This window comes from Pinus tabuliformis, chromosome 9, assembly GCF_031772625.1.
Source record: "Pinus tabuliformis cultivar Carrire ecotype Pingquan chromosome 9, CPIR1, whole genome shotgun sequence".
Lineage (NCBI taxonomy): Eukaryota > Viridiplantae > Streptophyta > Pinopsida > Pinales > Pinaceae > Pinus > Pinus tabuliformis.
In genome coordinates, this window is record NC_142307.1 from 135,712,266 (window position 1) to 135,856,444 (window position 144,179).

Here is a 144,179-nt window from a genome sequence, read left to right on the forward strand (position 1 = left end):
TATATTGTTTACAGTGAAAGATCTCTATGCTTTGATGGTATCATGCTGCTATGTATCTACAGGTGTTTCTTTGAAGTGGGGCAAGTAAGGAAGCAATGGTGAGATTCTGTCAAAGGGGAAAGGAAACAAGCGAGGAGCCAAGCGGAATATTGAGGTTGGTACTCTCTGCTTCTTTCTCATCTCTCTCTCGTAAAGGAAAAACAAGTAACTTTAATCTGTTTGTTTCTAAGATAACTACCCATCTTAGTGGGACTAGCAGCTCTGAATAGACACTAGTTTTCCCGATAACAAAATGGTGACTCCACTGGGGAGAGATTAGTTTGATTGCTTGTCTCTATTTGTTTGATTCATAAACCACAGACAGAGCCTGAAGTCAATCCAGCTAGCCTTCGAACTGCATTTGCTATGCAAGTGCAAAGTAGATCAACGTTGCTTCAGTCAATCTCTGGGTTTGTTTATGAACTGAATAATTGACTTGCAAACATCCTAAGTGCCCTAGAGGTAGCTTGAGTAACCTCATTAGATTAGCCCTATACTTTGTAGTTACTGACTATCATTTGCTCGGCCTAAATCCCTTAACTAACTGCAAACTGTAACCAAAAACCAAGTTAAAGTCTCGTTCCTAGACCATCGAACCCTCTCCTTTTGGTAGACTGGATGCATCACACCTCCCATGTGTAGTAGGTGAGATGCATCCCTATTTCCCTGTGTTACAGGTGTGATGATCAGGTAAGACTATTTCTGCCTCCATATTTTGGTTTTTTCTTCACTGTCTTCAGTTTTATTCAGGAGTTTTTTTGTCTATGATCAGTAGACCATTGTAGAAACCCCCTTCCTTTGCATCATTCAGCCTCCATTGTACAAATATTGTGAATTTTTTTATGTATTTTTCGCCATTCACAATTCTCATTTGCAAAAGAGTAGCTTAATCGAACTGTCGTCTTTTGATTTTAAAGTGTCGCAAGTGTCGTTTTCAGTCAAAGAAAAGAATACTTCTCTTTTTGATAGTTGATTACACTATTACTCTTGTATTTGATCTAAATTTATAAGTATTCCAAGTGTCGAAAGCAATTTTAAATTCAAAATCGCAAAGTGTCATCTTGCCTTCCTGTCGTTTTTTGAAAAGAAAATCATTAGTACTGTCGCTTTGAAAGAAGAGATAATTCAAATTTGTATTTAGCATTATTTTTGTCATTCACACATTAAGAAAGCGGAAAACAAATACATGCACGTGCATTTGCATTTAGACTGCTTGTTGATTTGGATTTAGGACAGTGCATCTAGTGTGTGCTCTCTGCTCTATCTTGAAAGAATCTCATTTCTCTTTCCTTAGTAGCTAGGATTTTCATTGCAAAAAGAAGAGTAAACGACTATTTATCATCTTATATTGCATATTTAGGAGTTGTATATCTACATCACATGGTGAAACGTAAAGGAAAACTTCTTAAGAAAGATCAATTGTAAAATAAATTCAATGAACATAAAAACACTTTGGAACCTAACACGCAACATCTAGAAGTCTAGGCTAGAGACGTATTCCGGCGTCGTAAAGCCTGGTAACTGTCGCTTTCATGATAGGTTGGGTGATTCCTCCTCTTTGAGACGACAAGTGCCAGTAAGAACTTGTGCTCCACGTACCGTCAAGTATATATTGGGAGACCACAATAAGCTATATCCTTTATCCTCAGGAAGCTGTGTTTGTCGCCCTATCAATTGTAATGCACTGAACGTAGGATTCAGGAATACTGATTGCCATACCGTAAAAAGTATTTTGCAGTTTTGTGATTGGTTTGGTAATCCCTCTGTCTATATTTCCAAAGTAGTCTCTTTCGTTCCTTTTCATACTCCTTAAAACAAAAGGTCCATCTGAGCACTTGTCACTTTAAGCTCATTAAAAATTGAAGGTGACTAGAGTCATATTTAGCTTTTTCTCGACTCTTTAAAATTGAAAAAGAAAGTTGTGTCAAAGCAGCTAAAATTTATTTTAATCGGAATAATGTCATTGTTCCCTCGTTGGTCTTAGGTTGAGAAAATGGAGTCCACCAACCAATGATTTCCCCTCAGGGGGAATCCTAGTCCTTTCTCCTCTTGGGCAGATTTTGGTGCACCTCATATGGCCACATTTTCCCTTCCAGGACTAAAAATTGGCCTGCCGGTATGGCTTTTCTTGACCTCTGTCGTTCAAAACACAGTGATTCCTAAGCAATCAAATCAGCAACTAGATGATACTAGAGTTACCCCCCAACCTTCTACTTCGTTTGTTTCTACCTCTCTTTCTTCCTCTTCGCTTGGTGAAACTAGTAAAACTAAAAACCAAGTAACTAAGAAGAAGAAGAAAGGGAAGGAGAAGAAGAAGAAGGAGCCAATGGCGAAAAGGGGCAATCGTACATCATCTAGCAAAAATCCACACACTGCATTGTCCAAACCTAAATTTCCATGTGTCATCTGCAAAGGGGACCATTATCATCGAGATTGTCCTTGCATCCCATGGATCTTAAGGGACTGGTCTCCCCACTTGCACAATCCAGTGTCGTCAACCTCTGACGATCATGTTGAAAGTACATCGTTAACCAGTGAAAGTGAAGTCACTGGACAGAAAGGAAAGTCTAAATTTCCCTGTAGATTGTGTGAAGGAAATCATGCCCTCCACCGTTGTCCCTTCCTGGACGAAGCTAAAAGAGTCTTGGATAATCATCCTGCATCACTGCAGCGACTCCCTCCTGGATACAAGAGACTCCTGCCGAATCCATTGCTAGTTGAAAATCTGACTAGCCCACCTTTGTTGTCGGTCGAAGCACCTATCATTGAAGATAAACCCTTTGAGTCCACATCAGACCAAAGTTAACAGGTCGAGACGGAAATCGACCCCATCTTGAATTCAGAAGATTTACCTTCAGATGATACAGTCACCGAAGAGAATGAGAATGACACTGTTCAAATTATTTTCGTAAATACGGACTCCAATGAACATGGGGAAAATCTTCCCATTCCTTTACCGCAGGAAGGAAGTTCATCAGAGTTGTATCCGGCCGTTTATTTGGTCCCACCTCCAAGCAACCTAGTCGTTTCCTTTGATTGGAACTTACTAGGCAGACCCTGTTTACCGTCTAATGTAGCGTTCTGAATCATAGTACAAACTTACAGAATGGTCATGGTTGGTACCATCATAGATGAAGGGGCTTTTGTGAGTATCCTTTCCTCGACTACTTAGAAAGTGCTTGGATCGCCATCACTTTTGCCTGAGATGCAAAATCTGATAGGCTTTGATAAAGGAACCAGTCGACCGTTAGGGATCCTTCCAAGTTTGCCTATAACTTTGAGAAGGAAAACCGTTTATCTGAACATAATGGTAGTCCAAGGACCTCTAGATTACAATCTACTCCTTGGGTGTGACTACATTTATAGCATGGGAGCTATTGTTTCCTCACTCTTTCGAGTAATGTGTTTTCCACATGAAGGCAGAGTGGTCTAGCTTGTAGACCAGATTTCATTCCCCAGTTCACACATAGCTAATAGTCAAATTCCATCCCTAACAGGTCTTTTTGCGCAAGGAATGTCTCATCAATCTCTAGTCCGTCCACCTGATGAACGCGAGTGATTCGGTGGTTGTGATTGAAACCCAGGGGGCATGCACCCTGGTCTGCTTCGGCAGGAAAACTTCAGGTATAGGGTAGGTTCCACAGAGGATATTTGACTAGTCTGACACACCCGTCCGTTTAGGAAAATGGGATTAGACCGGAATAAGATACCTCTGTTAGAAGGTAGGCCTTTCCCGATACAACAAATGTTTTGTCTGCAAATTGAAGGGTAACTTGGAAAAGGTAGGCCTTTCCCAATAGAACAAATGTTTTGTCTGCAAATTGAGGGGTAACCTGGGAAACTCTACTTCGCTATACCTGGGGGCATGCAAATCTTTTTGCATGAAAGTGAAAAATGACCATTTATTTTCTTAGTTTGTAGGTTCTTAACCCTTTAAACTTGTAGGATTGGTCATTCCTAGCTTACATAATAAAAGGAGTCGGAGCATAATTTCGAATGGGGCAAGCTCCCTAAAAAATGAACCTATCAATGAGACATCTTTATTATACGACTGGAATGAGCAGTTTTACGCGAAGTTCAAGCTCGTTAAAAAATAAACCTAGCAATGAGCATATGTTCCACCAGAGTTTAAGCTCATTAAAAAATGAATCCACCACCAGTAAATAACCATTGAGATCGAATTATTATCAGCTTTTGAGCCTTGGTCATGTTCTTACCATCACCTCCACTATTTTTTAGCCTATCATACGCCTCCATTTGATTGTTTACCCCTTTTGAGGAACAAATGCGACGAATGATCCTATTAGCCACCTTGTTTACACTGTCGTGATTGAAAAGTTCCAAACATTACCTGGAACCAGCTACTATCTGAAAACATCACTCATTCCTCAAAAAACGAGTCTCCTTTAAGCTCTTTTCATCTGACTCGTAAAATATGAAAAGATTGCTGAGAAATTGGCCTCTTTAGCTCGTTAAAGTGATCAGAAGTGCCATCCCTCCTCCAGATTTTAATCTTTTTGGACCTGATGGATTATTACACAAAAATATCGAGCGTTTGTCTTGTTTGGCTTGTTAAAACTATCGAAAAGTCATCCCTTTCACATTGTTTTATACTTTTTCAGACTTAAGGGATTATATTACAAAAAAGGAATGTTGGGGTCTTCTTTCCGTCTCTTTTCAGACTCTCTAAAATTGAAAAGAACCGAGTTATCCTTATCATTAAACTTGTTAAAAAAATAGTGACAAACTTGTCCATTCAGACAAGAGCGAGTTTCACTATCGCTAGGCTCGTTAAAACATAACGACGGGTTTGCCCAAAGGGAAAATTATAGAACAAGCATATGTTATCCTCCTCAAGCTTGACAAAAATAAAGAGGTACTGGTCAAAAATGACTGGGGAAAATTGGGAAGAAAACTTGAAGAAACTTTATTGGTCGCAGGTCGCTCTTGAACATGACAATTTCACTCCATCACCATGATTGAGTCAGGTTGGGTTATTCCGTTCACCAGTCATATTACCATTGGTCCACCATACCATCCACTTTTGGGTTTAATGCTACCAATCCATTTCAGTGTCGCTGATATGTTCAAGAGAAGTCATTCAGAGAATTTACCTACCCAGCTTATGTCTCATCCACTGCAATACCTTCACGCTTCATTCTTTCATGACCGCCACCCTGAACCTTGTATCATCAGATCGTTTTCACCTCTACGAAATCATTTGCTCCGTTCCGTGTCATAGATGTGGGATCCATTAATGCCCTCCTACGACAGGTCACTTCTTGTCGACATCAGCTCATTATCTAAGAAGCTGACCTAGGAACAACCCTTTCAGTACTTTTAAGCTTGCATGCCTTAATGGCAAGTTTCTCACTTACGGTGACAGGTTTACATTAATGGCCTTCGACCGAAAGACTTTGCATGGTGTTTGACATCAACTCATGTATTCACACCATGTGAATTGTACTGCAGTACCTTGAGGGTCATCATCATCATCGGTGATTCCTCTCGCGCCTGTTAACAGCTTACATCATTGGCTGGTAATCAGGCGATGTCTTTCCATGTTCGACATCAGAACATCTATTCACATGGATCGACTTGTACTTCGGGCAAAGATTGAACGAGTTTTGAAGACCCCGGATCTAGTTTCATCCATTCGGGCTGCGATATATTCAGGAAAATAAAGACATCAAATGTACATCATTGCTGCACAGATAATCATCCAAACTAAGGGATGATGGCTCTACCAGAATCATCAGTCTACACATGGACGGTTGTCTGTCCTACGTACATAAAAATGAATTTATCAAAGCTGAGAATGGGAATGCCCACCTCAGCTAGATCATGCAAAATATTATGAAGATAATGTATTATATTGTATCTTATTACAGGTCACCTTCCAATTTGAAAAACCTCGGATCCTCATTATAAAGCATTTCACCCAACATCAAAAGGATTTACGACCTCATGCTTTAGGGGGAAACTTTTATAGACATATTTGGGCACTGCAACCCCAATCATACATGTCCATAAACCAAGGGCTTTTAAGTCCCTAAAAGTGTTGTTTCATACCCTAAAGGAGCAAGGTCAGCTGATTACATCATCTCCCAGAAGTTCTCTGTGAAAAACTACTCAGAACTGGTCAAAGTAGGACCATACAGACTGCCCAATGCTAAAGGTGTGATGCATCTCACCTGCCACATGCAAAAAGTGCAATGCATACTGGAAATCCCTTCTATAGGGTGCGATGAGCGAGAGCAGACAAATGGCACAAGCAGTTTGCTAGGTGGAAACCCAAAGAATCTTCTAGAAACTGCTCATTTGACACTTGCCTCTCTGAGTTCACCCAGGGATGAGTAAGGGATCTAAAATCTCCATGTGGAACCAAGAACTATCAATGAAATGACACTAATCAAAATCCCAGAAGCTAACTCACTCTCCTGTAAACATCTATATATGGATCCCTCATCCAAGAGATCCAGAGGCTGGAATTTTGTAATTTGCAAGGAAGTGTTGTTGGTTTCTCTTTGAAGACATTGTTGGGTGATCTTGCTTTGTATGAGGTGAAGATGGCTTTCATGCTGGGAGGATGGCACTGGGTCAGACCAAGTGGTTGTAATTCTCTCTTCTACTACTTTTACTAATAGAGCTATTTGATTTTTCCTCCATATTCTTGTGTATCTCCAAATATTGTTTTGGTATATGCATTTGTATGGTCAATATATATCTGATCCTATATTGTTTACAGTGAAAGATCTCTATGCTTTGATGGTATTATGCTACTGTGAATCTATAGGTGTTTCTTTGAAGCGGGGCAAGTAAGGAATCAGTGGAGAGATTCTGTCAAAGGGGAAAGGAAACAAGCAAGGAGACAAGTGGAAGACTGAGGTTGGTACTCTCTGCTTCTTTCTCATCTCTCTCTCATAAAGGAAAAACAAGTAACTTTAATCTGTTTGTTTCTAAGATAGCTACCCATCTTAGTGGGACTAGTTTTCCCGATAACACTATTGAAGTAGAGGCCCTTATAAAATATCTTAAGGTTTATTTGGCTATAAATCTTGATATATCATTACTTATGGATGTCATGGTCATAAATATCCTTAATGTTTGGAGGATGTCATTATCAAGGAAATGGAGAGCCACTATTGGAGATAAACTTCAAATGGACTTATCATACATCACCATTCCATAATTTGATGGGACCCCTTTCATTCTTTATAGAGAGCCTTCCCACCCTACTCATGTGGTCAAGTCAGGGCCAATTCCATATTATAAGATGCCTGAGGCAGAGAAACCTTCATAGGAAGTTTGTATTATTAATCGACCAAATCAAAAAGCAAGTAGGAAGTGGAAACCTAAAAGAGAATATAACAATGGGGATGTGGTCTTGGTAGATAAAAACCTTTTGCTCATCAAGATTCATAGAATGGTCAAGGAAGGTTATTACTACATTACCAAACTTAACAATGGACTTTGGTCGCAACTTGTCAAGTTGATTCATATCATGCCTTTCCTTGACACTTGACATTCGATTATATGAATGTTAGGGTAGGATGCATTGGATGCTAATTTTCTCATTATAACTAACATCATATGATATTATCATGATATATTAGCTGCATTTAGATCAAATTTGCATGGAAAATTATTGTAATTTCTTTTTTATTTTTATGGCCTAATACTAAGCATGGGTGATCATAATACACCACAAAAACATGTTTCTCCATGTGTTTTGTCCTTTGGTACATGCAGGTAACAGGTCTACGCTACCAATATATTTTTGGTGTTCTCATGACCTCTCGTTCAAGTAGCTTTGTGCACCTTTCTGAGAGCTCATGTCCCAGTTGGAGCTAGATGTTACCCACTACCTATGGGTAGTATGCATAGGAGAATTTTTTTTCTCCTAGATGGACCTTAGCCGACATCCAATATCCCCTTGCAACCACTAGATAGCTCAATGTGCCATTATCTCTGCCACTTGATCAAGCCATGATGTTCCTCGCCTATCTATTATGATCGTATGTTTGAAGGTTGACTTCCCTACCCTTAAGGTATGGCTTTTCATTGGTATATTTTAGTAATTTTCCTTACTTATCATGGACACTTTTTGGCATGGATTGGTGGGGGGAATTCAACAAAAAGAGTGGGATAGGTTTGTACTCTTGTCTCCTCCGCTCAATATGGTAGTTACTCTTGTATCCTAGTCCTGTGGAATCTCCTTTTCTAGCAATTAGCTTTAGGGTTGGAATTACATGGGAAATCATGATTTTGGTTATGTGGTCCCGCTTCCCAACAACATATACATCACTCCCTTATAATCATTTTAACCCCATTCATCATTTTTCCCATCTGAGTCCACATGTGTCCACTTGCTCCACATAGGGTTAGCCTCCTACCCCTTGTTCACACTTTGGGTTGGGCCTGGAACACTACCCCAGGGGTTGATGCAGCTAAAAAGAAAATAAAATAATAATTTGGCCACTCTCAATAGGAAATGTACCAAAAAATTCAAAACATGTTTGGGACATATAAAGTTAGCGCGTGGGAAAAAGTCAAACATGAGCTTTACCCCTTATTTATGGCCATCACCCTAGTTACTATGGGTCGTACATGAACCCCATCCACATTAAGGAATCCATGATTGTCCCAACCCCTGGTGGGAAATGAAATGCCCCACCTTAAAAGGGGGTACCTATTGCTATATCATACACAGTGTGCTCTCATTCGCTAGAGCCCCGAGCAGTTTTGAAGAAAAATCAAGCAAAGATAAAAGGAATATGAAGAAGGGTGGAAAAAAAAGGGTGGGTTAACTCATGTGCCACGATTTACTCCCTCCTACACTCATATAACTATTGGAATTATGGCTAAAGTGTTGTCCTTGATGGCAACCCATTCAGGTGATAGATCACAGTACTTCAAGTCAGCAGCAGAGATTGATGATCAGCTATCAAATATTGAAGAAAATAAGGGGTACGCAGGTACACCTTACATAAGGTGCATACACGCAGGTCAGTGTTACATAAAGTGCGTACATACCCGCAGTTATCCCGTTCAGGAGGTGCGTACCCCCAGTGCACACATTTCAAGGCAAAGAAATTCACATGTGGGGTTTTCTTATGTTTTACTCTTGGTATTTAGCCGACGGTATTGGGTTATTATGGTGTCGGCTCGTGGTATTGATCCATGTTTTAAGGAAGAGCTTTCCTATATAAAGCAAAGGAGATCATTTGGCTTGAGTATGTTTTTGGTTGAATATCTTATGAGGGCTAGATCTGGTCTAGATCTAAATAAGGCGAATCTATTGATGGACTAAGATCTCTTCGGCGCATGTTCAGATCTGTAGATCTGACTGTCTGGGTTATTTCTGAAGTCTTGAAATCATCTATGCCCGAAGGTACGCAGGTACAGTGAAAGAAAAGTCCGTGCATACGCAGGAACGAAGCGTTTTAGGTGCGCCGGTACGCAGGCACAGAAGGGTTTCAGGTGCGCCGGTACGCAGGCATAAAAGGGTTTCAGGTGCGCCGGTACGCAGGCTCATAAGGGTTTCAGGTGCACCGGTACGCAGGCACAGAAGGGTTTCAGGTGCGCCGGTACGCAGGCACAAAAGGGTTTCAGGTGCGCCGGTACGCAGGCTCAGAAGGGTTTCAAGTGCGCCGGTACGCAGGCACAGAAGGGTTGCAGGTGCGGAGGTCCGCAGGCAGTTCAATGGACTCAGAGCGAGGTACATAGGCGAACAATTGAGCAGGGTGCGTACTGTAAGCAGGCGAACAGTTGAGCAGGGTGCGTACTGTAAGCAGGCAAGCAGTTGAGCAGGGTGAGTACTGTAAGCAGGCAAGCAGTTGAGCAGGGTGCTTACGTAAGCAGGCGAGCAGTTGAACAGGGTGCTTACGTAAGCAGGCGAGCAGTTGAACAGGGTGCTTACTTCTCTTAAAATCTTTGTTTATCATTGCTGTGTTCTGGATTTGGTCCTATTATTGTTGATCTGGTTACTATAGTTGATTGGGTGATTCTCTTATACTTGATGATCAATTGATGCTTATGGATCCAGTTTGAAAATTTATGAAAAGTGGTCCTTGTAAGAAAAGAAGTAGGGGGTTGTAGCTCCCTTCCAGGAGAGACTGGAAAACGAGAGAGAGTTGTAGCTCTCTGCAGGTTGCAGCCTGCGTACTGGTAAAGGACTGCACCAGTACAAAACCATTGTAAAAGGAGTTTCTAATTTGAAAGAATATAGAGACATATTGCAGCAGGTGGTTTTCACCCACATTGGGTTTCCACCTTACATCTTGTGTTCTTTGGTGTGACTATCTGTTTTCTTTGTTCATGCTCATTATTTTATGGTACTGACATGCAAAACTAATTCAAAGAGCAAATAAGGAAGATTTATTAAAAGAATTAGATAATACTGATTCACCCCCCCTCTCAGTATTATTTCCAACAATTGGTATCAGAGCAGGTCCTTCAGAGAAGCTTGATCGCTTGAAGGTAGATCGTTCATCATGAGCAACTACGAGAGAGAAGCATCAATCAGGCCACCGGTTTTTGATGGGACAAACTTCAATTATTGGAAGGTAAGAGTTACTGCCTATCTTCAATCTCTTGGTACAGAAGTTTGGGACATCGTAGAGACAGGCTACGCTTTTCCTTCAGCTACTCCTACAGATGCAGCCCAGAAAAAAAAGTATGAAACAAATGCGAAAGCAGTCAGTACTCTATTAGGATGTATATCTCAATCAGAATTCATGAAGGTAATGCACTATAAATCCGCAAAAGAAATATGGGACAAAATTGTCACGAGCTATGAAGGAGATGAACAGGTAAAGCGTGCTAAACTTCAAACTCTCAGAATTCAGTATGAGACTCTCAAAATGTATAATGATGAAAGTGTGGCTAACTATTTTCTTCGGGTAGATGAGGTTGTTAATTGTATGAAAAATTTGGGTGAAGAAATAAAAGAGGCTATTGTGGTTGAAAAGGTTCTAAGATCATTGTCCCCCAAGTTTGAATCTAAAGTATCTGCAATAGAAGAAAAGGAAAATCTACGAATTCTTACTATGTCTCAGCTACATGGAATTCTAACTGCTTATGAAATGAGAAAGGGAGGTCCATTAGACAGAAGAGAAGTTGCTTTCAAGGCATCAGGCAAAGGAGATTATTATGAAGCAAGCCACGTCCCAGAAGAAGAGGAAGAAGAATCAAATTTTGTCAGAAATCTTCAAAGGGGTTCTGGAAGGTTCAGAGGTAAGTTACCTTTTAAATGCTTTGCTTGTGGAAGAGTAGGTCATTATGCTGCAAAATGTCCTTATAAGGATAAAGGAAAGGAACCTGCTAGATGGAACAAGAAACAGAATGCAAATAAGAAAAGCTACTACACTCATGAAGATAGTGATGGTCTATCAAACAGTGATGAAGATGAACAAGGTAATGAATATAAGTTGTTAATGGCATTTGAAGATGATGATTATATGGATGCTATAGATGTGGATAACCTTTATGATGAAATTACTAGACTCAAGAGATGTATAGAAGAAAAGAACATGATCATTGATACTCTACAATTTCAAATTGATGAAAAGGAAAAACATCTTGAAAAATTAGAAGGTGAAATTGTTGGTCTTAGAAAAGAGATTGAGAAAACAAAAGCTATTAATCTCAAGTTTGTCAAAGGATCTGAAACTTTGGATGAGATTATCAATGTGCAGCGGTCTCCACTAAACAAGACAGGTCTGGGCTATAATGGAGAAACTTCTCAAGCATCCACCTCAAAAAGTTATCTTGATGCAGCAAGAAGAAATGAGCAAAAGCACAATGAAGATCATCAGGTAAAGCAGGGACGAATTACAAACAGAAACTATCAAGGGCAATCCATCTTAAGGGTGAACAAAAGCTACAACCAGCCACAGGTAAAATCTTCTCAATTTGGTTCAAGAATAGATGACAATAGAAATTACAATCAATTGGCTGGTAGATTCGATAACCGCAGAAGTTTCTTCAATGGACAATGTTTTTCTTGCCATAACTTTGGTCACAAAGCAGCTCAATGTGTTGCATATAAAACAATCATGACTAGGGAAGCTCAAAAACAAAGAAGTATGACCGGGATTACAAAAAGGACCTATAACAACTTTCGGTTCTTGAAAATGAAGTTGAATGTTCTATTTGCAATAACTTTGGTCATGAAGACTCTGAATGCAGGAGCAGGTTTCAGCAGAAAAAGGAACAAGCCTCAAGCACCAAAACATGGAGAATAAAGGAACCACAAACAGAAAGATGTGGGATAGCATTTTATGCAGAGGAACAGGAAAATCTATGGTACATTGACAGTGGATGTTCGAAGCATATGACAGGTGATAAAGAAAAACTTGAGTCATTTTCTGCTCTAGAAAAAGGAAAGAAAGTCTCTTTTGGAAATGATACTCCTGCAACTATAAAAGGAAAAGGCATTGCTCAGTTAAAAGAAAAGGTCAAGGCTGGAAATGTTTTGTATGTTGATGGATTGAAGCATAATCTTCTAAGTGTCAGCCAGATGTGTGATCAAAGAACCGAGGTTATATTCAGATCAAATGGATGTCTTGTTCGTGATCTTGATACAGGTAAAACAGTGATCAAAGGCAAAAGAACTCCAAATAATCTGTACATATTTGAAGAAGGACAACAACAATGCTATCTGAGCAAGGATGATGAGCACTGGTTATGGCATCGGAGGTTGGGACATCTAAGCTTTTCACAAATAAGGAAAGCATGCAAATATCAGGCAGTTCGCGATCTTCCAGATATCAAAATTCCTGACAACACCATATGCAAATCATGTCAGTTTGGAAAACAAACCAGAACTAACTTTCCAGAGAAAGAAGGATCAGCTAGCATGCCTCTTGAGCTAGTACATACAGATACATGCGGTCCTTTCAGGAAAAGAACACCTCGAGGAGAAGAATACTTGATATTATTCATTGACGATTTCTCCAGGTTTGTCTGGTTAGGACTTATGAAGCACAAAGATGAAGCATTCGAAAAATTCAAATCCTTCAAAGCCTTGGTTGAAAATGAATCAGGTCACAAAATTAAGTGCCTCAGATCCGACAGAGGTGGGGAATTTACTTCAAATGAATTTTTCGATTTCTGTGAAGAACATGGGATAAGAAGAGAATTCTCTACAGCAAGAACTCCTCAGCAAAATGGAGTTGTGGAAAGAATGAACAGAACAGTCCAACAAATGGCTCGTGCTATGCTTGATGAGTCAGGAACTCCCGCAACTTTCTGGGGTGAAGCTGCACATGCTGCGGTTGTTATTCTCAACAAAACAAATGTCCGGGTGAACAGCACTCAAACTCCTCATGAGCTCTGGAGTGGTAGGACTCCTTCGGTAAAGCACTTCAAAATCTTTGGGAGCAAATGCTATATCAAGAATACTGATGAGCAGCTTGGCAAACTTGAACCTAGAGCAGATGAAGGCATTCTTCTTGGTTACTCTCCACATAGCAAAGCATACAAATGCTACAATAAAAGACTTGGCAGAATTGTTGACAGCATTGATGTAGTGGTTGATGAGAAGGGATACATTCCTAGGCAAGTACATCATGAAGACATCGAAGAAGATGAAGGCTACCCCCAATGACAGAATGATGAAGAAGAAGAACCTCAAGAAGAACCAGAGGAGCAAACAAGAATAGAAGAAAAGACTCCATCCAGATATGTTCAGAAGAATCATCCAGAATCTCAGATTATGGGGCAGAAAGAAGCAGGTGTACAAACAAGAAGAACAGTTGCAGAAGCTTCAAGCTATTTGGCATTACTCTCCTCTACTGAACCACAAAATGTGAAAGAGGCATGCAAAGATGAATGTTGGGTGAAAGCAATGGATGAAGAACTTGAGCAGATCGAAAAGAACAACACTTGGGAGCTGGTTCCTAGACCAAAAGATAAGAATGTTATCGGAACAAAATGGGTCTTCAAAAATAAATTGAATGAAAATGGAGAAGTAATTAGAAACAAAGCCAGACTTGTTTGTAAAGGGTATGCGCAGCAAGAAGGAATAGACTTTGAAGAAACCTTTGCTCCTGTTGCAAGACTTGAGGCCATCCGAATGTTCCTTGCTCTCTCAAGTTTTCAAAACTTCAAAGTATTTCAAATGGACGTGAAATCAGCCTTTCTGAATGGAGACTTGGAAGAAGAAGTGTACATTGAACAGCCAGATGGGTTCATTCTTGGAAATGATCCAAATCTTGTATGCAGATTGAAAAAGGCTCTCTATGGTCTCAAACAAGCTCCAAGGGCTTGGTACTACCGTTTGGACAAATATCTTCATCAACAAGGCTTTTCAAAAGGATCAGCAGATAGCAATCTTTATATAAAAGTTGAAAATGACAAATTGCTAATACTTGTTGTGTATGTAGATGACATTATTTTTGGGAGCAATGAAGAAGCTATGAGTCAAAGCTTTGCCTTGGTCATGCAGAAAGAATTTGAAATGTCCTTGCTAGGAGAACTGACATATTTCCTTGGTTTGCAAATCCAACAAAAAGAAGGAGGAATCTTTTTATCTCAAACCAAGTATCTCAAACAGATTTTGAAGAAATATGGTATGGAAGATGCAAAACCAGTATGTACACCCATGGTCACAGGATGTAGCCTCAGTGCAAATGATGAATCTGCAGCAGTACATCAACCAACCTACAGATCTATGATTGGAAGTTTACTTTATTTGACAGGTACCCGACCGGACATCATGCATGCAGTTGGAATAGTTGGAAGATTTCAGGCAAATCCGAAGGAGACTCATCTTCAGGCAGTGAAGAGAATTTTCAAATATCTTCAAGGGACTCAAAATTATGGCTTATGGTATCCTAGAGATACAGATCTTACACTTCATGCTTATACAGATGCAGATTGGGCCGGAAGCGTGGATGACAGGAAAAGCACAAGTGGTGGTGCGTTCTTTATGGGTTCCAGACTGGTATCTTGGTTCAGCAAGAAACAGAGTTCAATTGCCTTGTCTACAGCTGAAGCGGAATATGTTGCTGCTGCATCTTGTTGCACCCAACTCCTTTGGATGATGCAGACTTTGCAGGATTTTCAAATCACTTGTACACCACCAATCCCCATCTTATGTGATAACACAAGTGCAATCAGCATCTCAAAGAATCCTGTTATGCATTCAAAAACCAAGCACATACCAATCAAGTACCATTTTCTCCGGGAACAAGTGCTTGAACAGAAGGTCAAGTTGGAGTATGTTCCTTCTAAGGAACAAGTTGCTGATATTCTCACCAAACCATTGCCCAGGGACACTTTTGAATACCTCAGGCAAAAGCTGGGGGTTGTTGATGCATCATCTTATTACTGAACCTCTTCTGATTGATGGTACAGGTTCAGGGGGAGCATATAATGCATTGTTGGCATTATGGAGGATGTGCAAAAGGAGATCTTGGAAGTAGCTGCAATATGTCTCTATCTCTTTCATGGTGGATTATGGTTCTTCGTTGCAGATCTGGTTCATATTCAGGGGGAGCATGTTCTTAGGGGGAGCATAACCCTTTGCCCTTGATGTCAAAGGGGGAGAATGAAGCTGAAGTTTTGAGGTTGCCATCAAGTCCAAAGGGGGAGATTGTTGGCATTATGGCTAAAGTGTTGTCCTTGATGGCAACCCATTCAGGTGATAGATCATAGTACTTCAAGTCAGCAGCAGAGATTGATGATCAGCTATCAAATATTGAAGAAAATAAGGGGTACGCAGGTACACCTTACATAAGGTGCGTACACGCAGGTCAGTGTTACATAAAGTGCGTACATACCCGCAGTTATCCCGTTCAGGAGGTGCGTACCCCCAGTGCACACATTTCAAGGCAAAGAAATTCACATGTGGGGTTTTCTTATGTTTTACTCTTGGTATTTAGCCGACGGTATTGGGTTATTATGGTGTCGGCTCGTGGTATTGATCCATGTTTTAAGGAAGAGCTTTCCTATATAAAGCAAAGGAGATCATTTGGCTTGAGTATGTTTTTGGTTGAATATCTTATGAGGGCTAGATCTGGTCTAGATCTAAATAAGGCGATTCTATTGATGGACTGAGATCTCTTCGGCGCATGTTCAGATCTGTAGATCTGACTATCTGGGTTATTTCTGAAGTCTTGAAATCATCTATGCCCGAAGGTACACAGGTACAGTGAAAGAAAAGTGTGTGCATACGCAGGAACGAAGCGTTTCAGGTGCGCCGGTACGCAGGCACAGAAGGGTTTCAGGTGCGCCGGTACGCAGGCACAGAAGGGTTTCAGGTGTGCCAGTACGCAGGCTCAAAAGGGTTTCAGGTGCGCCGGTACGCAGGCACAGAAGGGTTTCATGTGCACCGGTACGCAGGCACAGAAGGGTTTTAGGTGCGCCGGTACGCAGGCTCAGAAGGGTTTCAAGTGCGCCGGTACGCAGGCACAGAAGGGTTGCAGGTGCAGAGGTCCGCAGGCAGTTCAATGGACTCAGAGCGAGGTACGTAGGCGAACAATTGAGCAGGGTGCGTACTGTAAGCAGGCGAACAGTTGAGCAGGGTGCGTACTGTAAGCAGGCAAGCAGTTGAGCAGGGTGATACTGTAAGCAGGCAAGCAGTTGAGCAGGGTGCTTACGTAAGCAGGCGAGCAGTTGAACAGGGTGCTTACATCTCTTAAAATCTTTGTTTATCATAGCTGTGTTCTGGATTTGGTCCTATTATTGTTGATTTGGTTACTACAGTTGATTGGGTGATTCTCTTATACTTGATGATCAATTGATGCTTATGGATCCAGTTTGAAAATTTATGAAAAGTGGTCCTTGTAAGAAAAGAAGTAGGGGGTTGTAGCTCCCTTCCAGGAGAGACTGGAAAACGAGAGAGAGTTGTAGCTCTCTGCAGGTTGCAGCCTGCGTACTGGTAAAGGACTGCACCAGTACAAAACCATTGTAAAAGGAGTTTCTAATTTGAAAGAAGATAGAGACATATTGCAGCAGGTGGTTTTCACCCACATTGGGTTTCCACCTTACATCTTGTGTTCTTTGGTGTGACTATCTGTTTTCTTTGTTCATGCTCATTATTTTATGGTACTGACATGCAAAACTAATTCAAAGAACAAATAAGGAAGATTTATTAAAAGAATTAGATAATACTGATTCACCCCCCCTCTCAGTATTATTTCCAACAATTGGTATCAGAGCAGGTCCTTCAGAGAAGCTTGATCGCTTGAAGGTAGATCGTTCATCATGAGCAACTACGAGAGAGAAGCATCAATCAGGCCACCGGTTTTTTATGGGACAAACTTCAATTATTGGAAGGTAAGAGTTACTGCCTATCTTCAATCTCTTGGTACAGAAGTTTGGGACATCGTAGAGACAGGCTACGCTTTTCCTTCAGCTACTCCTACAGATGCAGCCCAGAAAAAGAAGTATGAAACAAATGCGAAAGCAGTCAGTACTCTATTAGGATGTATATCTCAATTAGAATTCATGAAGGTAATGCACTATAAATCCGCAAAAGAAATATGGGACAAAATTGTCACGAGCTATGAAGGAGATGAACAGGTAAAGCATGCTAAACTTCAAACTCTCAGAATTCAGTATGAGACTCTCAAAATGTATAATGATGAAAGTGTGGCTAACTATTTTCTTCGGGTAGATGAGGTTGTTAATTGTATGAAAAATTTGGGTGAAGAAATAAAAGAGGCTATTGTGGTTGAAAAGGTTCTAAGATCATTGTCCCCCAAGTTTGAATCTAAAGTATCTGCAATAGAAGAAAAGGAAAATCTACGAATTCTTACTATGTCTCAGCTACATGGAATTCTAACTGCTTATGAAATGAGAAAGGGAGGTCCATCAGACAGAAGAGAAGCTGCTTTCAAGGCATCAGGCAAAGGAGATTATTATGAAGCAAGCCACGTCCCAGAAGAAGAGGAAGAAGAATCAAATTTTGTCAGAAATCTTCAAAGGGGTTCTGGAAGGTTCAGAGGTAAGTTACCTTTTAAATGCTTTGCTTGTGGAAGAGTAGGTCATTATGCTGCAAAATGTCCTTATAAGGATAAAGGAAAGGAACCTGCTAGATGGAACAAGAAACAGAATGCAAATAAGAAAAGCTACTACACTCATGAAGATAGTGATGGTCTATCAAACAGTGATGAAGATGAACAAGGTAATGAATATAAGTTGTTAATGGCATTTGAAGATGATGATTATATGGATGCTATAGATGTGGATAACCTTTATGATGAAATTACTAGACTCAAGAGATGTATAGAAGAAAAGAACATGATCATTGATACTCTACAATTTCAAATTGATGAAAAGGAAAAACATCTTGAAAAATTAGAAGGTGAAATTGTTGGTCTTAGAAAAGAGATTGAGAAAACAAAAGCTATTAATCTCAAGTTTGTCAAAGGATCTGAAACTTTGGATGAGATTATCAATGTGCAGCGGTCTCCACTAAACAAGACAGGTCTGGGCTATAATGGAGAAACTTCTCAAGCATCCACCTCAAAAAGTTATCTTGATGCAGCAAGAAGAAATGAGCAAAAGCACAATGAAGATCATCAGGTAAAGCAGGGACGAATTACAAACAGAAACTATCAGGGGCAATCCATCTTAAGGGTGAACAAAAGCTACAACCAGCCACAGGTAAAATCTTCTCAATTTGGTTCAAGAATAGATGACAATAGAAATTACAATCAATTGGCTGGTAGATTCGATAACCGCAGAAGTTTCTTCAATGGACAATGCTTTTCTTGCCATAACTTTGGTCACAAAGCAGCTCAATGTGTTGCATATAAAACAATCATGACTAGGGAAGCTCAAAAACAAAGAAGTATGACCGGGATTACAAAAAGGACCTATAACAACTTTTCGGTTCTTGAAAATGAAGTTGAATGTTCTATTTGCAATAACTTTGGTCATGAAGACTCTGAATGCAGGAGCAGGTTTCAGCAGAAAAAGGAACAAGCCTCAAGCACCAAAACATGGAGAATAAAGGAACCACAAACAGAAAGATGTGGGATAGCATTTTATGCAGAGGGACAGGAAAATCTATGGTACATTGACAGTGGATGTTCGAAGCATATGACAGGTGATAAAGAAAAACTTGAGTCATTTTCTGCTCTAGAAAAAGGAAAGAAAGTCTCTTTTGGAAATGATACTCCTGCAACTATAAAAGGAAAAGGCATTGCTCAGTTAAAAGAAAAGGTCAAGGCTGGAAATGTTTTGTATGTTGATGGATTGAAGCATAATCTTCTAAGTGTCAGCCAGATGTGTGATCAAAGAACCGAGGTTATATTCAGATCAAATGGATGTCTTGTTCGTGATCTTGATACAGGTAAAACAGTGATCAAAGGCAAAAGAACTCCAAATAATCTGTACATATTTGAAGAAGGACAACAACAATGCTATCTGAGCAAGGATGATGAGCACTGGTTATGGCATCGGAGGTTGGGACATCTAAGCTTTTCACAAATAAGGAAAGCATGCAAATATCAGGCAGTTCGCGATCTTCCAGATATCAAAATTCCTGACAACACCATATGCAAATCATGTCAGTTTGGAAAACAAACCAGAACTAACTTTCCAGAGAAAGAAGGATCAGCTAGCATGCCTCTTGAGCTAGTACATACAGATACATGCGGTCCTTTCAGGAAAAGAACACCTCGAGGAGAAGAATACTTGATATTATTCATTGACGATTTCTCCAGGTTTGTCTGGTTAGGACTTATGAAGCACAAAGATGAAGCATTCGAAAAATTCAAATCCTTCAAAGCCTTGGTTGAAAATGAATCAGGTCACAAAATTAAGTGCCTCAGATCCGACAGAGGTGGGGAATTTACTTCAAATGAATTTTTCGATTTCTGTGAAGAACATGGGATAAGAAGAGAATTCTCTACAGCAAGAACTCCTCAGCAAAATGGAGTTGTGGAAAGAATGAACAGAACAGTCCAACAAATGGCTCGTGCTATGCTTGATGAGTCAGGAACTCCCGCAACTTTCTGGGGTGAAGCTGCACATGCTGCGGTTGTTATTCTCAACAAAACAAATGTCCGGGTGAACAGCACTCAAACTCCTCATGAGCTCTGGAGTGGTAGGACTCCTTCGGTAAAGCACTTCAAAATCTTTGGGAGCAAATGCTATATCAAGAATACTGATGAGCAGCTTGGCAAACTTGAACCTAGAGCAGATGAAGGCATTCTTCTTGGTTACTCTCCACATAGCAAAGCATACAAATGCTACAATAAAAGACTTGGCAGAATTGTTGACAGCATTGATGTAGTGGTTGATGAGAAGGGATACATTCCTAGGCAAGTACATCATGAAGACATCGAAGAAGATGAAGGCTACCCCCAACGACAGAATGATGAAGAAGAAGAACCTCAAGAAGAACCAGAGGAGCAAACAAGAATAGAAGAAAAGACTCCATCCAGATATGTTCAGAAGAATCATCCAGAATCTCAGATTATGGGGCAGAAAGAAGCAGGTGTACAAACAAGAAGAACAGTTGCAGAAGCTTCAAGCTATTTGGCATTACTCTCCTCTACTGAACCACAAAATGTGAAAGAGGCATGCAAAGATGAATGTTGGGTGAAAGCAATGGATGAAGAACTTGAGCAGATCGAAAAGAACAACACTTGGGAGCTGGTTCCTAGACCAAAAGATAAGAATGTTATCGGAACAAAATGGGTCTTCAAAAATAAATTGAATGAAAATGGAGAAGTAATTAGAAACAAAGCCAGACTTGTTTGTAAAGGGTATGCGCAGCAAGAAGGAATAGACTTTGAAGAAACCTTTGCTCCTGTTGCAAGACTTGAGGCCATCCGAATGTTCCTTGCTCTCTCAAGTTTTCAAAACTTCAAAGTATTTCAAATGGACGTGAAATCAGCCTTTCTGAATGGAGACTTGGAAGAAGAAGTGTACATTGAACAGCCAGATGGGTTCATTCTTGGAAATGATCCAAATCTTGTATGCAGATTGAAAAAGGCTCTCTATGGTCTCAAACAAGCTCCAAGGGCTTGGTACTACCGTTTGGACAAATATCTTCATCAACAAGGCTTTTCAAAAGGATCAGCAGATAGCAATCTTTATATAAAAGTTGAAAATGACAAATTGCTAATACTTGTTGTGTATGTAGATGACATTATTTTTGGGAGCAATGAAGAAGCTATGAGTCAAAGCTTTGCCTTGGTCATGCAGAAAGAATTTGAAATGTCCTTGCTAGGAGAACTGACATATTTCCTTGGTTTGCAAATCCAACAAAAAGAAGGAGGAATCTTTTTATCTCAAACCAAGTATCTCAAACAGATTTTGAAGAAATATGGTATGGAAGATGCAAAACCAGTATGTACACCCATGGTCACAGGATGTAGCCTCAGTGCAAATGATGAATCTGCAGCAGTACATCAACCAACCTACAGATCTATGATTGGAAGTTTACTTTATTTGACAGGTACCCGACCGACATTATGCATGCAGTTGGAATAGTTGGAAGATTTCAGGCAAATCCGAAGGAGACTCATCTTCAGGCAGTGAAGAGAATTTTCAAATATCTTCAAGGGACTCAAAATTATGGCTTATGGTATCCTAGAGATACAGATCTTACACTTCATGCTTATACAGATGCAGATTGGGCCGGAAGCGTGGATGACAGGAAAAGCACAAGTGGTGGTGCGTTCTTTATGGGTTCCAGACTGGTATCTTGGTTCAGCAAGAAACAGAGTTCAATTGCCTTGTCTACAGCTGAAGCGGAATATGTTGCTGCTGCATCTTGTTGCACCCAACTCCTTTGGATGATGCAGACTTTGCAGGATTTTCAAATCACTTGTACACCACCAATCCCCATCTTATGTGATAACACAAGTGCAATCAGCATCTCAAAGAATCCTGTTATGCATTCAAAAACCAAGCACATACCAATCAAGTACCATTTTCTCCGGGAACAAGTGCTTGAACAGAAGGTCAAGTTGGAGTATGTTCCTTCTAAGGAACAAGTTGCTGATATTCTCACCAAACCATTGCCCAGGGACACTTTTGAATACCTCAGGCAAAAGCTGGGGGTTGTTGATGCATCATCTTATTGCTGAACCTCTTCTGATTGATGGTACAGGTTCAGGGGGAGCATATAATGCATTGTTGGCATTATGGAGGATGTGCAAAAGGAGATCTTGGAAGTAGCTGCAATATGTCTCTATCTCTTTCATGGTGGATTATGGTTCTCCGTTGCAGATCTGGTTCATATTCAGGGGGAGCATGTTCTTAGGGGGAGCATAACCCTTTGCCCTTGATGTCAAAGGGGGAGAATGAAGCTGAAGTTTTGAGGTTGCCATCAAGTCCAAGGGGGAGATTGTTGGCATTATGGCTAAAGTGTTGTCCTTGATGGCAACCCATTCAGGTGATAGATCACAGTACTTCAAGTCAGCAGTAGAGATTGATGATCAGCTATCAAATATTGAAGAAAATAAGGGGTACGCAGGTACACCTTACATAAGGTGCGTACACGCAGGTCAGTGTTACATAAAGTGCGTACATACCCGCAGTTATCCCGTTCAGGAGGTGCGTACCCCCAGTGCACACATTTCAAGGCAAAGAAATTCACATGTGGGGTTTTCTTATGTTTTACTCTTGGTATTTAGCCGACGGTATTGGGTTATTATGGTGTCGGCTCGTGGTATTGATCCATGTTTTAAGGAAGAGCTTTCCTATATAAAGCAAAGGAGATCATTTGGCTTGAGTATGTTTTTGGTTGAATATCTTATGAGGGATAGATCTGGTCTAGATCTAAATAAGGAGAATCTATTGATGGACTGAGATCTCTTCGGCGCATGTTCAGATCTGTAGATCTGACTATCTGGGTTATTTCTGAAGTCTTGAAATCATCTATGCCCGAAGGTACGCAGGTACAGTGAAAGAAAAGTGCGTGCATACGCAGGAACGAAGCGTTTCAGGTGCGCCGGTACGCAGGCACAGAAGGGTTTCAGGTGCGTCGGTACGCAGGCACAGAAGGGTTTCAGGTGCGCCAGTACGCAGGCTCAGAAGGGTTTCAGGTGCACCGGTACGCAGGCACAGAAGGGTTTCAGGTGCGCCGGTACGCAGGCACAGAAGGGTTTCAGGTGCGTCGCTACGCAGGCTCAAAAGGGTTTCAAGTGCGCCGGTACGCAGGCACAGAAGGGCTGCAGGTGCGGAGGTCCGCAGGCAGTTCAATGGACTCAGAGCGAGGTACGCAGGCGAACAATTGAGCAGGGTGCGTACTGTAAGCAGGGGAACAGTTGAGCAGGGTGCGTACTGTAAGCAGGCAAGCAGTTGAGCAGGGTGAGTACTGTAAGCAGGCAAGCAATTGAGCAGGGTGCTTACGTAAGCAAGCGAGTAGTTGAACAGTGTGCTTACTTCTCTTAAAATCTTTGTTTATCATTGCTGTGTTCTGGATTTGGTCCTATTATTGTTGATCTGGTTACTACAGTTGATTGGGTGATTCTCTTATACTTGATGATCAATTGATGCTTATGGATCCAGTTTGAAAATTTATGAAAAGTGGTTCTTGTAAGAAAAGAAGTAGGGGGTTGTAGCTCCCTTCCAGGAGAGACTGGAAAACGAGAGAGAGTTGTAGCTCTCTGCAGGTTGCAGCCTGCGTACTGGTAAAGGACTGCACAAGTACAAAACCATTGTAAAAGGAGTTTCTAATTTGAAAGAAGATAGAGACATATTGCAGCAGGTGGTTTTCACCCACATTGGGTTTCCACCTTACATCTTGTGTTCTTTGGTGTGACTATCTGTTTTCTTTGTTCATGCTCATTATTTTATGGTATTGACATGAAAAACTAATTCAAAGAACAAATAAGGAAGATTTATTAAAAGAATTAGATAATACTGATTCACCCCCCCTCTCAGTATTATTTCCAACAATAGCCCCATGTGGGATTCCCTCATTATAGCTACCCTTGTACCTTGACATGTGGCCTGGATCCTCCCCCTGATCCGCACTTTGTTCCATCACTATATTACTCACCACCTACCACTTGATGGATGTACCATGGACATGTCACCCCCTTTAAAAGGCTGAAACAACCTAATAGGGTCCTTGGTTACCCCCCTTATTAATCCTGGAGAGACTTGTACATGTCAAATCCCACTATGAAGTGCCATCATGAAGTGCCCAATTAATTCCATGATTTGTAATATATTTTACATGATTATTCTAATGACTTGTTGTATTGGAGGGAAAGGGAATAAATTAGATCTTATGCAGGATTTTATGTGGCTCTCCATTTGGGGTCTGGTCTCCTTATACAAGGTCCAAGCTCTCCATAGGGCCACATTGGCACTTTTAGGATGAGTGTTGAGAGCCATGGGACTCCACCATAGTAGAGAGTACTTCATGGATCCCCAACATCATTCAATCATTTCTTGTGTAATACCATTTGGATGAGGATGACGCACTTGGATAACCATACCCATCCGACTTCACACTTGCACCACACACTTGGCGGGGATTCCAGGGTCCATATGAGGATGTTTCTCACTATAAGAGACAAAGGAAGGGATCATGTCATCATCCTAGACCTTACAGATGGTTTATAGGCATTATTAGTCCACTTGGAGACTCATGCGGATGTTTGTGTGCCCCCACACCCACTTGGGAGCACCACAATGACTTTCTTGGAAAACAATGAGCCAACCCCTTAAGCACTATGTTTGGAGTCCATTCTTTCAACATGGCACACTTTGGACTTCATTAGGCCTTCTCAATGGCATAATGACCAATTATACTGATCATTTTACCCTCTTGAGAGGTTTATTTTTATGTTATTGAGCTATCTTGGTGGGCTTGTCACCAAGAAATGTTATTATTGCACATTATTTTATTATTTGGGGCTTAATAAGGCCTAATTAGGAAAATCAAACTCTTTAGAGATCATATAAATTGATGAAAGGTGACTCATTTCTCTCATCATCACTTGGATTTGGTTATAGTCTCTCCAAATCACAAATTCACCTTGACTCCATCTCTCCCAAAGGCAAGGCATTGGTCCAACAACTTGTAATTACTTTTAAATATTAGTCTTCTCTCCTTCCTCTTCTATTTCTAGGTCTATTCCTAATAGGTCATCTAGGGCATCAATCGAATTCTTTTCTAGCCATCCAAACACTTCAATTTTTGGTCCACAACTGCATTGAGGTTTTCTCTAAAGGTCCTCCAAGTTTCAAGAAAACACGACGATGGAATTCTGAGATATCACAAGACCTAGCTACAAGACCAATTCTTTCCCGAGATTGACTTGGGTTGCCATCGTCATTGGGATCATTACATTCAAATATCAAAATAAAATTAGTTCTTTGATCCTATTCCCTACCCTAATTAGGTCAAGTCCCTCATTGGTTGATCAACTCCATATTCTTGACCTTGTTTTGGGTCCACTTGGCTCTGCGTGTTCCCGGAACTTTGTAACTCCAATTCGACAAGGATACCATAGAATCCTTTTATCCATAAGGATCCTTAGCTCTATGAAACCCCTTGTTGACGCATACCCTCCAAACCTAGGCTCAAGAATCCTCTTAGCCCTTCCTAGAGAACCCATCACCTTACTTTTGAAGTAAAAAATATATCTAATTGAGTATCTCTTGTGAATAGGCCTTAGCAATCACTCTCTATCCATTCATAGATTGATGTTTCCTAGTGATTCCCCTTGTACTAGGCCTCCTTCCATCGATGAAAGTCTGTAAAGAGGAGGGAGCCTTAGCTAAGGTGATAGTGGATAATCACTCCATTGTTTCCCCTTGACCTAGTAATTTCTCTATAGGACCCCTTCTAGTTTGAGTGGTAACAATTTCCACATAATAGATCAAAGATTTACATGAAGATGGATGCAATAGTTGAAGTTTAAAAGTCTGATTAAGCTTTCTACCTTAAGGATTTGAAAATTTCACATGTAGAAAATAAAAATCCCTCAAGAAAGATCCACATCCCATGAGATGATGTTAATGATAGAACTTTATGAGAATATTTTAAGTTGACCAAATTCAAAAGCATCATCGGGTTGGTAGGAACCTAACATAACCATCAATGTAGGCTAAAGTGTCCCGTTTACCTAAAAAGACTTCGAATTATCGAAATATTGAAAGTTAAACTGAGAGAGCATGGTTAGATGCTTGTTTGAAAAACATTCATTATTATATTCATCATGAACCAAACCAAAACTATACAAATCACAAGATTCTTGAATCGTTGATGTCCATTGGATAGGTTTTCAAGATTGCAATAAAAATATTAAATGATAAGCATGTCATCTTCTTGAGTGAATGAAAATATATACCTTAAAGGAAATTATCAATTACCACATCATACTCCATTTGAAACTCTTACAAATTCAAATCTTCCTGTGGGAACAAAAATTCATCCATAAAATTGGGACAATCCTCGCCATGTGACTTAGAAAAATGAAATGATCAGGATAATTTTTGACCCTAAATTCAACTTAATTAATGGGTTCAATATCAATAAGGGAATTATCAAGATATCAAAATGATTGATTGATATAGTTAGGAAAATCATCATTTGAAGAAAGTGATGAAAGAAAAGTTAATTCCTCAACAAAAAATTGATCTTCCGACTTTCTGATTAGAATAGGCTCAACACTTGAAACATAAAATGTAGGGCGACAAGGAATGAAAGGAATATTAGATTCCTCTTTAGGGCATTGAAATTATCCTTAAACATGAATCTATTTCAAAATATTTCCTTGAAATCCTGACTAAGAATCATAACTTTTGATCCAAAAATTCCAAATCCACATCTTCATCTGAAAATTTATAACAAATATGAAGAAATTTATCAGTAAATTTATCATGAGATTCATTCAATTCCATTCTAATTTTATTGATTTCATTAAGAACATTTTGATATTCATACTTTTCAAAAGCACAATGAATTTCATTAATCAATTGTTTAAAGGAAGAGATAGAATCGACAGCTTGACCACAAACCACAACTTTACCATGTATCCATTTGAAATATGTTGCAATGAATTTGACCCAAATCGAAAGATTGACCACAAACCACAACTTTACCTCAAATTATTCCATTAATATGGTTTAGTGTTGGTATTTTGGCACCGGTGTGGCGCTATGGTACAGGTGTTGTCCTTGATGGCAACTCTCTTTGGTGACAGATCTCAGTTCAGGCGCTCAGAATGAAGGAAATCTTGTATACGCAGTTTCACCTTGCCTAAGACGCATATACACATGGGTTATACGTTCAAAAGTCATGTATGCATATACAAGCACTTTTATGCACAGAAAAGCGCATACATGGTGGGAAACTTATTTTTGGTCCATGGTTGTTAGTCCTTGGAATTTGAACCTATGGTTTTGGACCATGGTATCTCATCAGAAGTGTTGACCCCAGGTTTTGGGCCCTTGGTATTGGTTTATTATGGTTCTGGACCGTCGTATTGTGGAAGGGATAAAACTATAAAAGAGGAAGGATATCATGTGGCAAAGGATCATCTGATTTATTGAATATCTGATATCATGCTAGATCTGGAATACTAGTGATTGGGTTATGGTGCAGATCTAGATCTGAATCAAGGAGGAACCTGAGCGCGAGAAGGATAAGGACTATTGATGGATCAAAATCTCAAGGCTTGAAAATTGGTATCTCTGTATGATTTTTATCTGTTATATGTGGCGCACTCTTGATCTATAAATCTGGGTTATCTAATGACTAAATGTTTAAAGAATAAATTATCCTTTATAGATCTGTACATAGGTTCAGTGAAGTGTAGGTGCGTATACACACTTCTTCTGTGAATGAAAGAAGCATATACGCAGGTTAGTTGTGGTACAGAAGCGTATACACGCATATTGATGAATAGTGAAGTAGCGTACATATATTGATTTATGTTCTAGCTGCTTCTGTTTTATTGCTGCAGTGTTCTGGGTTCAAAATTGGTGTTTGATTACAGTTACTGTGTTCTGGGTATAGCTGACAGAGAAGTGTTTATCTGATTCAGTTTTTGATTGGTGAAAAGGGTTTGGTTGATGCAGAAGTACTTGATGTTTGATTGATATTCTTGTGGATCCAGTCTGAAAATTAATGAAACGAGGTCCCTGAAAGCAGAGAGAAGGTTGCAGCCTTCTGCAGGTAGGAGCCTGCGTACTAGTATCTCAAGCTAGTACAAGAACTAAGGGGGTTGGAGCTCCCTTCCAGAAAGCTGGAGAACGAGAGAGAGTTGTAGCTCTCTGCAGGTTGCAGCCTGCATACTGGTAAAGACTGCACCAGTGCAAAACATTGTAAAGAGAAGTTTCTAATTAAAAAGAAGATAGAGATGATTTGCAGCAGGGGGTTTTCACCCACATTGGGTTTCCTCCTTATATCTTGTGTTCATGTGTGTGACTGTCTTTTGCTCTGTTTCACTGGTTCTAGTACTGTTTATTTGCTTCTGATTCACAGATTAATAACTGACATCTGAAAGATAAATCAAATTATAAGTCTGCTTTATATACGCGGTTTTTCCTATCTGAAGTTGCGTATATACGCAGTTTTTATTAACTGAAGTAGCGTATATTATCTGAAGTTGAAAAAGGAAATATTTGTCTTGATAATACTGATTCAACCCCCCTCTCAGTATTATTTCCAACAATTGGTATCAGATCCGGTCCTTCTGAAGAAGCTTGATCGCTTGAAGGAAGATCTTTCATCATGAGCAACTACGAGAGGGAAGCATCAATCAGGCCACCGGTTTTTGACGGGACAAACTTCGTATATTGGAAGGTAAGAGTTACTGCCTATCTTCAATCTCTAGGTACAGAAGTCTGGGACATCATAGAAACAGGGTATACTTTTCCATCAGCTACCCCTACAGATCCAGCTGAGAAGAAGAAATATGAAACAAATGCAAAGGCGGTCAATACTCTTCTAGGATGTCTATCTCAATCAGAATTCGTGAAAGTTATGCAGTTAAAATCAGCAAAAGAAATATGGGACAAGATTGTCCTAAGCTATGAAGGAGATGATCAGGTAAAACGAGCAAAACTTCAAACCCTCAGGATTCAGTATGAAAATCTCAAGATGTATAATGATGAAATTGTGGCTAACTATTTTCTTCGTGTAGATGAGATTGTTAATTGTATGAAAAACTTGGGAGAAGAAATAAAAGAGGTTGTTGTGGTTGAAAAAGTTTTAAGATCCTTGTCACCTAGGTTTGAATCTAAAGTTTCTGCAATAGAAGAAAAGGAGAATCTACAAAGTCTTAAAATGTCACAACTGCACGGAATTCTTACTGCTTATGAAATGAGGAAAGGAGGTCCATCAGACAGGAGAGAAGCTGCCTTCAAGGCTTCAGGCAAAGGAGAATACTATGAATCAAGACACGTGTCAGAAGAAGAAGAAGAATCAAATTTTGTCAAAAATCTTCAAAGGGGTTTTGGACGATTCCGAGGTAAGTTACATTTCAAGTGCTTTGCTTGTGGAAGAGTAGGTCACTATGCGGCCAAATGTCCTCATAAGGATAAGATTGACAAGGGAAAGGAACATGTTAGATGGAACAAGAAACAGAATGCAAATAAGAAAATCTATTACACTCATGAAGATAGTGATGGTCTTTCAAATAGTGACGAAGATGAACGAGGTAATGAATATAAACTTTTAATGGTTTTTGAAGATGATGACTACATGGATGCTATAGAGGTAGAAGGTTTTTTTGAAGAGATGACTAATCTCAAAATCTACTTAGAAGAGAAAAGTGCAATTATTGATTCTCTACAATGTCAACTGGCTGAAAGGGAAAAACATCTTGAAAAATTGGAATGTGAAATTGTTTGTCTTAGAAAGGAGATTGAGAAAACAAAAGCTATTAATATTAAATTTGTTAAAGGATCTGAAACTCTGGATGAGATTATCAATGTGCAGCGTTCTCCACTAATCAAGACAGGTCTGGGATATAATGGAGAAACATCTCAAGCTTCTACCTACAAAAGTTATCTTGATGCGGCAAAGAAGAGCGAGAAAAGGCCTAATAGAAATCATCAGGTAAATCAGGGACAGTTTACCTCAAGAATGAATAAAGACTATCAAGAAAATTGGGGACAAGCTACCTTAAGGACAAACAGAAGCTACAATCAGCCACAGGTAAAATCTTCCCAATTTGCCTCAAGAATGGATGTCAGTAGAAACTATAATCGGTTGGATGATACATTTGATAATCGCAGGAGTTTCTTCAATGGTCAATGTTTCTCTTGCCATAATTTTGGTCACAAAGCAGCTCAATGTGTTGCCTATAAGACAATCATGACTAGAGAAGCTCAAAAACAAAGGAATATGACTGGAATCACGAAAAGGACTTATAACAACTTTTCGGCCCTTGAAAATGAAGTTGAATGTTCTAATTGTAATAACTTTGGTCATGAAGATTCTGAATGCAAGAGCAGGTTTTGGAAGACAACTCAGAAGGAACATACCTCAAGTTCCAGAACATGGAGAATGAAGGAACCACAACCAGAAAGATGTGGGATAGCCTTCTATGCAGAAGGATAGGAAAATATATGGTATATCGACAGCGGATGTTCGAAGCATATGACAGGGGATAAAGAAAAACTTGAATCATATACTGCATTAGAAAATGGAAAGAAGGTGTCTTTTGGAAATGATACCCCTGCAGCCATAAAAGGAAAAGGCACTGCTCAGTTGAAAGAACAGGTCAAAGATGGAAATGTTTTGTATGTTGATGGCTTGAAGCATAATCTACTAAGTGTTAGTCAGATGTGCGATCAAGGAACCGAGGTAATATTTCAATCAAATGGATGTAGTGTTCGTGATCTTGATACAGGAAAAACAGTGATCAAAGGCAGAAGAAATCCAAATAATCTATACATATTTGAAGAAGGACAACAACAATGCTATTTGAGCAAGGATGATGAACACTGGTTATGGCACCGGAGGTTGGGGCATCTAAGCTTTTCACAAATAAGGAAAGCATGAAAATATCAGGCAGTTCGTGGTCTTCCAGATATCAAAATACCAGACAACACCATATGCAAATCATGTCAGTTTGGTAAGCAAACCAGAACTAACTTTCCTGAGAAGGAAGGATCAGCTAGCAGGCCTCTTGAGCTATTTCATACAGATGTATGTGGTCCATTTAGGACAAGGTCACCACGAGGAGAAGAATACTTTATATTATTCATTGACGACTTCTCCAGGTTTGTTTGGTTAGGACTTATGAAGCACACAGACGAAGCATTCGAAAAATTCAAATGATTCAAAGTTTTGGCTGAAAATGAATTAGATTACAAAATTAAGTGCCTCAGATCCGACAAAGGTGGGGAGTTTACCTCAAATGAATTTTTCGATTTCTGTGAAGAACATGGAATAAAAAGGGAATTCTCTACGGCTAGGACTCCTCAGCAAAATGGAGTGGTGGAAAGGATGAACAGAACAGTCCAACAAATGGCTCGTGCTATGCTTGATGAGTCTAGAACTCCCGCAACCTTTTGGGGTGAAGCTGCATATGTTGCGGTTGTTATTCTCAACAAAACAAATGTCCGAGTGAACAGCACTCAAACTCCTCATGAGCTCTGGTATGGTGAGACTCCTTCGGTAAAGCATTTCAAAATTTTTGTGAGAAAATGCTATATTAGGAATACTGATGAGTAGCTTGGCAAAATTGAACCTAGAGCAGATGAAGGAATTCTCCTTGGTTATTCTCCTCACAGCAAAGCATATAAGTGTTAAAATAAAAGACTTGGAAGAATTGTTGACAGCATTGATGTAGTGGTGATGAAAAAGGATACATCCCTAGGCAAGTAAATCATGAAGATATTGATGAGGATGAAGACTACTCTCCAAATCAGACAAATGATGAAGAAGAACCTCAAGAGGCACTAGAGGGACAGACAAGGATAGAAGAGAAGACTCCATCCAGATACATTCAAAAGAATCATCCAGAATCTCAGATTTTGGGGCAGAAAGAAGCAGGTGTACAAACTAGAAGAAAAATTGCAGAAGCCTCAAGCTATTTGGCATTACTCTCCTCCACTGAACCACAAAATGTAAAAGAGGCGTGCAAAGATGAATGCTGGGTCAAGGCAATGGATGAAGAACTTGAGCAGATCGAAAAGAACAACACTTGGGAGTTGGTTCCTAGACCAAAAGATAAGAATGTCATAGGAACAAAATGGATCTTCAAGAACAAGTTGAATGAAAATGGGGAAGTTATTAGAAACAAGGCCAGGCTTGTTTGTAAAGGATATGCTCAACAAGAAGGAATAAACTTTGAAGAAACTTTTGCTCCCATTGCTAGACTTGAAGCCATTCGAATGTTCCTTGCTCTCTCAAGCTTTCAGAAGTTCAAAGTATTTCAAATGGACGTGAAGTTATCCTTTCTGAATGGAGACTTAGAAGAAGAAGTATACATCGAGCAATCAGATGGGTTCATCCTTGGGAATGATCCAAATCTTGTATGCAGACTTAAAAAGGCTCTCTATGGGCTTAAACAAGCTCCAAGGTCTTGGTACTATCGTTTGGATAAATACCTTCACCAACAAGGTTTTTCAAAAGGATCAGTAGATAGCAATCTCTGTATAAAAATTGAAAATAACAATTTGCTAATACTTGTTGTGTATGTAGATGATATTATCTTTGGAAGAAATGAAGAAGCTATGAGTCAAAGCTTTTCCTTGGTGATGCAGAAAGAATTCGAAATGTCCTTGCGTGGAGAACTGACATACTTTCTTGGATTGCAAATCCAACAAAATGAAGACGGTATCTTCTTGTCTCAAACCAAGTACCTCAAGCAGATTCTGAAGAAGTATGGCATGGAAGATTCAAAACCAGTATGTACCCCCATGGTTACAGGATGCAGCCTCAGTGAAAATGATGAATCGACAGCAGTGCATCAACCAACATATAGATCTATGATTGGAAGTCTACTTTATTTGACAGGTACCCGACCAGACATCATGCATGCAGTGGGAATAGGTGGAAGATTTCAGGCAAATCCAAAGGAAACTCATCTTCAGGTAGTCAAGAGAATCTTCAAGTACCTTCAAGGAACTCAAAACTATGGCTTATGGTACCCTAGAGATATAGATCTCACACTTCATGCTTACACAGATGTAGATTGGGCCGGAAGCATGGATGACAGGAAGAGCACAAGTGGTGGTGCATTCTTTATGGGTTCCAGATTAGTATCTTGGTTCAGCAAGAAACAGAGTTCGATTGCTTTATCTACAGCTGAAGCGGAATATGTGGCTGTTGCATCTTGTTGCACTCAACTTCTTTGGATGATGCAAACCTTGTAGGATTTTCAAATCACTTGTACTCCACCTGTCTCTATCTTATGTGATAATACAAGTGCAATAAGAATTTCAAAGAATACTATCATGCATTCAAAGACCAAGCACATACCTATCAAATATCACTTTCTTCGGGAACAAGTGCTTGAGCAAAAAGTCAAGTTGGAGTATGTTCCTTCTAAGGAACAAATTGCTGATATCCTCACCAAACCACTGCCCAGGGAAACTTTTGAATATCTCAGGCAAAATCTGGGAGTAGTTGATGCTTCATCCTACTGTTGAAGCTTGTCTGTTTCAAAGAAAAGTTGGTGTACGCGAGTTGGATGAGGGGAATCCACGTACATACGCCGATTTATGCAGGTGCAGCCGCGTATACGGAGGTCTGAAGAAACTCAGCAAGGACAGACTCTGGTTGAAGAGAGTCTGATATCGGTCTGTCAGAGACCATCAGGCACAGGTTTAGGGGGAGCAGATAATCTTCTAATAATGCATTGTTGGCATTACCTTAGAAGCTCTTGGTTCTAGCTATTTTTGGTTCAGGTGAATCAGCTGCAGAAAGAAGAACATAAGGGGAACATGGTTGCTGATGTATACAGTGATTGTCAGATGCTGCTGATAGTAGTTATTGGTGATTTGCATAGTCTTGATATTTCGTCTCTATGTCATGTATATCTTTTTTTTATCAAGGTCATGTAACGGCCTATTTTGGTTTCCCCACTATGCCTGGGATGATTGATGCAATTGGTTGTCATATGTAAATTTCTGATGTATCCCCACTTGGTTGGGTGGATGATCCCCACTTGGTTGGGTGATGGTTGTATGTATTGAGTCTTTTGGTGATAGGAAGGTCTTTTATGATGTATACATCATGGTTCTTCTTAAAGAACACCTTTTTGCAGATATTGCCTACAGTCAGGGGGAGCATGTTCAGCACAGCAGAGCAGAGATATCAGCATGCACTCAGGGGGAGCACAGCCCTTTGCCCTTGATGACAAAGGGGGAGAATGACTTTGAGGATCTTGGGATTGCCATCAAGTCCAAAGGGGGAGATTGTTGGCATTTTGGCACCGGTGTGGCGCTATGGTACAGGTGTTGTCCTTGATGGCAACTCACTTTGGTGACAGATCTCAGTTCAGGCGCTCAGAATGAAGGAAATCTTGTATACGTAGGTTCACCTTGCCTAAGACACGTATACACACGGGTTATATGTTCAAAAGTCTCGTATGCGTATACACACACTTTTATGCACAGAAAAGCACTTACATGGTGGGAAACTTATTTTTGGTCCATGGTTGTCAGTCCTTGGAATTTGAACCTATGGTTTTGGACCATGGTATCTCGTCAGAAGTATTGACCCCAGGTTTTGGGCCCTTGGTATTGGTTTATTATGGTTTTGGACCGTGGTATTGTGGAAGGGCTAAAACTATAAAAGAGGAAGGAGATCATGTGGCAAAGGATCATCTGATTTATTGAATATCTGATATCGTGCTAGATCTGGAATACTAGTGATTGGGTTATGGTGCAGATCTAGATCTGAATCAAGGAGGAACCTGAGCGCGAGAAGGATAAGGACTATTGATGGATCAAAATCTCAAGGCTTGAACATTGGTATCTCTGTATGATTTTGATCTGTTATATGTGGTGCACTCTTGATCTATAAATCTGGGTTATCTAATGACTGAATGTTTAAAAGAATAAATTATCCTTTATAGATCTGTACGCAGGTTCATTGAAGTGCAGGTGTGTATACACGCTTCTTCTGTGAATGAAAGAAGCGTATACGCAGGTTGGTTGTGGTAGAGAAGCATATACACACAAATTGATGAATAATGAAGTAGCGTACATATCTTGATTTATGTTCTAGCTGCTTCTGTTTTATTGCTGCAGTGTTCTAGGTTCAAAATTGGTGTTTGATTATAGTTACTGTGTTCTGGGTATAGCTGATAGAGAAGTGTTTATCTGATTCAGTTTTTGATTGGTGAAAAGGGTTTGGTTGATGCAGAAGTACTTGATGTTTGATTGATATTCTTGTGGATCCAGTCTGAAAATTAATGAAACGAGGTCCCTGAAAGCAGAGAGAAGGTTGCAGCCTTCTGCAGGTAGGAGCCTGCGTACTAGTATCTCAAGCTAGTACAAGAACTAAGGGGGTTGGAGCTCCCTTCCAGAAAGCTGGAGAATGAGAGAGAGTTGTAGCTCTCTGCAGGTTGCAGCCTGCGTACTGGTAAAGACTGCACCAGTGCAAAACATTGTAAAGAGAAGTTTCTAATTAAAAAGAAGATAGAGACGATTTGCAGCAGGGGGTTTTCACCCACATTGGGTTTCCTCCTTATATCTTGTGTTCATGTGTGTGACTGTCTTTTGCTCTGTTTCAATGGTTCTAGTACTGTTTATTTTTTTCTGATTCGTAGATTAATAACTGACATCTGAAAGATAAATCAAATTATAAGTCTGCTTTATATACGCAGTTTTTCCTATTTGAAGTTGCTTATATACGCGGTTTTTATTAACTGAAGTAGTGTATATTATCTGAAGTTGAAAAATGAAATATTTGTCTTGATAATACTGATTCACCCCCCCTCTCAGTATTATTTCCAACATTTAGAGCCATATTGTACACTATTCCACAACCATGACAGTTTCATGTGAACTTTTGTTGGTGTAATTGCACGTTGTAGAATAACGCTCTTAGTAGTATCCAAGCCTTGTTGTTTTGATGCCTAGTTGATATGCTCAATAAACTACTTCACTTCTCGCATGATGGTATCCTTGTCTCTTATCTATTGACTTCTTTCTAAGTAAGTCATCCTGCATCCTCTTCTCCTTGTTAGAAAATCATAAAGGTAGAAATATTTTCTTATACAGATGATTACTTGTGATTATTTTATCTTTATGTTCTTCTTTTATCTTTTAGTTCATCTAGAAATTACCAAACCAATAACACAAGGACAACATATGTAGGCAGACAGCCAGGGAAAAACCCCTATGTAGGGGAAAAACCAGTCAACAGTTATTCCTTCAATAGTTTCTCAAGATGATACAAGACTCTAAACCAATATAGAGACTCCCTCACACCAATTTAACCCTCAATCCTTCTTGTAGATGAAAACCTTTCATAAGAAACTTTGATCTACTAGAATTAGTAGCAACTTCAACCCAATAGCAGCTTCAACCGAGTAGTAGTAGCAATAGCAGCTTCGACCAGACTTTTAGAACTTCGATCTCCCTTGATACACCTCAGAACTATTAGAAAATCAGAAATGCAATAAAGATTTTCTTATTGTTGAAAATTAATTGTGACGTTTCTTATTATTATTATTATTCTTTATATCTTCTTTCTTTAATTCATCAAACAATTACCAAAGTAGTAGCACATAAAACAATAGACACCAGATATAGGCACATGCCAGGGAAAAACCCCCTCGAGGGGAAAACCCAGTCAAGATAATTCTTCCTTTCAATAGTATTCATTGAGAATCTTCAACCTAGACCAAGCCCAGACCTTCCCTCCACATGAAGTTAGCCTCCTAGAATTTCGACCTCTTTCCAGCAACTTCAACTAGGCAAAAACTTACGGAAACATCGAAACTTATAATACTTCGATCTCCCAATCCAAGACACGAAATAAAGAGAGAGAGAGAGACCAAATTTTCTATTTTTCATGTCTCCTTAGACTTCCCAAAACTCGCATTCACTTCAGCTTCTCAGCAATAGACTTCTCACCTTTTCCCAGCTACAAGAGAATTCAGACTTGTGGTTGAATGATGCTCCAAATGAATTCAATGACCTTCCTTTTATAGGTTTCTTGTGTGGTTGAATAAGTTAATTAGGCCGACTTGATATTATTCTAGGTCGACATGGTGTGGAGGTTACATAATTCATATTTGACTCAATACTTAACCTTTTTACATTATTCAAAATCCCAAGAAGGGTCTCTTTAAATGTACAATGACACTATAGACTCAGAATAAATCCTAGAAGCCAAAAATGGGGATTTTGGCCTAAAACAAGGTGACCCAAGACTAAAACCCATGCTTTAATAAGTCACAATAATAATAATAATTCTAAGTAGATATCTTCCAAAGAAATCACATAGAATTCATAGGGTCAATGCATTTTGAACCTCTATCAAGGTTCATCATCAGGACAAGGTTGGAGAGAAACATCATTAGATCACCAATAATAATAATAATTCTTTTCTTTATTCTTTTGACAATTACATTACATAATGACTCAAGTACATTATTGAAGATCGAACATATTTACATTTTCTAACACTTCCTCTTAAATAGGTAGGTATTCATAATGTATAAGTAAAATGGAAGATCTCAAAATATATGAACCATGAAAAACTTTACGCACTGCAATGCCATGGACTAGATTTGTGACTAGGGAAATCTATCCAAACATTCACTCAACAGTTTAGGCACCACAATCTCATGGACTAGATTCCTGACCAAAGAAATATATCCACATGGGACTAAGATGGACTCAAGATTTTAGCCCTTTTAGGTACCCTCAGGCTTACTTGCTAACTATCAACCCAAAACTCTAGGTGTGTATCCAAAATAGATCTCAATAACCAACACCATCTTTCCAATTTTGGGACTCAGACATCAACACAAAGTGTCAGCCAGATGTCTTCCTAGAAAATTCTTCACTCATAAAGCGTCAATACCTCTTGATCTAGCAGATCAAGAATGACCAATCTCTCCCAATCAAATTGATTGGTCACCAACATGCTATCAAAGCCTTCAAGAGATTCACTTGTATAACACAACCCTAATGAATAATATACTTTCACATGTACATAATCAAATACAAATCTTCGGGGTTTTTCAGACAACTAGATGTTGCTTCTCAACTTTTCATAGTAGGACTCTCAACTAAATATTTGACAGGAAATTACTCAATCATACATTTTTCCTTCCTACTTCTCGTACAGAAATGTATCCTATGAAATTCATTCTTCAAATACCAAGTTATACCCTCCCTCTCAACCAGAAAACATCTCTTTATCTGGACTCCCTCTTAATATTAGGAAGTTCTCTTCTAAGCATTCTTTTTTAGGGAAATCAACTTCATCTTTTTGTCATCGAAGAATATTTCGTGGCTTCCAACCATATCAGAGTTATCATCATCCCCATCATGCATATCACATCAATGAGCATCTTCACCATATTGAAGATTTTGTACCTATAGAACTTAAATAGCAAGTACAACCAAATCTACAGAAGCATGATGTTAGCCATGTCATAGTTAAGGAAGGATTTCATATTTATACATATCATATACCCAAACTTAATTACGAACAAGAGACATATACTCTTCATCATCTTGCTAAGGAATTTATCATAAACCCTAGACTATTTCACAACAACTTTCATTCTATCGAGGGTTTCGATGTTTCTTCCCAAGGTATGACATACCTTAATTAAACATATAGAAAACCCTATAAATAATTAAAAATATGAAGCATCTAACAACCTTTAAAAATTCATATCTTAGACTTCTTACTAGGGATTCATACAAATTCTAGATTTCATACAAAATAATCAATCAAAGTCAATCACAACTTAGTCATTGACCAGCCTCTACGAGGGTTAGTTCCAACCTCTAGATTTTTCAATCAACCATCAATCAATCACTAACATGACAAACTATCACTAGGGTTAGTTGCAAACCCTAGATTTCTGATCAATCATCAAATCAATCCAAGACTCAAATTTCAGCAATATTTCACAATCTCAAATTTTCATATTCGTCAGAGATTTCTACTTCAAGTAAGGTTCAACAATAGAATTCCATGTTCACAATTTCAACAATCTCAAAATATCATATTTTAGAGATTTGACTTTGACTAAGGTTCAACTCCAAAACCCTAAAATTATATTTTCACAATCTCAACAATCATTAAATACTAAGATCTCAGATAATTATATTACACACATTAGACATGTCACTACAAGGATTTAACTAGAAAACTCTAGATTTTCATTTTCCAACAGTCATTTAAATATATTTTAGATTGTTATATCACAGATACTAGGCAATTTAGCTTCAATAGGGTTTATCTATAAAACCTCAAATTTCCAAATATCATCAACCTAGAATCTCATAAAAGGACTTCCATTAAATCCTAAAACTTATTACCATCAATGACTAGGTCAACACATATATCTAGGAGATCATAATTATTCATAATCATATCATATGTCCAACAACATTAATACATTTGACCTAGACTAAAATAGGGTTGCAACCAAAAGGACATATCTATATATATGCCTATATTTCAACATGAAAATACATTTCATACCATGTGTTAGTCAAACCCAACTTCAAAAATATCAATAAGAGTTAGACACACAACCATCTTGATTACATTAGGGATTGATCAGAAAAACACACCCATACCAAGGAAAATATTACTAAGACAATATAAGGGTCTTTATCACATATTCCACCAAACCCTAATGAGCTAGGGTTCCAATGTAGAAACATAGAAAACCCAACATTACCAAAACTTCAAAAGTTTTGGATTTTAGACCTTATCATTCAACTTTAAAAAGTTATATTTTCCTGATAATACCAAAATCCTAAAAATGACATCATCAATAAAAACTTCAAACATCATTTCACAATATCCCTAATCAACTTAGGTTTTCATACATTCATAATAGCATACCCTTCAGTTAGGGTTTTCCAAAACCTGTCTAGGGTTCTACAAAATCTTTTAACAGTAGGGTGGGTATATTTATCAAGAGATGAATCACCCAAACAAGAATCACTAAGATTAAATATAGCTTAGACATAGAAATGCTAGTAATAGATGATCAAATGAACAATCCTTTCAATAAATGTATTTAAATCATGCCTTTGTTTCTTGACTAACCTTGTCTTGAGATATCCTCCTTCTTGCATATGTTTTTCCTAATCAAGACAATAGAGGGAGAAAAGTGATTAGTATTTAATATAATCAAAACTACGTGAATACATGAACCCAAAACTGAAAAGAAATGAGATACTTATCTTAGGGAGTTGTTGGGGGCTCCCTCAAAAGCTTGAGGGATACCTACAAACTTTTAAAAACAATAAAAAAAATGTATTTTCCAAATATGTTAAAAACCTATAAATTCTAAAAGGTATAAAACAAGATATATAAAGCTACAAGAAAAGGACTTAATAGTGTAAGTCCCTAATTTGTTATTCTTCGAGCTTGACTTTCTTTGAGTCTCCTTCTATAGCAAGGTTGGCTTGATCCCTTCCCCTCTTCTTATTCTTTGGATTGTCAGGATAGTCACCTTTGAAGTGATCTTTATTATGACATTGATAGCACTCTAACTTGGGCACGCCAACTTTCTTCCTTGGTCCCTTCGACCACTTTCCTTTATGATGAGAAATGTATGCATTTGATATGCCTTCAGGATTGGTAATAATAGAGATCCTTAGTTCTTCTTTACTATAGGTGGTCCACAATTCTTCAATAGTGGGAGCTACCTTCCATCTTTTGAGACCTACAACAAATGCACCCTAAGAGGGTGGTAATCCTAATAGACAGTGATCACAAGTTCTTTGTCTAGAACAATCTCATCGATGGCCAAGAGATCATCCCTAAGTCTAGCTATCTTCGCAAAGAAGGTTGCCACAGTATATTCTTTAGTCATCTTCATAGTCCTCATCTCATTCTTCAAACTTGTTACTTGCCCAATGTTCTAAATAGTAAATAGTTTTGACAATTCTTCATACATTTCCTGAGCATCATCGATGTTAACTATGAATGGGAAAATATTTTCCTTTATCCCTTATACCATCAAAGTCATGACCACCAATTCTAATTCCTTGTATTTTTCTTTTTCGGCATCACTAGCTTCTTCTGTAGGCTTATTTATATTTCCTCTTACCAAGTCCAGTACTTTTTTATTTTCAAGGATTAGGTCAATCCTCTTCTTCCATGACCTAAAGTTAGAGGCTCCTTCAAGATTGTTCTCACCCTTAATTGAGTTAGAAATCTTTCTTGAATAGACTCCTTCCCTGAGATAGTCCCTTTGAATGGATCAAGTGCTTGGGACTGCCTTTTTCTTCCTTCTTCCCCAAAGCTTTGAAACCATGTTAGTAAATCAGAAAGGTAGTAAATATTTTCTTGTTCTTGATAAGTACTTGTGATGTTTCATATTATTATGATTATTTATATATTCTTTCTTTAGTTCATCAAAGAATTACCAAAATAAGAAGCACATAAAACAATAGAGGCCAAATATAGGCACATGCTGGGGAAAAACCCCCTCGAGGGGAAAAATTGATCAATATAATTATTCCTTTCATTAGTATTCTTTGATACTCTTGACCCTAGACCAAGACTAGACCTTCCCTCCACACCGACTCAGCGTCCTAGAATTTTGACGTCTTTCCAACAACTTCGACTACAGAGTGACTTACGGCAACTGGAAACTTTTGGAAACATCGAAACTTGGAAGACTTCGATCTCCCAATTCGGGACATTAAACACACACACACACAAAGAGAGAGAGAGAGAGAGACCAAAATTTCAGTTTTCCTTGTCTCCTTAGACTTCCCCAAGTTCGCATTCACTTCAGCTTCCCAGAAACAAGCTTTGCTCCTTTTCCCAACTACAAGAGAACTTCGCACTTCTTCCTAGCTACAAGAGATTTTTGCACTTATTCCCATCTACAAGAGAATTCCAACTTGCATGTGAATTATTTTCCAAATGAATCGATGAGCTTCCCATTACAAGCTTCCTTTTGGGTCAAATAAGGTCCTTACCCCGACTTGATCTTCTTCTAGGCTGACATGGTGTGCAGGTTACATAATTCATATTTGACTCAATACTTAACCTTTTTACATGATTCACAAGCCCAAGAAGGATCTCTTTAAATTTAAAATGACTCTATCGACTCAGAATAAATTCTAGAAGTCCACAATGGGGATTTTGACCTAAAACACAGTGAACCAAGCATGAAACCCATGCTTTAATAAGTCACAATAATAATAATAATTTTCTTTATTCTTTTGACAAGTACGTTACATAATGACTCAAGTACATTATTGAAGATTGAGCATAGTTATATTTTATAACAAGAACTAAGTGATAGTTGTCCCAACTTTTTGATCTTGGGGTCTTCTATCGTTCTCCATAAACTTGCACTCCTCTCGAGCCCTTCTTCTAGCCCTTTATCAGCTTTGCACTTTTCCAACTTCCAGCTTCATAAATTGAACTGTATGAGAGAGAATGAGATGCTCCAAATTAATTCAAATTGCCTTGTATTTATAGCCTTCTAGGGAGGTCGAATTACTTGTCTTGAGGACAAATTGATCTTCTTGATGTTGACTTGGTGTGTAGGAGACTAGATTCATTTTTTACTCAAAATAATTCTTTTTGCATGATTCAAAAGCTCAAGAAGGGTCTCTTTTAATATAAAATGACTCTAATGACTTTGAATAAATCCTAGAAGTCCTCAATGGGGACTTTGACCTAAAACATGGTGACCCAAGCATGAAACCAATGCTTTAATAAGTGATAATAATAATAATAATATTTTCTTCATTCTTTTGATAGGTACATCTCAAATACATTTATGAAGACCAGACCTAGTTACAAATTTCAATAGTTCCTCTTAACTAGGGAGGTATTCATAAGTATGAGGACGGTCCCAAAATAAAAACAAAATAAGTCATTGAGTGGGAGATCTAAATCTCCAGGAAAACCTGTAAAGGTGGCGTGCTAGAAATGCGGAAAGGAAGGGCACTACAAAAGGGACTGTAAATTTAAAGCTCCTAACAAAGGAAAGGGATATGATGATGCCCCTTCTGTAGAGGCAAAAACCACCTCAGATGAAGGTGGGGATGTGTACTTGGCTTCTTCAAGTACACATGTAGATCATGATGCATGGTTGATTGGCTCAGCTGCATCCTTTCACTTCACTCCCCATAGAGAGTGGTTCTGCGAGTATGAGAAATACGATGGTGGTGATGTATTCTTAGGGGATGATAGGAAGGCTAGAATCATTGGTCATGGAAAAGTAAAGTTGAAGTTGCAAGGTGGAAGGGTTAGAACACTTCCGGGTGTTCTACATATTCTTGCATTGGCCAGGAATCTGATTTTTGTAAGCAAGTTGGATGATGCAGGTGTAAAAAAAGTTTTTGAGAAGGATACCTGCAAGATGGTTCAGGGAGCATTGGTATTTATGCGGGGAGTTCAGATTGGAACTCTGTACAAGCTGTAAGGTAGCACTTTTGTTGATGGGTGCAAAAGTTATGTGGTTCCTGAAAGTGGAGCAGAAAATCTAGTGGTCTCTAGAGAGAAAACCATGCTCTGGAATCAAAGGCTTGGACATATTGGAGAGATGGGCCTTCAAATACTTCATGGTAAAGGTATGGTAGAAGGTATGAGTAATAGTTCTCTGGATTTTGATTTCTGTGAAAAATGTATATATGGGAAGTAGAATTAGGTGAGTTTCCCTTCTAGTGGTAAGAGGGTGAACCAGATATTAGAGTTTGTGCACAGTGATGTGTTTGGACCTATGAAGGTTCTATCACTGAGTAAGTCTGTGTACTATGTATCATTTATAGATGACTTCTCAAGGAGTACATGGATATATTTCCTTAAGAAGAAATATGAAGTCTTTGATAGGTTTAAATAATTTAAGGCTCTTGTGTAAAACCAAACAAAGAAGAAGATAAAGGTGTTGAGGACATATAACGATGGAGAGTTTTGCAGTGAGGAATTTGAAGAATTCTTTAAGAAGTGTGGTATAGCATGGCAGAAGACTACTCCATATACACCTCAACAAAATGGAGTTGCAAAAAGAATGAACAAGACGTTGATGGAAAGGGAAAGAAGCATGCTCAGTGCTGCCAGGTTAGGACAAGAATTCTAGGCAGAGGCGGTGGAGACAGCATGTTACCTGGTCAAGATATCACCTTCATCAACATTGGAGGATAAGACTCCACAAGAGGTATGGACTTGTAAGAAACCCTCTCTTTCACATATAAGGGTATTTGGATGTGATGCATATGTACATGTTCCAAAGGAGAAACAAACCAAGTTGGATAGTAAATCTGAAAAGTGCATCTTTATTGGGTATAATGATGGTTTAAAGGGTTATAAGATTTGGAACCTAGTGACAATGAAGGTTGTGTACAGCTGAGATGTGGTGTTCAGAGAGGTGAAAGATGTTATTAAACATGAAGTCCAACCAAAGGAACCTGAGAAGATAGAGTTTGAGCTAAAGGTGGAAGAATCGGACTCTACAGCAGAGGAGGAATCAGAAGATGAAGAGCCACAAACTCCAGGTGAGAAGATCAATTCGAGAAAGAAGGTAGCCAGAAAGGTATAGTCCATCCACTTTCTATTCAAATTTTGCTTTATTTATTACTAATGATGATCCCAGAACTGTGAAGGAAGCAGTAGATTCAGAGGATGGAAAACTCTGGAAAGAGGCCATGGTTGATTAAATGACATCTTTGCACAAAGATGAGGCTTTGGATCCGGTGGAGTTTCCAGCTGGAAGGAAACCCATGGGCAGCAAATGGATTTTCAAGAAGAAGACAAATGCAAAAGGAAAGGTGGAGAAATACAAAGCTTGGTTGGTAGCAAAAGGTTATTCCCAGGTGCCGGGAATTGATTTTGGTGATATTTTTTCTCCTGTTGCCAAGGTAGCTTCTATTAGATTACTTTTATCTGTTGTTGTTGCTTTTGATTTTGAGGTAGAACAGATGGATGTGAAGACAACATTTCTTCCCAAGGATCTAGAAGAGGATATCTACATGAAGCAACCTAAAGGCTTTGCGGTGAAGGGTAAGAAAGAAATGGTATGAAAGTTAAAAAAGTCTTTATATGGGTTAAAATAGTCACCAAGGATGTGGTATTATAAATTTGATACATTTATACAGGGACTTGGCTTCACCAGAAGCAAAGCAGATCACTGTGTGTATTTTAAATTAATTGGTGACTGTGTTATTTATCTGGTCTTGTATGTGGATGATATGTTGCTAGTTGGAAATGACAAAGAAATTATCTAGGATTTGAAGACCCAATTGTCCTCCAAATTCGACATGAAAGATCTTGGTGCTGCAAACTATATTTTGGGCATGGAAATTAAAAGAGATCGGGCAAAGAAGAAGCTCTGGTTAAACTAGAGGAAGTATGTCGAGACAATATTGCAGAGATTTAATATTCAGGATAGTAAATCGGTGAAGGTTCTTATTCTTGTAGGTGTAAAGTTATTTTTTGAACAGTGTCCCAAGACACAAGAAGAGGAAGAAGATATGTCCCATGTTCCATATGCAAGTGTAGTCGATAGCCTGATATATGTGATGGTCTGTACTAGACCATACATTGCACATGTACTGGGAGTATTGAGTAGGTTTATGTCAAAACCAAGGAAGGAGCATTTGACAACAGGTGAAGCGGGTTTTCAAGTATTTGCGTGGCACTAGTGATTATGGTTTGGGCTACAAAGGAAGACTAGGATTTGACAGGGTTTTGGATATCCATGGCTTTTGTTGGATACCTATACCAATAGGTTTCATATTTCATGATTGGCAAGAGAAAGTCCAAATATGCTCTGCTTTGAGTTCACAAAGATCCCATATTTCCTAGAGAACAAAAAGGTGTGTGAGTGTCTCAATGATTGAGGACTTTATTTTCAAATTTTGATGGATGATCCAACTGTTTAACCTGGATCATGCCATGTTTCAATTTTGTGTTATAGAATAGAGAAAGAAGTCTGTCCAAACAGCCTAATCTTGGCAGACAAGTAGTTCAGGTAGAGAAGAAAAGGTTTCCAACAGCTCAATCTGGGACCTTGGAAGAGATAAGGTTAGAGGTAGATAGAAAAGAATAAAGAAAAAGCCAAAGAAAAGAAAAGGCAAGTAAGGGTTTGCAAGTCCAAGTGCACCCTCCAAGGAGAAACAAAAAATGCTAGGTAAGCAGCTGGGTAGGTAGTTGGGGTTGCAGAAAGTGATCCCTATCATTGCAAGAATGGTGATGATGGGCAGCAAAGTAAAAGACTACAGCAGGAGCATGACTAACCTCCCTCTCCCCCTTCATTTCATTACTAACATTCCCTTTCTTTTAGCTGAGATTTATGGAGAAAGATCATGGTTTTAGATGGTTCTGGTTCATTCAGAAGCCACATTTCTTGTCTAAAATCTTTTCATTTTGATCTACTGTCAAAACTAAATCAATTTCAGATAAACTCAGTAAGATCCCCTTCATTTGCTCCCTTCATTCATATTAACACTAATTTTATTGTATAAATCCTTTACATCCCCTTTTCCCCCTAATATTACTAACACCAAGGTGTATAAATCCCAAACTTTTATAAATACCCACCCCCTTGGCATTATAGCCAATAAAGTTACAAATCAGGGATCAAATGACATCAGGTCATGTTGATAAACCTATGCCGAATACCCCTTTTCCTCATAAGCCAGTTCCTCTATCTCTACCCCCTTTTGCACATAAAACCTTTAAAAAAGGCCCTAAACCCCACCTTACCCGCCTCAAAGAGCCAAAAGAGCATAAAAACCCACTTTCCGCCTGTTAGCCGAGGTTGGCGCATATAATTATTTTTATCATAATACATTAGAAAAGCGCTCAAACCACGTTTATCTGCCTCTGCCCTCATCCGTATATTCCACACAGGTCACCTCCCCGACGACCGTCAGATCAAAGGCCTACAGATCCGACGGCCCTGATCGCATCGGACTGCATCTGTCATCTGACCATTACCCGTACTAACCCCACGTCACGTCTGCTGTCCTTCCGCCGTCCGATCATCACCCGCAGATCCAACGATCATCGTGACGTCGGAACTCATCCGATGACCGAACGTTATCTTCCGACGTCCGTATTTGGAGGACGTCATCCCACTGCTACGTGTCCTCACCACCACGCGTCGGAGGTACAGCCGATGGATACCGCCCCCGTACAGAAGGCGGTGCGATATGAAACCATCGCTGGTTTCCGGTTTCCCCATCCCACCCGCACGTCAGCAAACACGTCAGCGCCCCGTCACCCAAGTACGCTGCCCCGTCGACCTCCCTGTCCCTGCCATTGGTCCACCTGTCCTGCCATGTCACCGCCACCATGTACCAACCAGACAGCGCCGCGTCACCCGATGACGTCAGCATGACGTCATCTGACCTTGACCCCACCAATGACGTCATGCTGACGTCAGCATGAGTTCGCGCCAAAAACGTAAAAAGGTCTATTTTAGCCAAAAGTTCGCGTTTTTTGGTCATTTTGTGTGTTCGTCGTTATTTTTCTCTGCATGCAAACAACGTCCAAATTGTCTACCAACCTGCTAAACTGACCAGAAGACCTCCAGCGCACCAGTTCAACCTGCGGTCACCACCTCTGCTCGTTGTTTTACCAGGTATTCCTCATTATTCATCCTCTGTGCGCCTGCAATTATCTATTTAACGCTTTAGAAAGCTTAAAGAAAGCCGAAAATCAGAAATTCACCACTGAATTCCTCAGCAAAGCCTTGAAGTTCCAATTATCACTTCGGAAAACACCAGCCGAGCCTTTTCCCAGTGGCATTCTGCTAAGAAACCAGGTCCTGTCTGCGCAATCGTGGCAGGCGCATTTGAAACCAAATTTTACCATTGAAAGGTGCCAGAAAAGCTAAGCTTCGCTCTTAATTACCATAAAGCAGCATTTCAACTGCTGCAGACCCTGCATTCACCTTTTCTCAGGAATTTTCACCCTTCTCTGCAAAGAAACTCTGTTGTTATTGATCTACATAAGTGACACAATCCCCAAGCAAAACAGAAACCTCAAAGGAAAGTCATGGACCCCCCTGTAGCTCCCATAGCCCTCAATGTGGCTCCCCTGAATGTTCCTAATAGAACATTTGACACCAGAGCATTGGCAGACCTGGACTACAAGATAACAGAGGAAATGATGAGCAGAAGCAGGTTCCATCTCCAAATATTAAACGAGATAAAGATCAAACATAAGAGGGGGACAGACATCCTGGGAATTTGGGATTCATTCCTCCCAATATTCAAGCTTCCTCAGGTTAATCAATTCCCTGAGCTTGTGCACATAGTTGCTGAACACTATGATGCATCCCAGAGGGCAGTGCTAGATGCTGAAGGTTCAATTCTGTTTCTCATTACCCCTGAAGCCATCAGGGAGATGTTGCAATTCCAGACAGAGCAAAAATTGGTCCCACTGTCACTAGCTGATCTAATAGTACAGGGAGCCAAAATCACAGAGGCCCAAATCATTAAGGTCAACCAGCTCTTCATCAAGGCTAGCACTCTGCAAGTTCCTCCTATCAACTATGTTTATCTTAACCAGTTGGGCCTAGACCTGGTTGACATGATCAGTCCCATTCTGGGATATGATTCGATAGAACATGTGGATGAAACAATTATACAAATGATGCTTATGTTTTCCCCAGGAAAAAAGCCAATTCACTATGATTATGCAACATACATATCAGACAAAATGCATGAACAGTTGATGAATTTGTCAAGAGAAAGAGTGTTTAGGTACACCTCCTACCTATATCATCTGCTCATATACTTCCAGCATGATAAATTTTCCTTCCCAAAGAAGAGAGTAGATGCACAGGGCAATCTGAGATCAGTAGTATATTGGACATCTGTTTTCCACATATCAAGCCACTCTCCATACACCTACTGTGAGTTTATTGATCTTTTCATCCATCCAGCCTTGACTCTACTGATTGGTTCACCTCCTCCTAGACTGACAGATGACATGAAAAGGTGCCTACATTTGTCAAAAGTATACAGTATTGGGGATTGGTATCTCTACCAACACCACACCGTCATCAGAATATATGGGTGTGAATTACCCCCATTTAGACTACCCAAATTTGTGCCCATGAGGCTATTTGCCTTAGAATACTTCAGGCAGTTTGGCTATGTGGATATGTTCCACTTCTCAGGCAGAGGCAAGAAAGCACAGCTGAAAATCAAGAGCCAACTTGGCCATTTAGTCTACAATGAAAGGGATGAAGGGTGGAAGGAGGCAGATAGAATACTGGTGGGATTTGGTTTAAAGTACAGTTTTATATGGAAACCCTATGACCCCAACAACTTCATCACAATGAGGAGACTCAAATATAAACTGTCTGCTTACGGTCATTATAGCCTCCCCCAAATTGAAAAATATGCCAATCAAAGCAAGTGGAAAAGGGGAACTCTAGAAGAAAATATGACTCAAGAAGAGCTTAATCAAAGAGCTCTGAACAATCAAAAGAAGATGGCTGACCTTGAATTTTATGCACAGGTCCCCTCACTGCCAAGCACACAAATTGGACCAGCAGCCTCCTCTTCAACTACTCCACATCAAACTACAAGAGTTGCTGGAAAAGTATCAGAAAAAGGAAAGGAAAAAGAAATGGAGGCAGAAAAAGAGATGGAGCAAGAGCAACAACAGGAACAGCAGCAAAATCAAAGTCAGCAAGCACAAGAACAAGCAGAAGGGCTACAGCAAGGGCAACAAGAAGACATAGGACAGCAAGAGGAACAGCAGTAAGAAAAACAAGGACAAGAGCAACCTGCTCAGCAAAAAGAAACAGTGGATACTCCCCAGACCACTGAAAAAGTCATGCCTACAAGGCAAGACACTACATCTGATGCCTCGGTCCTCCAAACCCCTCAAAAGGAGGACACATTTGTCTTTAGGAAGAGGGAAAGAGAAACTCCCTTGACATCCTCTATAAATCAAGGAGAGAAAAGGCAAAGACTCAACGATTTTCCAGAAGAGGATATAGCCATCAGAGAAGCACTGGGCATGGGCCCACCGAGTCAAGAAATTTCAGCAAGTTCCTCCCAGCAGGAACTAGACAGGACAATGGGAGGGGAAGTCAGCTCCTCCAGCCAGCAGAAAGAGGAAAGAGTGAGCATAAAGCAGCAGTTCATAGACATTAAGAGGAGGAGTGACCCAATCAAAGTTCAATTATATAATCACCTACTTAACATGGCTCCTTCCAATCAGCAGAGACTCATGTCTGCTTTTGATGTAGGTGAGGGTAAACTGACATTGAGTCATTTTATGCCTACGGCACTCAAGCCACAGTCTTCTGCTGATTATCTCAGGACCAATTTAGAGGTCCTTGCCAAAGACATACACCCCATGGACAAAATTGAGTTGCATAAACAAACAGGGGAAATGGTGTATGCTTCATTGGCCGATAAGACCTTGGACAACTACAAGTTAACAAGTAGTCTGAATGCTACAGCTTCCCAGCTGGAGCTAGAGAGAGCCTCTTCTCAGGCCAAAGACAACAGGATCAAAACCCTGGAAGAAATCATCATAGAAATTGGGCACAATCCCAATGATATCAAAGGGATACAAGAGATCTTAAAAATCAGAGATGCTGATATGGCTGCACTAAGGAAGAAGGTTAAACTTCCAGCCACTATCCATCCACAGACTGATGAAGTGGCAAAACAAAGGTATGAGCAGGATTCCACTGCTCTATTAATTTCTGTTTACAAAGAACTTATAAAGGCACAAGAAAAATTGGGGCAATATGAGGCCACACAAGCACCTCTGAAAGGATCATCAACACAAGCGCAAGAGGGGCAAACATCTCAGCCCCCTCCACAGGTCATTAATCTTGAGGAGACTGCTCCTACTACTGCACCTCCACCTCAGCAGGCTGAACAACCAGCCACATCTACTTCAGCAGCACCCACCAGCACAGATCAGAGCTTAGACATGCAAAAGCTAAAGAGCAAAATACAAGCTCTAGAAGCACAAATGATGCAGCTAAATGAAACTAAGGAGCAGCTGGCCAAGGTGAATGAAAGGCATGACAAAACAAAGAGAGAAGTAGGAGAGAAGGCCAAGGAAATCAAAGCTCTTAAAGACAAAATCAAGGAGCTTGAGAAAGAGCTAAAACTAGATAAAATCATAGCCGAAATCAGAGCAATGATATGGTCCAATATTGGTAAATCCATCAATAACCAATGGCCATACATTGAGACAATCCATGAGCAACTGGAGCTCATTCCAAAGGCGCAGAGGGAAATCAGAACATCAAGGGCCTTATTGGGGAACATGCCTGAAATTGCAACAAAAATGATCAATGTGCTCAATCATAAGACAAGTTCTCAGTTGACCATCATGGGAATCGCAAACAGAACTGATACTATCCAAATGATCAAGAGGGTTCTTACTCTTAGAAGTCTGGTGCAAACGTTAGACAGAAGAACCCAAGATATGCAAACCGAGGTAAACAAGTTCATTGAGAGGTTTCGGGTATTGGAAAGTAAAGGACTCCCCAGCTTGTTGAACAACGGAGGGAGATTATTCACCCATGAAGAATATGCCAAGAGAGTGAATGTTTTTGCCTCATCACAGGTAAATGAGAAGGCCAGCACCTCAGAAGACACAGGGCCTATCACAGGACAGATTTTCTATGGTAAGATAGAAAATCTACTTTTTATAATGAATGAAATGAATCATCTGTTTGATGTAGCTCCCAACTTTTTCAAGTATACAGAAGCTGAAGAGACAATGCAGGCCATCCTCAGGCATCAGCTCCCTACATAGGAATGGTGGACAGATGCCATCCAAAGAATTTTGTAAACATTAGGCTATGCATCAATTCCTGTTTCTTCTATAAATTTAGATGGAAAGAACAGTCAGCAAAATCAGCAGGCATCATAAATTCAAAGCTGAGCCAACTCAGCAGATGAAGCAGCCAACAAAGCAAGAAAGACAAACGCAGCTGGCAAAGCCGAGAAACTCATTGCGCAGGCAAAAGTAAATGCGTATCTACAGGATCGATACATAGTAATGTAACCGACTCAGTGACTCCTTAAAGTCAAAACAATCATCTGACAGACATAAAGGGCATTTACTCTGCATTTAAAGTTGTAATAACTTCCGGCCTACTTTCTGAACACTACTAAAGATATTTTCTCTCTCTCAGATGACTCAATACCTGAGATATTTTGTATACAGAGTACTATATAGACCCCTCCGCATAATAGAGCAGGGGTTGTTGTTATTTTCCTTTCGGAAGTCTCATTTGCTGTAAGATCCTCAGAGAAGTAATACAAAGGGAGAATGGAATTTCCAAAAGCTTGGTGTATTTGATGCGTCGTGATGAATGGTGAATGTTGCAGGATTCCAGAGTGTTTCATAAAACAATAAGTTTTTCTTAAATCTCTGTATTTCATGTTTTTTCGAGTCTTTTGTTCTCTTTTGTTGTTTAAATGTTTCACACTTAATAGCAAAGTAGAAGAATGGTTCCAGGATTTAATCTATGATTACCCTGAACTCAAACTGAGCTATTATCCATGTTTTCTTTAGATACAGTAACAGAAGTGTAATTCTTAATTGCTGCACTTTAAAACTATATCTTTCACAGTGATAGACATTTCCAGGGTTTCGAGTTTGCCCCTGAGACATCTATCCATTTCTCGTAACCAGTAGGGCGGGAATACTTAAACGCTGAGTGAAAATTCTTAAATGCTTTCACTGCTTGTTTAGCCTGCTCATGTTATTAATCAAAAGTTTGTTCTATAAAGCACCCAAATGGCCCTGTAAGTTTCACCAGTTCATCCCAAAGTTTCTAGACACCTACAGCCATAGACTCCATTGCCCAATGATACTTGACTCTCTGAATAATACATCACAAAGATCTGAAAGAAATTCTTCAACCAAAACATAAACAAAACCTGTGCTTAATACCTAGCCTAAACAGTATCATTACAGATACAAATCATAAAGAGAGAGCCCTCTCTGATCACAGTTTGGCTAGAAACAGTGATCAAAAGATTGGTTAGTGGTTACCCCGGCCGTATTCCCTTGGGAGTCATAGGGAACAACCTGGGTGTTAACATAATTGGCGACTCCACTGGGGACTATTAAGATTTTTTCAGTTACTATCTATCTTCCAAAGCTACCATCAAGCCTGAAACTAGCCAAGAGGCCTTAGGACTGTTTCTGTAAACACAGGGACAGCTTTAGGGAAGAGCTAACTAGGGAATCTTCATCCTAGCGTTGAAACATATATAGTCATTCCAGAAATTGTACAAAAGCCTCCTGTATAAAGTTCTAAAAGAATACTTAGAAGCTGGCTCCCAAAAGAAACCCAAGGCACACTAGGGCAAACCCTGACCCTGATCAACCCATCATTGTTGATAACCCAAATATCATTCCAAAGAACATAAGGAGACAGCAAAAGCAGGAGAAGCCTGCTGATTCAGATATAAGGTCAGACCAACCTATCCTCATTCCAACTCCTTGCAAAGTCCTTTTCGTTCCACACCTAATTCCCCTAGTTCATCATCAACCCCTCAAAGTCCTCCTCTTCCATCTTCACCATCTGCACATACTCTTTTAACCAGCCCCCCGCTTGTTACCCATCCTATTAACCCTGTTACACCTGTAATCCCAGCTGTCCCATTTGTTCCTATTAACCCCATAAACCCCATAAACATGGCGAACAGATATGCACCTCTGCAGATACCAGCCAATGCTCCAGCTCTACCCCAAGACTACCAAACCAAAATCTCATTTTTTGACTCCCATGGCCCTTTGACAGCTGTCCAGCATGCTAAGAAGATGCAAGACCACTTTGAGACCTATGAAATAGATGATGACAGTGTCAGGATGAGAATTTTTGTTCAAAGCTTAACCGGGGATGTCAGAACTTGGTTTAGATCCCTGAATGCAAATTCCATTGCAACCCCTGAGGTCCTGTACCAAGAGTTTACCAACAGATGGGAGAAGAAGAAAGATCCTCTACACATACTCGGTGAATATAACACTATTAAAAGAGGTCCCCAAGAAACAGTTTTGGAATATTGTGCTAGGTTTAACAATGTATATAATGCTATCCCCCAGAACTTAAGACCCCCTCCTGATTTGGCCCTGTATAACTTCCCTGACGGTTTTGACTCTGATATGGCCTATCAGCTGAAAGAAAGAGATCCCCCATCCCTTGCAGAAGCTCAAAGAGTTGCAGTCACTGTAGAGGCCAACCTAATTGCCAAGAGAAACAGGGCAAAGCTGGAAAAGAAGGCTGGCTTCAGAGAAGAGCCCTCAGGCTTTGATCAAAAGTTGGATGCAATACTAAACAGCATGAAGAGACTGGGTGAGAGAGTGGAATCAGTTGAAAGAAAATCATCATGGGAGGCATCACAAAGCAACCCTCCTAGAAACCCAAATTTTAGGAGAACTCAGAACCCAAACATAGGAAAAACAAGTGCTGACCAAGATATCAGACCCCCTTTTCAAGAAAACTATGCAGAAACTTCCTCAGCCAATCAGCTCAATGAAGATCCTGAAATCAACTTAATGGGTCTGGATGGTAAAAGCCATGTTTTCTTAACACAAGAAGACCATGAGGAGGATGAAAGCAAAACATTCCAAACTAAATCAGGAGAATCCTTTGACTTTAAACAAGGATATGATACTGCTGTCTATGAAGTCCACAAACAATACAAATTAAGGAGTAGGACTGTGAATGTAAATCAGCCTGAAAAGACAAAAGAGAAACAGCAGTCTAGAGAAACCTCAGTCACAGAACTTAATGACAAAACAAACTTGCCTACAAAAGAAGTAGTGGTTGAGGAGGTTACTGAACTACTGTCCCCACTACAACAGCCCATGGCGACCTCGTCCTCTCACCCTAACCCAAACATTACCCCTCAAGACATGAGTGTAAGGGGCAGGTTCCAAAATCAAGATGAAATCCAACAAGAAGATTTAATGAACAGAGAAAGGACTGCTACCGTGACTCCAAAACCCAAGTTGACAAACCCTTTGACCTAGGAGCAGAGATTGGCAAGTTAAAGGTAGCAATTCCCCTCTCAGAGCTAGCCAAGCATGACATATATAAGCAACAGATCAAAAAATCCCTTCAGCTCACCAACAGCAAAGATGATGTAAATGTGCTAGATGACACTCCAGAATTACTGTTTGGCCCAGAGGTAGATGGAAAAACAGTAGTCACAGGGGTTTTACCTTTTTATGTCAACCTGCATGTTCATGATAAAATACTGCACAATGCAATGTTTGACTCAGGTGCCTCTCATAACCTGATGCCAAAAGCAGTCATGGAAAGATTAAACTTGGATATAACAAGACCATACAAAGACCTGTTTTCTTTTGATTCTAGCCAAGTCAAATGTTTGGGCCTAATAAAAGATTTATGTGTGTCCCTGGTTCAATTTCCCAACAAAACTATTCTAATGGATGTTGTAGTCGCTGATATCCCACCCAAATATGGGATGCTGTTATCAAGATCATGGGGAGCCAAGCTCCAAGGCTCCCTGCAATTGGACATGTCATATGCAACTATCTCTGTCTTTGGGCAACCAAAAAGACTTTATAGGGAAACACTCATGAAGTATATGGTCAGCAGTGAGGAAAAACCTCAAAATTTTCCAATATATGCTGTTCATTCGGACATAGACTCCTTCATCCTCTTCAATGACAGCGCAGACCTCTCCAACAATGACATTAGGACCGAAACACTCATACAAGAGCAAAACACTGATCAAACAAGTAGCACCTGCCAAACTTCAATTAGCCCAACAATACACATTAACCCCCCTCTAGTTGTCAAAGATTGTCAAACAAGTGATGAAATTGTCCTAGAAAATAAATGGGAAAAGAAACCCCAACTCATGCTCACATTGCCATCCCATGAACAGAATCTTAAATCTTCTGTTCAACAAGATATTCTGTGGGTGCTAGAGTTTGATGGCTCAGTTAACAAATTAGGGGCAGGGGCTGGAGTATGGATACTTAATAAAGAGAAAGATTATGCAGAAGGTAGGGCTTACAGATTGAATTTTAGATGCACTAACAACATGGCAGAATATGAAGCTCTGTTACTAGGCCTCAAGATTGCAAAATCATTACAAGCACCTAGCCTCTCCATCATGGGGGACTCTGACCTAGTAATTCAACAAGTAAAAGGAAATTTTGTCACCAATGACAAAAGATTGAGGTCCTACAGGTCTGCTGTAATTGAGATATTAGAGACCTTCTCTGAGTTTGTTATCACAAAAATTCCAAGGGGCCACAATCTCCATGCACACAGCTTGGCAACATTTGCCAGCACCTTCAAATTTCCATTGGAACCCAACAACTGTTTCACAGCCGAGGTCAAATATAGGCCTTCTGTTCCAAACAATGTTAAAGAGTGGCAAGTATTTGAGAATGACATGCAAATAAACAACTTTTTAACCTTGCAACAAGAGTTCACAGGATTAAATATTGACCTTGAGTCAGCAACTCAGTCACAAATATTTGATGGAGCATGTCCATCACAAATACAGTCTCAACAGTCTGCTCACCCAATGTCACCTAGGACAGCAAAACAACTACTCAGTCCAACCATTTTCAACAATGAAAACATTCAGCAAATTAACCAAATTGACTGTGAAGAGATGAGTAACGTTGAAGCCGAAATCATACAACTCAAAGACAATTTCCTTCCAGCAGGCCTTACCCCACTAGAGGATATTTTTGACTCAAATGACATCCCTAGAAAGCCAAAGATGCAGCCACTAGATGCAAGAGTTGAAGAATGCAACATTGGTACTATTGACAAGCCTAAAATAATAAAGCTATCTGCCTCTTTGCCCCCTGATCAAAAGCCCAAATACATTGATCTCTTTAAAGAATTTCAAGATGTTTTTGCTTGGGGTTATGAGGACTTAAAGTCTTATGATACTTCTGTCATCCAGCATACCATTCCCCTCAAGCCTAATCAAAAACCATTCAAACAGAAATTGAGAAGGATCAATCCTGTGCTCCTTCCTTCCATTGAAAAAGAGTTGCATAAAATGTTCAAAGCTGGTATCATAGCACCAATCAGGTTCTCAGAGTGGATTTCAAATTTGGTCCCTACAAGAAAGAAAACTGGTGAGATTAGACTTTGCGTAGACTTAAGGAATTTGAACCAAGTATCACTCAAAGATAACTACCCCTTACCAAAAATGGATCACATTCTTCAAAGAGTAGTAGGGGCTTCAAGGATATCATTGCTTGATGGATTCTCAGGTTTCAATCAAATCCTTGTACACCCTGATGATCAAGACAAAACTGCATTTACTACCCCATGGGGAACTTTCAAGTATGTGAAAATGCCCTTTGGATTGAAAAACGCAGGGGCAACGTTTCAAAGAGCAATGGACATTGCTTTTGCAAAAGAGATTCATGACTTCTTGGTTATTTACTTAGATGATCTAACACCCTTTTCAAAATCTGACCAAGAACACTTGAAACATTTAAGACAGATTTTCATAACATGCAGGAAATATGGTATTTCCTTAAACCCCAAGAAGTCATTATTTGGTTTGGAGGAAGGGAAACTTCTAGGACATATTATTTCAAAAGATGGCATAAGAATTGATCCAGATAGGATACAAGCTATCCTACAAATGCCTCACCCAAGGAATGTCAAGGAGCTGCAAGGATTCTTAGGAAAAATCAACTTTTTAAGAAGGTTTATCCCAAATTTAGCAGAATTAATCAGATTACTAAACAATATGCTAAAGAAAGATTCAAAGGTCAAATGGACTGTTGAAGCAAAACAAGCTTTTGAAAGTATAAAATTGGCCTTGACTCAAACCCCAGTGTTAACTAATCCTCAGTTTGACAGAGACTTTATTATTTTCTCATTTGCCTCCCAGCATACTATTGCTGCTGTATTATTACAGAAAGATGACCAAGGGAATGAAAAGCCCATTGCTTTTTTCAGCAGAGCTCTTAGAGATGCCCCCCTAAAGTACCAAATAATGGAGAAACAAGCCTATGCTTTGATCAAAGCTATTAAAGACTTTAGGATTTACATCCTTTACTCCCATGTTGTGGCTTATGTACCTAGTCCTATTGTCAAAGACATTCTCACCCAAGAAAACTTAGAGGGTAGGAGAGGAAAATGGATTGCCAATATACTAGAATTTGACATTGAAATAAAGCCTACAAAGCTGATTAAAGGGCAAGGTTTGGCCAAATTAATGACAGAAGCAAATTTCCAAGCCTTAGATATCAACCAACTGGACAGTGAAACAGAGCTGGCGACTCCAAAGATCAATGTAGCCTTTGAACAATCTCCTTGGTACTCTGATATCTGTTATGTGTTACAAAACCTGTGTGCTCCCCCAGGACTGTCCAGAACTAAGTGTAGGTTCCTGAAAATGAAAACATCTAGATTTTGTGTGATGGATGAAAATCTACTGTGGAAAAACCATGAAGGTATTTTGCTGCACTGTCTAATAGAGAATGAAACTAACAATATCATGCAAGATTTCCATGCTGGAGACTGTGGTGGACATTTGTACTGGAAGTCCACTGTGGACAAGATATTGAGGGCTGGTTATTACTGGCCTACTATGTTCTCTGATGTTAAGAAATTCACAGCCTCATGCCACAAATGCCAACTGTTTGAAGGCAAAAGACAGCTGCTGCCACTTCCTTTGAAGCCCATTACAACAGAGAGACCTTTTCAACAATGGGGCTTGGATTTCATTGGGGAAATTCATCCCTCATCTTCAGGGCAACACAGATGGATTCTAACAGCAACAGACTACTTCACCAAGTGGATTGAAGCTGCCCCATGCAGACAAGCAAATGATTCAGTAATCATTCAATTTTTGGAAAACAATATACTGGCTAGATTTGGCTGCCCAGACAAGATAATAACAGACAATGCTGCTGCCTTCAGATCCAAGAAGATGGTGAACTTCTGCCATAAATTTCACATTACTTTGGGCCATTCTACAGCTTACTATCCTCAAGGAAATGGCCTTGCTGAATCATCAAACAAAAGTTTGATAAATATCATAAAGAAAGTGCTGGAAGAGAACAAAAAGAACTGGCATAAGAAACTAGTAAATGCTTTATGGGCAGACAGACTAACAACTAAAAGATCAATTGGGACCAGCCCATATGAGTTAGTCTATGGATTAGAGGCCAGATTTCCTTCATCACTAGGAGTGCCGGTTATGAAACTTCTGCAAGAAAGCCAAGCAGAGCCAAATGACATGCAAAGAAGGATTAACCAGATAATTTGTTTACAGCAGACCAGAGAACAAGTTTTCAGCAGAGTGCAGATACTACAAGAGAAACTGAAAAGGGCTTTTGATAGAAGAACCAAAGCAGAAGATTTCAATATAGGGGACAAAGTTTTAAAGTGGGATGCGAGAAGAGAAGAGAAAGGGAAACATGGAAAGTTTGACTCTTTATGGAAAGGACCATTTGCTGTCCAAGCAGTACAAGGGAACAACACCTATTTCCTCAAAAGTCTTACTGAAACTGACTTGGATGAAGGTCCTGTTAATGGCAGGATGCTGAAGCACTACTTTGACTATTCCCCATGAGTGGAACCTAAGGATTCATTGTATATATATAGATGTACATATTATCTTCTGTTTTAGATTGTAAAAAGTAGTTTTCCCAAGTGATTCACCAAGCAGCAAGAGGCTGATAGAATCAGAGGTCTTCCAAAAGAGAAACACACCATTTTGACACATTGAGGCAGCAAGTTTCAAAGATTGGTATGGGCAGCTAAGGAGCAAGGCAATCTGACCTGCTGTTCTTGGTCTTTCAAAAGAAAAACCATCCCCATGTGGAGCCACTGTTGGATACCTATACCAATAGGTTTCATATTTCATGATTGGCAAGAGAAAGTCCAAATATGCTCTGCTTTGAGTTCACAAAGATCCCATATTTCCTAGAGAACAAAAAGGTGTGTGAGTGTCTCAATGATTGAGGACTTTATTTTCAAATTTTGATGGATGATCCAACTGTTTAACCTGGATCATGCCATGTTTCAATTTTGTGTTATAGAATAGAGAAAGAAGTCTGTCCAAACAGCCTAATCTTGGCAGACAAGTAGTTCAGGTAGAGAAGAAAAGGTTTCCAACAGCTCAATCTGGGACCTTGGAAGAGATAAGGTTAGAGGTAGATAGAAAAGAATAAAGAAAAAGCCAAAGAAAAGAAAAGGCAAGTAAGGGTTTGCAAGTCCAAGTGCACCCTCCAAGGAGAAACAAAAAATGCTAGGTAAGCAGCTGGGTAGGTAGTTGGGGTTGCAGAAAGTGATCCCTATCATTGCAAGAATGGTGATGATGGGCAGCAAAGTAAAAGACTACAGCAGGAGCATGACTAACCTCCCTCTCCCCCTTCATTTCATTACTAACATTCCCTTTCTTTTAGCTGAGATTTATGGAGAAAGATCATGGTTTTAGATGGTTCTGGTTCATTCAGAAGCCACATTTCTTGTCTAAAATCTTTTCATTTTGATCTACTGTCAAAACTAAATCAATTTCAGATAAACTCAGTAAGATCCCCTTCATTTTCTCCCTTCATTCATATTAACACTAATTTTATTGTATAAATCCTTTACATCCCCTTTTCCCCCTAATATTACTAACACCAAGGTGTATAAATCCCAAACTTTTATAAATACCCACCCCCTTGGCATTATAGCCAATAAAGTTACAAATCAGGGATCAAATGACATCAGGTCATGTTGATAAACCTATGCCGAATACCCCTTTTCCTCATAAGCCAGTTCCTCTATCTCTACCCCCTTTTGCACATAAAACCTTTAAAAAAGGCCCTAAACCCCACCTTACCCGCCTCAAAGAGCCAAAAGAGCATAAAAACCCACTTTCCGCCTGTTAGCCGAGGTTGGCGCATATAATTATTTTTATCATAATACATTAGAAAAGCGCTCAAACCACGTTTATCTGCCTCCGCCCTCATCCGTATATTCCACACAGGTCACCTCCCCGACGACCGTCAGATCAAAGGCCTACAGATCCGACGGCCCTGATCGCATCGGACTGCATCTGTCATCTGACCATTACCCGTACTAACCCCACGTCACGTCTGCTGTCCTTCCGCCGTCCGATCATCACCCGCAGATCCAACGATCATCGTGACGTCGGAACTCATCCGATGACCGAACGTTATCTTCCGACGTCCGTATTTGGAGGACGTCATCCCGCTGCTACGTGTCTTCACCACCATGCATCGGAGGTACAGCCGATGGATACCGCCCCCGTACAGGAGGCGGTGCGATATGAAACCATCGCTGGTTTCCGGTTTCCCCATCCCACCCGCTCGCATCATTGCTACGTCAGCAACATGTCAGCGCCCCGTCACCCAGGTACGCTGCCCCGTCAACCTCCCTGGCCCTGCCATTGGTCCACCTGTCCTGCCATGTCACCGCCACCATGTACCAACCAGACAGCGCCGCGTCACCCGATGACGTCAGCATGACATCATCTGACCTTGACCCCACCAATGACGTCATGCTGACGTCAGCATGAGTTCGCGCCAAAAACGTAAAAAGGTCTATTTTAGCCAAAAGTTCGCGTTTTTTGGTCATTTTGTGTGTTCGTCGTTATTTTGCTCTGCATGCAAACAACGTCCAAATTGTCTACCAACCTGCTAAACTGACCAGAAGACCTCCAGCGCACCAGTTCAACCTGCGGTCACCACCTCTGCTCGTTGTTTTACCAGGTATTCCTCATTATTCATCCTCTGTGCGCCTGCAATTATCTATTTAACGCTTTAGAAAGCTTAAAGAAAGCCGAAAATCAGAAATTCACCACTGAATTCCTCAGCAAAGCCTTGAAGTTCCAATTATCACTTCGGAAAACACCAGCCGAGCCTTTTCCCAGTGGCATTCTGCTAAGAAACCAGGTCCTGTCTGCGCAATCGTGGCAGGCGCATTTGAAACCAAATTTTACCATTGAAAGGTGCCAGAAAAGCTAAGCTTCGCTCTTAATTACCATAAAGCAGCATTTCAACTGCTGCAGACCCTGCATTCACCTTTTCTCAGGCATTTTCACCCTTCTCTGCAAAGAAACTCTGTTGTTATTGATCTACATAAGTGACACAATCCCCAAGCAAAACAGAAACCTCAAAGGAAAGTCATGGACCCCCCTGTAGCTCCCATAGCCCTCAATGTGGCTCCCCTGAATGTTCCTAATAGAACATTTGACACCAGAGCATTGGCAGACCTGGACTACAAGATAACAGAGGAAATGATGAGCAGAAGCAGGTTCCATCTGCAAATATTAAACGAGATAAAGATCAAACATAAGAGGGGGACAGACATCCTGGGAATTTGGGATTCATTCCTCCCAATATTCAAGCTTCCTCAGGTTAATCAATTCCCTGAGCTTGTGCACATAGTTTCTGAACACTATGATGCATCCCAGAGGGCAGTGCTAGATGCTGAAGGTTCAATTCTGTTTCTCATTACCCCTGAAGCCATCAGGGAGATGTTGCAATTCCAGACAGAGCAAAAATTGGTCCCACTGTCACTAGCTGATCTAATAGTACAGGGAGCCAAAATCACAGAGGCCCAAATCATTAAGGTCAACCAGCTCTTCATCAAGGCTAGCACTCTGCAAGTTCCTCCTATCAACTATGTTTATCTTAACCAGTTGGGCCTAGACCTGGTTGACATGATCAGTCCCATTCTGGGATATGATTCGATAGAACATGTGGATGAAACAATTATACAAATGATGCTTATGTTTTCCCCAGGAAAAAAGCCAATTCACTATGATTATGCAACATACATATCAGACAAAATGCATGAACAGTTGATGAATTTTTCAAGAGAAAGAGTGTTTAGGTACACCTCCTACCTATATCATCTACTCATATACTTCCAGCATGATAAATTTTCCTTCCCAAAGAAGAGAGTAGATGCACAGGGCAATCTGAGATCAGTAGTATATTGGACATCTGTTTTCCACATATCAAGCCACTCTCCATACACCTACTGTGAGTTTATTGATCTTTTCATCCATCCAGCCTTGACTCTACTGATTGGTTCACCTCCTCCTAGACTGACAGATGACATGAAAAGGTGCCTACATTTGTCAAAAGTATACAGTATTGGGGATTGGTATCTCTACCAACACCACACCGTCATCAGAATATATGGGTGTGAATTACCCCCATTTAGACTACCCAAATTTGTGCCCATGAGGCTATTTGCCTTAGAATACTTCAGGCAGTTTGGCTATGTGGATATGTTCCACTTCTCAGGCAGAGGCAAGAAAGCACAGCTGAAAATCAAGAGCCAACTTGGCCATTTAGTCTACAATGAAAGGGATGAAGGGTGGAAGGAGGCAGATAGAATACTGGTGGGATTTGGTTTAAAGTACAGTTTTATATGGAAACCCTATGACCCCAACAACTTCATCACAATGAGGAGACTCAAATATAAACTGTCTGCTTACGGTCATTATAGCCTCCCCCAAATTGAAAAATATGCCAATCAAAGCAAGTGGAAAAGGGGAACTCTAGAAGAAAATATGACTCAAGAAGAGCTTAATCAAAGAGCTCTGAACAATCAAAAGAAGATGGCTGACCTTGAATTTTATGCACAGGTCCCCTCACTGCCAAGCACACAAATTGGACCAGCAGCCTCCTCTTCAACTACTCCACATCAAACTACAAGAGTTGCTGGAAAAGTATCAGAAAAAGGAAAGGAAAAATAAATGGAGGCAGAAAAAGAGATGGAGCAAGAGCAACAACAGGAACAGCAGCAAAATCAAAGTCAGCAAGCACAAGAACAAGCAGAAGGGCTACAGCAAGGGCAACAAGAAGACATAGGACAGCAAGAGGAACAGCAGCAAGAAAAACAAGGACAAGAGCAACCTGCTCAGCAAAAAGAAACAGTGGATACTCCCCAGACCACTGAAAAAGTCATGCCTACAAGGCAAGACACTACATCTGATGCCTCGGTCCTCCAAACCCCTCAAAAGGAGGACACATTTGTCTTTAGGAAGAGGGAAAGAGAAACTCCCTTGACATCCTCTATAAATCAAGGAGAGAAAAGGCAAAGACTCAACGATTTTCCAGAAGAGGATATAGCCATCAAAGAAGCACTGGGCATGGGCCCACCGAGTCAAGAAATTTCAGCAAGTTCCTCCCAGAAGGAACTAGACAGGACAATGGGAGGGGAAGTCAGCTCCTCCAGCCAGCAGAAAGAGGAAAGAGTGAGCATAAAGCAGCAGTTCATAGACATTAAGAGGAGGAGTGACCCAATCAAAGTTCAATTATATAATCACCTACTTAACATGGCTCCTTCCAATCAGCAGAGACTCATGTCTGCTTTTGATGTAGGTGAGGGTAAACTGACATTGAGTCATTTTATGCCTACGGCACTCAAGCCACAGTCTTCTGCTGATTATCTCAGGACCAATTTAGAGGTCCTTGCCAAAGACATACACCCCATGGACAAAATTGAGTTGCATAAACAAACAGGGGAAATGGTGTATGCTTCATTGGCCGATAAGACCTTGGACAACTACAAGTTAACAAGTAGTCTGAATGCTACAGCTTCCCAGCTGGAGCTAGAGAGAGCCTCTTCTCAGGCCAAAGACAACAGGATCAAAACCCTGGAAGAAATCATCATAGAAATTGGGCACAATCCCAATGATATCAAAGGGATACAAGAGATCTTAAAAATCAGAGATGCTGATATGGCTGCACTAAGGAAGAAGGTTAAACTTCCAGCCACTATCCATCCACAGACCGATGAAGTGGCAAAACAAAGGTATGAGCAGGATTCCACTGCTCTATTAATTTCTGTTTACAAAGAACTTATAAAGGCACAAGAAAAATTGGGGCAATATGAGGCCACACAAGCACCTCTGAAAGGATCATCAACACAAGCGCAAGAGGGGCAAACATCTCAGCCCCCTCCACAGGTCATTAATCTTGAGGAGACTGCTCCTACTACTGCACCTCCACCTCAGCAGGCTGAACAACCAGCCACATCTACTTCAGCAGCACCCACCAGCACAGATCAGAGCTTAGACATGCAAAAGCTAAAGAGCGAAATACAAGCTCTAGAAGCACAAATGATGCAGCTAAATGAAACTAAGGAGCAGCTGGCCAAGGTGAATGAAAGGCATGACAAAACAAAGAGAGAAGTAGGAGAGAAGGCCAAGGAAATCAAAGCTCTTAAAGACAAAATCAAGGAGCTTGAGAAAGAGCTAAAACTAGATAAAATCATAGCCGAAATCAGAGCAATGATATGGTCCAATATTGGTAAATCCATCAATAACCAATGGCCATACATTGAGACAATCCATGAGCAACTGGAGCTCATTCCAAAGGCACAGAGGGAAATCAGAACATCAAGGGCCTTATTGGGGAACATGCCTGAAATTGCAACAAAAATGATCAATGTGATCAATCATAAGACAAGTTCTCAGTTGACCATCATGGGAATCGCAAACAGAACTGATACTATCCAAATGATCAAGAGGGTTCTTACTCTTAGAAGTCTGGTGCAAACGTTAGACAGAAGAACCCAAGATATGCAAACCGAGGTAAACAGGTTCATTGAGAGGTTTCGGGTATTGGAAAGTAAAGGACTCCCCAGCTTGTTGAACAACGGAGGGAGATTATTCACCCATGAAGAATATGCCAAGAGAGTGAATGTTTTTGCCTCATCACAGGTAAATGAGAAGGCCAGCACCTCAGAAGACACAGGGCCTATCACAGGACAGATTTTCTATGGTAAGATAGAAAATCTACTTTTTATAATGAATGAAATGAATCATCTGTTTGATGTAGCTCCCAACTTTTTCAAGTATACAGAAGCTGAAGAGACAATGCAGGCCATCCTCAGGCATCAGCTCCCTACACAGGAATGGTGGACAGATGCCATCCAAAGAATTTTGTAAACATTAGGCTATGCATCAATTCCTGTTTCTTCTATAAATTTAGATGGAAAGAACAGTCAGCAAAATCAGCAGGCATCATAAATTCAAAGCTGAGCCAACTCAGCAGATGAAGCAGCCAACAAAGCAAGAAAGACAAACGCAGCTGGCAAAGCCGAGAAACTCATTGCGCAGGCAAAAGTAAATGCGTATCTACAGGATCGATACATAGTAATGTAACCGACTCAGTGACTCCTTAAAGTCAAAACAATCATCTGACAGACATAAAGGGCATTTACTCTGCATTTAAAGTTGTAATAACTTCCGGCCTACTTTCTGAACACTACTAAAGATATTTTCTCTCTCTCAGATGACTCAATACCTGAGATATTTTGTATACAGAGTACTATATAGACCCCTCCGCATAATAGAGCAGGGGTTGTTGTTATTTTCCTTTCGGAAGTCTCATTTGCTGTAAGATCCTCAGAGAAGTAATACAAAGGGAGAATGGAATTTCCAAAAGCTTGGTGTATTTGACGCGTCGTGATGAATGGTGAATGTTGCAGGATTCCAGAGTGTTTCATAAAACAATAAGTTTTTCTTAAATCTCTGTATTTCATGTTTTTTCGAGTCTTTTGTTCTCTTTTGTTGTTTAAATGTTTCACACTTAATAGCAAAGTAGAAGAATGGTTCCAGGATTTAATCTATGATTACCCTGAACTCAAACTGAGCTATTATCCATGTTTTCTTTAGATACAGTAACAGAAGTGTAATTCTTAATTGCTGCACTTTAAAACTATATCTTTCACAGTGATAGACATTTCCAGGGTTTCGAGTTTGCCCCTGAGACATCTATCCATTTCTCGTAACCAGTAGGGCGGGAATACTTAAACGCTGAGTGAAAATTCTTAAATGCTTTCACTGCTTGTTTAGCCTGCTCATGTTATTAATCAAAAGTTTGTTCTATAAAGCACCCAAATGGCCCTGTAAGTTTCACCAGTTCATCCCAAAGTTTCTAGACACCTACAGCCATAGACTCCATTGCCCAATGATACTTGACTCTCTGAATAATACATCACAAAGATCTGAAAGAAATTCTTCAACCAAAACATAAACAAAACCTGTGCTTAATACCTAGCCTAAACAGTATCATTACAGATACAAATCATAAAGAGAGAGCTCTCTCTGATCACAATTTGGCTAGAAACAGTGATCAAAAGATTGGTTAGTGGTTACCCCGGCCGTATTCCCTCGGGAGTCATAGGGAACAACCTGGGTGTTAACAGCTTTGTTGATGCAGACTGGGCTGGAGATTTGGATCAGAGAATATCTACAAGTGGGTATGTGTTTAACCTATTTGGAGGTGCAATCAGTTGGATGAGTAAGAAACAATCTGTAGTGGCACTATTAACTACAGAGGCAGAATACATGGAAGCCACTCATGAAAGCAAGGAAGCAGTTTGGTTGCAGAGATTATGTTCAAGTATGGGGTTAGTACAGGGAGCTATAAGGATAGACTGTGACAGCCAAAGTGTAATTTTCTTGGCAAAGAATCCTGCTTACCACTCAAAGACAAAGCACATTGATGTTCAGTATCACTTTGTGAGGGATATGATAGAAGACAAAAAGGTGTTGCTGGTAAAGGTGGACACTTTGAAGAATATTATAGATGCATTGAAAAAATCTGTGAGCTCTGACAATTTCTCTTGGTGTAGAGAAACAATGGGCATTGCAGGGTTGGATAAAGAACTAAGTTCTCTTGTGGCTCCTGGTGGAATGAAAACAACAAGTGGGAGAATGTTGGGTTGTGTTATATTCTTTCCACGACTATCCCACGTAGTTAACTGGGGGGTTAGAAGGGGGGCAGAGCCCCCCCTACCTTGCACCGATTGCATAGTGGGGGGAGTCACAAGGGGTTTGAGGGGTGCAGGTAACCCCACTCTATGGGGTTCGGGGCAGCGCCCCAGAAAATTTTGGTTTTGGACCCTATATTAGGTTGGGCAGACCTACCTATGGTTTTGTGCATGTTTTTTGCAATTGGTTTTCGATGCGATGGTTTTCGGTCCATGGTATTGGATGCTTCGGCATGTATAAATATGTATTGTAACATTGAATGGAACATAATGAAAAATCAAGTTGGTAGTCTCGATTTTGGGATCCAGAGGAAAATCTCTGTGTATATGTGTTTTATGTGTTATGCTCTCGCATTGTTTATTTTCTGTGTTTTAGAATTCCTACGCAAGTAATTTCTATATGGGGTTAAAACCTAGAATTTGGTGTTGTAACATTATTATTGAAGTTGAATAGTTTCAAAGATACCTTTGATGTCTGTTGAAGTTGACCGTTGGAGCACATGTAGAAGAACCCTTCCAATAGCCATTGAAGACTTTCCAACCAAATTCGAATTTGGCCTTAGAGTGCCACATAAGGGTCTTCTAGAAGTCTCCTTTCAACCTACACATGTCAACAACCTCAACCCAGTTGTTAGGTATAATCATATGCACATTATTTTCTAATTTTTAACCACAAATTCACTTAAAAGGCTTAGAAATAATAAAGATTGGAAAAACATAAAGGTGGCCCAATGATAATGAAAGTGGGATGAATGTGGTGACATAGTAGTGAAATGGAGGTGAAATGGAGGTGATATAATGGACATAATAGTGAAAGTGTAATGGAAATGAATGACATTTTCAAGACTCAACAGCAGCATCAATGGGATGGAACATTCATCAAATGGATGTCAAGACTACATTCTTGAATGACACAATTGATGAATAAGTCTATATAGAGCAACCCTTGGGATTTGAATTCAAAGGTATAGAGACTTATTTTTGTAGGTTGAAGAAGGTATTATATGGAATTAAGCAAGCACCAAGGGCATGGTATAAAAGGATGGATGCATACCTACAAATATTGAGCTTCACAAAGAGTTATGTTGATTTGAATCTCTATATCAAGGTTGTGAAGAATGAACTTGTAATAATTCTTCTTTATGTGGATGATCTTATCTTGACTAGTGTGAAAGGTCGAATCCAAGTGTGTAAGAAGCAACTAGCAGTAGAATTCAACATGAAGGATCTAGGGATGATGCACTACTATCTGGCACTATAATTTTGGTAGGGACCTAATGAGATTTCTCTAGGTCAAGGAAAGTATGTGATCGAGATGCTGAAGAGGTTTTACATGATGGATTTCAAACCTATGACAACCCCCATGATCACAAACTTGAAAAGGTTAAGGATTTCTTAATCAAGCCCAATGGATCCAACTAGGTATGGACAATTGATTAACTCACTGATGTACTTGATGAATACTCTACCAAAAAAATGTTTTGCAGTGAATGTTCTCAATCAGTTCCAAGTTGATCCAAAGCCTGATCATTGGATAGAATCCAAGCACATACTGAGATATCTACAAGGAACAATCCACTATTGCCTAAAGTATGATAGGAGGAATAATGTCCACTTGAATTGATATACAAATTTTGACTGGGGAGATAGTGAGAAAGATGGAAGAAGCTCTACAAGAGGATGTTTTAGTTTTGGATCCTCAATGGTCTCATGGATGAGTAGAAATGAAGAATCGGTTGCTTTGAGTAATGTTGAGGCTGAATATATTGTAGCCTGTGAAGTAAGCAGAGAATTTGTCTGGTTGAGGAAGCTACTATATGAAATCTTTGAAGGACCAATGGACATGTTATCACTCAGATTTTATAGGCACAGTGTGACAATGACTCAGATTGGGGGTTGTCACTTTACTCCTCAACCTCTCTATTCTAGTTGTCTCCCAACAACAGGCTATGGGGGCTAGTCCCTATGAAATGTGAAAAATGAAAGACTTATTGGTAACCAACAAGTCTGGGAGACATGATTGAATGGCCTAGCCACTTGGTTGATTTTAGCAAGTTAAAATATTATATTAAATTATTTGACGATATCAGTGCCTTATGGAGTCAACTACTTGCTTTACATTGATTTAATACCAGGTGCCCAAATAAATAATCGTTGCTTAGATGCTTCGTTATCCTATATTCTATGAAAATCCTATGACCTAGGTGAGATGCAACAATCTTGATTGATTTTAATTATTTTCTTACCTAATTATTTCCCTCGATCCTTATCTATTTTGAGGCTAGTCTCAAAAGTAAGTGGCAGAGAAAATTCAAGGCGAAGAAAGAAAAGGCTTGGTCAATGATACCTCCCCTTGAAATCTAACATACATGGAGCCTCCAGTGCTATAGAGACTATGGCTCTGACGATTGCAAGGTCATTGTTTTAACCACTAGAGAGGGTCTAGTGTTCACAAGAAAGATATGAAGGGTCTCCCTATATGTCTATCAACCAAGATTATGCTTGGAGGTAAGTTAGTTAGTGCAAATATAGGCCTAGAATGCAAGGCAATATGACTTGAGTGTTTTTGAGTTAAGATTTTTTATGAACTTAAGTACTTAGTTACGATTAATCTTATGACAAAGAGTACTTAATTAATGAATGAAAAGGCAAAGTGTACAAACATGTTCAATTTTAATAGTGTTCAAAAGATGTAACGATAACCAAGAGATAATTTCTCAAGTAAATAAATGAGATTAATGCTCTTCACAATGATCTACCAATATGCCAAGGATAAAATTTGTCATCCACAGTAGACCTTAACCATGAAATAATAACGACAATGGTGATGAGTAAAAGAGATTAGAGAACTTATTATCAAGAACAATTGACCAAGGTTCTTATCAACACTTATATGAGAACACACAAATCAAGCGATTGCAGAAAATTTAGATGTTCTTTAAGCACAATTAGCAATTAACCAATTATCACAATGCTAATTATATGTGTAGCAATTAGATCTTAATGTAATTGAGAGAGAATAAGAAATGCCAATATCCAATCATTCCTTGAATTTCCAATTTAAGCGATAGCAACCATTCAACAAGATATTATATCTTTGAGATTAATGTGTCAAGTGAGTGAGCATATTTTATTGTAAAATTGTAGCTTTGAAACTTATGAAACTCACAAGTGCCAACAATGTGTTAGTATTCTTATGAAATAATTTTACCCATTGCTAAATTACTTCAATCAATATAGGAAATATAAGCAACCCTTTCCACAATGAGATATGTTTATCAATAGGACATAAACCAATAACAAAATTGTGTTCCAATGATAGTAAGTAAGTAAAATTTAATTCTTATGACAACAATAAGCGAATTCAATTTAGATCACTTTGGGATGCAATTCTTATGAGAGAAAAATGCAAATGAGGAAAGCCACTTTAGCAATGATGCAATGGAAATAAGAGAAACAAGTCAGGGCTCATTTTTGGATGTCAATACCATTGTTACATATCAGACCCTTTGATGAAGTATGATAGTCATCCAAAATTCATGAAACAAGTTAAATCACTTTTACCCAATTTATGCAATGAATTTTTATTTTCCTTAGATGACTTGTTAATGATTTTTAGGGCACTTAAATGAGGGTTTTAACATTGTCAATGTGATGATCATAGGCTATAAGAAAAACAATGATGAAATAAGGGTTGGAAGAGGCAAATCACAAGGCCTTTAGGCCTTGGAGATGACTCAATTTCTTGCCTAAATTTCTCTAATGAAATGACCACCTGCAACCGCCAATGTTAGCTTCAAAAATCATTGCAAACACCAAGTGTTAGTGGTAAAAAACAGATTATAACCCATTACAATGAATAAAAAGAGGCAATGAGGGCAAGAAGAAGGTAATGCTAGGCCTATAAGGCTAGTGTTAGGGATAGAGGAGGGGAAGCAAGGCCTAATAGACCTACAACTAGGGTTAAAGGGCCTTGTAGGCCCATGGAAAAGAGAAACAAGCCCTCTAGGCTTATCATCCCAGGAAAGGAAGGCCCATAGCCTAGGAAGAGAGGCCTCCAAGGCCTACTGCAAAGGAAGTAGATGGAACCAAGGAGGGAAGAGAGGCTTTAGGGCCCGCGGCAGAGCTATGGAAGGGCTACAGAGGGTTTAAAAGAAGGAAGAGGGCTCACGAAGGGGAAGAGAAGGCCTACATCCTAAGGCAGCAACCCTTAAAGGCTAAGGCAAAGGGTTTCCTGGCAAAAAAGTAGTAGCAGCTCATCAAGAAAAGTTGCAAGGGCCACGGTTAGGGATAAAGAGGCCAACGCTAGGTCCAGAAGGCCAAAAAATTACTTGAAACCCCTGCAAAAATTAAATTTGCTACAAATTTTTTAAATTTCCCAAAAATATACAAAAAATATTCCTTGAAGGTTGAAGTATTCTCCTTAGGCTTGAGTGTTGAGCTTGGAGGAGAAATAGAGGGTGTATCTTGCCTTCCTAGGCCTAGATCCACCTCTAAAAACCCCAATGAATTATTTCCAAGGCTAGAAACCCTTCCAAAATTTCAAATTTTCCTTGATGAATCACCTCCACAAATGAAAACATTTTTTTCCCAAAACCCCATTATATACAAAAAATCAAAATAAAGCCCTAAACCCCAATTTCTACAAAAAAACGAGGGTTAGGAAATATTTACAAAAATTATGTACATAAAATATTTACAAATATACAATGCTTGTATAATGAATTTTTTTTAGAAATATTTTTTTTTTTAAATGAATGTGGATCAATGTGTTTCTAGAGATATAATGTTAACCATATCATTTAGCAAAGTAATAAAATCACATAGAAATTCACAGAGCCCAAACAAGGTTGACTCTTCTCCAAACTCTTTGAATTTGGAGACCAAGGGTCAGTGTACCTGAAAATCTCTATATATTTCTTCAAGCAAACTTGTTAGGCATATGGTAAATTAGATCACCTAAGATAGACCAAAAATCTACCAATAGAATGTTCTTATCACCAACAAATGAAATAACAAGCTTATATATAAAAAAAAAAAATAATAAATAAAAAAAATTAAATAAATAAATAAATAAAAAATAGCACAATATAGGAAAGCACATAAGCAACATGTACAACAAATCTATGGACAAAGAACACCATGAAATAAACCGAAAAGTATTTTTATTAGGATCTCAAATATTCCCAGTAGATCAATGGATCAATACCAGCGTTACAAAATTACATAGACTAGAGCCAGAATTTTCATCATATGATTTGAGAAGCAAAATGACTTCTAATTTATAGATAAATCCTCCAACTTGAAAATAACAACTAGTTGACTTGATCCCCATAAAAACAATATCGATCGTTGATAAAAATTTGATGATCTTTTAATCTCCACAGTCGAAAATATTTGTTTTTGAGGGATTTTCGAATTTCTCATAAAAACCATTTTTTATTAATCCAAAAATAAATATTTTAAACTAATTTCCCCAAAATTTTGACTTTGACTTAACCACCAAGGTCCAAGGTCTTAATTTTTCTTGAAAAATCCATTTTTTCCTTGGTGGGGGACTTCCAAAAATTAACTTCTTTTTGATCAATGAATTTTTTCACTTGGAGAAATCAATTTCTCTATAATTATATTTTGACACTAAATTAATTATTTTTTTGGCTTAGGATTTAATTTTACTTTTTCCAGAAAAATTAATCAGTTGACACCAAATGGGATTAATTATTTTTCCATGCTCAACTATTTTAGCCATGGTGTCTAAGTATGAGGTACCATGCACTAAAATATATTTTTTACATTAGGTATTACAAATTTAACCCTCAAAGGGGGAATACACCTTTTAAATATAGATCCTCAAAATAATTATACAATTCAGCGACACAATATGATCTAGTGGACCAAGTGATTTGTAATAAAATAATTCATCCAAATATCTAAAATTATTCTCAAACCAATTTTACAAAGACTCAATATAACATTATGACTCACCTAAGACTTAATTAATGAATTCCACCTTTGCTTTGTGGTTGAAGCTAGAGGAAAAAAAAATTGATTATCTGTGTTTAGAAACACAAACAATGCGGTGAGGTTTAAAAACCTCCTAGGATGAAATCCATCACCAAAATCAAAGGGTTACCTAGGTGTTGTTACATAATTAAATTGTCATACTATCATCATTTACATTACAATTTGCATAATTTTGGTTTACAATGATACATCAAAGTGTTGGATGATGATTCTAAACTTCGAAAAAAATTGTGCAACTGCTTCCTTAGACTTGTGACAAAATAGGTGCAACGAGACCCTACAGTGATAAATTGTGACAACACTCGTTGTATAAGGTTATCTGAAGACCCAATGTTTCATGGAAAGATAAAGTATATAAAAAAAAATTATCACTACATTTGAAAGTTGGTGCAGGATGGTTTGTTGTAGCTACTGTATATCTCCACTGATGAACAGGTAGCTGACATCTTGACAAAATATCTTCCTAATAATAAGCTTGTATATTTGAGAGACAATATTGTATTAGTTGATATATCCTCCCTACCTGAGAGGGAGAGATAGACACATCATTCTTGTCTTCACTTAGGAAGAAAAAATGGAGGATTGGGTAAGCACCTGGCACCCAATACCCTTTGAGGATGAGGTAGGGCATCCAAGATAAGATTAGTCATATAGGAACGATATTATTTGAGGACTAGGAATCCAAGATAATAATAGTCCTGAAATGTCATACCCTGTGAACACTTGGGTGAGGTATGTACCTTGAGAGACAATGATGACAGTGTCTATAAATCATTAGTCTCATCAGCATTGTGCTCTGATGTTGTGGAGAGATAGAGTTGTTAGTCAAGGCCTTGCTATGTGACAATGTTGGTTGGTATGATGCTAAACATATGGGTTACCAATATTACTCTTCTTATGATATCTCTTTAGATTGAGAATTTCCATGTATCATTTATGAATACCTCCCTAGTTAAGAGGGAGTGTTGAAAAATGTGTAACTAGGTTCAGTCTTCATAAATATGAAATGTACTTTTTGATTCTTGTATATTGTAAAATAAAAGAAAATTTATTATTATTATTTTTGGATCATGGGTTTCATGCTCAAGGTATTTTATTTTAGAGGTCAAGCACCCATTGACTGCTTCTAGGGTTTTTCCTAGGTCAAGAAGTCAAAAGAGTCATTATCATATGTTGAAGACACCATAGAGCACATTGTAACTTGTAAAAAGAATTGTTTTTGTATTTAAAAGTGTCAAAAATACCCTTCAAGACCAAGTCATCCTGCCAGCTAAGAAGTCGACCTATTTTGAGGAACTTCATCCACCTTGGAAGCCTATACATAGTAGGGAACTTGACCTCCTAGAGACACAATTCATTCTCTTGTCAAGCAAGTGAAGGAGAAGAAGAAAGAATCTAGCGAAGAAGGAGAAGGACAAGGATCAATTTTTGGGGCTATTCTCTCTCTCTCTCTTCACATGTGCAAAGAAAGGAAGCTATGGTTTCTGTTATTTGGTTAGGATTTTACTGTTGTAGGATCGAACTTGGAAAAGGAGAAAAGAAAAGATTGAATTAGGTCATCCTCAAGCTCTAGAAGAAGGAGAATTCAAGTGAAGGTTTGAATAAGCCTTGGAAGCCCTAAATAATCTCACATGTGTGGAAGTAGTTACTATTGGGAGGGTTGAAATTTTTAGACCTGCAATAAAGGCTTAAATTATGTTTTTGGGGTCGAAGTTGTGTTGCTAGAAGATATTTGACTAGGTTTGACTTGGAAAAAAAGAAGCACATCATCAAGGAGGATGGACTTGGTATTAGAAGGGTATTGATATTGGTATAGATGTCTTGGACTTCATCAATTGAAGAATATATAAGAAGAGAAGATATTTAACGGTTTTCCTCTCAGATGGAGAGGTTTTGGCCCTGGCTTGTAGCTATATCCTATGTTCTTTTGTACTATTGTTCTTCTTGTTTTTGTAGTTGTTTGATGATAAGAACAAACATAATAATAAGACAATAAGCTAATAATTAAGAAAAGGTAAAAAGATATCACAACAAGTTATCAAGTAAAGATAAATTATCCTAACTATTGCCCTATAGATTTCTCAACAATGCAATCATGTGTATCATTTACTGCTTGATGTTGATGTAAACTTCCTTGTCTTCCAGATCTTGAGGTAACTACTTTTGCATAATTGTATCTTTAATGTCCTTCCATGAGACTTCAAAAAATTTATCCATAAAGAATTGTATATCTGAAATGATGGAAACTATAGGTTTTGCAATTTCCACTATCTATTCAACACTTACTTCTGAAAATTCTTTTGAAGTCACACGATAGGTAGTGGGAGGCGTTGTTCCAACAAATGATGAGAAAGTAATGGGACTTGTAGCTAGAACACCTGCATGTGGAAGTACATTCATGGAAAACAAAGATTATATTAAAAAAAAAAAAAGTCTTATTTATTACAAGAAATGATTCAACAAATAATGTTAATCAAAGAGAAATCAGATGTATCTAAGAGCATAATCCTATCATAGATGAGACTAGAATACTGTTTGAAGTAGAAATTACATGAAGACAAAGGAGGGTGCATGTCAGAGGAATGGATAAGTGTTAAGGCTCAATGAGGCTTCAAGATGCACTGCACACTCAAGGAAAGGGAGATAGAGGCTTAAATTATGGAGGATGCAAACCAAAGGATGAAGGGGGTCTCACTGTTGATTGTGAGTGAACTATGCGCTCAAAATAGCTAGAGATGGCGCAGGGTGCAAGCCAAAGGTTGAAATGGTCAAGCTTGAGCCTTCCCAATGTGTTGTATGCTTAAGAGGGACCAAGGAGGGCACAGGGTGCAAGTTGAAGCCTTAAGGAAGCATGATGTTTCTTCGTGATGCATCATGCACTCAAGGAGGGCATAGCTTCTAAAAACAATGATGGCTTGTCACTTTGAAGTGTGCTCTAAAAGAAAACTTGGTTTTCTGGGCGCAATTTTCCAGGACAGTGAGGTCATATTTTCCATAAGTGTGCTCTTGCTTTAAATAGTTCAATATAAGCTAAACAAGTACAACAACAAGATAAAATCATTATAATACTAAGAGGAATGGTATGCAAGTATTTATAGGCTTTGTTGCAATCATGAGCAGAATGTGAAAGGTCACGGAATGCAAAGAGTCACAAGAAAACTACTTGTGACAGCAAAATGAAACTTGTACTAAGAAGAATGGGTAAACCCACTAGCAAAGAAACTGAAATGCCAACAAAGAAAACAAGAATGATACAAAAAAACCAAAAGCAACATAGAAAAGTGACATGCAAAAATTACTTGTAAAGAAGATTGAAGAGGGTCTCCTTGATTCAAAGAAGTGTGCTCAACCCATAACAAGAATGATTGTGTGAAAGAAATGATTAACTGAGTTAATTATAAAGAGATTAAATGAAAAACAAGTATGTGCATGTTTTCCACTTTTCAACAGATGAGTGAGTTAGTTAATTGAAGTGAAGTGGGCTCCTATTTTCTATGATTTCACCCACATTTAACAAGGAAAGTGCATGCATGAGGATAAGTAGGGTACATCTCTTGTCAACAAGGAGTGTGCTTGGCTTGGAGGGCACATTCATTGAGTAGAAGGAGTGCACTTAACTAGGGCACAGTCACTAAGTTGAAGGAGTGTGCTCATTGTTAGTTTGAAGTGTGTTTTTTCTCAAGGAGGGCACAGTTTCATCCGACAGTGGACCTTTGTGAATGTTATGTCAAAAAGTGCATTTTTTAAGACAATATGTGTTTTTTCATACTTTTGTTTGTGTGATGCATGTCAAACAAAGATAGTTACTACTTCAAGAAAATATAATCCTTTTCCTATCCTTAGATAATATGACACAAGAGATTACCAAGTATAAGGTGACAACACTTAGGGAACTTCGACGTAGGAGGAAATGACACATAAGCCTTAGTCAAGCTAACATCATGGTGACACAAGGTAGCTTGGAACAAAAATTCACATAGGCTCCAAAATTAGATTAGTAATGAATTTGGAGGGTCATTTTCATGACAACACGTCATCTTTCCCATTAGTAGCTACATCATAGTTGAAGAAAAACACAATTCCTCTCTTTTGAGTGGAGTAACCAGCTCTTCCTTCAAACTAGGGAAATGAGCCTTAGGGCAGGAATCCATTTGTAGGTTATCATTATCAATGACATACTAATGGTTATGTTGTTCAAACATGAAGAAAAAACCTTTTTCATTGACATTATGGGTAGAATGATATTCCTCGATCTTATCCAAGCAAGGTTTATCGAACTCTTCTTCAACAATCGCAAGATCCCTTTGGGAAAGATTGGCATTATTTTAAAACATATAGAAGAAATCTTTCCATTCATCAAGATGGGCTACATAACTTGGTGTCTTTGGAGATGCCTCATATTGGTCAACATTATTTTCCAAAAGGGGCATAAGATTCCCATTTTATTTATTGTCACATTCCATCCCCCAACTTGCAAACCAAAATTCATCCATATAGTCCTCATCAGCTTTACTATCATGCTCTTTTATACTTGTAGATTCCTCATAATCATCCCACTCCTTTGGCTCACCTAGCTCCCACATTTCTCCAGGAATTGGTCATTTTGTTAATGATTCTGTTGCGGATTATAATTTTTTTATTGAACAACATCAAACAGAATGTTTACTACATAGTTCTAGTAATAAAGTTATAGGAGAAGTACATCAATAGGATTTTCTTCAAATTCACGTCGCATCTCATAGAGATTTCCTCCTTGTTCACATAAATGGAATAAGAGATCTTTGTCCTCACATTCTTTTATAATTTACCCACAATAATTCCTATATTCGTCCATCCTTCCTTGTATCACTTAGAGAATTTCTAGATCTAGGAACTCATCATCATCCTGGGGCGAAACACTTTCCAGATCACAATATTATTCTCTAGTATGATCGTTAAGGTCTTCATCAATTATCTAATATTGATGATCTAAGAGGGAGTTGAGTTCAACTTGTTCATATTCAACCTCACCAGCATACTCAATGAGCTCTTCCTCTTGGAAGGCTACATCCAAGTTGTGGCATGCTTCTTCAATAGTTTGAAAACTTGGCCCTTTATGGACAAAGAAATATGAATCCAACATAAAAATGAAGAAATGCTTCTAGACTTACATGATCTAATCCAGTCAGTATCCAGATACATAGATAGGATGAAAAATTCCACTTTATCATGAAACTAATTTATGTCTTAAATTATATCTCATGAAACTTACTATGTGATTGTTTGTTGAAAGTGGATCTCCATCAAATATCCGCATGTCCTTTATATGTTCAAAATTTGAATCTAGTGGGATCCATGGTATATCTAAGGCGGGAAAATTCTCGATCAGCATGTTGTTAGTTTCTATATATTAATTACATCAGTCACCAAGGCAAATAAAAATTTCCTTGAAGAATGCTTGCTTCATCCTCAAAGAATCGAACTTTGAAGCTCAATGAAGAACAAGGGATTTTTTCTTCCAATGGAGTAACCATAAGAAGATCTATATTTTTGTTGAAATGATCACCTCTTCAAATATTTGATTGAGGGATACATGCTTCCTCCTTAGAAACGGTGCCAAGAATGTTACCACACAAACTAGTAGGGCCCTAAGGAAGTGAAACCTAAAGGACAACTACTAGACTAAGTGACAACAATGGGATTATGACCCATTGTCACCTCAATCAAGGTCCCCTACTCTGTACATATTTTCATCGATGGGAGGAGTCCTAGTAGAAAAAATTAACTTGGAATGAATAGATAAATGTTTTAGGTGTGAATTGATTCCACTAAGCCCGTTCAAGGAGAGATACAATAGTGGTTTAATGCTTCAAAAAAGTTAAAGGCTCTTCAAGAAAGACCTAGGAGGCGGTCAAGACTTAGGGCTTAATATTTACAACAATAATAAGTATGATTGAGATCAAGACTCTAAGAGATGAGATAGGACCTCTCAAAGAAGTTCCATGTGATGATTTAACACTTCCAAAATACCATTCATTTTATTTGAAAGACCTAAGAAAGGCTTGCGCTAGACCTAGGGTTTTATGAATAAGCATGGCAAGAAATACTTCCAAAGCACTCACTAGGTCAAGGAAAGGGAGGAGAAAGGGTCTTTATGCTTTGTTCCATCGAATACAATTCACATACAACCATTAACAAAGCCACCTGTCCCAATAAATACATGTTAGGTGTCCCTTCTAGGGAACACCTAGGGTATTAATGGATAAATCACCATGAGAAATCAACAAAAATTAGAGATTTTCTATACAAGACCTCGAAGAATAGTTCTATCCTAACGGAATCCAAAAATTCCTCCTCTAGAGGATTTCACTTGATGCCCTAGCTAACTGTCATAGGAAAGAGGGGTTGGAAATTTAAAGGAGAGAAAAGATGGAGAAAGGAAGATTTAGTCACCAAACCTCTTGGACTAGTGCCTAATCCCTTGGGCTATGGATTCTAAGATGATTCAAAATTAGCCAAAATTATCCTTAAGGAGGCTAAATATTGATGCCATAGCAACCAAACTTTAACATTTACCCACCAAAGATGTATGAAGTTTCATGGAAGAAAAACAAAAATTCCATCCTCTAGGAACATTCATAATTTTCCATGCCATGAGTAGCATATGAAATTTCCAACCAAGAAGCTTTACAAGAACTAGGGAAAAATATCGTTAACCTAGTTCTAACATTTCAATATATGAGACATATTTCCAAGAAAATATTCAACAAGAAGCACTTACAAAATGACAACATGATATATTCATCCACAAACCAATAAGTAGCTCCAAAGAAGACTGAAAATTTCAGCTCAAAATGTCAAAATGCATCAAAGAGTCTCCAATAGTATCCAAGGAAAAAGTGTGAAGTATTTTACAACAGAAGAATCCAAGTGATGATGATGAGTTCTCATAAATGAGACTCATTTCTATTTATATGAGTCTCTCGTAAACTAAATATCTTAATGAGCCCCCAAAATTATAAAATAATGTGCTAAGAATAAGCCTTGGTCACAAGCCAACCAAGTAGCTATCATAAGTTATGAAAAAACCATCCATAAGTAATCTAAATTGATGACATCATGATGTAGAAGGGTCGTTGGAGGGCCTCGTTTAGTCCTCTAAGTGTCATGATGAGAGAGACATCTCGAATAAAGATGAATTAGGGGATGACCCCTAATTTTCCATGCAAGGCATCATGTGGTGCCACATAGTGGATTTGGGGTGCAAATGTTGGTCTCATGAGTCTCTTGATGAAATATAATCATGTAAACTACTCCAAATGAGGCCTCTGATGATAGTTCCTACCCTCCCATGTCTCAACAGTGAGACAAACCTCATCTTATTCTTGAATCAATTGCCTTGATCATGCTAAGTCAGCTAGGTCATGTTGGTCCAAGTGCATCATCTTTCTAATAATGCAGGGAAATGAACAAACTATGAAATTTGTTGAGGGTGCCCATGGCATGAACTGATGTTCAAACATGTTGATCTAGGTGGCTCTAGAGATGCTCAGAAGTCAAACAGGGCTCAAAATAGCTCAAATATCAAAGTGGTCGTATTGCTCCCCAAACCAATACTAGATCATACTGCTAATCGCCCTGATTCCAATGGTGTGAACGACACTTGAATTTGAGTATGTATGGTCAAGTTATTGTTGGTCAAAGTTTTGATCAGACTTGGCCAAGTGCCAAGTTTAACGAAGCAACAAATTCACCAAGAACCAACACACGAAATCCGGCCACTGGCACAGGTGAATTTGTAGGATGGTTAATTTGCCTAATTGCCCTTATTTTCGACAAAAATTGAAAAAAATCAATTTGGTTATAAAAACCATAAAATATATTAAAATAGGGGTGTTGGGCTGCCACCCCCGCCATCATTGTATTAATATAGAGCCAAGGATTTTTTGGCAGGCCACCAATCCCGCCAACCACATACTATATATATACAATACATAATAGCTGAGACCGTCGAGGCTCTAACCCCACCAGGCTCACATCATTAACCCCCACCGGGAAATCTCATAACCACCATAAATGTCGGCACCATACATATGCAACCACATAGTGGCAGATGCGGCGTTCAAAAACTGCGCACCAAAATTTTAAAAGTTTTTCAACAAAAATTTCCAATTCGGGGACTCAAATCCATAACCTCCACCGGGGTAGTGGAGTTCGCCACCAATGAGTCATAGCTCGTACCTTGGTGGCTTCGCCACCCAAAAATTATATAGCCTTTTTCTAATCAGTCGAAAGGGAGGAGCACAGTAGAGAAACAGAACTCTGAGGAGTGGAACCTCGAATCGGCGAAACCATGAGAGAGAATCTAAAGATGCCAAAAAATATTCCTTTCTGGGCCGGAGGTGCCAGTGACAAAATTTGACGTGCTTATAGTCATTTTTTCACGTATTCTTGCCAGTAGTCCAACCATGTAGTCAAATCCCCATCTGAGCAACAGAATTGCTTGTGTCCAACAACAAAGAATCTTTGGAGAATCTTGAGGAATCTTTAGATTCCCTTAAAGGCTGAATTTTTCCAGTGTTGGAATGATGCCAACTTTATAGTCATTTTTCACATAATTTCATAAGGAGTGCAATGGTGTGCTTAGAATATTCACCCGAGCAGAGGATTTTCTGAGCATCTTCAGGACGAAATCTTTGGGGGAATCTTCAAGATCCCCAGGGGCCCAGATTTTGACGGTGTTAGAATTGGACAAGTTCACAATAGATTTTGCACCATTCATCGCCAGGAATTCAATAGTGTAGTTTATTTCAACAACAAAGCTTTGAAGTTTTTGGCCATCTTCGAAAGTGGAGGTATATGATGCAGTTATGTATTGCTTTTATTTTGATTTGTTGAGATGATGTATTTGTTGTTGAGATCCCTGATTACCATTTTGTTGAGGGATACTTGTTGCCACATTATATGAGATTTCATTAGCTTGTCATGCTGAAGGAAATCCCATTTGAGTGAGAGTTCATGTAGGGAGAACGTCTCGAGGAGAGACACACCAGTCAGGTTGAGGGTATTTTTCCTTGTAATGACAAAGAACATGTCATTTACATCATCATCATTTGCAGAAATTAATGAAACAGCCTCCACTCTCTTGACACCAGGCCTAGATACGTAACCCACATTGGGCAAACTCCATTATCAATGTGTTTGTGTTCTTGATTTGATGGTTTCCATTATGATTTATTTTCTTTCCAGCATACACATGTGGTTGTTTTATGTTATTTCACATGCAATTATAATAACATCACATAAGTAAAAGGTCTTGGTTAATTCTAGTAGCTGACAAGATCCTGATCAAGTTTGGTATCAAAGTGATCTTCTCGCTAATATGAATTGCAAGTGTGAACAATTGAACGAGAAACAAGAAAGAAAATGGAGGATGAAGAGATATGTACGAAGCCTTCCTCGGGATGTCAAAAATGGTGGACATAACGTATGAAGTTTATGAGAAAAAAATGGCAAGAGAGGAACGGGAGAAAGAATGAGAAGAGGACGATGCTCCATCTAGCCCCTCAAGTGTACATTCATCTTCTTCATTGCCTTCTCATCATTCAAATGACGAGATCAAATAGATCCTTCTAGCAGAGAATCTTGAATTGAGGAGACTCTTACGAGAAGAGAAAGAAGAGAAGCAGAGACATCAGCTCTAGCTATGAGCCACGAAAGAGGCCTTGGAAAAATTGAAGCACAATAAAGGATTAGTGAAGCCATCATCACCTGTTTCAGAATCGACAATTGTGGTAAACAATGTTGATCGTTCTTTAGTTTCATCTTCACATGATGTTATTTCTATTGGAAATGTGGAGGTACCCATTTCAGGAACTGGCATGAAACTCCTTACCAAGATGGGGTATAAAGGAGGAGGACTTGGTGTTAATGGCCAAGGAATGACTTAGCCATTGGAGGTTGTACAAAGACCTCGATTCATAGGTTTGGTATACACTAAAGGAGAGTGCTCACAGATGTCAAAAGTTCCAAGACATTGTTGAAGCCATCATAGAAAGAGGATGATTGGAACACATCACAATCCTCCCATGATAGTGCACATTGCAGAGGAAGACCTAAGGCAAGCTCTCATCGCCAGAATTGCACCATATACAGCCAAGAGAGGTATAAACAATCTTAGTATTCTAAAGTTTGTTTTGATTACATGGCATATTGTTGATGATGAACAAAAATCATGGCATAGAAAAACTTGTGGTTTTTGTGGTTTACATAACCATGTGTTTTTTGAGTGTTAGAAGAAAATGGCAGCACGAAAGAGGATGAGGTGTGAAATTCCTTCTCCACATTAGGGAAGGAAGCAGGTTAAGCAGGTATGGATGAAGAAGACTATTTGCAGTCATTGCAACAATGGTGGTAATCAAAGAGCCACATGTTGGAGGCTCCGTCTAGAGCAACATCCCAAGGACAAAACGCCCATGCCGAAACCAATTGGTGAAGATGTTCAACAAGAAAATCCGCCGCACCCTTGTGGTTCACTTTGTTGATTAAAAGATGGTCTTACTAGATGTGGTAGCTTGTCATGGCCACATTTTGTAAATCATGTGTTGCAATTTAAATTGTAAAAGTGATTATGTGTTTTCCATCGCTTATTAAAGCAACAATGATGTTTTCTTCCTTCATTGATAGTTGGGGTATTTGTTTCTATTCTGATGTAAACTTGACCACAGAATGTGTCTTATAAACTCATGGCAAGTATGGGGATGCTTGGTTCATTATTGACAATGTAATTGAGCATGTAATTTGCAAATATTTTACTATAGGTTTGCAAAAGATGCAAATGTCATCTCATTTCTTATGCCTTTGAAGAAAGGTGAAGGAGAAGGAAGGGTGACCTGTCAGGACACCTGTGGTGAAAACAATGTACAAAATAGTTGCAGATTATGTTCATGTTTTTGGTGGACCAAAAGCTCCTCAGTGGGGAGGAATGATCTAGGTGACTTCAGAGATGATCAGAAGTCAAAGAGGACTCAGAATAGCTCAAAAATCAAAATGGTCGCATTTCCCCCAAGCCAAGACCAAATTGTAGTGCTCGTCGCCCTGATTCCAACCGTGTGAATAACACTCGCATCTGAGTTTGTATGGTCAAGTTATTTTTGGTAAAAGTTTTGGTAAAACTTGGCCAAGTGGCCAAGTTTGATGAGGCGACAAATTCACTGAGTCCCGGTGTTAGGTTCCTATACCAATAGGTTTCATTTTTCATGATTGATAGTGGAAGTGCCAAATATGTTCATCTTTGATGCTGCAATGGTTCCATATTTTGTGAAAAGAAAAAGAAAATTAAAAAATGTGAAGAGGGTATGCCCTAAAATAAAAATCAAAGGGCAAGAAAAATCAATTGGTCAGAAAAAATGATAAAAATGAACCCCAAAGAAAGACCATGAAAGTGGCTAGCCAAAATGCCATTGCTAGCTTGATGGATGGCCCAACAGTTCAATCTGGACCATGCCATGTTTTAAATTGCTTGTTCTAGACTAGAGAATGAACATCTGTCCAAACAGTTCAAGCTTGGCAGATCACTAGCTAGGTAGAGAAATTAAGGAGCCCAACTACTTAATCTGGGCCCTTGGAAGAGATAAGGGTAGATTTAGATAGGAGGGCAGTCAAAAGAAAAGAGGAGAATCAGGGTCTGCAAGTCTAAGTGCACCCATTAAAAAGGAAGAAAAAATGTTAGGTCTATTAGGCTGGGTAGGTAGTTTGAGGTTGCAGAAGCAAGGTTTGGGTCACCTGATGTATTATCAATCAGAGCTTATATCATCAATGAAAGAAATGTTAAAGCAGTTGTTTGATGGCAGAACTATGGAGGCATGTGTAACTCCCTTTCACCCTCCCCCTCAAAGTTTCTTACTAACACCCCTTAAGGACCTTGCGATCTGCCCAATAAGTTCTACTCTCACTTCATTTTGTCAAATGCTAAGTCAAATTTTGGGTTTTCTTAAGGAAAAGAAGCCACATTTCTTATGTAAAAACCTTTTCTTCCACATTCCATTCACTTCCTATATCTGAGTTTTCCTTCATAAACTTGGTTTCATGCCCCTACATTTTCACTCCACAAAATCATATTAACTTCTAATTTTATTATATAGCTCCCTAGCCTATGTTCTCACCCCTATTTTCTACAAAAAATGTGTAAAACTCCAAAAAAATATATTAAATATCTCACCCTAAAGCACTATAGCTTTGTAATTCAGTCTTGGGGAATAATAGTCCATTTGGGACTATTATTAACCCTTCCGCGTCCTAACCCTGGGATTAATCTAGCCTCTAGTTAGGTTAATAACCTATACCTACTCCTCTACCCATCAAAACCTTATGGTTCTGTCCCTCCACAGTCATTTGCCTAAGGTTTGGTGTTTAAATGTTCAAATAAACATTAAACATTACCCTGGCGTATGCACATAAACCCACTTAACCAAAGTTTTCCCCCGCTATATTCTGAATAATATTAAAATATACGGGCGGGTCCCCGCGTCGTATCACTCCACCATGTACGCGTCCCGTCAACCATTGATCTGTGCCCTGTAGATCCGATGGCCCAGGTGGATTTCGGAGCACCCCCGACGTACGGGAGTTAGCGTCTGATAGCACGGCGGTTTTCCCGTCGTACAAAAGACGCGTGTCCGCTTCTTATTGCATCGGGAAGGATCTGACATATACCGCCCTCGTACAGAAGGCGGTCCGATAAAACCACAAACCGCCTTCTATCCTATACCACGTCGTCTCCGTGATGTCACCTCCACATCACCCTACCATACCCGGGACCCGCCGATGACGTCATGCTAACGTCATCGCAAAAAAGCGCCAAAAGTGCCAAATATGCCAAAATTTTCATAAAAACATATGTTTCGACCATTTTGTTCATTTTTATTGGACAAGTGATAAGCACTAGTGCATGCCGTTTTACGTCATTTGTCTGCCCAAGTGCAAATTTGACTATCCCAGCCACTGTTGCCTGCAACTTCAACTCAATTACTCGCCATTGAACCAGCTCGACACCCTCAACTCTATAAAAACCAGGTATTTGCCCAAATTCTACCTGTTTACCCCTGTTTTCACCAATTTCTCTATTTTTCTTGCTTAAAACTCTGCAACTATCCAAACCAAGGACATTTCCACCCTTAAATGCTGCCTGAATTTACTCAGTAACCCTCTGTTCACCAGGAACCCTCCGAACCCGCGAAAACTTGCAAATTCACCATTAAAAATCGTTCTTAAGCTCGGGTGGCTGGAAAACTCCATAAGGCTCAGCATTCTCCCCTTTTTACCACATTCCACTGTTAAAAATCCAATAATTGGGCTGAGAATTATCTCCATTTCCCTCTGCATTTTTCCCACAATCTTTTTAATCCCTGTGAATTCATCAAAGAAAAGAAAAGTTTTTCAAAAACTCTGCAAAGTGACCTCTTTTATAATAGCCACAGACCTTGAAGGTTATTGCCTCATTTGAACTCATTGTGTAGCTCTTTTGCAAATCCTTAGGAGCTCTTTCATCAGCCCGTTGTTGCACTAAATATGTTTCCAAGGATAAGCACATATAAACCTCAAAATGGCCACTCCCACAGCATTAAATATTGCTCCCTTGAATGCACCACATAGGAATTTGGAATGGCTGCCCCTTGTTGACAAGAGATTACCAAATGAAGGAAATAGTGGAACTCACCAACAAATATCACATTGAAACCTTTTTTGAGTTAAGAAAGAGATACAGGAGCAATGTTGATATCCTTGGTATCTAGGAGTCCAATCTGCCAATTTATTATCTCCCACAAGTTAATGTATTCCCTAACCTTATCCATCAATGCTGTGAGAATTATGAGCCCACTCAAAGAGTAGTGTTGGCTCCATCTGGGACTATTTTTTTTCACATCACCCCTCAAGCCATAAATAGGATGCTCAATTTTGAGCCAACAAAGCCTCTGGTTCCTCTCTCCATGAAACTTTTGCTGGACCAAGGTGCCAAGCTGCCCAGCTCAGAGATCACAAGAATTTCCCAGCTGTTCGTGCAACCAGATTTCCAATTCCAGCAGCCTCCTCCTTATCTGCATGTATGGTTTAATGAAACAGGGAGAATGCTAGTAGACATCATATCCTGCATCCTGGGATTCAATACCAGTGAGTATGTGGATGAGACAGTTTTAGTAATGTTGTCCATGTTTGTTCTAGGACATCCCCCTGTTGTCCAAAATGATTATGCCACCTTCATAGCTGATAAGATTCATGAGCAATTCATGAACCTGGAGAGAGAAAGGGTGTTCAAACATACCTCCTATATATATCACTTGATGTTGTACTATCAGCCTGATAGTTTCCCAGTTTTCCTCAGAAAATTAGATGCCAAGGGGGGGCGAAGGTCTGTAATATTCTGGTCATCAGTCTGCCACCATGTTTATTACTCTCCATATACATATTGTGAGTTCATTGACCTTTTTGTCTATCCAGCTACCTGCTTATTATCATCAGATCCTCCTCCCATACTTACTGATGAGATGCAAAATATCCTGCAACTTTCCAAAAGCTACAGCATTGGTGACTGGTATTTTTACCAAAACCACACAGTAATCAGGGTTTATGGCTGTGAATTGGCCCCTTATAGACTGCCCAAATATGTCCCCATGAGACTATTTTCCTTGGAATACTTCCGACAATTTGGTAATGCAGATCTGATACATTTCTATGGAAAAAGAAAAAACGCACAGCTGAAAATCAGACATCAATTGGACCCATTCATTTTCAATAAGAGAGAAGAAGCTTGGGTGGAGGCAGACAAAATGTTGAAAAATTTCTTGTTACTAAAAACAAGCTTTTATTGGGCACCATATGACCCCAATCACTTTATAAGCCTTAGAAGAATCAAATACAGGCTTGCAGCGTATGAACACTGCACTATCCCTCAAATTGAGCAATTTGCTAATCAACAAGAATGGGTAAAGGGCACTCTAGTTGAAGAATTTTCTAAGGAAGAAATAGCAGAAAAAGCAATCAAAGATCTTGAAAAAGAAGTTGACTTGGAATCTTTTGGACAGGTGTTTTTCATAGCCCCTTGGCATCTTGGAGAAGGCACCTCTTCTGCCATAGCTCCCCAACAACCTGCCTAGGTAAGTGCCCCACCTGCAGCAATAGATAAAGGAAAAGCAGTGCAGCATTCAGAAGAGCAAGTGCAAATTTTGGAACAGCAAGAAACGATGGCAGATCAGCCTACTTCTATAGATGGACAGAGTCAAGGGCAAGACCTTGTAACTCAAACAAAAGTGACTAAAATTCCTGTGTTACATACACCTCTAAATGAGGAAAGGTCAAAGGAGAGGGATAGACAGGAAGAGACCCCTCCAAGGACATCCACAGAGCAGCAAGGAGAAAAGAGGCAAAGGTTAAATCCTTTTTCAGAGGAAAAAATGCCAGAGGGGCCCACGGAACAGCAAATTCCCCCAAGCATGGAGACATCAGCCAGCTCCTTTCAGCAGGAACAAGAGAGACAGTAGGGGGTGGAAGTAACATCCACCAGGCAACAGGGCCGACAGGCCTCTGAAATTAAAAAAGCATTCACCGATATCAAAGCTAGGAATGAGCCAGTGAGACTACAGATGTACAACCAGCTAATAAGGATGGCCCCTACCAATCAGCAAAGGCTAATGGCAGCGTATGACATCCAGGAAGGAAGAATGACCCTCGATCACTTCAGACCTACAACTCAACAACCCCAATCAGCTGCTGATTACATTAGAACCAATCTGGAAGTGTTCGCCAAGGATATCCATCCAATGGACCAGATTGAATTGCACAAGCAGACTGGGGAGGTGGTATATTCCACTTTAGCAGATAAAACATTATTAGCCCACAGATTGCAAAACTCTTTGCACAATACTGCTGCCCAATTAGAGTTGGAGAAAGCTTCATCATAGGCCAAAGACAATAGAATCAAGTCCTTGGACGAGATCATCATAGAGCTAGGACATGATCCCACGGATCCCAAGGGTGTGCAAGCTTTGATAAGAAAGAAAGATGAAGACATAGCTGCCCTTAGAAGACAAATCGAGTTGTCACCTGTTAGCCTCCTATCGCAATAGGTGTTCATATTTCATGATTGACAGTTGAAAGTGCCAAATATGTCATCTTTTCATGTTGCAAGGTTCCATATTTCCAGAAAGAGGCCAAAGAAGAGGCCATGAAAGTGTGCCAATCTAAATGCCACTGCTGTATTCCAAATTTTGATGAGTTAGTCCATTTTGATGAGTTTTTTCAGTTAAGGGAAGTCCAAACAGCTTAATCTTGCTCCCCTAGGTTTCAATTTCTTGTTGTAGAATATAGAGAATGAATATCTGTCCAAACAGCTAAATCTTGGCAGATTTGTATATAGGTAGAGAAACAAGGGTGCTCAAAAGCTTAATCTGAGCCCCTGGATGATATAAAGGTACGTTTAGATAGGAGGGCGTCAAAAGAAAAAGGATAATCAGGGTCTGCAAGTCCAAGTGCACCCATGCAAAAAGAAGATAAAATGTTAGGTAAGTAGGCTGGGTAAGTAGTTTTGTGGTTGCAAAATCAAGCTATGTGATGCATTTCATGTTTTTTAATGTTATATCTATTCAGATCACAAGTATAAGGCAATTTCCCTTTGGAGGAGCTCAAGCGAGGCATGTCTAATTCCCCTTTCTTCTAAAATCTCCAAATCACTCACTAACATCCCCTTGAGGACCTTGGGATCTGCCCAACCAGTCCTATTATCACTTCATTTTTGTAAAATACCAAGTCAAGATTTGACTTTCTGCAGTGAAAAGAAGCCACATTTCTTGTGTAAAAATCATGTCTCCACAGTCCATTCACTTCCTATGTCTAAGTTTCAGCTCACAAAACTTAGCCTCTCCCCTACACTTCACCTCACAAATTCATATTAACTCTTAACTCTACTATCTAGCTACCTAGATCATTTCCTTATCCCCTATTATACAAAAAACTATATAAAAATCCCAAAATATTACATATCCCACCCTATAGCACTATAGCTATGTACATACAGTTCTGGGAAATAATAGTCCACTTGGGACTATTATGAACCCATCCGTGTCATAACTCTGGGATTGGTCTAAACCTCTGGTTAGGCTAATAACCTATATCCACCCCTTTACCCTTAAACCCTCACTATCCTACCTTTCGCGCACATAAAACCTCCAAACTTCGCATTAACCTAAGGTTTTCAACCCCTGTCGCACATTTTTGATTAAATAATACGGGCGGGTCCCGTCTCTAACCTCCCGCTACCTCACCTACCCCGCCAGCCGTCCGATGGCCAGCACCCCAGATCAACGGTGGGTGGCTATTTTCATATACCGATCTGCTGGAGGTTAACATCCGGGGGATGGGCGGTTTCCCTGCCGTACCCCCGCCACGTGTCAGCCTCTCGGTGTGTTCGGAGGCCCCTCCCCCAATACCACCTATGCGGAAAAGCGATGCGGGAGAAAACCGGATACCGCCTCTGCCGAATGATGTCAACGCCACGTCTTCATGACGTCGTCAACCTGCGTCGGCCTCCTACCACCGTGTCACCGCCACGTCACCCTGTCGTACTGCTGACGTCACCCTGCTGACGTCACCCTGCCACGTCACCGCCGTACTGGGACCCACCACTGACGTCATCACCGAAAAGGGCGCGAAGCGCGAAATCTGCAGCAAGGGATGCCCGGAATGAAAAACCGAGGCAGTTTTTGATGCGCGATTAGCGCTTAGCGCTAATCGCGCATCGCTAAGAAAAATAGGCCAAAATGGAAGCCCTCTCATGGCTCGGCTACCAGCAGGCCCGAAATTCGCAAATTGACAGGAATTTCTTCACGCAGGATTCAGAAAAGGGGCAAAAAACAGTTCTTAAGGCAACAAAGGGCTGAACAACAGCCATAAAATGTCGATGGGACAGTTTAAATCATTCACAAGACAATAAGGAGCCCATGTTCAGTGAAAGTGTATCAGAGGAAGCGGCAAAGACTATCAGGTGTGTTTTTGGTGGAAATCCATATTTCCAAAGCAGGTAAACATTAAGAGGCCCCCATCAAAGTCAATAAAGTAGTTTTGGGCAATCAAAGCTCACCAGATCAAATTTAATTCATAAGGCCACCTAAGGGCGGCGCTGTAGAAATCAAAGCACAGTTATGGCCAAATGCCAGCACAGGGCTCTAAGGACATCATAGTCACTCATTTTTTGAAGCAGCTGCCCCTAGCGCAGCATTAGATAGATATTTTGGCATTTATTTCAAGCATATGTTAGGTTCAAGACACTTATTTCATCAGATCTGTCTCAGATCTAATTATTATAGATATATTTCTTATAAAAACCACCCTAATTTACTGTTTAGGGGGTTGGTTGGTTGATTTGCTCCACTAGAGACTCGCTCTGTATACTTGATGTTTTCCTTAATCAAAGACTGCTGAAAAGCTTGGAGGATGGGCTGTCTATTGTGTTATTACTGTTTTGAAGAATGAATATGGAATTCTTGTGCTGCAACATGACTCAATAAGTGTTTTCTACCTCTGTTTTCCATTGATATATGCTCATATCATACATATGTCACCATCTAAAATAGCAGGAAAAATGAATAGCTTGGACTTTGTTTAACTGCACTCTATGCTCAATTTTTGTTGCTTCTTTATGTTTTCCTCTGAATTGGTAATGAATATGAATTCCTTTGGCTCATATTTCCCTAATTCACCCATGTTTGACAGTTATCTAGGGATTCTTTACTGCTCCTAGATAGAGCTCATTCACCTTCCCTCTGTTAAGTTGAATGAGAGATTCTTAATTGCCTCTCATTCCTTAGCCTTCAATCCATCTCAATTTAGCTTGAATGTTGTTTCATGTGCTGCTATCTTGCTCCATATTCCTCTTGTGACCAATAAAACGCACCAGTAGTCCTACTCCTTGACTCCATGCCCAATGGTTTGAAATTTTCATATTATACCTACCTCTCTACTTGAAAGTATCATCCTTCCCACCAAAACTTAAACAAAACCCCTTGAACTCAATAACTAGCCTAAAATCATCATCAACAAAGCTAAATCATAAAGAGAGAGCCCTCTCTGATTGCAGGTAGGCTAGGACCTGTAGTCCAAATATTGGTTAGTGGTTACCTCGGTCGTATTCCCTTGGGAGTCAAAGGGAACAACTTGAGTGTTAACATAACGGCGACTCCACTGGGGAGCCAATGAATTTTCTAATTGTTGTATATTCCTTAAAACTACAGATGAAGCCTGAATGCCAGCCAGGGAGCCTTTGAAACTGTTCTTGCTTTGCATTTACAGGAGTAAATAAAAGCTGCTTCAGTCAATCTTCACGCTAGTTTTAAGCTGTAGATAGCTATTCCAAAATTTGATCAGCTCCTTGCTAATTCTAAAAACATTCACAGAAAATACCAAAACAAGTTCAGAATTTGGCTCCCAAAAGGAACTCACGTTATACAAGGTCAAATCCAGACCCAAATCCCCCAGCTATTTTTGAAAATCCCAATTTAATCCCAAGGAACCTCAGGAAGCTAGAGCGAAGAGAAGATTTTGCTGATTCTAGTCCTGAAACAGTCCAGCCAAGCTGTGTTCCAACCCCTGTCAAAGTTTTATTTCGTTCAACCCCTACTTCCCCTTGTTCATCATCCACCTCTCAAAGCACTCCTTCCACACCTCCATTCACTGCACATACTCCCATTACCACTATTATTACCGTTGTTCCAGTCGTTCCATTTATCCCTGCTGTTCCACTTATCCCTGTGAATATGGCGAATAGATATGCTCTGTTACAGTTTCCTGCTAATCCAGGGGCTATGCCTCAGGATTACCAAACTAAAATCACATACTTTGATGGTACTGGTTCTTGCACAGCCCTTCAGCATACCAAAAAAATGCAAGACTATTTTGAGAACTACGAGATAGATGATGATAGCGTGAGAATGAAGATTTTTGTCCAAAGCTTAACAGGAGATGTAAGGCCCTAGTTTAGAAGCCTTGCTGCAAATTCCATAGCTAACCCAGAGGCCCTTTACCAAACATTTCTTAACAGATGGGAGAAAAAGAAAGATCCCTTGCACATATTATCTGAATATGACACCATCAAAAGAGGCCCTCAAGAGTCTGTCTTAGACTATTGTGCGAGATTTAATAATGTTTATAATGCAATACCACAGAACTTAAGACCTCCACCTGATCTTGCTTTGTATAAATTCCCTGATGGTTTTGATACTGACATGGCTTATCAGTTAAGGGAAAGAGCCCCTCAAAGCCTAGCAGACATGAAAGATCTTGCTGTTAGCGTAGAGGCAAATATGATTTCCAAAAGAAATAGAGCTAGAACTGAGAGAAGAACCACCTTTAAGGAAGAACCCTCAGCCTTAGACCAAAAGCTGGATGTTATTATCAGTGGCATGCACAGGTTGGGAGATAGAGTGGAAAGCATTGAAAGGAAATCTACATGGGAAGGACAACAGCCCAATACCATAAGGAACCCAAATTTTAGGAAAACTCAGAACACAAATGCTAGTAGGTCTAGCCCAGACCATGATATAAGGCCTCCTTTCCAAGAGAACTACACAAAAGCATCCACATCTAGTGAGCAGATAGAAGACACTCACATGAATTTGATGGATCTAAAGGGTGAGCAACAAATTTTCCTAACCCAAGAAGACCAAGATAACCATGAGATAAATCAATTCCGGACTAAGTCAGGTGAGTCTTTTGATTTCAAGCAAGGTTATGATTCCGCTGTTTATGAGGTCCACAAACAGTATAAGCTGAGGACAAGAACCATAGATGTGCCCGAAAAGGCTAAACCAAATGATACCAAACAGCCTAAGAAGATCAAAGAAAAGGCTGCCCTCATAGAAACTGCTGATAAAACAGCCCCAAATCCAAAGGATGTCACCATAGAGGATGTCACAGACATGCAGCCCTCTAATGATCAGCCTCTGCCACCTTCTCCCTCAAAAGAAGATTTAAACAGCTCTCCTAAAAACCTTTCCAAATCAGAAATAGTTCAAGAAATCAATGACGAACAAGAGAAAACCACTGAAAGTGCAATTGAAAAGGGAAAATCCGCCAGTCACAATACTAAAACACAGCCAGAAAAACCTTTTGATTTAGAGGCAGAAATAGGTAAACTGAAAATATCCATCCCTTTATCTGAACTTGCCAAACATGATATCTATAGGCAGCAAATCAAAAGATTGCTGCAAATTCTAGAAAATAGGGATGATGTGAATGTATTAGATGATCAACCTGAGCTCCTTTTCAGTCCTAAAGTCAATGGTAAATCAGGACATGGAGCTGTGTTACCATTCTATGTCAGTTTGCACATTCATGATAAAGTATTACATAATGCTATGTTTGACTCAGGTGCCTCACACAACCTTATGCCCAAAGCTGTAATGGAGAAGCTAAACCTTGATGTTAAAAGACCCTACAAAGACTTATTCTCCTTTGACTCAAGTCAGGTCAAGTGTTTAGGCTTAATCAAAGACTTATGCGTCTCCTTAGTCCAATACCCAAACAAGACAATCCTCATGGATGTGGTGGTTGCTGACATTCCACCAAAGTATGGCATGCTATTGTCAAGATCTTGGGGAGCAAAACTCCAAGGATCTCTCCAACTAGACCTCTCCTATGCCACTATTTTAGTCTTTGGGCAAACGAAGAGACTGTATAGGGAAACATTGATGAAGTATGTGTTAAGTAGTGAGGAAAAGCCCCAAAACTTCCCTATCTATTCAATCCATTCTGATATGGATTCTTTTATTTTATTTAATGATGAAACAAGTCCTCCCACTGATGATAAGGCATTGGATTTAGAACTGGACACACACATCAATGAAGAATCGGTTTCCCATACTGATGAAACTATCAAAACAATCAAGGCAACCAGCATACAAGAAGAACTTCCCCAAATGGAAAATTCAAATCTGCCCACAGCAAGAATGACTGAAACTCTTAATACTAACCACAAGAAGGAAATCACATGGTATTTAGAGTTTGATGGCTCTGTTAACAAGTTAGGAGTAGGGGCAGGTGTATGGATTCACAATACGCACAACAATCATGCAGAAGGCCATGCCTATAGACTAAACTTCAAATGTACCAACAACATGGCAGAGTATGAGGCTCTCCTTTTAGGCCTTAGACTGCTCAAAGCTCTAGGAGCTACAAAAGTATCCATTCTAGGTGACTCCGATTTAGTCATATAGCAAATGAAAGGCAACTTTGTCACTAATGACAATAGAATGAGAGCCTATAGGACTGTTGCCACTAATATACTCAATGCATTCACTGAATCCAAGCTTGCCAAGATTTCAAGAAATCATAACATTCATGCACACAGCCTAGCCACTTTTGCTAGTACATGGAAGCTTCCCTTTGAGCCAAATCACCATTTCACTGCTGAGATAAAACATAGGCCTGTTTTCCCAAATAATGTTAAAGATTGGAAAGTGTTCGAAAATAATGCCCAGATTAACAATTTCCTCACTCTTGAGCATGAGTTTTCAAATATTAACATTGACATGGATGCTATGACGGATGAACAACAGCAAACAAATAAAAATCAGCAGGCTGTAACAGCTGTAACAGCTGTAACAGCCAAACAAATGTTAAACCCAACTGTTTTTGACAATGCAAACATAGAAGAGCTAAAACATATGCATCTGTAGGAAATAGCCAAAACAGAGGCCGAGATCATTAATCTGAAAGATAACTTTCTCCCTGCTGGCCTCACTCTGTTAGAAGATATGTTTGATGCAAATTATGTTCCCAAAAAGCCAAAAATGCAACCCTTAAATGCTGCTATAGAAGAACACAATATTGGAAAGCACAGAAGCCCAAAATGATCAAACTATCTCAATCTTTGCCACCCGATCAAAACCCCAAATATGTTGATTTGTTTAAATAACTCCAAGATGTATTTGCTTGGAGTTATCAGGACTTGAAGTCCTATGACACCTCAGTGATCCAACACACCATTCCCTTAAAACCAAATCAAAAGCCCTTCAAACAAAAACTAAGGAGAATCAATCCTGTGCTTCTCCCTTTGATTGAAAAGGAAGTGAAAATAATGTTTGAAGCAGGTATCATAGCACCCATCAGATTTTCTGAATGGGTATCCAATCTTGTTCCCACAAGAAATAAGATAGGTGAGATTAGGCTATGTGTAGATCTGAGAAATTTAAACCAAGTCTCCCTAAAAGACCACTACCCATTGCCAAAAATGGACCACATCCTACAAAGAGTTGTGGGGTCATCTAGAATCTCTTTGCTAGATGGCTTTTCAGGTTTTAATCAAATACTGATTCACCCGGATGACCAAGACAAGACAGCCTTTACCACACCGTGGGGAACATTTAAATATATGAATATGCCTTTCGAACTTAAAAACGCTGGTGCTACCTTTTAAAGGGCCATGGACATTGCATTTGCCAAGGAAATACATGATTTCTTGGTTGTCTATCTTGATGACCTTACCCCTTTCTCCAAATCTGATCAAGAGCACCTCAAACACCTAAGGCAAATATTCATGACATGTAGGAAATATGGCATTTCCCTAAACCCCAAGAAGTCTCTCTTCGGCCTAGAAGAAGGCAAATTACTGGGCCATATCATCTCAAAAGATGGGATTAGAATTGATCCTGAAATAATTCAAGCCATCCTTCAAATCCCATTTCCAAGAATCATAAAAGAGTTGCAAGCATTCCTTGGAAAGATCAATTTCCTAAGGAAATTTATCCCAAATATAGCCGAGCTGATATGACTGTTAAGAAACATGTTAAAAAAGGATGCCAAGGTAAAATGGTTTCTTGAAACCAAGAAAGCCTTTGAGAGTATCAAAACTGCCTTAACCCAAGCCCCAGTGCTCAAAAGTCCTCAATTTGATAAGGATTTCATCATTTTTTTATTTGCATCTAAACACACCATAGCTGCTGTCCTTTTGCAAAAGGATGACCAAGGAAATGAAAAGCCAATTGCATTTTTTAGCTGAGCCTTAAGAGATGCCCCTTTGAAGTACCAAATCATGGAGAAGCAGGCCTATGCCCTTGTTAAAGCTATCAAAGACTTCTGAGTTTACATTTTATATTCACATGTGATTGCCTATGTCCCAAACACTATTGTAAAAGACATATTAACCCAAGAGGGGTTAGAAGGCAAAAGAGGCAAGTGGATCGCTAACATCCTTGAGTATGACATAGAAATAAAACCAACCAAGCTCATAAAGGGACAAGGTTTAGCCAAACTAATGTCCGAAACAAACTTTCAAGCCTTAGACATTAACCAACTGGACAATGAACAGGAGCTGGCGACTCCACAGATCAGTGAAACCTTTTTGCAATCCCCATGGTATGCTGATATATGCTTTGTATTGTTAAACCTGTTTTCTCCCCCAGGATTGTCCAGAACCAAGAAAAGATTTTTAAAAATGAAGGCTTCAAAGTTTTGTATCTTAGATGGTGCATTATTTTGGAAAAATCATGAAGGCATATTGCTTAATTGTTTAACCATGAATGAAACTAACAATGTCATGAAAGAATTCCATGCAGGGGACTGTGGAGGACATCTATATTGGAAGTCCACTGCTGATAAAATTTTAAGGGTTGGTTTCTATTGGCCCTCTTTGTTTGCAGATGTAAAGAAGTTTGCTATCTCATGTCATAAATTCCAAATCTTTGAGGGCAAAAGAAAGCTGTTACCTTTGCCTCTCAAGCCCATCTCAACCGAGAAGCCTTTCCAACAATGGGGTCTTGACTTCATTGGAGAAATCCACCCCTCTTCCTCAGGCCAGCATAAGTGGATTCTAACAGTCACCGACTATTTCACTAAGTGCATTGAAGCCATCCCATGTAGACAGGCCAATGACTCCATCATTATCCAATTCCTTGAGACCAACATCCTTTCTAGATTTGGCTGCCCTGAGAAGATCATTACTGACAACGCCGCTGCCTTCAAATCCAAAAATATGATCAATTTTTGCCATAAATTTCACATTACCTTGGGCCACTCCACAGCCTATTACCCTCAAGTTAATGGCTTTTCCGAATAATCCAACAAAAGCCTCATCAACATCATAAAGAAAGTGCTAGAAGAAAACAAGAAGAACTGGCATAGAAAGCTCACAAATGCCCTATGGGCGGACATACTTTCAACAAAGAGATCCATTGGGATGAGCCCTTATGAGCTTTTGTATGGCATGGAGGCCATATTTCCATCTTCCTTGGGCATTCCTATCATCAATCTGTTACAAGAGATGCAAGCTGAACCAAATGATGTTCAACGAAGAATCAACCAGACCATTCATATTCAGAAAACAAGAGAGCAGGTCCATGACAGAGCTCAAATTTTGCAAGAGAAGCTCAAAAGGATGTTTGATAAGAGAGCTAAGGCTGAGGATTTCTGTGTTGGCAACAAAGTTCTAAGGTGGGAATCACGAAGAGAAGACAAGGGAAAACATGCAAAATTTGATTTTGTATGGAAAGGTCCATTTGTTATCAGCACTGTGCAGGTCAATAACACTTATTTCCTCAAATTTGCAGAGGGCGATACAACTGAAGAAGGCCCTGTCAATGGCCGAATGCTAAAGCATTATTATGATCCCTGTTGTTGAACACAACACAGCTGTATTATATTTGTACATAAATACTTGTATTTTCAGCACTTTGTTTTTATAGCAGGCCGAATAATGGAACAACGCAGCAAAGTTCTTTAAAGGCAGAACCAAAGCAAGTCCTCCATTCAGATCTCTGTCATTGCATTAATCTCAGCAAAAGAGCAGGCAGTTTTTCAGTCAACAGTATTAAAAGAAAGGAGGATTTTTAGTTTACATCAGCACCCTTTTTTTCAAAACAGAATCAAGGGAAGTGCTCCAGTTTTGTTCCCCTATGTTGTGTTTATTTCAAAGGCAGGTTCTCAGGCACAGGTGCATGTAATGATAGAGCACGCAGAAAAAAGCAGGCAGTGCTGCTATTGTATAAAAATTCAGTTTATGAGAATGTTGTGTTCAGGTTTCAAATTTTCAATCATTTGACAGCCAGCACAAGGGAAGTTTCAGTCTACAGCAACAATAGAAGATCAAGGCAGTCTGACCTGTTGTTCTTGGCTTTTCACAAGGAAAAGCCATCCCCAAGTGGAGCCACTGTTAGCCTCCTATCGCAATAGGTGTTCATATTTCATGATTGACAATTGAAAGTGCCAAATATGTCATCTTTTCATGCTGCAAGGTTCCATATTTCCAGAAAGAGGCCAAAGAAGAGGCCATGAAAGTGTCCCAGTCTAAATGCCACTGTTGTATTCCAAATTTTGATGAGTTATTCCATTTTGATGAGTTTTTCAGTTAAGGGAAGTCCAAACAGCTTAATCTTGGCTTCCCTAGGTTTCAATTTCTTGTTGTAGAATATAGAGAATGAATATCTGTCCAAACAGCTTAATCTTGGCAGATTTGTATATAGGTAGAGAAACAAGGGTGCTCAACAGCTTAATCTGAGCCCCTGGATGATATAAGGGTACGTTTAGATAGGAGGGCAGTCAAAAGAAAAAGGATAATTAGGGTCTGCAAGTCCAAGTGCACCCATGCAAAAAGAAGAAAAAATGCTAGGTAAGTAGGCTGGGTAAGTAGTTTTGTGGTTGCAGAATCAAGCTATGTGATCCATTTCATGTTTTTTAATGTTATATCTATTCAGATCACAAGTATAAGGCAATTTCCCTTTGGAGGAGCTCAAGTGAGGCATGTCTAATTCCCCTTTCTTCTAAAATCTCCAAATCACTCCCTAACATCCCCTTGAGGACCTTGGGATCTGCCCAACCAGTCCTATTATCACTTCATTTTTGTAAAATACTAAGTCAAGCTTTGACTTTCTGCAGTGAAAAGAAGCCACATTTCTTGTGTAAAAATCATGTCTCCACAGTCCATTCACTTCCTATGTCTAAGTTTCAGCTCACAAAACTTAGCCTCTCCCCTACACTTCACCTCATGAATTCATATTAACTCTTAACTCTACTATCTAGCTCCCTAGATCATTTCCTTATCCCCTATTATACAAAAAACTATATAAAAATCCCAAAAATATTACATATCCCACCCTATAGCACTATAGCTATGTACATACAGTTCTGGGAAATAATAGTCCACCTGGGACTATTATGAACCCATCCATGTCATAACTCTGGGATTGATCTAAACCTCTGGTTAGGCCAATAACCTATATCCACCCCTTTACCCTTAAAACCTTACTATCCTACCTTTCGCGCACATAAAACCCCCAAACTTCACATTAACCTAAGGTTTTCAACCCCCGTCGCACATTTTTTATTAAATAATACGAGCGGGTCCCGTCCCTAACCTCCCGCTACCTCACCTACCCTGCCAGCCGTCCGATGGCCAGCACCCCAGATCAACGGTGGGCGGGTGTTTTCATATACCAATCCGCCGGAGGTTAACGTCCGGGGGGTGGGCAGTTTCCCTGCCGTACCCTCGCCACATGTCATCCTCCCGGTGTGTTCAGAGGCCCCTCCCCCAATACCACCTACGCGGAAAAGCAGTGCGGGAGAAAATCGAATATCGCCTCCACCGAATGACGTCAGCGCCACGTCTTCATGACGTCGTCAACCTGCTTCGGCCTCCTGCCACCGTGTCACCGCCATGTCACCTTGTCGTACTACTGACATCACCTTGGGCGCGAAGCACAAAATCTGTAGCAAGAGATGCCCGGAATGAAAAACTGAGGCAGTTTTTGATGCGTGATTAACGCTTATCGCTAATCGCGCATCGCTAAGAAAAATAGGCCAAAATGGAAGCCCTCTCATGGCTCGACTACCAGCAAGCCCGAAATTCGCAAATTGACAGGAATTTCTTTACGCAGGATTCAGAAAAGGGGAAAAAAACAGTTCTTAAGGAAACAAAGGGCCAAACAGCAGCCATAAAATGTCGATGGGACAGTTTAAAGCATTCACAAGACAATAAGGAGCCCAGGTTCAGTGAAAGTGTATCAGAGGAAGCGGCAAAGACTATCAGTTAGTGTTTTTGGTGGAAATCCGTATTTCCAAAGCAGGTAAACATTAAGAGGCCCCCATCAAAGTCAATAAAGCAGTGTTGGGCCATCAAAGCTCACCAGATCAAAGTTAATTCATAAGGCCACCTAAGGGCGGCGTTGCAGAAATCAAAGCACAGTTATGGCCAAATGCCAGCACAGGGCTCTAAGGACATCATAGTCACTCATATTTTGAGGCAGCTGCCCCCAGCGCAGCATTAGATATATATTTTGGCATTTATTTCAAGCATATGTTAGGTTCAAGACACTTATTGCATCAAATCTGTCTCAGATCTGATTATTGTAGATATTTTTCTTATAAAAGCCACCCTAAATTACTAATTAGGGGGTTGGTTGGTTGATTCGCTCCACTAGAGACTCGCTCTATATACTTGATGTTTTCCTTAATCAAAGACTGCTGAAAAGCTTGGAGGATGGACTGTCTGCTGCATTATTACTGTTTTGAAGAATGAATATGGAATTCTTGTGCTGCAACATGACTCAATAAGTGTTTTCTACCTCTGTTTTCCATTGATATATGCTCATATCATACATATGTCACCATCTAAGATAGCAAGAAAATTGAATAGCTTGGACTTTGTTTAACTGCACTCTATGCTCAATTTCTACTACTTCTTTATGTTTTCCTCTGAATTGGTAATGAATATGAATTCCCTTTGGCTCCTATTTCCCTAATTCACCCATGTTTGACAGTTATCTAGGGATTCTTTACTGCTCCTAGATAGAGCTCATTCACCTTCCCTCTGTTAAGTTGAATGAGAGATTCTTAATTGCCTCTCATTCCTTAGCCTTCGATCCATCTCAATTTAGCTTGAATGTTGTTTCATGTGCTGCTATCTTGCTCCATATTCCTCTTGTGACCAATAAAACGCACCAGCAGTCCTACTCCTTGACTCCATGCCCAATGGTTTGAAATTTTCATACTATACCTACCTCTCTACTTGAAAGTATCATCCTTCCCACCAAAACTTAAACAAAACCCCTTGAACTCAATAACTAGCCTAAAATCATCATCAACAAAGCTAAATCATAAAGAGAGAGCCCTATATGATTGCAGGTAGGCTAGGACCTACAGTCCAAAGATTGGTTAGTGGTTACCTCAACCGTATTCCCTTGGGAGTCAAAGGGAACAACCTGAGTGTTAACAATTTCATCCTCAAACTACAGAGGTGGCACAACAAAAAGAGGAGTAGGATGTAGTAGCTTTGCTTACAACCTTACATAAAAGGTTGGTAGAGACAGAAAGTGCCTTGGAGGCATCATTACAGGGAAGACAGGGAGAGTTGGCCTCTCAGCCAATTCAAACAGCTCAGATTCTCACAGTTGCTCCTCCCATGGCCACCACAACAGTCCCTCCCACTGTTACAACATCAGAAGCAGGTGCCTCAAGCTCAGCACCAATTTCAGCAACTACTTCAACACCTACAAAGCAAGGCACCAGCTTGAGAATGGACAACATGATGAAAGAAATAGAAGCCTTGGAATTGCAAATGGCAGAATTGAAAGAAACCAAGGAAAAGCTGGCTAGAATTGAGGAAAAATATGACAAATCAAAGCAAGAAGTAGCTGAGAAGACAAGGGAAGTCAAAGCCTTGGAAAGAAGAATAAAGGAGCTAGAGAAAGAGCTCACTTTTGACAAAAATTTGGCAGATATCAAGAAAATTTTGTGGGCCAAGATTGGCCAATCCATTACAGACCAATGGCAATCCATTGAAACCATTCATGAGCAAATGGATTTGATAAGCTTAGCTCAGTTTGAAAGCCAAAAGGCTAGAACATCTTTAGGAAACATGCCCAAGCAAGCTAATAGAATGATCCAATTTTTGAATACTTGCACCAAAGGGTAGTTGGTAGAAATGGGAATCAGGAATAGGACTGAAACTATTTTTCTAATAAAAAGGGTGTTGACCCTCAGGAATTTTGTGCAGACATTGGAAAGAAAATGCCAAGAGATGCAAGCAGAGGTGGATGACTTTAGAATAAAGATCACAGCATTATAGAGTAGAGGGCTACCTAGCCTAGTAACCAGTGCTGGAAGACTGCTGTCACATGAGAATTATGCCAACAAGGTGAACAATTATGCTGCCAATCAAATAACAACTTCCTCAAGCACATCAAAAGATACAGGGCCTCCAACTGGACAGAGTGTCTTTGATAAATTAGAAAATCTATTCTACATTGCACATGAGATAAATCATCTCTTTGAAGACCAGCGAAACTTTTACAGATACACAGAAGCTGATGAAACAATGATAAAGATACAAAAGCATCAGCTACCTGCAGAAGATTGGTGGAGAGGAATGATGGAGACATTGCTCAGGTGATTTTGATTACTAATTCCTTTTTGTAAACTATAGTTCAACATTTACAGATGGCACGGTCCAACTGTCAAAGGATCAAAGCAGCGTAAAGTAGAATTGGAATGTTAACTACAGCTCATTAAATGTAAAGTAGCCCAGCACCGAAGATGAAGACCAAGACAACAACAGGCAGCATACCAGCATTAAAAAATCACATGCAGAATAAATGCGCAGCAGGCAGCCGACTCATTGAACCCAGAAAGTCAAAATTTTCTGACATAATAGACAGCTAGCAAGCCAATATTAACAGCAGTCTTTAATTCTTCATTTACTTCCTTGAAAGAGTTGGTGATGTAATTTATTACATGAAAACTCATCATCTAGATATTTGTATCTTATTTTTTGTATGTGTACCTCCCCATATAACGTGTTGAAAAGTGTGCAACAAGAAATGCTTGTTGAGAATGCAACAAGATTATGGAGCTTAGTGAAAAGAGTCACCTTCACTAAGTGGGCCCGCAGGCAAATTATGGCGCAAGTTCTATTTTTGATCCCAGCAGGGATGATTACAGTATGGGTGATCACAGTATGGGTGATCACAGTATGAGTGATCACAGTATGGGTGACCACAGTATGGGTGACCATAGTATGAGTGATCACAGTATGAGTGATCAAAGTCTATTTTTAGACTGGCTGTCAAAAATAGAAAAGTCAAATATTATTGTCTCATAATAATATTTGGACTATAAACTTGATATTATTCTCTTGGAGCACTTCAAGATGAGCTAAGGATGTGGCACATGCAGATCCCAGAAGGAAATACGTGGTTACCTATGGGATGACTAATATTTGCATGCAGGACTTCAATTAGAACTCAAGTGAGTTGAGTTTAGTGGACTGGAGGTGCAGTTGATGGAGTTGTGTTCAATTTAACCTTGTTAAACTAGTTGTATTTAGTCTAACTGATCAATAGACTAGAGATGAGTTGGGTGAATTAGTTATTAATTAATTCACAAGTTATTAACTCATAATGCAGCTATAGAATACATCAGTTAACTTAGTTGCATGTCAGTGCATGTTCAATTCACCAGGGACAGGTGTTAGAGGATCAGATTGCTATCAGTTGTGACTATAGTTGCGCATGATGATTTGCACAATCAGAGGGACTAAGTATGCCAATGAATTGGCCAATACCAATAATTGTAGCCTGTGCTCACGTCCAACACAGTGTGAGTGATTATTTTTAGGTCAAATACGAGTTTGGTAAACCATTCTCATCAATTCTTGAGCAGGTATTGAGCTGTGGAGGCAGGCAAGCAGTGGAATAGATTTGGAGATCAGATCTGAGCTGTATTATGTGTAGCATGTGGAGATAGTACTAAGTACTTGTGAGGAGTATTGTACTATGTATTGTTACATGATTCAATCACTATAATATACAGATAGTTGGGGTTTTTAGCGAGATGCTTTCCCCGGGAAAATACTGTGTTGATATGTGCGATTGATGCTTCTATGTACGTCTGTGAATGTTTCTGCTTCTGTAAATTGATGATCAACGTAGAGGAGCTTATGTATTGTGTATGTATTCTGCAATAGTACATGATTAGGATAATCTCCATTGAATATGTGTCATATTATTCAAAAATTTTACATGGTATCAGAGCTGCTTGATTTGTAGAAGAGATTTTTACAGGATATCAAGCGAGGATTGATCATCGGATCTATTATTCAGGAAGTGTTTACATTTTATTTCTTCAGGCAGAGTCTATAATCGGGCCAGGTAGCCTCTGGATTCATACTTCTTTTGGAAGGTGAGATATCCAGTGAATGCCCATACAGTCGATCTATGTAAAATAAATAATTTGTTCTCACGAATTCTAGATCGGAAGTGGTTGAGTTTTTGAGCTGGTGGAATTCGAATTTAATTCCAAAGCAAGAGAGAAACTCAAAAACATTTAGTGTGAGAATGGAGATAGTATGCCCATGTATCTCACGAAGTTCACCCAATGCCGGGATGAGCTGGGAAGTGTGGGGGCGACTGTCGGATGAGGATGGTGAGTCTAGCACTCCTTGACCTTCCTAAGAGTTGGCATAGCTACTAGGACTCGGTGAATGGAAGGGAGAAACTGCCAGGATGGGAGAGACTTTGGTCAGATCTTGTGCAGGAGGAGATTAGATGGAGCACCAGAGACAGTTCTTCATCCATGCAGGATGAGGAGAACTGTGCCTTAGCGAGTAACATGAAGGAGGGGAAGGAGAAGGGTTCTCTTTCCGAACCCAGTTCTTCCAATGATGGGAAGAAGGTTGACAAGTTGAAGGTGAGATGCTTTTGTTGTCATGAGGAGGGTTCATGGGTCAAGAACCTGTATGCTCTTGAGGTTCAAGATGCATGCAAAGCCTTGAGCAGTGAGGCAACTAATGGAGACTTGGTGGTTGAGAGGGAGCGTATATTACCTCTCGACATGCAGAGCCAGAAGAAGTCTCAGATGATTGTGGAGGAGCCACGATTGGAGCAGCAACTTTAGGAGATTGTGGAGGAGCCACAACAGGGGAAGCTGAGAGGAGATCGAGTAGAGACATATACTCATCCAGAGACCTCCAGTAGGGGGAAACTTCAAGCCAGGTGGGCTGAGGGATCGCATGCAGCCATACCTCCAGGTAGGAGGTGGGGTGATGTGGATTGATTGTCCCAAGGAGGAGGGGCAGGATCCTTGAGGTACCCAACCTCTTGGATGAGACCTTGCTACGGGAGCCCCAATGTGTAGTAGCAGGAACTGACTGATAGGGTAGAGACAGATGCGTATGGAGCGGCAGAGAGAGCGATAGTGCAGGGAATCCCAAGACAGCGCATAGCTAGCAGGCTGCAGCAATGCGAGAGGCACAAGTGTTTTGCATAGTGCTAGGTGGCACAGAGAGGTGTGCAATGGTGCGAGATGCATGGAGATGTTGCAGTAGCACAGATGTCAGAGAAGGAGCACTTGTCAGCAGCAGGTAGAGCTTCAGCATCAGAGGGTGTTTCTAGCCCAACAGGGAGGTCAGTTGGGAGGTGCAGTGCGGATGCAATGCTGGGAGATAGAACCAGCAGCAGCACAGATGCAGTCAGAGATCAAAGTGACAGTGGCTAGAGCAATTAGATACCGAAGAGCACAGAGATGTAGAGTCTTCAGTCGACAGAGGCAATAGCAGTCAAAGACTTTGTTGACAGAGCAAGTGGACCGGCTAGATGTGTTGCATGGAGAACATTCCAAAGTTACAGGATCGAGTTTGAGAGGAAGCCTTTCTTGTTGAGAGGGAGTGTTGAAAAGTGTGGAACAAGAAATGCTTGTTGAGAATGCAACAAGATGATGGAGCTTAGTGAAAAGATTCGCCTTCACTAAGTGGGCCCGCAGGCAAATTATGGCGCAAGTTCTATTTTTGATCCCAGGAGGGATGATCACAGTATGGGTGATCACAGTATGGGTGACCAAAGTATAGGTGACCACAGTATGAGTGATCACAGTATGAGTGATCAAAGTCTATTTTTAGACTGGCTGTCAAAAATAGAAAAGTCAAATATTATTGTCTCATAATAATATTTGGACTATAAACTTGATCTTATTCTCTTGGAGCACTTCAGGATGAGCTACGGATGTGGTACATGCAGATCCCAGAAGGAAATACATGGTTACCTATGGGATGACTAATATTTGCATGCAGGACTTCAGTTAGCACTCAAGTGAGTTGAGTTTAGTGGACTGGAGGTGAAATTGATGGAGTTGTGTTCAGTTTAACCTTATTAAACTAGTTGTATTTAGTCTAACTGATCAATAGACTAGAGATGGGTTGGGTGAATTAGTTATTAATTAATTCACAAGTTATTAACTCATAATGCAACTATAGAATACATCAGTTAACTTAGTTGCATGTCAGTGCATGTTCAGTTCAGCAGGGACAGGTGTTAGAGGATCAGATTGCTATCAGTTGTGACTATAGTTGCGCATGATGATTTGCACAATCAGAGGGACTAAGTATGCCAATGAATTAGCTAATACCAATAATTGTAGCCTATGCTCACGTCCAACACAGTGTGAGTGATTATTTGTAGGTCAAATACGAGTTTGGTAAACCATTCTCATCAATTCTTGAGCAGGTATTGAGTTGTGGAGGCAGGCAAGCAGTGGAATAGATTTGGAGATCAGATCTGAGCTGTATTGTGTGTAGCATGTGGAGATAGTACTGAGTACTTGTGAGGAGTATTGTACTATGTATTGTTACATGATTCAATCACTATAATATACAGATAGTTGGGGTTTTTAGCGAGATGCTTTCCCCGGGAAAACACTGTGTTGATATGTGTGATTTATGCTTCTATGTACGCCTGTGAATGTTTCTGCTTCTGTAAATTGATGATCAACGTAGAGGAGCTTATGTATTGTGTATGTATTCTGCAATAGTACATGATCAGGATAATCTCCATTGAATATGTGCCATATTATTCAAAATTTCTACAGAACGTATTTGGGGGTTGGTTGATAATTCTCGCTCTAAGAGCTGCACTGTAACTTTCAGATTTTCTAAATACAAAGAGCTGATGGAGTTTATGATTTCTGCACTGTCTGGATGTGAATGTGATGAGCTACGTTCTGCTACAGACTTCCTGTGTTATTTAATGAAACAATAAGTTTTTCTAAACCATATTTTGTCTTTTCTATGTTTGCTAAATTCACATGTATGTTTCATGATCTCAACAACAAAGAAAAATAATAGCTCAGGACTTGTTTAAATGCACCCTTTGCTCAATCTCTGTTTCTAACCATGTTTTCTGTAGAATTGGTCATGAATATGAATTCTTAATTTCTCATGTTTGCGCTGATTCTCTCATTATGAATGCTGTTTAGGAATTCTTAACTGCTCCTAGATAATATTCTCACATTTCCCTCTATCAGCGTAGTGAAAGATCCTTGACTGCCTTTCACTCCCTGATTCCATGCCATCGATTCCTAGATTTTAAGAGTTGTTTCATGGATACCTGTCTGGCTCTGTAGTATTACTTCTTCCCCAACAAGCACTTTCAGCAGTACACAATCACTGACTCCATTTCCCAATGGTCTAAGCTATTCTGAGAACTGCATATCAATTCTATTTGAAATCATCATCCAACCAAACTCAAAACAAAACCCTCTGCATTATAACTAGCCTAAAATTACACCAAAACAAAGTTAAATCATAAAGAGAGAGCCCTCTCTAGGTGCAGGTAGGCTAGGACCTGTAGCTAAAAGATTGGTTAGTGGTTACCTCGGCCGTATTCTCTTGGGAGTCAAAGGGAACAACCTGAGTGATAACACCCGGCGCATGGAATATGGCCAATGGGATGGGAAAATTTGTAGGATGGTTAATTTGTCTAATTACCCTTATTTTTGACAAAAATGAAAAAAAACAATTGTTATAAAAACCAAAAATTATATTAAAATATGGGTGGTGGGCTGCCACACCCTCCACCCCCACCATCATTCTATTAATATAGCACCATGGATTGGTTGGCGGGCCACCAACCCTGTCAACCACATACCATATATATACAATATGTAATAGTAGATATCGGCGGGGCTCAAACCTACCCGATCCACGTGGTCGGCTCCCACCGGGAAGTGTCACAACCACCACAAATGGTGGCACCATATATATGCGACCACATAGCAGCGGGTGCGGTGGTGAAAAAAATGCACGCCAAAATTTTAAAATATGTTCAACAAAAATTGCCAATCCGGGGGCTCGGACCCATAACCTCTGTCGAGGTAGCAAAGTCCACCACCAACGGGTCATAGCTCATACCTTGGTGGCTCCGCTGCCCAAAAAATATATAACCTTTTGCCAATTAATCGACCGGGGGAGCACAAGCGAGCTACAAAACTCTGAGGAGTGGAACCTTGAACTAGTGGAACCATGAGCACCTGGAACCATGAGAGAGAATCTAAAGATGCCGAAAAATATTCCTTTGAGGCTTGGAGGTGCTAGTGACAAAATTTGACATGCTTATAGTCATTTTTTCACGTCTTCTCGCCAAGAGTCCAACCGTGCAGTCAGAATCCCCATCTGAGCAGTAGAATTATAGGTGTCCAACAGCAAAGTATCTTTGGAGAACCTTGAGGAACCTTTAGATTCCCTTGGAGGCTGAATTTTTCTAGTGTCAGAATGATGTTGACTTTATAGTCATTTTTCACAGAAGTTTGCAAGGAGCGTAGTGGTGTACTTAGAATCTTCACCCGAGTAGCGGATCTTCTGAGCATCTTCAAGAAGGAATCTTTGGGGAAATTTCAAGATTCCCGAGGGCCCAAATTTTGGTGGTGTTAGAATTGGACAAGTTCACAGTTGATTTTGCACCATTCATTGCAAGGGATTCAGTGGTGTAGTCTATTTTAGCAGGTGAGCTTTGCATTTTTGACTATCTTCAAAAGTGGAGGTATGTGATGCAGTTATCTTGCTTTCCTTTTGACTTGTTGAGATGATGTATTTATTGTTGAGATCCCTGATTACCATTATGTTGAGGGATACTTGTTGCCACAGTATGTGATATTTCATTAGCTTGTCATGCTAAAGAAAATCCGATTTGAGTGAGATTTCTTGTAGGGATAACATCTCAGGGAGAGACACGCCACTCAGGTTGAGGTATTTTTCCCTGTAATGACAAAGAACATGCCATGTACATTATCATCATTTGCAGTAATTAATGAAGTGGCCTCCACTCTCTTGACACTAGGTCCGGAGACATAACCCACATTGGGTGAGCTTCGTTATCAATGTGTTTGTGTTCTTGATTTGATTGTCTCCATTATGATTTGTTTTCTTTCCGACATACACATGTGGCTATTTTATGTTCTTTCATGTGCAATTATAATAACATCATAGAGGTAAAAGGTCTTGGTTAATTCTAGTAGCTGAGGAGATTTGGATCACATGTAGAGTCCCATGGATCTCAACGCATCCCCTACAAATGTGACTATGATCCTCTAGTGGGGTTGGGCCCCAGTTAAGTTGCCCGGGCCATGATGAATCCACCTTCCAATTACATATAAGATTCAATGTGCTTCCTCACCATCATGTACAATAATTCATTAGTGGATTTATGTGAACCAAGATTTTTAGTCAACGGCACAAATAATACTTCATAATGTGCTTCCCTTCCAAAATTGGGGTTTTAAGCATGTAATAGTGTTACCTCCCTAGGTAGTAGTGGCTAATAAACAACCCTATTAGGTGTTCCTAACACCTAAAGGGAAAGACAAGTCCAAGGTACATCCTTCAATTGATAAGGGTCATGTGAATAAAGATGAGGTGGATAGGGAAACAAGGGTCTCAAAGCAAAATGTCATGGGTTCAAGGGTGGTAATGATGAGGGATGTCTACATATTTAGGTGAATAGATGTAGGAGGGAGAAATTGTGGATACATGAGTTACCCAGGCCTTTTTTTTTCCACCCTTCTTCATTTTCCTTTTCTTTATTTTTCTTTGTATTATTGCTCGAGGCTCCAGGAGATGAGAGAAGTATGTGTATGATATATTCAATTTTTAGCCCCTTAAGGTGGGGCAATTCATTACCCACCAGGGGTTGGGACTTGCATGGGTTCCTTAATAATGTGGGGGTACCCATGGGGCCCTAGGAACTAGGGTGATGGCCATAATGAAGCGTAGAGATCATGTTTGGATTTTCCCAAGTGCTAATATAATGTCCCGACCATCTTTTGCAATTTATAATTTTTTTTCTTTTCTTCTTGTTTGTGGCCATGATATGCTTTTAACTTTCTTTTTCGCTGCATCAACCTCCAGAGAAACATTTCTAGGCCCGACCCAAACATGTGGACAAGGGGACAGGGTGTGCTAGTGCCTTGTGGACCTAGTGGTCATGTAGAACTAGAGATGAAAGATAATGAAACAAGGCTTGTAATGTGTGAAAGGGAGTGAGAAATGTGAAACAAGACCATGTTACCAAAATTGGGGTTTCCCAACTAGTTTCCTTACTGAAGTTGTAATCCAATAGGGGAGATCCCACGGGACTAGGATTAAGGATTAACCCCCCATTCAAGGTTAGGGAAAAAAAGTACAGTTAAAACCCTCCCTTCTTCCAAGTCACCTAATAATCCATGCCCTAGTATGCCTAAGGAAAAACAAACATAAGCACCTAATTGCATAATGAAAAACATATCTTTAGGATTGGATTTCCTACCTCCAAACACATCCTCTCAATAGATGGTAAAGGGGACATATGAATATATCAAGGAGCAGAGATCAAATGGCACAATACATCGACTACACTGGCGGTTTTCAGGGGTTGTTGGCCGAAGAAAAACCTAGGAGAAAATTTCTCCTATGGGGTTACCCACTTTTGGTGGGTAACAGTATTATTCCCACTCTTTCTGGATTCCCTAGATATCACACCTTCAAGATCAGGGGGTTCATACAAACACAACAAATCATGACTTGGGTTGATGGCGGAGCAATGCAAAATTTCAACAATGCAAATTTGGTGGCAAGGAGAGGTATTCCCACAAAATATTTTGAGGGCTTTAGTGTTGTGGTGGTTGATGGGTATACATTACATGCACATAGAGGATCCCACAATTGAGCATGACATTGGGTAATTACATATCCATCAATGAATTTTAATGTAATAGATCTTGAAGGCACCAATGTTATGTTGGCGATACAGTGGTTATACTCGTTGGCATGATCCTCAATGAACTACAAAGTAATGGAGATGGAATTTAGGGCATCGAATGGAAGAGAGGTAGTGTTGATAGGTATGTCCAATGGTGTTCCTTGAAATGTATCAGTTAAAAGAATGGAGGCTATATTTAGGCATGGATATGTGGCTTGTGCAGCAAAATGTTTGATTACGAGCGAGAAGTCGTAGGAGAGTAGCCAACAACATCAAGTTGATATTCGGTTATTGTTGAATAAGCATGACCAGGTTTTTTGAGACATTTCCCCAGGGAAACCTCTTGATAGGGGTTTTGAGAACATCATATAGCTAGAGGAGGCACAAAACCAATTATCACCACACCTTATAGACATCCAAATAAATTCAAGGATGAGATAGAAAAGGCCATCAAACAACTTCTAGCCATGGGCCACATTAGACCTAGCTCGAGTCTGTTTGCCTCATCATTGTTTTTGGTAAATAAAACGAATGGGACATGGAGGGCGTGCCTTGACTACCAAGACCTAAATAAGAATACCATCAAAAATAAGTACTCTATTCCTAGGATCGATGAGTTTCATGGAGCAGTGTATTTCTCAAAGTTTGATCTTTGATTGGGTTATCATCAAATCCATCAGAGAAATTTTGAGGTCTAAAATGGGCCTCGTAAGAAATATTATGGGCATAACATGACATGAACATAGAGTATCCCACACTTGAGCATGACATTGTGTAATTACACATCCACCAATGAATTTTATGTAGTAGATCTTGAAGACACCAATGTTGTATTAGGGGTACAGTGGTTATACTCGTTGGGTCAATTCTCAGTGAACTATGAAGTAATAGAAATGGAATTTAGGGCATTGAATGGAAAAGAGGTAGTGTTGAGAGGTATGTCCAATGGTGGTCCTTGAACTGTATTAGCTAAAAGAATGGAGGTTATATTCAAGTATGGCATGGAGATGTAGCTTGTGTACAACAAAATATTTGACTATGATCTAGATGTCATCAGAGAGTAGCAAACAACACCATGTCGATATTCAGTTATTATTGATTAAGCATGACCAGGTTTTTTTGAGAGATTCCCCTAGTGAGACCTATTAACAAGGGTCTTGAGCACATCATAGAGATAGAGGATGGGGTCAAACACACCTTATAGGCATCCAAATAAATTCAAAGATGAGATAGAAAAGCCCATCAAAGAATTTCTATCCATGGGCCACATTAGACTTAGCTCGAGTCCATTTGCCTCATCATTATTTTTGGTAAAGAAAAAGGATGGCACATGGAGGATATGCCTTGACTACTAAGCCCTAAACAAGAAGACCATCAAAAAATGTACCTCATTCCTAGGATTGATGAGTTGCATGGAGTAGTGTATTTCTCGAAGATTGATCTTCGATCTAGTTATCAAATCCATTAGAGAAATTTTGAAGTCTAAAATGAGCCTCGTAATGAATATTATAAAAATAATACAGGAAATAATAAAATAATATTAGATTACCTCACCAACTTTTGGAAGGAAAAAACAACTACTTTTTCAACTCGTATTTTCAACTTATTTTGCTATGATTTTACTCGAATTTTTAGCAGGAGCACTTGTTATATAAGGAATTTAAATCCGCATCCAAGGAGTGCCCATGTTGCATACTTTTGATGGACCCTACTACACGAAAATTGCGAAATACATGAAAAAACATGATTGCAATCATTGTTTTTCAGGTATTTCACATTTTTCATGTAGTAGGGTCCACTGAAAGTATGCAACATCACTACTCCTTATATGAAAAATTAAATTCTGCATCCAACGAGTGCTCCTACTCGAAATTTGAGTAAAATCAGAGGGAAATAAGTTGAAAATATTAGTTGAAAAAGTAGTTTTTTATATCTTTTTACCTTCTTACTCCAAAAAAAGTAAATCATCCCCCATGGTTGACATATCATCATATTGAATCCTATTGGTTCTTATAAAGTTGATTTTTGTTGTACATTTTCGTTTTAAGGCCCATTTTCTACATCAAAATTTCTCTAATGTGTGTCTGAGATCAAGATATGCATAAGACAACGTGCAGGTGCCACTATGGGAATTTTGAGTTCTTGGTCATGCCATTTGGATTGACCAATGAACCGACCACTTTTCATTCATGTATCAATCACATCTTCAAAAAATAGTTGAGGAAGTTCTTATTGTTATTATTTGATGACCTCCTCATATAGAACAAAATGTGGAAGGAGAACTTGGGACATTTGGATTATATTTTGAGTATTGTGAAGGAGCGGTCACTTCTAAGGTATCAAACTATAAGTTTAGGATGACCAAGATCCTTAATATGGGCCACGTGACTAGTGTACAAGGAGTATAGGTACATTAAGAGAAAATATAAGCTATGTTGTATTGGTAGAAACCCAGGAACCTTATCTATTTGTGAGGATTCTTTGGGATTTGTGGCTATTATAGGTAGTTCGTCTAGGGATTCTCTCAGTTAAGAACACCAATGATATACTTGAGGAAGAAAGTGGAATTTATCTGGATAGAAGAGTCTAAAAGGGAATTTAACAAGATCAAAGAGATATGGGTTCATGCTCGGTGTTGGCACTTCCTAACTTTAGCCATCCCTTCATATTGGAGTGTGATGCTTCAAGTGAGGGGATAGGAATTGTGTTGATGTAGAATAAACACTCAAAAGCCTTTGAGAGATATAAACTCAAGGATCCAGAGAAACTCTATTCCATCTATGACAAACAAATGCTCGTCATTATGCATGCTTTGACGCAATTCTGACAGTACATGGTAGGTAGCAAGTTTGTGGTCAAAACAAATCACAACACAAAAAAGACTTGAATGAAAGGAAATAGAAATGGGTAAGTAAGATTCAAGCCTATGATTTTGACATTGACTATGGGAAAGGAAAAAGAAATTTTTTGGTTGATACACTTTCCAGGAAACTAGTCACGTGTTCTTTCATGGAGATTGTTACCACTCAAACTATGAGGGGTCCTAGGAGGGGATCCTATAGACAAACTACTAGGTCAACTGGAAAAAATGGAGCGATATCCCACTCTCAGTTCAGCTAAATCTCCCTTCTCTTTACAGGCTTTCACCGATGGGAGGAGTCTCGATATGAGAGTAATTACAAGGGTAGATAAATCAATCATAAGATGCAGAGTGATTCCTAAATTCTATTCACAAGAGAGGCTCATATAATTGGCTTGCTTTGGAAGCAAGGTGATTGGATCTCTAAGAAGGGTTGAGGGGATACCTATACCTAGGTTTGGAGAAAATCCCTTAACAAGAGGAATCCCTAGACCTAAGAATCTGAAAGGAGAAATGGTTTCTATGTAATCCTTGTGGAGTTTAAATCACAAAGTTGTGGGTCCACAAAGAACCCAAGTGGACCTAAACTAGGTCAATGGTAATATATGGACTTGACTAGGTTAGGGAGAAAAATAGGATCAAAGGAGGAATTTTCTCTTGGAATTTAAGTGAAATGATCCAAATGAAAACACTAACCCAAAGAAACATAGGGATAAGAACGGTCTTCAAGTTAGGGCTTGTAATATCTTGGGATTCCAATGTCGGATTGAGCTAAAAATTGGAGGACCTCTCAAGAAGACACCAACGCAATTCTAGACCAATTTTCAATGGTTTTTTATGGCCGCAAATGATTTCGTACAATTCCCTAAAAAGCCTTCTAGGGTTAGGCCTAGATTTGGAAGAGAGGAAGAAAAGAAGGGTTATTTTTATCACCAAAGGATGTGAGGATCAATTCCTTACTTCTTGGGCCAAATGGAGTCAATATACACCTATATCAAGAATTTTCATATGCTATGGAGCCCTATATTACTTTCGTTGGCTCTTTCAAGTGTAGCAACTAGGCCATCTAGGGATTTACACTTCGAATTTCAAAGGGGAGAAAGTTTCAAGGCTTGTTAACCTTCTAGGGTGCCTCTATGAACATTTTATCTCTCTCTCTCTCTCTCTCTCTCTCTCTCTCTCTCTCTCTCTCTCGCTATGAGCAACACCTGGAATATATCAATTATTCAAGACTTAAGAAGAATTTTTCATTATTTAGGGCCCATACTGTTATAGACATTTTTGGGCACTACAACCCCAATCGTAAATGTCCATAAACAAAGGGCTCTTAAGTCCCTAAAAGTGTTTTTCCAACCCCTAAAAGAACTAGGTCAAATAATTACATCTTCTCCCAGAAGCTCTCCATGAAAAACTACTCAGTACTAGTCAAAACTGGACCATCTCACCTTCTCCATGGTCAAAGTGCGTTGCATCCCACCTAAATACACATGGGAGGTGTGATGCATACTGAAAATCCCTTCTATGGGGTGTGATGGGCGAGAGTGGACAAATGATAGGGTCAATCTACAAGGTGGAGGATCATGGAATCTTCCAGAAACTTCTCCTGTGACACTTGCCTCTCTGCATTCACCCAGGGATAAGTAAGAGATCATCAATCTCCAAGTGGAATCAAGAACTATCAGAGAGAGGACACTAATCAAATCTCAAAAGCTGACGCAGCCCCCCTTGCAAACATCTATATATGGATCCCTCATCCCAGAGATCCAAAGGTGTCACACGGAATAAGTCGATCTTGCGGACAAGATAGACCTTCCTAGAATCTAAAGAAGACCTAATGACAAGCAAACCAACTAGACACTATCTTTCTCTAAATATGCTTTGATAGACAATAGCAAACAAGTGTTTTTAGTGCCTACCTTAGGTCCAATGCTAGCTTGTGGATGCCCTCGCTCCTTCGATCCAAATGAGCTCCTTTTCGCGAATCTGCAAACACAAACAAGGCAAACAAATTAAAGAGCACCTGAAAAGCCAATTGCATAAAACATATTAAACATGAAAGTCAAGGAGTCCATGAAACAAATAACATAAGATACTTGTTGAGAAAAATGAGTTTGATTGTATTAATTCAAAAGAAGAAGAACCTTACAACCTTTGCCTTGACGCTGCACAAGCTCCTCCCAGGGTCCAGCAAGAAGTCTCCTCTACTTTGACAAGTTTCACTCACTCCCCAATGAAACCAAAAAAGGTATGTGACCTCTCCTATTTAGGCTTAACTAGGAAGTCTTGATTTCACCAGCATTTACCCTAAAAAATGTTCAGCTTCTAACCTCTCTAGCAACCAGCCCAATGCCTGTATTTATAGTGCAATGGAGGGAGGTTACTAGGTCCTCCTTCAAAGGGATAAAGCCCTCCTTCAAAGGGATAGCTCCTCTCATCAAGGGATTAGCTCCTTCTCTTTTGGGATGTGTGAACCACCTCAGCGCGAACAATCCACGTCAAAATTCCTTCTAGAAACCTCTAGAATTAACCCAAAGTGAGTTTTTTAAGATAAAACTTGCGCCTTTTGACTTTCACAGGGGTCCGCACCTACACCATTAGGGATAGAGCGAGCAGGTCTATAGTTTTTGTACACAGAAGGTGCGGGACCGCAGGTGACCACGAGAGAAAGTGCAGAACCAGAGTTACATTGATTTTTAATGTCTTTCTCTCATTTATAAAGCTTTATTTGGAGAGCTGAGGTCTGAGACTTGCTTAGGAGGACGGTACAAGTGATGATAGACCCATACTGACTGCAAATAATCATGATGACGATATTTTTGCGTAACAGATTGCCCCCTAAAGTGCGAAGTCTGTAGTAGATGAGGATTTCTTATCATTTAGGAAGAGTGAAGTACTTTATCATTTCGAGGATCATCTTGTGGCGAACCTGGTTGGAACCTGTAAAAACATTCAATGCAAGATATATATATGAGATCATATCATCGCTGAGGTAGGCATTCCCATACTTAGATAAAAACTGACTAGAAAAACTAACTACTGCTCTGATACAGGAATGATCTTGTAAAACATCACAAGTATAGACTCATGTGGACACAGTATGGATGCAACCATCTGTTTATGAATATTCCATTATATAATGAATACAAAATTCCTCGCAGCCTGGATTGTGGAAACTAGATCCAGGGTCTTCATTTCTACTTCCCGAAACAGTACGATTCTATCCATGCGAATGAATGTGTTGATGTCGAACATGGTAGAAACCACTTGATTACCAGTCAATGATGTAAACTATTAACAAGTGGGAGAGAAACCACCAGTAATGTCAATGGCTCTCAAAGCACCCAATACAGTCCATGAGATGCGAATAGATGTGTTGATGTCGAGCATGTCACAGAATCCTTTGATCGAAAGTCAATGATGTAAACTGTCGTCAAAGGTGAGAAATCTGCCATTGATGCATGCAGATCTCAAGGTACTAACGATTCCTAAATCATCTTTCTAGATAATGAGCTGATGTCGATAGAAAGTGATCCATCTTAGGCAAGCCCACAACACGAAATCATAGATCAAGTTGAAGAAATTTAGTTGCAAAGACTGACTCAGGGATGGTCAAGATGGATGACAGATATTTTGTAGATGAATGGCTTATTGGCAGTGACCTCTTGAACACATAACGACACGACAGATGGTTTGGTGACAATTGACCCAAAGTTAATACCCAGAAACCGGCTGAAGACTTTCAATGTGGTTTGATCAACTGTTAGGAAACGGATTTCCCAACCCAGGTGAATAAAAGTGTCGTGTTCAAGAGTGGTTATAAAGTATGACAAACAGGCTCATTTTTCTCTCTTTTCCCCCACCATTTTTGGCAAGTACCTCTTTATTTTTGACAAGCTTGAGGAGGATAACATTTGCTTGATTATAAGCTCATCCTTCAGATGAGTCCAACTTAGTTTAAATTCAAACCCTAAGAAGGAGTGGTTCGTTCCTGTTTGTAATTGAACAGGTCCTTTACTGTGAAATTTTAACGAGTCCAGTATAGGAGAAACTCGGCGTTTTTCAATTTTAGAGAGTCTGAAAAAACTTAAGAAGACTCCAGGGTTGACCTTTTTCGTACATTTGTGTCTCCCAAGCCCGAAAAAGTATAAAATAATACTTGAGAGAACCGCTTGATCTTTTACGACCAAGGAGTACTTTTCATCATTAGTGCCTTTGACCCGAAAAAGTAAAAAAGCGATCAATGACACGTCGTTTTATAACCAATATCGAATTTGAAACGACAAAAACTCGGCAATATTTTCATGTTTTTACGGTCGGAAAAGAGCTGTAAGTAGACTGCCTTTTAATTCTGTTTTAACGAGTTTAAAAGAAACACTCGGCAATCTTTTCATTTTTTAGGAGTCAAAAAAGAGCTTAAAGATGACTCTACATGTTTTTCTGTTGAAAATGCCAGATTTCGCCTGAATAATCCTTGATTCTGCACAAAAATGCAAACATTACTCATACCTATTTGAAATGGATAAAAACATCGCAAAATACCTTTTAAAAGTGAAACATAAACAAATTTGCGATTTATTTACTCAAAAAACTTATAAAAAGGGCCTTTGCCAATTCATTTTTACTGTTTGAATTTGGGTGAGAAAAATAGTGCTTTTGGCTAGAAAACTTCCCGTGAATATTTCGAAAAATCCAACCGTCGGAATTGAGCGTCGTCTTCTCCAGGTAATCCACATCATCCTACTCTTCATTTTCAACCGTTTAGATTTTTGTTTTAGCCCTTCATTTCATTTTTTGGGAGGGTTTTTAGGCGCAAAACCCGCGCGCGGGGGCCCGCAGGTTTACCATTGCGGGCCTGCGGACCCCGACTTTTTCTCCATTGGGAAAAAGCTCGGGGTCCGCACCTTCCATGTAGACAAAGTGCGGACCCCCGCACTGTGTCTAACCCGGAGGGTGCGTACCCCGTCGCAAGGGTTTTGAACCCAAAAATTCTCAAAAATGGACCAACCAAAATATTTCCTAGCAATTTAATTAATCTTTATGCTTGATGCAGAGAGCACATCATGCTAGATTGGCGTGAACGAGAGCACGAGGACGTGGATGCTGCCGCATGGAATCATCAGCCTTCTCTTGATGCTTTGAGGGCGTGCGGACTGTATAAATTCTGGGCCATTCCTGGCATGAGGGCTCAGGTGGATTTCTTACAGTGGCTAGTTGACAGATGGAGCATACAGGACCAGTGTTTCTTTATTGGTGGCCACCAGCTCGAAATCGAGCTGGCGGACATATATTTCTTGACAGGTTTGCCCAAGAGAGGTGAAGACTTGACTTTGCACAGGACTAGGCCAGGTGGCTAGTCTGTCGATAGCCTCCAGCTAGAGTACTGCAACAGCCAGGCTAAAGACAAAGGGATAGACATAAAGACGATATCCCGTCCTGAACTTATGGTGATTGCGTTTACCATCACCAGACTTTGCGGAGCTGCCGCATTACATATTGCCACCAGATCCCAGATGCGTATGGCAGTTGATTGCTCCCGAGGCACCATCTTCAACTGGTGCGATGCCGTGTTGGCCAATGTGAAAGGCCAACTGACCAGGGCCAAGAACGGACGACTAAAGACCTTTGGTTATGGGGCTTTGGTCGTGAGTTTTGGCCTGGAGAGGGTTCCTATGCTGATCCCACAACACCTTACTGTTGGAGCTGGGCTTCCTCGAGAGCCCAAACTAATGCGATGGGTCGCAGTCATGGCCCGTCACCCGGATGAGAGGACAGAGGTTGCTCGTTTCAAACCTGAGTATTTCCAATGGCTGGAAAGCCAAGTCTTTTCCATTCAGGAGTTTCCTTACGCTGGGATAGATTTTCGTGGTGACCCAGACATGGTTCTTCCACCAGGAGAGCAGTGGGATGAGTCAGGTAAAATCCTTTTCAACATTTTCCTATTTTAATTTTTTATTTATTTTTCCATCGTCTCAAAACTGATAGTAAAAATTTTAAAATGCAGATGTGGGTCCACAGCGACCAGCCGCTCTCTGGCCTTTCGAGAGAAAACAACCAGTTGCACTCGCACCAGCCCCACAGGACGAGTCAGTAGAGGTTTTGGCCGAGTTGGAGGGTCATCTCGAGCGCTTGACAGGAGATATTCTTGAGACCACTATAGACGACGTTTCTCGTCGACTTCAGTGCTATGTGATTGGAGTCCCGGGACCTTTTAGGAGGTTCCTTTGCAAGGTGGCTCGTGCAGTGGTTTCTTATAGAGATCATCACCAGTGATAGAATGATCACCTATAGTGGGCACATGTGTCATTTTTGTTTTTTGTACTTATCATTTTTGCCGCTCATAAGGTGTTTTTCAACCTATGATCGAAGACGATGTATTTTTTGACACACTCCTATATATATATATATAGATATATATATATATATATATATATATATATATATATCACTATTACCGGCTTTATCTTGTTAATCATGTTATGAATGATTTTAAATTTACATGTATGATTATTGCAAATGACTATTTAACATTCGAGAAGCAATTGCATCTGCTAATGTATTTAAAGACCTTGGAATATGCTGATATTCAATGTAATCAAACTCACGTTCCAAGAGACGCACTATAAAAAATAATCTTAATAACACTGAATTTCTAATGGCATACACTCTATTAAGCTGTAATACAACGAGTTCAGAATCTAACCTCACTATCAAACTCCGAATCCCAAATGAAATAGATTCAGATAATAACTCAATCACTGCACTGTACTCGGCAATGTTGTTCGTTGTTTGACCAAGGCTTACCCCATGCATAGATACTAACTCGTCAGAGGGTGAATAGATAACCCAAGCTGCATAAGAGATGTTCTGTGTATTACGACAAGCACCATCAGCGAAACCAATGTATGTTTGGAGAGGCATCGACATCTGCAATATCAAGAGTAAAACCAAGATAAGCAGGAAAAATGATGAAAAACACTTTCTAAGATAAGCACAATGTTTAAACTAAAACACAACAGCTAGAAAGAAAAACTATCCTAACTAAAAATCTCCGTACCCATTCTTCTAAGCATAATACCTCTTTAAGTAAAGGCCATTTCTGGGTTTACCCAAAGAGTCCCCATCAAAGTCTACCAATTCATAAGCCCCTTTGGCTAGTTTTCACTTGACAACATAGGGACCATGCCACATAGGAACGAATTTTCTAGCGCCTAATTTATCATTAGCTTGATCATACACTAAGACTAGATCTCCTTCCGAAAAATTTCGAGGGGTCACATTTCGATCATACTGAGCTTTCATTCGTTTTGCATGAGTCTCGATTGCCAATGCAGCATCACGTCGATTCTCATCTAATTGAGCTAAGTATAACAAACGCTTTTCCTCTTTGGAAGTGGCTGGAAGTAACTCGATGGCCATTTGCAGTGACGGGATTTCACATTCAATGGGTAACACGGCTTCCAAACCATAGACTAGTTGGAAAGGAGTGAACCCTGTTGATGTTTTTACTGAAGTTCGATACGCCCAAAGCGCTGAAAATAGCATGTTGTGCCAATTCGACCAATGAATCCTAATGATTCGTCGGATCATGATAACTAAAACTTTGTTGATGGATTCAACCAGACCATTCGCTTGTGGATAATAAGGGGTTGAACTATCGTGACGTAAACCAAGCTGGCTTGTAATTTCGGTCATCATAACGTTTCGAAAATGACGCCCATGATCAGTGATTATTGCTTGCGGGACACCAAACCTAGCAATTATATGATTGAACATGAAAATTGCAGTTGTCTTTCCGTCTGCCTCGAATGTAGGCATCGCCTCAGCCCACTTAGTAAAATAATCTACCACAAGGATGATATACGCATGCCCCCCGGCCGAGTGAGGGTTACATGTAATAAAATCGATACCCCATTTGGCAAAAGGACCAACGGCAATTATAGGATGGAGAGGAGCAGGTGAAGCGCGCATCTTATGATCAAAAATCTGGCAGTTGTGGCATTTTCGGACCGCTGTAATACAATATTTAAATAAAGATGGCCAGAAGTAGCCAGCGCGCAATATCTTTTGGGCTGTGGCAAACCCAGACATATGACCGCCACATGCTCTAGAGTGACAGTCATTTAGAACCCTTTCAGCTTCCTCGTGAGTTAAGCAATGTCGAAAAATAGAGTCCGCCCCACGGCAATAAAGAGTATCTCCGATAATCCTGAATTGTTGGGACTGGAATCGAATTTTCCGACATTCTGACCTTGAAATTTCTGGCTGAAAGGATTGGGTCTGGAGATAAACAATGATATCCCCATACCACGGATCTAAAGTACTGATTAGAAACAAGGATTCGTCCGCAATGGGTTCCTCCGCCACAGTTTTTGTGTCAGCACGCGGGAAGTCACACATTAATTCCGCAAAAACTAAAGATTTCTTAGACTTAGATTTCTCAAACTCCAAGTCGAACTCTTGCAGGATAACGATCCATCTAGAGTACTTGCCCCCTAGTAATTGCTTGGTCAAAATGTAGAGCATAGGGTTGCAATCTGAAATTACCGTAGTTTTACGTAGTAGAATGTAGTGACAGAAACGTTGGACAGCTTGCACAGCTGCCAATGCCAATTTCTCCACATGCGAGTATTTTAGCTCAGTTGGGTTTAGCGTGTGACTGAGGTAATATATCACATGTTCCGTTCCTGATTCATCTTCCTGAACTAAGACCATCCCAATGGTGGAATGAGAGGCGGCGAGATACAAGAAGTAATCCTGGTTGTAGTTGGGAGGATGCAACAACGGTGCATGGGTCAACGCGTGTTTGAGTGCATCAAAAGATTTCTGAGCTATCTCATCCCAATAGAATTGAGTGGTTTGCTTCAACAACCGGGTAAAACCCTTTGTAACCTCGGCGTAGTTAGGAATGAATCGTCGTAAAAAGTTTGCTTTCCCCTGCAAACTTTGGAGTTGGTGAAGACTCGAAGGAGGAGGCAATTTGATGATAGCTTCGACCTTTGAGGGATCAACGCGAATGCCGACTTTCGAAACTACAAACCCCAGCAATTGACCCATTTCTATACAGAAGACACATTTGTGTGGGTTCAACCGAATCCGATAATGCCTACACCTAATAAAGATTGCTCGTAAATGGATGAGGTGATCAGCTCGATGTAATGAATGAGCAGGTAAGTCATCGAGATAGGGTTTCATAATGTGTTTGATGTCATGAAACGCATAAGACATCGCCCTTTGAAAAGTTGCTCCGGCATTCTTAAGCCCAAAAGGTAATTTGCAATAAGAAAATGTCCCCCATGGACAAATGAAAGTCGTTTTTGGTTGATCGGCAGGTAGAATATTGATTTGATTGTATCTGGAAAAACCGTCCATGAAGGAAAATAATTCGCTGCCGGCACAATCATCAATGATTTGATCGATATAGGGAGTTGGGTAATTGTCCTTTGGACAGGCTCGATTAATGTCCCTATAGTCGATGCATATTCTTATTGTTCCCTGTTTTTTGTTAACTGGAACAATATTCGATACCCAATCCGTTAAAGGGATCAGATAAATGAAACTTGCTTTCAATAGTTTTTCAACTTCTGCTTTAATTGTAGCAGCTTTTCGCGGGTGAATCTGACGCAAACGTTGCTGGACGGGTTTAGCATCCGGGTAAGTTTTGATCTCATGAACAACAATCGTGGGATCAATTCCTGGCATTTCCTCATAGGACCAGGCAAACACGTCGCGGAATTCTTGAAATAGGGCCTTATATAATTGAATTTCGTCATCTGTACACGAGGCACCTATATGAATGTTTTCAACAATTCCAAGCTTAACCGAAATGTCAATAGGAATAGTTCGAGAGATGTTCCCCAAATTTAACTCTGAATTGGGATGTTTCATTGGATTCTGAGGTTCCTTGACATATTCAGTTGTAAATATTGATGAGAAATCATTTTCAAAACGATCATCCTCAGGTAAAAACGAAGATCGGTGATGGAGATCTTCCCATGGTAAATCATCTACACATAGGATTTCACGAATTTGCTCATCAGAGTGAACAAGTTCAGAAAACATAGTTAAATCAGAGGTTGATGTGAAAAGTGATTCCTCACAGACCACATTCATTAAGTCATTTCTGGTTGAAAATGAGTCAGCAAACGACTGCACAGCTTCATAGGCAATTTCATATGGACTCAAAGGCATGGAATCACCAAATGAGTCTATCTCAGATTCAAAAGGAATGATCCAAGGATCATCATAAACAATGGTGTCTGATGTAATCATATGAATGGTTGCAAATGAAGATGATGCGTTTATTGGAGGAAAAGTAAAAGTTCCCAGTAAACCGGCATCTTTAACTAATCCTACTCCAACATCCTTATATGGGATAGTCGTTTTACCAACATGCTGAATACTCTCCGAAGAGGCTGGGTCGGATGAAAAGTAAGCCAACTGGTCTATTGTCACGATCTTTCCATTGTGTGGAAATTTTATTACTCGAAAGACCGATGAAACGACCGCTGTCATAGCGTAAGACCAACTTCGACCCAAGAGAAGGTTGTAGTCTAGAGGGGCATCAAACACCTCCACATCTAGACTAACGGTTTTTCCTTCAACCCCTATAGGGAAATCCTGTAGAATGCCAAAAGGATGAAACCCACGGCCATCAAAGGCCTTTAGAATTGTCGGGGATTGATTTAGTGAAGGAGAACCAAGCGATCTCCAACACTTTATCGACATAATACACGTTGAAGCTCCCTCATCAATTACAGTCCGACGAATAGGCCTGTTTTTTACTATCACTGGTATCTAAAAAGCCATTTGATGAGGCAAACGTGGTGTACTATTTTCTAGATCGAAAATTATTAGGTTCGGGTCCTGAATATCAACAGCTCCTATAGCCGACAAAAGTAATTTACGTTGTGTTGGGCATGATTGCAACACTTCCAAAGCCGACATTGCTAAGGGTGAAACAACTAAATCCTCAACAATGTTATAATTCTGAGCCACTCTCGCATGTGGATTGAAAGCTGACTTTCGAAGTATACCCTTGGCAGGTGGTTTGATTACTAGGTCTGGATTAGGTTTCTCGATCTGTAGTGGATCGGAACCCGGAGCTAAGGTTGATGGATTAGAATGAGAAGATTCTGCTTCTTTACCATCAACAGGACTCTTACTACCATAATCTTGCGATCGAGTCGCAATCCTAACAGGGGACATCATCAGTATGGGTTCTTCATTGGCACTCGAGGATGAACCTATCATCTTGTTGTCTTGAGCCGGAAAAGGATCCTTCAAAACAGCAGGAGTTTGGGAACCCTTGACAATCTTCACAACCTCTGCAAGATGAGGGCAATCTCTTGTAAAATGTTGATCGTCACAAATGAGACAAGGATAACGAGGTTTGCGCTTTTCTTCATTGGATTCCACCTTTTCAGGTTTCTCCTTTGAACTTTTATCCATTTTATTCTTCTTCTTTCCTTTCTTCTTCCCACCGGATTTTGATTTGGCTGTAGATGACTCTACAACGTGAATATCGGTGGAAATCTCTGCAGAAGAATCTCCTTTTGGGGAATCAGGCAAGGTTATGATAGGAGAAGAATTCTTGGAAGACTTCTTCTTACTTTTAGTGTTAACCGTGCCGATCATACCATCGGCGGCATGAGATCCCGAAGGAGCTGCAGCGATTTGATTTGACTTGGGAAGATCAGGGATTTTTTCATGTAACGTACCTGACTGAGTATAGACCAAGTCAAGGTACTGTGCTTGAGCAATGACTTTCTCCTCAGTAACAACTCTGGCTTCAGCAACATCTTCAGTGATCTTTGGCAACAAAGATTTTACAAACCACTCAGCCAAGATTTGATCCGGAATAAATACCTTCACTAAATGGCGTCAACGTCTCCACTCGTGAATATGATCTGAAATGTACGTGGATGTCGATTTTTTTAGCGAAGTTAACAATTCCGTGCCATTGTCATATCAGACTGGCAACTGAAAATGAGTTAGAAACGAGGTAGCTAACTGACTAAAATTATAAAAAGTGCCTCACGGTAACTCAATGTACCACTTGGCCGCGAGACCAATTAGAGTGCGCTGGAAAAGTCTAAGACGGATCGAATCATCTGTGATGGAGTTAGACGCACACCAGAGGTGGTAAGTCATCACATGGTTCGACGGATCCTCTCCTGATTTACCTTCGAACTTGGGAATGTCACTGGGAAACTTATTCGGCATTGGCGGCCAAAACGGAAGATAATTAATGGGATTGTTCATTAGGCGTGACAAGTCAGGTAAGTCCAAAGTTGTGATAAATGGTAACTGCCGATTAGGATCCCTAAAACTATGGGTCATGAGACCAGCCCCAGGAGGAGGATATCCAGGATAACTAGGAATAGGAATCGCGTTCGGGATATTGTATCCTCCTGGAAAACCAGGATTAACCGGACCGTACTGGGGTTGTTGAGGTTGTTGATAAGTGTACCTAGGATACGGTTGATACTGATAAACTGGCTGCTGGACAGCAGGACCGAATTGGTACTGTCCCTGGTACGGTTGATAGGTGAATTGTGGTTGACTTGTGACGACCGTACTTAAACCAGGTTGTCCTACAGGCATCTGAACTGAAGTTTGAATCGTAGATCCAGATGGTGGTAAAGATGTCTGAGGAGTAGATACAGGAACAGTAGAAACTGGAGCTGTAGATACTCCAGAAGTAGGTGGGGTAGATTGAACAGATGTGGCGGCAGTTGTAGCAGTCGTTTGAGGCAGAGTACGAGGTGTACTAGGCCCAGGCTGAGAAACTACCGAAGGTACAGAAGTTTGAATGTTAGACTGGACTGGTTGCTGGGATGTACCAGAAACTAAGGGTTGTCCAGTTTGAGATGACAACTGTACACTTGGCTACAACACCTGTTGGGTTTGCGATGAATTCCCCCACTATATTCATTTCGGGGTACTGACCCATAACTGGTTGAGAATACTAAAGACCATAACCAGGTTGAGGGTAGGATTGATAATTGAAAGGTACATTTCCCGTTCCTTGAACAAACGTTTGACCTTGGGGTGGTTGGAAACCTTGGTTCGAGTATTGACCTTGGGGTTGATACCCTTGAGGCACATACTGATACTGGGGTTGACCTTGAGGTATAAATTGATACTGGGGTTGACCTCGGGGTACATATTGAGTCTGGGGTTGACCTTGAGGAATGTACTGTCCCGTAGGTATGTACTGTCCTTGAGGTTGCCCCCTAGATGCAAATTGTGTACCTTGAGGTTGCCACCCAGGCGTTAATTGAGGCTGCCCCCCAGGCGGTAACTGGCCACCTTGAGGTTGAGGATTGGGAATGGAACCTGACATCATAAGAATGTCTTCTACGCTTAACGGCTTTGTACCATTGCTTCCAGTTAATAACCCTTGCTCAATGGGTTGAGGAGATGCTCCCAAAAAAGTACCAGAAAGAGACTGATAACCAGAGGGAACAGATGGACCACCATACAAAAAGGATTCAGGCGATTGAGTAAACATGGACAACTATCTTGCCATATTGACGGGAGTGTAAAAACCTCTAGGTGTTAAGTGATAAGGAGCACGAGGTGGTGAAAAACTTAACCCTGAGTTTTCTAAATAATTAGTCAAAGAAAGATACCAAGAACTACTCCTAGGCGGACTGTAAAAAATTGATTCACGCTCCCTTAATTCAATAGTAGGTTTATTTTCAGGGATAGGGATGCCTACTTCTTCTTCTTCCGGAGCAAGTTCTTCAATAGAAATCAATCCAGAAGGAAGATCTTGAGTGATTACTCTTTCTACCCTAGGTGAACGAGGACCACTAAAAGATGGAGAAACAAACCCCGATGTCGGAGTAGCAGCAAATTCACTTTCAGGCTCGGATATTTCAGGTTCTTCACCTATATCGCTAGTAGATGAAAAGCTACCAGCGATTTCGGAGACAGACACTGACTGCGGATTATATTCTGCTACTGGCGTTTGAAAATCAGGATGTACTATCAAAGAAGATTCTCCTTCTTCCGGTGACCCAACTCTACTGTCTCTAGGAGTTACGAGGACTTTTAAGCCTTCAAGTTGGTTTGGTACTTCCTCAGGAGGTTGACCCCGAAGTCTACGGGACTTCCTCAGTAACTCAGCCACGTTTATAATCTCAGGAGACTGGCCCCGAAGTCTACGGGAGTGTCTTGGTAATTCAGCCACAGTTAAAGACTTTTAACTACTTCACACGCAAACAAAGTAAAATCTCAATGAAAAGCACCTAAAGTCTCTAAAGAACCAAACAAATTTGAATCATACGTCTAAAGAATCTAGGAGATCAAACACACACAAACAGTAACTTTCCGGACCGAAAACACTAGTTGGTGATGAAATCCAACATCGCAGATTTCAGTACAGAAATGGTGGTTGGAACAGTTACCCTGGAAACCTGCTTAATGAATAGAATGGCACAAGTTCCTCCACTTAACCGTCTCGAGTGAAGTGAACTCCCCAGAAAATCCAAGTGAGTCTAGCCAACGTCTGCTCCAGGTACAGTGGGATCTTCCCACCACTGTCACCTTAGGAAGAGTCCTAAAGAATATGGCCACTAAGGTTACCAACTGAGACAAATACACCTGGGGGAACAGTCTACGATCCGATACACACGCAAGGGCAGAGTAGCAAGCTCAATCCCCTTGAAGGCTCCTTGACATAATCCAAGGTTTACCAACAAGTGAACCCAGGCTCCTCGACAATGGTTAATCCGAGGTTTACCATTTGTAATACGTGAATATCTGGCGTCGTTCCCAATGAGGAAGAATTGATTCCCACACTGGTTCAGACACGATCTCGTGCTTCTCCTTTAAGAGGAGCTTTCCCAGAGCATAAATGCAACAATTGGATTTCTTCCCTACCACAAGATATAGCTACTTGTTTGTTTTTACTGTCTTGGAGAGTTAATTACTCTCCTACTCCAAGACACTAGCCTAAGCTAAGTTGGTGTATCAGAGCCCTAGAAATAAAAATGTTACTAGGTGAATTTTACTTTAAGCGTTAATTTTAGTGGTTTTTGTTTAAGTCCAAAGGTGCGGAGATGAAACTCGTGGTATGAAGACTCGACTCAAAATCACTAAAAATGCACCTAAGATGATCCAAACAATCTTTTTTCTTCGATGAACTTCTAAACTAAGAAAGAGTTTGAGAATGCAAATACTTTGTAAACACAAATCTTTCTCAATTAAACAAATTAAAAGAAGAGCCTTTCCTTTCCAAAGCACTCAAAACGAGACAACTAATTATTTCACAAAAATTTCCCTTTTCGTTTCAAAGCACTCAATCACTACAAAAAACAAACTTTTTCAAAAGAGATTATTTTTTTTTTATATTTTGTAAATAAAACACTCAAAACTAATAAAAATAACTAACTTTGAGAGCTACAAACTATAAAAACCTATTTGAAGTCAAAGCCTACTAAAAGTCTTTTTAGAGGATGTTTTACTCAGCTAGATGTAAGCTAAGGACTAATTCATGCAGAATCACAAATCAGTCAAGAACAACCAATTTCATTTTTTTTTTTTTTAAATGAAAATCCAAACTCTCAAACACAAGCTTTTCGAAGTTTTGAAATGAGAAAATACAAAGCGGATTCCTCAGCAAGGGGAGATTTCATACATGGTCAGACTCATAAGAAGGCTGGTAGACACTAAGGTAATCTAAAGTCCCTACAGCTTCTAAGCTCGGAGCCACTACACAACCAAAATGAAAAACAAACCCGACAAGCAAAACTCCTAGGAATTTCACCTAAAACCCTAACACTGACGAAATCAATCCAAGGAAAGCTTCTGACAAGTTATATGCAGGTCTGGGCAGTGGATAACAATTTTTAAAGACAAACTAAGCTGACTGATAGGAAATTTTAGGGTTTTCAAAATTTTGACAGGGTCCGCAGGTCCACAGTTGGCACAGGTGCGGCCCCGCTCTGTGCTAAAAGCCAAGCTGCAGGTAAGTACGCACTGTGTCAAACGGCTAGGGTGCGGTCCTCTCCCAAAGCTATGAAAAACAAAAAATAACCCTGGATCTACAAACTCTACCCAATTTTACACACAACAAGCCAAAAACAGAAACAAAAATAGAGTTTCTCAGGTCAAAGTAAAAACAAGGAAAACAATCAAGTCCCCAGTATGGTCGCCATTCTGTCACATGGAATAAGTCGATCTTGCGGACAAGATAGACCTTCCTAGAATCTAAAGAAGACCTAATGACAAGCAAACCAACCAGACACTATCTTTCTCTAAATATGCTTTGATAGACAATAGCAAACAAGTGTTTTTAGTGCCTACCTTAGGTCCAACGCTAGCTTGTGGATGCCCTCGCTCCTTCGATCCAAATGAGCTCCTTTTCGCGAATCTATAAACACAAACAAGGCAAACAAATTAAATAGCACCTGAAAAGCCAATTGCATAAAACATATTTAACATGAAAGTCAAGGAGTCCATGAAACAAATAACATAAGATACTTGCTGAGAAAAATGAGTTTGATTGTATTAATTCAAAAGAAGAAGAACCTTACAACCTTTGCCTTGACGCTGTACAAGCTCCTCCTAGGGTCCAGCAAGAAGTCTCCTCTACTTTGACAAGTTTCACTCACTCCCCAATGAAACCAAAAAAGGTATGTGATCTCTCCTCTTTAGGCTTAACTAGGAAGTCTTGATTTCACCAGCATTTACCCTCAAAAATGTTCAGCTTCTAACCTCTCTAGCAACCAGCCCAATGCCTGTATTTATAGTGCAATGGAGGGAGGTTACTACGTCCTCCTTCAAAGGGATAGCTCCTCTCATCAAGGGATTAGCTCCTTCTCTTTTGGGATGTATGAACCACCTCATAGCGAAAAATCCACGTCAAAATTCCTTCTAGAAACCTCTAGAATTAACCCAAAGTGAGTTTTTTAAGATAAAACTTGCACCTTTTGACTTTCACAGGGGTCCGCACCTACACTGTTAGGGACACAGCGGGCAGGTCCGTAGTTTTTGTACACAGAAGGTGCGGGACCGCAGGTGACCACGAGAGAAAGTGCGAAACCAGATTTTAATGTCTTTCTCTCATTTCTAAAGCTTGATTTGGAGAGCTGAGGTCTGAGACTTGCTTAGGAGGACAGTACAAGTGATGATAGACCCATACTGACTGCAAATAAACATGATGACGATATTTTTGTGTAACAAGAGGCTGGAATTTTGTATCTTGTAAGGAAGTGCTGTTGGTTTCTTGGTGTAACATCATAGTGTTGGGTGATCTAAGCTTTTCATGAGGTGAATAAGGTCTTTCTTGCTGAGAGGATGATGTTGGGTCAGAACAATTGGTTGTAATCCTCTTTGCTATTCTTGATTATTAATAAATCTATTCAAGTTTTCCTCCACATTCTTGTATGATTGATGATATATGCATTTTTGTGGTCAATATATATCTGGTCCTATATTGTTTATGATAGTAGATCTATGTTCTTGGATAGTGTTATGCTGCTTTGATTCTACAGGTGCTCTTTGAAGCTGGGCAGACGAAGAAGCGAGTGGAAAAGATCTATCAGAAGGGAGAGGAACCAAGCAAGGAACCAAGCGCAAGACAGAGGTTGGTCTCCTTATTTCCCCTCTTATCTATTTCTCATAAAGGAAAACGAAAGTGGTTTTAGTTTATTTGTTTCTAAGGTAGCTACCAGCCTTAGTGAGACTAGCAGCTCTGCATAGACACTATATTTCCCGATAACAAAATGGCGACTCCGCTGGGGAGCAAATAGATTGTTTGTTTGTCTATATTTGTTTGCTTTATAAACTTACAGACAGAGCCTAAAGTCAAGCCAACTAGCCTTCGAACTGCATTTGCTATGCAAGTGCAAAGTAGATCAACACTGCTTCAGTCTATCTCCAGGTTTTGTTTATGAATTGAACAATTGATTTACAAGCTCTCTAATTGCCCTTGTGGTGGCTCTAGTAACCTCCTTAGATCTACCCCTGTGATTGATTTATTGATTACCACTTGCTCGGCCTAAATCCCTGAACTGAGCTGCAAACTGTGACCCGGAACCCAGTTGAAGTCTCATCCCTGGATCATCGCACTGTCTCTTCTCTGGAATCTGGATGTATCGTACTTCCTGAGTGTAGTAGGTGTGCTGCATCTCATTTTCCCTGTGTTACAGGTGCGCTGATCAGACAAGACCTCTTCTGCTCTTAGATTTTGGTTTCTGTGTTCACTCTTTTTCAGCTCTATTCAGGAGTTTTGTTGTCTGTAGTTAGTATACCTCTGTTGAAACCCCCTTCCTTGCCATTATTCCACCTCCATTGTGCAAAGAACTGTAAAAATTTTTATGTATTGTGATCAATTTTCAGTTCTCTTTTACAAAGAAGTAGCGTAATTGAACTGTCGTTTTTTGATTTGAAAGTGTCGCAAGTATTGTTTTCAGTCATAGAAGAGAATCTGATTGTTCTTGATAGTCGATTACACTGTTACTCTTGTATTTGATTTGAATTAGTAGTTTTTCAAGTGTCGAAAGCAAGTTTTCAATTCCAAATTGCAAAGTGTCGTCATTGTCTTCATTTTGTCTTGAAAAGAAACTTGTTAGTAATATCGCTTTGAAAAATAATTCAGATTTGCACTTAGCTTTCTTTTTATCATTCACACATTAAGAAATCTAAAAACAAATACATGCATGTGCATTTGCATTTAGACTGTTTGTTGGTTTGATTTAGGACAGTGCATATAGTGTGTGCTCTCTGCTCTATGTTGAAAGAATTTCGTCTCTCTTTCCTTAGTAGCTAGGATTTTCATTGCAAAAAGAAGATTAAACGATTGTTTATCATCTTAGATTGCATTTTAGGAATTGTAAATCTACATCACGCGGTGAACCTGAAAGGCAAATTTCTTAAGCAAGATAAACTGTAAAATAAATTTAATGAATCTAAAAATGCTTTGGAACCTAACGCACAACATTTAGAAGTCTAGGCTAGAGACGTATTTCGGCGTCGTAAAGCCTGGTAACTGTTGTTTTCAATGATGGTTTGGTGATTCCTCCACTTTGAGACGATAAGTGCCAGTACGGACTTGTGCTCCCACATACCGTCGAGTATATATTGGGAGACCACAATAGGCTTTATCCTTTATCCATAGGAAGCCATGTCTGTCGCCCTATCGATCGCAATGCACTAAACACAGCATTCGGGAAGATTGACTGCCGTACCATAAAAAGTATTATGCAGTTTTGCGATTGGTTTGGTAATCCCTCTATCTAGATTTCCAAAGCAGTCTCTTTCATTCCTTTTCAGACTCCGTAAAGGAAAAGGTCCATCTGAGCACTTGTCACTTCAAGCTCGTTAAAAATCGAAGGCGACTAGAGTCATCTTTTGTTTTTTCTCGACTCTTAAAAATTGAAAAAACAAGTTGTGTCAAAGCATCTAAAATTTATTTTAATCAGAATAAATATCACCTTTCCTACGTTGGTCTTAGGTTGAGAAAAATGGAGTCCACTAACCAAGGAGTTCCCGTTGGGGAAAATCCTAGTCCTTTCTGCTCTTGGGGAGATGTTAGTGCACCCCATATGGCCACATTGTCGCTTCCAGGATTGACAATCGGCTTGCCCGTATGGCTCTTCTCAACCTCTGTTGTTCAGAACACCGTGATTCCTGAACAATCAAGTCAGCAGCTAAATGATACCAGAATTAACCCCCAATCTTCTACTTTGTCCAATTCTTCCTCTTCTCCTTCCTCTTCACTTGATGAAGCTGGTAAAGCCAAAAATCAAGTAATCGAGAAGAAGAAGTAGAATAAGAAGAAAGAGAAGAAGAAGAATGAGCCAAAGGTGAAAAGGGGTGACCAAGCATCGTCTAGCGAAAATCCACACACTGCACCGTCCAGGCCTAAATCGCCATGTGTCATTTGCAAAGGAGACCACTATCATCGAGATTGTCCTTGCATCCCTCGGATCTTAAGGGACTGGTCTCCTCGTTTGCACAATAAGGTGTTATCAACCTCTGATGATTATGTTGAAAATACATCGTCAACTAGTGAAAGTGAAGCCCCTGGACAAAAAGGAAAATGTAAATTTCCTTATAAACTATGTGAAGGCGATCAGGCCATCCACCGTTGTCCCTTCTTAGACGAGGCTAAAAGAGTTTTGGATGACTGTTCGGTTTCACCGTTACAGCTTCCTCCTGGATATAAGAAGCTCTTGTTGAGTCCGTCACTAGTTGAAAATCCGGCTGACACGCCATTGTGGTCGGCCGAAGCGCCTATCATTGAAGATAAACCATATGAATCCACACCAGACGAAATTCAAAAGGTCGAGGCGGCAGTTGACCCGGTCTTGCCTTCAGAGGATCCATCTTCAGATGATACAGTCACCGAAGAGAACAAGAACGACACCGTTTAAATTCTCTTCGTAAGCACAAACTCTGATGAACATGGGGGCAATCTACCCGTTCCTTTACCGCAGGAAGGAAGTTCATCAGAGTCATATCCGGCCGTCTATTCAGTCCCACCTCCAAGCAACCTAGTTTTTTCCTTCGATTAGAATCTACTAGGCAGACCCCATTTACCGGCTAGTGTACCATTTCGAATCATTGCTCAAATATATAGAATGGTCATGGTTAGTACCATCATAGATGAAGGGGCTTCTGTAAGTATCCTTTCCTCAACTGCTTGGAAAGCGCTTGGTTCGCCATCACTTTTGCCTGAGATGAGAAATCTAACAAGCTTTGACAAAGGAACCAGTCGACCGTTAGGGATCCTTCCCAATGTGCCAATAACATTGAGAAGGAAAACCGTTCACATGAACGTAATGGTAGTCCAAGGACCCCTGGATTATAATCTACTCCTTGGACGCGACTATATTTATTGCATGGGAGCCATTGTCTCCTCACTCTTTAGAGTAATGTGTTTTCCGCATGAAGGAAGAGTGGTCAAGCTCGTAGACCAGCTTTCATTCCCCGGTTCACACATAGCAAATAGTCATATACCAACCCTGAATGGTCTTTTCACGCAAGGAATGTCTCATCAATCCCCAGTCCGTCCTCCTGATGAGCACGAGTGATTCAGAGGATGTGACTAAAACCCAGGGGGCATGCACCCTGGCCTGTTTCGACAGGAAAACCTTGGGTATAGGGTAGGTTTCCGCGAAGGATATATGACTAGCTGATACACCCGTCCATTTAGGAAAATGGGGTTAGACTAGAATAAGATACCTCTGTTATAAGGTAGGCCTTTCCCGATAAAACAAATGTTTTGTCTGCAAATTGAGGGGTAACCTGGGAACTCTACTTCACTATGCCTGGGGGCATGCAAACCTTTTGGCATGCAAGCGAAGAGCGACCATTTATTTTTTAAATTTGTAGGTCCTCTAACCCTTGAAACTCATAGGATTGGTCGTTTCCTAACTTGCATAAAGAAAGGATGTGGGGCAAAGCTTTGAAAAATGTCGTTTTTATATGAGACATCCTTATTATACGATTGGATCGAGCAGTTTGAACGTGGAATTCAAGCTTGTTAAAAAATAAACATAAACAATGAGAAAATGTTCCCCCAGAGTTTAAGCTCATTAAAAAAATGAACCAATTCCCAGTAAATAACCATCGTGAATGTATTATCATCAGCCTTTGAAGCCTTGGTCGTGTTCTCATCATCACCTCCACTCTATTTTTGGCCGATCATTCGCCTCCATTTGATTGATTACCCCTTTTGAGGAACAGCTACGAAGAGTGATACTGTTAGCCATCCTTGTGACACTGCCGTGATTGGAAAATTCCAAACCTTACCTGGAATTAGCTGCTACCCAAATTAATCACTCATTCCTCAAAAAACGGGTCTCCTTTAAGCTCTTTTCAACTAACTCGTGAAATATGAAAATATTGTCGAGTGATTGCCCTCTCCAGCTCGTTAAAGTGACCGAAAGTGCTATCCCTCCTTTGGATTTTAATCTTTTTGGACTTGAGGGATTATTACACAAAAAGATCGAGCACTTGTTTTGTTCAGCTTGTTAAAAGTACCGAAAATTCATCCCTTTTGTATTGTTTTATACTTTTTCGGACTCAAGGGATTATATGATGAAAAAGGATTATTGGAGTTTTCTTTACGTCCCTTTTTCAGGCTCTATAAAATTGAAAAGGACCGATTTATCCTTGTCATTAAACTCGTTAAAACCCAAATAGCAACAAACTTGTCCATATAGACAAGAACGAGGTACTGGTTAGCAATGACTGGGGAAAATTGGGAGGAAAATCTTGAAGAAACTTTATTGGTAGCAAGTCGCTCTTGAACATGACACTTTCACTCCGCATCCGAGTCAGGTTGGGTTGTTCCGTTCACTGGCCATTTCACCATGGGTCCATCACACAATCCACATTTGGGGTTAACGCTACCAATCCATCATGTCAGTGTCGCCGATATGTTCAAGAGAAGTAGCTCAGAGAATTCACCTGTGTCTCACCCACTGCAATACATTTAAGCTCCATTCTTTCATGACTGCCACCATGAACCTTATATCATCAGATCGTTTTCACCTCCATTAAAATCATTTGCTTCGTTCTGCGTCATTGATGTGGGATTCACTAAGGCCCTCCTATGACAGATCGCTTCTTGTCGACATCAGCTCATTATCCAGTAAGTCGATCTAGGAACAACCCTTTCAGTACTTTGAAGCTTGCATGCTTCAATGGCAAGTTTCTCATTTCCGGCGACAGGTTTACATCAATGGCCTTCGACCGAAAGATTTTGCGTGGTGTTAGACACCAAGTCCCTTATTCACACCACGTAAATTGTACTGTAGTACCTTGAGGGTCATCATCATTATCAGTGATTCATCTCACGCCTGTTAACAGCTTACATCATTGGTTGGTAATCAGGCGATGTCTTTCCATGTTCGACTCCAGAACATTTCTCACATGTGTCAACTTGTACTTTGAGTGAAGATCGAACAAGATTAAAGACTCTGGATCTAGTTTCATCCATCCAGGCTGTGATATATATTCAGGAAATAAAGACATCAAATGTACATCATTACTGCACAGATAATCATCCAATCCAAGGGATGATGGCTCTACCAGAACCATCAGTCTACACTCAAACGATTGTCTGTCTTATGTACATGAAAATGAATTTATAAAATTGAGCATGGGAATGCCCGCCTCAACTAGATCATGAAAATATTATGAAGATAATGTACTGTATTGTATCTTATTACAGGTCGCCTTCCAGCTTGAAAAAACTTCAGATCCTCATGATAAAGCATTTCACCCGACATCAACAGATTAACGACCTCATGCTTTAGGGGGCAATTGTTATAGATATTTTTGGGCACTGCAACTCCAATCATAAATATCCATAAACCAAGGGCTCTTAAGTCCCTAAAAGTGTTGTTCCAACCCCTAAAAGAACAAAGTCAACTGATTACATCTTCTCCTAGAAGTTCTCCATGAAAAACTACTCATAACTGGTCAAAACTGGACCATCTCACCTGCTCCATGGTCAAAGTGCACTGCATCCCACCTAAATACACACAGGAGGTGTGATGCATACTGAAAATCCCTTCTATGGGGTGCGATGGGCAAGAGTGGACAAATGGCAGGGTCAATCTACAAGGTGGGGGATCATGGAATCTTCCAGAAACTTCTCCTGTGACACTTGTCACTCTGCATTCGCCCAAGGATAAGTAAGAGATCATCAATCTCCAAGTGGAATCAAGAACTATCAGAGAGAGGACACTAATCAAATCTCAAAAGCTGACTCACCCCCCCTTGCAAACATCTATATATGGATCCCTCATCCCAAAGATCCAGAGGCTAGAATTTTGTATCTTGTAAGGAATTGCTGCTGGTTTCTTGGTGTAACATCATAGTGTTGGGTGATCTAAGCTTTTCATGAGGTGAAGAAGGGCTTTCTTGCTGAGAGGATGATGCTGGGTCAGAACAATTGGTTGTAATCCTCTTTGCTATTCTTGATTATTAATAAAGCTATTCAAGTTTTCCTCCACATTCTTGTATGGTTGATGATATATGCATTTCTGTGGTCAATATATATATGGTCCTATATTGTTTATGATAGTAGATCTATGTTCTTGGATAGTGTTATGCTGCTTTGATTCTACAGATGCTCTTTGAAGCTGGGCAGACGAAGAAGTGAGTGGCAAAGATCTATCAGAAAGGAGAGGAACCAAGCAAGGAACCAAGCGCAAGACAAAGGTTGGTCTCCTTCTTTCCCCTCTTATCTATTTCTCATAAAGGAAAACGAAAGTGGTTTTAGTTTGTTTATTTCTATGGTAGCTACCAGCCTTAGTGGGACTAGAAGCTCTGCATAGACACTATATTTCCTGATAACACATACAAGAACAATGATAAAATTTCATGCATTAAACAAGTAAGAAAGACATGATAGCATTAAATTTCACATACAAAAGAGACAAGAGTATATGCATTCATCATCTTTGCATGGAAAGAAGCTCCAAAGAAGATAGTGAAAATACAAACATGATAGTGCGTCAAGAAACTCAAAAATTTCATACAAGAGAGCAAGTGAAAAATTCTCAATGCATACTAATCTAATCCAAGTAATGATTGTAACAGCCCTGGTGAAAATTCCATGTAATAAAAGTTAAAAACAATAACCATGAATGATGTGATACTTATTCCAAGATGAATGTTTGGCAAGACATCCTAGGGGTGTTCATTTTGTTGTTTATGGCTAAGGCAATGGCTAAGGCTTTGGAAAGGCAAAATGGAATTTTTGGCACATTTATTTATGAAAATAATGGAAATTAGGAGAAAAAAGAGGTGAAAGGTCATAGGTTTCATGTGAGGAGGAAAATGAAGAAAATATAGGCCTCATCCATAAAAAGGCTTCTGAGGATCAAAGTAACCTTTTTTTGATTCAGTGTTGGAGCTCTCTCTCATTATTCTCTCTCTCATAATCTTGGACACTTAGAGTTTTCTTGGAGAACTCTTGGAGGGTGTGGCATACTTGGATTCTTCAAGAAAGAAAGCAAAGGAAAAGAAAGAAAGTGCAAGAAGGCATCAAAATCAACAGCTACATCATATTTTCTTGCAGGTACCGAGTTGCATGTATGTTTCCTTCACTAGTTTTTGAATGCATGGCACATGCATGTGGTTCCTTGGTTGTGATATGTCATTGGCATGGAAGATTTCATGGATTGATAGTGGATTGCCTAGCCTTTCCATTTCTCAGATAGCCATGGTGATTGTGGATTTATTTGCATTGTTTTATTTTTGGTTGGTTCTCATGTTTCCTTAGCTTGGGCTGAGTTATTAGTTCCTGGAAGCCTTGGTTGGAAAAACGCTCTGGAATCCCTGTAACAGCTTGGGTTGATTTACTAGTCCTCAAAGCCTTGGTTGAAAAAATTCTCTGGAAGCCCTTGGTGGGTTGAGTTACTAGTCTTGGAAGCCTTGGTTGGATAAACACTCTAGAAGCCCAGTAGAAGTTGTGGGTTGAGTTACTAGTCCTGGAAGCCTTGGTTGGAACAAACACTCTCGAAGCCCTGGAAGGCTTGGATGGAGGCCAATATGATGATGGTTTTGTGATGTCTAGCTGTGAGGTGGAATCATTGTTTGATGGGTTGAGGTGGATGGCCTCTGGAAGCCCTGAATGATTTTTTATTAATGTGTTCTATGAGATTCCACATTCATGCTTGGAATATGGCACGAGGGTGAATGGCTGAAGAAATATTTGGCTCAGGTATTCTATGGTTGGGTGGAACGTGGAAGTCCCAACCTGGATTTGTATTTTGCATCATTAATGAATGGTATTTATCCTTGTATTTCTATGAGAATTTTGATGGATTATATGTAGTCTATATCACTATACTTTCATGAGTATTTTCAGTTGCTATTATGCTAGTTATGTCTGTGTTTTATGACAACATCCATGTGTCTCTCATCATGCTTTTACTTGTGATTGAATGATCAAGGTATCTATGACCTAATGGATGGAATGGTAGTTTATGCATTAAGGCATAAATGGTTCTTAGTGATTCTCAGCTAAGTATGAGACCCCTATGCTCAGAACTATGAATTACACCTGTAGATTACACATTTGCAATATGTTTGATGAAATACCTATCATGGCTAGTAGGGGTCCAATCAAGGTCTTGAACAAGTATTTTATTTAGTATTGTCATTTCCATGTTATCTTACTTATTTGAAGAGATGGATCACTTCTAGGTAGTGACCTAGCCTCTGAGCATGAAAAAGTGGCTTAAATCCCGAGGTCGCTAGCACAACACTTACAATTCTGGTCCACGGTCATTGGCAAGCATTCCTGTGAGAGTGACCTTAGGTTGTTGGCTACTCCCTTGCCCATAGCATGAGAGTGAATATGGCCCAAGAGGCTTAAAACAGCAATGGGAAGCAGGGACAGGTTGTCTAAGTGACTGAATTTTCCTCTGAGAGCTCTATTGATGATGTTGGATATCTGTAAGGTGTGTTTCTGTCGGTTCCACTTCCTTAATGTGATTTAGGAGGTCAAATCATATCATAGTGCCCTCTCGACACACATTTACCGAAGCTAGCTGGTTGCTTGGATAGATGTGGGAGGAGGGTGTTACGGAGTGGTATCAGAGCATTGTTCACCCCTCAAACATGATGGGCTATGTGTTGGTCATGCATGCATGTTAGTTGCATATGTGTATCTCACACATGAATTCCATGTGCTTGTTGAATTTGCATGATGTTTTTCATGGTTGTAGCGATATCATCATGTGAAATTTGAGGTGTGCTTGGGGAATGCATCATTGTGAGTGTATGAATGGTTACATGTTGATTTATGTCCCTTACATGTATCATTGCAGTATACTTGGTTCCATGCTTGCATGTTTGGTTACATTCTTGTATGCTTGGTTGCATGTATCATTCTTGTAGGTTTGATTTCAAATATTATTCATTCATGCTTGGTCATATGTGCTTATGCATATATGTGGATGGTTATGCACCACTTATGCATGTTCATGTTTTCATGTGGTCAAGTGTATAGTGATGTAATGATGGTGGTTATCATGCATGAGTTTTTGGTGCTTGTTGTTGTTGAGGTCATGCATTGATCACTGGGCCCTATCTAAAATGAAATTTGCATGGTTATATGCTTATGTACTATTTTATATATTGTTATGATTATTTTATGCATGTATCATGTTGATCTGATGATCTTGAAGACAAGGTATCCTCCCTGAGCTATACTAAGGTGTGTTGGTTTATTGTGATTTGATTTAGGTGACATGATATACCTTGCAGGAAGAAACATCAAATGGCTAGAAGTTTGGTTGACTACTGTTGAGCTAATTTGTGTACCTAAATTAACACAATTATTTCTTATCAATCCGGGTTGTTTATGCTTTGAGGCAAGTTCACTATATGTGAAGATCAGATGTAATCAAACCTTGAAAGATAAGTTATTCAAAAGCTGAAAGTAATACATCCTATAACTCTAATTCAATTAGTTTAAAAAGAGGAAAAACATTGAAATGGTTCTTGACTCAAGAAGTCCACTTTTGCCTCAATTACCACTTAATGAATCAGAGATTAAAACCAAGAACTTAAGATGGATAAATTATTAATGAAAGAAGCTCTTAACTTAAGAGACACATAAGGTATTCCATCATAATTCATTCATCTCAATATCAAAATCTCAATAAGAAACTACTTGCATGCAAACAAAGGAAACTAGTTATTTTAGTAGAAGGGATGCTCAACTTGAACACTTGTTTTTCCAACTTGATAAAGTGATGAATAAGCTAAGAACTAATGAAATCAATCACTATGCATGAACCATAAAGCAATCTGAAATAAAGCTTTGAAAAACCAGTTCTACAATAACCAGATTACAAGGAAATAAAACTACTTAACAAGGAAGTGTACTTAGCTTGGAATGGGGGCCCTCCACCCTTGCCTTGCACACTTGAGAGGTGATATAAGAAGCTTAAATTCAGTCACACATCCATAGCATTGAACAACGAAATAATAGTAACACAAGTTTTCAAATTAACTCTTCAATCCAAAGGTGTCATAGCATAAAAGTATAATAAGTCAATACATAAGCCATCAAAGTTTTGGCTTTAAATAAGAAGTCTCATGAAACAAACTCATCTATATTCACTCAAACAAACCCATCTACTCTCATCCACCTATCTAAGTAGAATTCATTACTCCAATCCCAAGAAAGATGACCAATCCTATAGAATCTCAAAACTGCCCTATTTCTATGGGATTTCTGAATGACTAGTCATGATTGACTAGCACCAAATGGGCCTAATAAAGCTTGTTCTATTCGAACTAATCATAGCTGGCTTAGTCCTAGTTCCCAAGCTGTCCATCCATGCATTCAATTCGTGCCCAAGTGTCTTGCAACCATATCAACCATAGAGCTATTACGGGAATTTCTGAATCTGCCAATTTTTCACTAAAAACTAAACTTTCATAAAAACTTTAGAAATTGAG